At 42.3% G+C, this 144,179-nt stretch overlaps 3 protein-coding genes and 1 pseudogene across 7 annotated transcripts in view; 2 read left to right on the top strand and 2 right to left on the bottom strand.

The window, feature by feature from the left end:
• Window positions 1-713, top strand: part of LOC124988688 (MHC class I polypeptide-related sequence B-like) — an 18,066-nt gene extending 17,353 nt beyond the window's left edge. For both annotated transcript variants that reach the window (XM_047558376.1, XM_047558377.1), the window contains exon 6: window positions 1-713. This exon is cut by the window's left edge and continues 54 nt beyond it. In XM_047558376.1, coding sequence (XP_047414332.1) covers window positions 1-100 — 100 coding nt within the window. In that variant the 3' untranslated portion in view covers window positions 101-713.
• A 36,717-nt stretch (window positions 714-37,430) lies between these two features.
• Window positions 37,431-116,877, top strand: LOC124988859 (MHC class I polypeptide-related sequence B-like). 4 transcript variants are annotated; one of them, XM_047558659.1, is made up of 7 exons: window positions 37,431-37,565; window positions 67,935-68,110; window positions 111,618-111,881; window positions 112,118-112,405; window positions 112,939-113,253; window positions 113,329-113,460; window positions 116,097-116,877. In XM_047558659.1, the coding sequence occupies exons 3-7, from the start codon at window positions 111,647-111,649 to the stop codon at window positions 116,264-116,266; spliced, it is 1,140 nt and encodes a 379-aa protein (XP_047414615.1). In that variant the 5' UTR covers window positions 37,431-37,565; window positions 67,935-68,110; window positions 111,618-111,646; the 3' UTR covers window positions 116,267-116,877. The 4 variants fall into 4 exon arrangements, with proteins under 4 accessions (XP_047414615.1, XP_047414614.1, XP_047414613.1 ...); XM_047558658.1 differs by lacking the exons at window positions 37,431-37,565; window positions 67,935-68,110 and adding exons at window positions 89,227-89,256; window positions 90,143-90,275; XM_047558660.1 differs by lacking the exons at window positions 37,431-37,565; window positions 67,935-68,110 and adding exons at window positions 91,852-91,867; window positions 99,446-99,572.
• Window positions 50,780-51,955, bottom strand: LOC124989332 (telomere attrition and p53 response 1 protein-like). Its single transcript, XM_047559226.1, is given in 1 exon segment — window positions 50,780-51,955. A coding segment is annotated over 1 exon segment (1,152 nt). The 3' UTR covers window positions 50,780-50,803.
• Window positions 52,405-55,867, bottom strand: LOC124989331 (heterogeneous nuclear ribonucleoprotein A1-like; annotated as a pseudogene).
• Window positions 116,878-144,179: the final 27,302 nt, after the last annotated feature.

Raw genomic sequence — 144,179 nt, 5'->3', positions numbered from 1 at the left:
CTGGACCCAAATGGACTTTGCTGAGAGCTCCTTGGGTTTCATAGGGAGCACAGACTGTGCAGCCCTGCTCTGGCCAGCACTTTCCCTCTTGGTGCTTTGATTTCCTTACTCTACAGTGTGAAAACACATATTTACCTACTCTTGGGATTGGGGGCACATGTGAGGTGCTTGCAGATATCCTCATTGTTTTATTGTATTTTAACATATTATATTCTATTATAGTATTTTAATAAGTGAGGTTTATTTGCAAGTGTCCTTGTGCTGCCTTCTCCCAAGAAACCTAATATGCTGACTCTCGTTGAGTGCTGTACTAGATATGTTCATTATTTTATTGTATTTTAACATATTATATACTATTATGGAATTTTAATAAGTGATATTTATTTATAAGTATCCTGGTTGTACCTTCTCCAAGAAACCTAATACACTGCTGTCCTTCAAACCCTCTTCAACTTTTGACCTTACCTCTTACCTGCATCATTTTACACTATAAATGTTTAAATACTTTAAAATATGAAACATATCTGGTCAGTGTTCATGTTCCAGGAAGGGAAAGTGTGAAAGGGTCAGCAAAATGACCTATTTGTCTCTATGTTTATTACAGTTGTAATGTAATGCTGCTCCCCCGCCCTTTCCGCTGCAGTCATTTCCACGCCTCCCAACTACTTCTCAGTCTGTGAACATCCTAGCTAGCTAGTTCATCACTAAGCTTGCAAGTATTCTTCTCTGTTATTGGTCCCATTAGCCTGGCAAAATTCAACTGCTTAAGGATAGCTTCCCTGCCATCTTTTCTCATGCTTTCTCTCTCCTACTCACTTGCTTTCTATCGCACTCCCTGCCCGCAGAGAGACACGACACCTGGTTCTTTTCAGCTCTTTATTGCGCGCGTCTACTTCCTCATAGTTCTTTCTTTGTTTTTTTTTTTGAGGAACTTACACTCCAATATATACAGTACTTGTAACCAATCAGCCTTTTAGCACGAGGAGAGCATGCACAGATACAGGCAGCAAAGGCAGGCATACAGTGGACCTGCACTGTCCATCAGGGAGCTCAGCCAATCCCTCGAACTTCCTCAATACGATGTCAGTTGTTTGTGCAAAAGTTAACTGCTCTGGCTCACTGCCAGGCGCCATCTTAGCCTTGCCACACCTAGGGCCAGGGGTCCGGCCGAAACCCCGACAGTTCCCCCTTTTCTCTTTTAAAAAGAAAAGGAAAGCTCGGGACCGTGCCTGTCTTAGGCGGAGTGGTCAACCACCGTCCTTACCCGTCATCGGATAACTGCAGAGCATGCTACAGCTCCTGTCTTAGGTCGGTACAGGGGTCACCTCCTTCCTTACCCGTCTGGCTAGCGATCCAGCATCGTGAGCCATACTTGTGGGGAACTGCCGGCCTCTAGGGCAGCCATGGCCTGATGGAAGATGATACGATCTCTAGCTTGATCTCGGCGCATGCGCATGATAAGGCGTGTGAGGAAGATAACAGTAATAACCATGAGTGTACACAGAGCTCCCATTCCTGCCCATTGCTTTACAAAGCTGAAAGAGGAGGATAACCAACTTAGCACTTCAGACATTGGCGCTATATCGACTCTAGTAGCGTTAAGGCTAACAATTTGAGATCTAAGAATAGCAGTAAGATTATCAAATGTATAAGACCAATTGGTACGTAGCTGAACAGACAAGATTCTAGACAAGTTTGCTGCATAGCTGAAGTTATGGTAAGCTACAGGTGTAACGCACAGTCCCGCCAGATGATAAATACATCCCACGTTTAACAGTTCCTGTAAAATGTCCATTTGTTCTTGAAGTAAGTCCACTCGCTGGTTTACTAAAAGAATCCCTGCTTTTAAGTGTTGATCCACTGTCTGCTGAGTAGATAAGGCAGTAGCAGTCTGTTGAACCACCTTATTGATTGTGACTGCAGATTGTACAGATGTAGTTAAGGCTACAGCTGCTGCAGTGGCAGCTGCCGCTGATGCAACTATGGCGGTAATGACTGCTGCGGTGATTCCAAAGTCCCTCTTATTTCTGGAAAGCAATACTGGCAATTCATCATCTGTAACAGAGACTGGCATAGGCAAGAAGGTAGGAACACACATTAAGTCTGCCAGCAGGAACCTAGAAGCATTTTAACATTGAGAGATAGCACAAATCTGAAGTACAATTGAGAGAAGCAGTTGTTTTGTTACATAGTTGAACTGTTCCTCCTAAGAGACTAAAAAGAGGTAGTAAGTTAGTTTATTTTGTGGAAACACACAAACTGAGCCGCAGCTCCAGTAAAGCACTGAGTTACCCTTATTACCCAGAGTTAAAAAACCCCAAACAAAGAGACAAAGAGAAAGTTTATCTTTAGGGGACCTGAAGGTCTCCTCTATTCCCCCTTTTTGTTTATAAAGAGTATTTTTGAGGGTGAGATGTGTATGTTCAACAATACCTTGTTTTTGTGGGTTATAAGGTACATCTGTGGTTAGAGTTATTTTAACTTTAGTGAGGAATTGGTTCTTACCAATTTTAGTTTTTAAAGAAAAATTTAGACTTTATAACGTAGTACAATTTTTAACAGTTGCTTAACCATAATTGTATAAACCCCTATTTTTAAGATAATTGTTTTAAAGAATAAAACTTAATATGTCGCTCCCGCCAGCAAGAACGACCCGGAGACGTGATGGGTGGCAAACTTCCCTATTAACAGCTGATTCTTCTTTTTATTTCTTCCTCTTTTAGGGAAGTTATTGTCACTTATATAGGTTATATCAACTAATTAGAATATTCATGATATGTGGGGAGAAGATAGACGTATATGGGTATAACTTGAAGCACCTAAGAATCACGCAAGAATCATGCAGAGGCCCTGACCAATTACTGAGACTTCCTCAAGGTGAAGTTAGTTGTATACGTGCAGAATAGCAGTTTTTCAACCTCACTGGCAGCTTGCCAGGCGCCATCTTGGCCAGGCTCCACCTAGGGCCAGGGGTCCGGCCGAAACCCCGACAGTTCCCCCTTTTTTCTTTTAAAAGAAAAGCTCGGGACCAAGCCTGTCTTAGGCGGAGTGGCCAACTACCGTCCTTACCCGTCATCGGATAACTGTAGAGCATGCTACAGCTCCTGTCTTAGGTCGGTACGGAGTTACCTACTACCTTACCCGTCTGGTCAATGGTCCAGCCTCGCGAGCCACACTTGTGGGGAGCTGCCGGCCTCTAGGGCAGCCATGGCCTGATGGAAGATGATACAATCTCTAACTTGATCTCGGCGCATGCGCATGATAAGGCGTGTGAGGAAGATAACAGTAATAACCATGAACATACAAAAGGCTCCCATACCTGCCCATTGCTTACAAAGCTGAAAGAGGAGGATAGCCAACTTAGCACTTCGGACATAGGGGCTACATTAACTCTAGTAGCATTGAGACTAACAATTTGAGATCTAAGAATAGCAGTAAGATTATCAAATTCGTAAGACCAGTTTGTTTGTAGCTGAGCAGACAAGATTCTAGACAAGTTTGCTGCATAGCTGAAGTTATGGTAAGCTACAGGTGTAACGCACAGTCCCGCCAGATGATAAATACATCCCACGTTTAACAGTTCCTGTAAAATGTCCATTTGTTCTTGAAGTAAGTCCACTCGCTGGTTCATAAGGAGTATGCCTGCTGTTAGATGTTGGTTTAGGGTCTCTTTAGTCTGTAAGGCTGCAGCTATATTTTCGGCCAAGTGATTGACTGCTGTTGCTGTAGGTATGGCAGTTGCTAGTGCTGCTGTTGCAGAAACCACTATTGCAGTGACCATAGCCGCTGTGATGTCAAATTCTCTCCTGTTTCTTGATAGTAACACTGGCAATTTTGCATCTGTAACAGAGACTGGGACTGGTAGGAAGGTAGGAACACACATTAAGTCTGCCAGCAGGAATCTAGAAGCATTTTAGCACAAATCTAAAGTACAATTGAAAGAAGCGGTTGTTTTGTTACATAGTTGAACTGTTCCTCCTAAGAGACTAAAAAGAGGTAGTAAGTTAGTTTATTCCGTGGAAACACACAAACTGAGCCACAGCTCCAGTAAAGCACCGAGTTACCCTTATTACCCAGAGTTAAAAAACCCCAAACAAAGAGACAAAGAGAAAGTTTATCTTTAGGGGACCTGAAGGTCTCCTCTATTCCCCCTTTTTGTTTATAAAGAACATTTTTGAGGGTGAGATGTGTATGTTCAACAATACCTTGTTTTTGTGGGTTATAAGGTACATCTGTGGTTAGAGTTATTTTAATTTTAGTGAGGAATTGATTCTTACCAATTTTAGTTTTTAAAGAAAAATTTAGACTTTATAACGTAGTACAATCTTTAACAGTTGTTTAACCATAATTGTATAAACCCCTATTTTAAGACAATTGTTCTAAAGAATAAAACTTAAGAGACACAAAGTTAAGAGTAAATTAGTGTTTCTAAGAAATCCTTGTCATTTTACCATGTCATTTTACCCTATAGATTGAACTTTGGCTTATATCAGAACATTAGTATTTTACCTTAGGAAAAACCTTAAATAGCTTTAGCTGTTTTACATACACACAACCAACTTAGTTACACACAGACTTGTTGAAACTTGCCCTTTGTTACACACAGACTTTTTTATCCAGAAACATTTTCTTTTACCTTTTACTAAATATATTTTATACCCAGAACCTTTTATTTATTTATTTATTTATTTTTATCTGTTGACACCTTTTTGTTCACATTTTGAAACAACTCTTATGAAATTTCTGAATTTAGATAAATCACCCTATTTTAATAAGATTAAATATTTTGTTGTTTATAGTACCCTTAATTGAAACACAGTTGAAACTTTTGGGACCCTTTATATATAGAATTCCACTTGTTAGGACATAACTTCTAATAACCTTGTTTTTAGTTTAGTGATGACACAAAGCAATTTTAAACCCTTTATTTACCATCCTATGAAAACACCAATAATGTTTAAGTATGATACCCCATGGAATTTGAGGAGTTAAAAGTACTTGATGTTATTTAACAATTAGCATTTTAACTTTGTAAATTAACCAGACGTCTCTACAAACACATTTGAGTAATCCCATACATGTTAACTCCAATTTATTTATTTTATAAAACCAAGATATCAGACAAGTGTCCTGAACAGGATCTGCTGCCTCTTTCCTGTTGAAGAAAAGTCCTAGAAGCAATTGATATTAGACATTGTTTAACATTAACATTTCATTAGTTTGACCACCTGGAAACTTGCAAGTTATTTTTAAAAATATTTTACTTTTATTAGTTTACCCAATTTAAATTGAACCTTTTTAAATCATGTGAATAAAAGTATTTGGATCCATTTTTAAATTTTAATTTTAAGAGCTCTCAGTTTTGATGCAGATAAGACATAACACCAGACAGTACGACATACAAATAACACAAAATCAAAGGCCTTGTAATTTATAGGTAAATGTTCATTGCAATGAAACAGCTGTTTAAAAAACTTCAGTTGAATAAAAAATAGAACTGATCAAAAATAAAATCATTAACCTAGGTATGTAGGATCAAAATTATGAGCTCAAAAATACAGCATTAAAGAAAAAACAAAACAAGAATCCTGAAGAATAAGTTAGTTTTTTGTAGCAGCCCAGGAGTTAAACGGACACTTTTTTTTTTTTTTTCTTCTTTTCTTCTTATCTTTAGGTTACCCCCCTTTTCTCCTTGAGACGCTGTAGTTACATTCCAATGTGGCAGGGGGAGGGAGGATCACCCAGGACTTTTTAACCCCTTTTTTGCCTGGTTGAGAAATCAGGTTAGGTTTGAATGCAGAAAATCAGAAAACATTATTTTTTACTACTTTAAGGAATGGAGCTGCTGAGCTCTCTGCCTAGGGGGACCCTCCCCTAAACTGATTTTTCTCTTTGTGCTCTGTTTGTGGTTTTATTTGTACTTTCTCCCTTTTTTTTTTTTTTTTTCCACTGCGCCACTGCATATTTTTGTAAGCTCAACTCTTTTGAGTAACTCTTTTTTTTTTTTTTGTAACGCCTTTTTTTTGTCTTCTAGCTGCTGCCCTATGCCCTCCAATTCCCTTAATGCCTGTTGACTAATTGAACCAGCTTGAGAACACTTTGTTTCTTTACTAATTTTATTTAACTCCATCTCTGAGAGTCCCTCTTCGCTCTCATCAGAATCTGACTGAGCGCTAACAGAGCCCTTTTGTGACTCTTCTTTTACCTTTTCTAACACTTCCTCTCCCTGCGCAACTGCCTTTTGTAAAGCCTCCCGAGGGGAACGCAAACAAGTTCTGACTAATGACCAAACTGCTAACGTCCCTGGGAGCGTTACCGGACAGCGCTTTAAATCTTCCCCCGGGTGTTCCCACTGTGGGATAGTTAACAATCCTTCTTCCAGAAACCAAGGTGAAATCTCCTCTACCTGCTTTAAAAATGCCCAAGCAGTTTGTCTTTAAGGAAGTGCCGTTAGCTTTAAGAATTTCTTTCAAGGGACCTTCCATTCTACATCTAGCAACCTCGTTCCCCATTTTTTGAGGAAACTTTCACCTCTCGTTCCTAGGAACTTTATCACAATCACAATATTATCGTCTCTAGGAAACCTCCCTGTCCACTGACAGATCTGGGTGCACACTTTCACCGATCCGTTGCTCACCTCACTCACCTCTCCGCGGCACGTAAGATTCCCGGGGCTTCAGCACCACTTGTCGCTCCCACCAGCAAGAACGACCCGGAGACGTGATGGGTGGCAAACTTCCCTATTAACAGCTGATTCTTCTTTTTATTTCTTCCTCTTTTAGGGAAGTTATTGTCACTTATATAGGTTATATCAACTAATTAGAATATTCATGATATGTGGGGAGAAGATAGACGTATATGGGTATAACTTGAAGCACCTAAGAATCACGCAAGAATCATGCAGAGGCCCTGACCAATTACTGAGACTTCCTCAAGGTGAAGTTAGTTGTATACGTGCAGAATAGCAGTTTTTCAACCTCACTGGCAGCTTGCCAGGCGCCATCTTGGCCAGGCTCCACCTAGGGCCAGGGGTCCGGCCGAAACCCCGACATTAATAGACACAAAGTTAAGAGTAAATTAGTGTTTCTAAAAAATCCTTGTCATATTACCATGTCATTTTACCATATAGATTAAACTTTGGCTTATATCAGAACATTAGTATTTCACCTTAGGAAAAACCTTAAATAGCTTTAGCTGTTTTACATACATACAACCAACTTAGTTACACACAGACTTGTTGAAACTTGTCCTTTGTTATACACAGACTTTTTATCCAGAAACATTTCCTTTTACCTTTTACTAAATATATTTCTATACCCAGAACCTTTTATTTATTTATTTATTTATTTTTATCTGTTGACACCTTTTTGTTCACATTTTGAAACAACTCTTATGAAATTTCTGAATTTAGATAAATCACCCTATTTTAATAAGATTAAATATTTTGTTGTTTATAGTACTCTTAATTGAAACACAGTTGAAACTTTTGGGACCCTTTATATATAGAATTCCACTTGTTAGGACATAACTTTTAGTAACCTTGTTTTTAGTTTAGTGATGACACAAAGCAAGTTTAAACCCTTTTTATTTACCAACCTATGAAAACACCAATAATGTTTAAGTATGTTACCCCATGTAATTTAAGGAGTTAAAAGTACTTGATGTTATTTAACAATTAGCATTTTAACTTTGTAAATTAACCAGACGTCTCTACAAACACATTTGAGTAATCCCATACATGTTAACTCCAATTTATTATTTTATAAAAACCAGATATCAGACAAGTGTCCTGAACAGGATCTGCTGCCTCTTTCCTGTTGAAGAAAAGTCCTAGAAGCAATTGATATTAGACATATTATTAACATCAATATTTTATTAGCTTAACCACCTAGAGAGTTGTGAGTTATTTTTTAAGACATTTTACTTTCATTAGTTTACCCAATTTAAATTGAACCTTTTTAAATCACGTGAATAAAAGTATTTGGATCCATTTTTAAATTTTAATTTTAAGAGCGCTCAGTTTTGACACAGACAAAACATGACATTAGACAGCACAACATAACACATAACACAAAATCAAAGGCCTTGAAACTTTATAGGTAAATGTTCATTGCAATGAAACAGATGTTCAAAAACTTCAGTTGAATAAAAAATAGAACTGATCAAAAAGAAAAAAAAATCATTAACCTAGGTATGTAGGATCAAAATTATGAGCTCAAAAATACAGCATTAAAGAAAAAACAAAACAAACGAAGAATCCTGAAGAATAAGTTAGTTTTGTGTAGCGGCCCAGGAGTTTAAAACGGACACTTTTTTTTTTCTTTTCTTCTTATCTTTAGGTTACCCCCCTTTTCTCCTTGAGACGCTGTAGTTACATTCCAATGTGGCTTCAGCAAGGCCAGGCAGGGGGAGGGAGGATCACCCAGGACTTTTTAACCCTTTTTTTTACCTGGTTGAGAAATCAGGTTAGGTTTGAATGCAGAAAATCACAAAACATTATTTTTTACTACTTTTAAGGAATGGAGCTGCTGAGCTCTCTGCCTAGGGGGACCCTCCCCTAAACTGATTTCCCTCTTTTTAGCAAGTTGTTCTTCACACCCACTTTCATTTTTATTTTTGTTTGTCCCTGATCTTATTGACGCCCTTTTTGATGTTTTAGACCTTTTTTCTTACATTTTCTCCAAAACCTGACTGCCCTCAGTCAGAGGCTCCACAAAAGAGTGTTTTTTAACTATTGCCCACAGGTCTTGAGTTTTCACCGGTGTCAATGTCATCATTAATAGGGCACTTAGACTGCATTGTTAGCTTCCCAATGTCCTTTCTAGTTCCTCCCCTGAAAGTTCCTCTTTTGAATCTTCCCCTTCTGAGTTATTATTTCTTTCTGAGTTCTGAGAACAGAACCGTTTCTCTTTAATCTCTTCTAAAACCTGACTTCCCTCTTCCAGGGGTCCCTTTAGATTTTGTTTATTTTTATGTTGTAAGCAAGATTTAATCAGGGACCAAATGGCTAAAGTTCCAACAGGTAACAGCTTTTGTTTTTTTGTTATGTGTAGATCCTCTCCCAGGTGCTTCCACTGAGGAATATATTTAACAACCCTTATCTAAAAACCACGGAGAGACCTTTTTTATGGTATCAAGGAATGCTCAAGCTGTTCTGCCTTCAGCGGCGTTCCGTGATTCCCCAACAACTCCCTAAGAGGCTGCTGCATTCCAGTCTTAGACAGTTCTGTTCCTATGATTAAACCTTACAGCACTAAGAGCTCCAAGCACACAAACAAGCCACACAACAAACACAAAAATAACACACACCACACAAACAATCTGGTACCACTGCATCTATCTATGAAGTTTTAATTTTTTTTTTTCTGGGTTCTTTACCCTTCACTGCCGGATACCAATGACGGACTCAAGGTCATAAATGAACTACCAATGACGGACTCAAGGTCATAAATGAACTACCAATGACGGACTCAAGGTCATAAATGAAATACCAATGACGGACTCAAGGTCATAAATGAAATACCAATGACGGACTCAAGGTCATAAATGAACTACCAATGACGGACTCAAGGTCATAAATGAAATACCAATGACGGACTCAAGGTCATAAATGAAATACCAATGACGGACTCAAGGTCATAAATGAAAATAAATAATTACCTTTTACTTTATCTGTAGATTCCCGGGTTTCGGCACCACCTATCGCACTCCCTGCCCGCAGAGAGACACGACACCTGGTTCTTTTCAGCTCTTTATTGCGCGCGTCTACTTCCTCATAGTTCTTTCTTTGTTTTTTTTTTGAGGAACTTACACTCCAATATATACAGTACTTGTAACCAATCAGCCTTTTAGCACGAGGGGAGAGCATGCACAGATACAGGCAGCAAAGGCAGGCATACAGTGGACCTGCACTGTCCATCAGGGAGCTCAGCCAATCCCTCGAACTTCCTCAATACGATGTCAGTTGTTTGTGCAAAAGTTAACTGCTCTGGCTCACTGCCAGGCGCCATCTTAGCCTTGCCACACCTAGGGCCAGGGGTCTGGCCGAAACCCCGACAGCTTTCTCTCTCCTCCTCGCTTTTCACTCTCTTGCGAACACCCTTTCTCTTTTCCTCTCATTTTCTCACTTACCCTGCAGGGAAGTTATTGTTTGCTTAATAAACCCTCTTATGTCAATTCCCGTGTCCAGTGTGGTTTTCTGGGTTCTTACAACAGTTAATTTACAAATTAAATTAAACAAATAAACATGGTCTCCAGGATGGTTCCTTGATGTTGGAGTGGGGCTGTTGTGGTGGGGAGGCCAAGCAGAAGCCACTAGAACTGCCTCTGTCTAGGTAAATAATACTGCACTCCTGAATGGACTGCAGAGGTTAGTGCCACTGAGAAGGATTTAAAAATGCAGGGGTGGTGACTGCTACCCAAGCCCATTCAACTCACCCATTTGGCCTGTGCAGAAAGTGGAGAGTTGTGGTGATGTAATCTTTTCTAGTGCGTGACTCCAATTGCAGCCGCTGTATCAGATGAGGATTCATTGCTTGAGCAAAGTACATGCTCTTGTATCTGATGTGCAGCTGTGAAGCTGGGCAACATCTTTTTCTCCATTGCTGTCCAAGAGTTTCCCCAGTTCTGCAGATCAATAATACGTGAACACTGTTTTAATTTTCTTTACAGGGGAAAATATTCATATATTTAGAATTAGTCATTGCCATAGCTCAGATGATTCTAATTTTATTGGCAATATCCAAAGTATCATATTCATGAGCCAGTTGAACAAGTGCCTTGTTTTCTCCTCAGGCCTGAACAGGACCTTGTCCATGTCACAGCCATAGAGTTTCTTCAGAGCTGTGCAATCTGGTGCTTCTGCCCCATCCCATGTGTTGTTGTTGCTGTTGGTTGACTGGTTGTTCTTGTTTTTGCAGTACTTGGGATTGAATTCAGAGTCATGCATATGCTAGGTAAGTGCTCTAGTATGGAGCTACATGCCAACCATTTTTATTTATTTTGAGATAGTATCCAAGTAGCTCTGTCTGGCCTCAAAGTTTTTATTCTGCTGCTTCAGGCTTCCAGGTTGCTGGGCTCACTGTTTTGTGCCTCCATGAGTGATACCTGTTGGCCTTGAAATCCACAATGAACATAAGTGTGTTGTTGTCTTCTGTTTTCCTCATAGCAGACTCAGTGTTCAGGTGGAGTCTGATGATGGCACCAGATGCACCTTATTTCTTTGGGGCAATCTTCTGAGGGTTTTTGGGCTACCTCTTGAGTGTCAGTGTCTAGGGCCCCCATAATTTGGGTGTGACATGTCAATTTTATTCTTCATGTTTGTTTGTTTGTTTGTTTGCTGTGTTTTTTGGTACTGAGGAAGGAATCCAAAGCCTTCTTCATGATAAGCAGGTGCCCTAACTTCTGAATTTTCTGTGTGTGTGTGTGTGTGTGTGTGTACATTCACATCGTGCATGTGTATGTGTCTTTTTACATAGCCTTCTCTGTCTTCCATGCCTTGGCTTAGTCTGTGGTTGGGGCAGGGGCTTCCTTCTTTATTTTCAGCACCACCTTTGTGAAAAGGGCACATTTCTGTCTTGCTCCAGGCTATACCAAATCCTCAACCTTTTTCATAATTTCAATCCTAATGGTCTTCATTGCCTTTCCCTCCTTGGAGATATCACATCTGTCCATTATAGTGATGATGGTGTACTGATAGAGCCTGTGAATGTGAAGTAGCCACTAAGAATGTTTCAGTCAGAGATTCACATGTTAGAGGGTAAAAAATACATCTGGCAAAAAACAAGGTCCTTCCACCTAAGTGTAATTGGGTGAATCCAATGTTGTGAGACATGTTGAGAATCCCTCCTGAGGTAAAGAAGATGCTGTTGCATCTGGCCCCTCCTATGACCAATAAGCACAATGTCCAGTGAGCCTGTTCAGGATTTTAGAGGCAGCAAATTTCTCATATGGCAGTGCTACTCTGGCCCATTTACTAAGTGACCCGAAAAGCTCCTGTTTTTGAGTGGGGCCAGAACAAGGGAAGACTCTTGACAGTGCAAGCTGCCATGGAAATCGCAGGTAGAGCTGCTACTTGGAGTCTTTGGGAACTCCTATAGGTGAGTTGCAGCATAGGTTCCTAAGATTTTGGAGAAAAGCCCTCCACCCCCCACAGATTACTCTCCATCTGACCTGCTCAGAATGAATTGTGTGCTATCTGACCCACCAAGTCATAAAGTAGTGCATGCACACTAGCACTTCATCATCAAATGCTGGTCGTATGCATGTAATCAGATCCAAGTAGGCCCTCAAGTTTAAAGTTTGTTATATTCAGAAGTTGCCCCATGTCTATACTTTTTATGCCTGCTATACCTCTCCTTCACTTTGGGACTCATTTCCCAATAACCAGTAGATAGAGGCAGAGAACCCTGTGCCTTGTTTAGAGATGGCTCTGCCTGATATTCAGGAATCATGAAAAATGGACAGCTGCTCTTCTATAGCCCCTCGTTGGGACATCCTGGAATGATACTACTGAATGGAAATATTTCCAGTGGGCAGAACTTGAAGTAAAAACCTGGTTGTTAACATTGCTTAGAGGGAGTGATGACCATATGTCCAACAAGTATCAGTCCATGAGATGTAGCAGATTTGTTGGATATTTAAAGGCTTGGAAAGAACCATATAGTAATTCTTGACATAAAAAATAAATCTGTGGAAAAAGATGAATTCACAAGGGAAGATTGTAATCTTTAAGAGGATAGGGTGAAGTATTTTGATACCTACCAGTCAGCCTCTTTCCTCAATCATTCTTGCCATTGCCCAGTGAGTTCACGCAAAATGAGGCCATGGGGCCATGGGTGGAGGTTATGCATGAGCTTAGGGACATGGACTTCCACTCAGCAAGGACAATGTAGCTGTGTTTAATCTACAAACAACATTAACTATGATTCCCCAAAATGACACCATGCCCATGGTGATCATCAGTTCTCTGGTGGCAATTGGATTACTTTGGACATTAACCATCTGAGAAAGAGCAGTGTTTTCTTCTTACTAGAATACAGAAAGTTGGTCCATATATGGATTTGCCTTCCCTACATGCAATGTTTGGCAAAATGATCAACTGTGGGCTCATAAAATGCCCTGTTTAACACCACAGTGTTCCACAAAGCATTGCTATCATCAAGGAACTCAATTCATAACAAAAAAATGAGACAACAGTCCCATGCTCCTGGAAGTCACAGGTCTTAACCATACTTTGAACCATCCTGATGCAGTTGACCTGTAGGATGTTGGAACAGCCTTTTGACTAAATCATTACAGTTCCAACCAGGTGGTAGTAGGTTCCAGAAATGGGGCAAGTTTCTTCATCCACCAAATGAAAAACTATGACCAGTTGAGGATTTGCTCAAGGCAAAGAGCACAGAGCAAGCGGGTAAAGTAAATCAACTCTAACCATTTTACCAGCATGAAAACAAAGATTATCATTATTTTTATGATTAATACATTTTTTTCATTCCATGATATATTGAAAAATATTATTTTGCAAAGATTTTGCCATTATCATGACAAAAATAAAACCCCTCTGATTCCTGTGAATTTCTATGTGTGTATCCAAGTCCAGTAATGATTTCACTGTCTGCATACGAAGAGTGCTTCACCCACACCTTGTCACCATACCTCTGTATTTGGTGTCATAAACTCTTGCTTCATTTCCTTGAACTATCTGGATTTAAAATGCCACCATTAGGCTAATGATGGATCTCAGTAGTAGAGAGATGGCACACGTGAGGCCCTTGGTTTGATTCCCAGGTTTGCCTCAAGAAACAAAAAATTTTACTATTTAATTTACTATATTCCTCTAACATATAGGATGATGAGAGTCAGTGTCTGCAGCATTTTGCAGATAATGTTGAAAGAATGTTTCAAATTCTGAAGAATTTGGCAGTGTTCTTTATAACATCTGAGGCATTGGTGCCAATCCTTTGCAAGACCTTTGAGCACAGCTACACTGTAACCTGTCAGAGATGTGGTGAGTCTGGAGGAATTCGTGTGGGGCTTCCTATTTAGGCTTAACTTCCTTTTCTCAGAGGTTGCTCAGAGAGAATTTGAAAATGGTAAGGATCGAAATAATTCAACTACAGTCTCCAAGGCAGACATTGTACTCTTTTACAGCCTAATGTACACAACATACACAATTCCAGAACTCTCCTTTGTGGTTTACATTGGGCATTCACAGGGCTGGTGAGCCCTGCTATGATCAGATTACTTCCTTCTGTTTTTAGCAAGATTGTCATTCTGGTGTTCAAGCACAAACATGCTAGGGCCCCTCCAGAGTGTCACAGACACCCCACCACCCACACAGTCTTCATGCCTTTGTGTAATGTAGGCCACCCCTACTGCTCCTGCACCCTTGGCATAAGCCCGTCTCACACTGCCACTTACTGCCCGAACTTTCTGTGCATGTATTTTTCAATTTAGTGTTCAGTTATGTTTCCTTTACTCCCATGTTTATCCATCAGGATCACAGTCACATGCTAAATGTACAATTTTCAAGTGATCATTTATTGATATATATTTTAATTATGGCATATAGAGATGCCATGGAAACTTTTGTTTTTATTGTCTAAGTCACACTTGCTTAAATGACCATTAGTGGTGCTTGTGGTTTTCTTCCTTGATATGTGATGCTAACATAGAAAATTGTGCTCTGTGCTTTGGTTTCCTGAAAATGTCAATTAATTTGGACCACTCCTCCCATGGAATACAACTGGAAAACTGAGGGGAAAAGCACGTACTTGAAAAATATGGTTGAAGGGGTGGGACGGACTAAGAAAGCAGTGAAGGTTTATTAGGCCTGGAACCAGAGGCAGAAATCCAGAATAAGAAGTTGAGCAAACTGAACTTTTTTCCTGGTGGTTTCTGGTGGCTGGGCCAGTGCCTGGGAGCTTCTCAGGGATGGAGGGTAAGATTAGAGTTAAAGGCTACAAAGGGCACATAGGGGCACCAGGGATCCCTTATGTTGGGTTGGGCCCAATAGGCTGTCCCTTAGGAATCAGTCAGCCAGTTCTCCTGTAAGTTACAGTTCTACTTTTACATGGGTGATCCAGAAAATCTGAATAGAAAAATGTGCATTAAAGTGTTATTTCCCACCATGATATTCTGCCTCACTGCAAGCCCATAAGCAACCATGGGCTGAAACTTCTAAAACCGTGAGTCAAAACAAATCTTCCCTTTTTGAAGTTGTTTATGTCAGATGTTTTGTCACAGGTTGGAAAGCTGATTAAACATGGAATAATGTTGACAGGATTCCATGCATTTTCCAAAACTCCTAGCACGATACTTCAAAATATGTAAACTGACATATACATACACATTGCATAGATTATTATGTATACTTCTATATAAGGTCCACTTGCTCTAATAGGAATAAGCACAACTATGATTTGCACTGTAGTGCAGATGTGCCATAAATCTAAATATTTGTACATTGTAGATTCAAACCATTGCCAATTTCAATATGCACAATGACATTCCAGAGGAAAATAATCTGTCCCTCCATCTAAAAACAAGAGCAACTAAATCCAGGACTTCCTTAAGGCCATAAAGTGCTCCTCTGGCAAAGAGGAAACACACACACACACACACACACACACACACACACACACAGAGTACACACATCTTATATTTATATATGTAAAACATATAAATATTCAACAATATCACAAATTTTACTGGGGCCTAAGTGTGTGTGTTATTTTTAGGTCATTAACACCAAGATGGAGTAATCTTCATTAACTTGTGGCAGCTCTAAGATAGTAATCAAATTTTTTGTATGTGGATCATGTTCACCTGTGAGAAGAAGGAGCTGCATTTGTGGTCAGTTCTGGTATTCTGGGAGATCCTTCCTTTCTTTGTGGATTGAATCTCTGTGTTAATTCATGCATATTCCCTCTCCTCTGCTCAGAAATCATTCAAGGTAACTAGAGTGTAAGATTTAGAAATTCTTAGTCTATCAGACAGGATTCCACTTCCAAAGATGGCACACCAACCTGTTTCAAACCAAACCACCCCCCAGGAACAATGATGAATTGGTTAGCAGGTAAGAGCCTGCTGGCCCTGGAGACCCAATATGGCACTGAGGACTCTATGAGACCAGGGTTCAGGCAGAGGAGAATCCCAGTTATGTGAGCACTACTGGGCAACACTCTGCTTCAAAATATATCTCAAGTCCAGAGTGGTGACAGGGAGCCTAAGAAGCAGGATGAGACTGTCACTAAGAAGCAGAATTGCACTGGTAGAGAAATTTAAAAATGGAGAATAGAGTTTTACATATATAAAAATGAAATGAATATTGTTATAGCAAAACATGGATGACCTCACCAAAATCAAACAAATTTGAATAAAATAAGGGTGAATGTTGTCTGATAATGCAGTTACTTGTGTCAAGTCCCAGTGAAATGGAATTGGGGAAGCCCATAGAGGGAAGGCTTTCACACATGATTTATCTGACAACAGGAATTATCACAAGAAATTTTGCTGATCTATAACTTGCTACTCAAGTACACCTCAAGTAGAGCAGGTAGCATGGAGACAGTAATTCATGGAACACTTGTCTGACACACTGTTTTCCAAGTCCAATCCAATGAAGCAACTTGCTGTGAATTTAGGATGACAAATTTACCTGGTATCTACCAATGCTGCAGCCACCTGCCCATCAGAGCTCTCCAGCTCCTGCACAGTGCCCCAGATGCCTGGGAAATTTCCTTCACATGATTAGGTAACATTTCCCTTTTCCCCCGCAAACTGCAAATGTGTCCTTTGATCTTCCATTATACTAGAGGCCATTGTGGCCTGCATGTGTCCAGAAGGGCAATTCTATTCTTTGCTTATCCCCAAATAAAACCTTTTGCTTGAGATTTGTTACTCTATTTTATTTGGCTTCCAACCCAACCCAAAAGAGTACATACTGTGTGACTCCAAGTGTATAAATTAAAAACGAAGCAAACTAATTTACAGCATTGTAAGACAGGAAGGTACCTACTTGGGCTAAGGGAAGACAGTGTCCAGAAAAAGATGGGGAAAGACAATTCTCATCTGTGCCTAGGCTGAGAGTGGTTTCAAGTGTAGACAATAATATTAAATTTTGAATACAGAACTTTGGTATGAATGTATTACTTTTTTTAGTTTTAAAAATTTTGATTCATTGTACTCAAATGGGGTACAACTTTTTGTTTCTATGTTCGTTCACAATGTAGGTTCATACCATTCATGTAATCATACATGTACATAGGTAATGATGTCTATCTCATTCCACCATCTTTCATACCCCTGCCTCCTCCTCCCTCTCATTTCCCTCTATGTAATCTAAAGTTCCTCCATTCTTCACTCACCCCCTACCCACAATTCCCATTATGTATCATCACCCACTCATCAGGGAAAACATTTGGCCCTTGTTTTTTTGGGATTGGCTTATTTCACTTGGTCAGATATTCTCCAATTCCATCCATTTATCTGCAAATGCCATAATATTATTCTTCTTTGTGGCTCAATAATATTACATTGTGTATATATACCACAGTTTCTTTATCCATTCATCTGTCACAGGGCATCTAGGTTGCTTCCACAATCTAGCTATTGTGAATTGAGTTGCTATAAACATTGATGTGGCCGCATTACTGTAGTATGCTAATTTTAAGTCATTTGGGTTAAACTGAGGAGTAGGATAACTGGGTCAGCTGGTGGGTTCATTAAGTTTTCTGAGAAATCTCCATACTGCTTTCCAGAGTGGCTGCACCAATTTGCAATTCCACCAGCAATGTAAAATTGTGCCTTTTTCCCCACATTCACACCAACACAGATTATTGCTTGTGTTCTTGATAATAGCCATTGGAGAAAGATTAAATCTTAGGGTTGTTTTAATTTGCATTTCTCTAATTACTAGAGATGTCGAACACTTTCATATATTTATTAATCATCTGTAAAGAGTCTATCCAGTTCCTTGGCCCATTTACTGATTGTGTTCTTTGTATTTTTGGTGTAAAGTTTTTCAAGTTCTTTATAAATTTTTGAGATTAGTTTTCTATCTGAAGTGCGTGTGGAAATGATTTTCTCCCACTCTGTAGGCTCTCTTTTCACATTTATTGATTGTACCCTTTGCTGAGAAGGTTTTTAGTTTGAATCCATCCCATTCATTGATCCTTGCTTTGATTTCTCCTGCTTTGGGAATCTTGTTAAGGAAATCTGGTCCTAAGCCAACATGATGAAAATTCAGGCCTATTTTTTTCTTCTATTTGTTGCTGGGTCTCTGGTCTAATTCCTAGGTTCTTAATACATTTTTGAGTTGAGTTTTGTACAGGGTGAGAGACAGAGGTTTAATTTCATTTTACTGCATGTGAATTTCCAGTTTTCCCAGCACCATTTGTTAAACAGGCTCTCTTTTCTCCAATTTATGTTTTTGTCACCTTTGTCTACTCTGAGGTAACTGTATTTATGTGGGTTTGTCTCTCTGTCTTCTGTACCATTGGTCTACCTGTCTATTTTGGTGCCAGTACCATACTGTTTTGTTACTATTGCTCTGTAGTATAGTTTAAGGTCTGGTATTGTGATACCTCCTGCATTACTCTTTCTGTTCACGATTGCTTTGGATATTCGAGGTCTCTTATTCTTCTAGATTAATTTTATGATTGCTTTCTCTATTTCTATGAGGAACATCATTGGAATTTTAATTGGAATTGCATTGAATTTGTATAGCACCTTTGGTAGGATGACCATTTGACAATATTAATTCTGCCTATCCAAGAACATGGGAGATCTTTCCATCTTCTAAGGTTTTCATTAATTTCTTTCTTTAGTGTTCTGTAGTTTTCCTTGTAGAGGTCTTTCACCTCTTTTGTTAGATTAATTCTCAAGTATTTTTTTCTTTGAGGAGATTGTGAATGGAGTGGTTTTACTAATTTCTCTTCTGAGGATTCATCACTTATGAATAGAAATGCATTAGATTTATGCATATTGATTTTATATTCTGCTACTTTGATGAATTTATTTATGAGTTCTAGAAATTTTCTGGTGGAGTTTTTTGGATCCTCTAAATATAAAATCATGTCATTGGCAAATAGGGATAGTTTGAGTTCTTCTTTTCCTATTCATATCCCTTTAATTTCTTTGGTCGGTCTAATAGCTCTGGCTAGAGTTTCAAGGATGATGTTTAATAGAAGTGGTGAAAGAGGGTATCCCTGCCTTCTTCCATTTCTTAGAGAGAATGCTTTCAGTTTTTCTCCATTTAGAATGATGTTGGCCATGGGCTTAGCATAGATAGCCTTTACAATGTTGAGGTATGTTCCCACTATCCTTATTTTTTCTAGTGTTTTGAGCATGAAGGGTGGTGTATTTTATCAAATACTCTCTTAGCATCTATTGAAATAATCATATGATTCTTAACTTTAAGTCTATTGATGTGATGAATTAAGTATATTGATTTCTGAAAGTTGAACCAACCTTGCATCCCTGGGATAAACCCCACTTGATCATGGTGTACCACCATCCTGTAAAGTGTTTTTACATATTACAATTATTTGACATATAATGTTAGGTCATTTAGTCGTTGACTTTGTTGATTTGCCAGAATTTAGTTAAGGATTTTTGTGTCTATGTTCATCAGGGATATTGGTCTAAAGTTTTCTTTCCTTGATGCATCTTTGTCTGGTTTTGGAATCAGAGTGATACTGGCTTCATAGAATGAGTTTGGAAGGGTTCCCTCCTTTTCTATTTCCTGGAATACTTTAAGGAGTATTGGTATTAGTTTTTCTTTAAAGGTCTTAGAGAATTCGACTGAGAATTCGGTCCTGGGCTTGTCTTGGTTGGTAGACATTTGATGGCTTCTTCTATTTTGGTGCTTGAAATGGATCTATTTAAATTGTGAATATGGGCTGGGGATATAGCTCAGTTGGTAGAGTCCTTGTGAAAGCACAAGGCCTTAAGTTCAATCCCCAGCACTGCAAAAAAAAATTGTGAATATCTTCCTGATTGAGTTTGGGAGGATCATATGTCTCTAAAATATTGTCAATGTCTTTGATATTTTCTATTTTGTTGGAATATAGATTTTCAAAGTAGCTTCTAATTATAGTATGTATTTCAATGGTGCCTGTTGTGATCTTTCCTTTTTCATCACAAATTCTAGTAATTTGAGTTTTCTCTCTCCTTCTCTTCATTAGTGTGGCTAAGGGTTTATCAATTTTGTTTACTTTTTCAAAGAACCAACTTTTTGTTTTGTCAATTCTTTGAATTGTTCTCTTGTTTCAATTTCATTGATTTCAGCTCTGATTTTGATTATTTCCTGTCTTCTACTACTTTTGGTGTTGATCTGTTTTTCTTTTTCTAGGACTTTGAGATGTAATGTTAGGTCATTTAGTTGTTGACTTTTAATTTTTTTAATGTATGTGCTCAATGCAATTAACTTTCTTCTTAGTACTGTTTTCAGAGTGTCCCAGAGATTTTGGTATGTTGTATCGTTGTTCTTGTTTACATCTAAGAATTTCTTTCTTTCCTTCCTGATGTCTTCTGTTATCATTGCATCACTCAATAGCATATTATTTACTCCCAAGATGGAGTGTTTTTTTAAAAAAAATTATCTTTGATTTCTAATTGCATTCCATTTTGGTCTGATAGAATACAAGGTAATATCTTACCTTATTTTTTTGTATTTACTAATAGCTGCTTTATGGCATAGCATATGGTGTATTTTAGAGTAGGATTCACAAGCTGCTGAGAATAAAGTGTATTTGCTCAACAATGGATGAAATACTCTATATATGTCTGTTAAGTCTATATCATTGATTGTATTATTTAATTCTATATTTTCCTTGTTCAATTTTTGTTTGGAGGATCTATTCAGTGGTGAGAACAGTGTGTTAAAGTCACCCAGTATTATTGTATTGTGGTCTATTTGATTCCAAGTAATCCATTCTGTTGGTGATACTTTCTATTGAGTTTTTAATTTGGTTTATTGTTTCTTTCATTTCAAGTATTTCTGTTCAGTTTTTTTTTTTTTTTCAGAATCTCTACCCCTTTATTGAAATGCTCTTTTGCTTTCTACAGTTGCTCTTTTAACTGTTTATTGGAGTGATCATACATTGTCTGCATTTGCTCTTTTATCCTTTCCTTCATGGATCATTTTAATTATGTACATTCTAACTCCTCTTCTGTCATTTCTACTGCCATGCTGTCAGTGAATTCTATCAAAATAGCATCTTGGTTTGTTAAGGACACTTTCTTCCCCTTTATTTGTTGTTCCTGTATCTTCCCCTCTATCAGTGAAATTCTGAGGCATTGCAGATTCCCCCCTCTAGGCTTGTTGTGACCCTGCAGGTTTCCAATACCTCTCTTTTGAGGGAGAGATAAATATTAGCAGCACCCAATACAAACAATATGCAGCCCTAAACCAGATAGACCCTTGAAGAAGTTATCAGTATTGTAATAAATAGAGAGGATGAGTTTGATTATCTACAGTATAGCCAATAGGCTTTGAATTAGCTCTACAATTTCTAATGGGGACAAAAAGGATGGGGAGGGGTGTAGGATGTAATTGTTAATGGGATAAGAAGTGAGTATACAGAGGTACTAGATCAAGGGAAGAGTGAGAGGGAGATCAAAAGAAGTTGGTCATTAGCATGAGAAAACTGAGAAAGAGACTCTGTGGAAATAGGTAAATAAAAGGAAAATAGAGTGAAAAAATTAAAAAACAGATCTATGGTACAATAGTCATCCACCACTCAGACCTCCCAGTCCTCAGTATTCCAATGAAAAGGAGATACCTGTCAAAGAGTCTCCATTCTCCCACAGGTATCTCAGGACAGGAGCCACCCCACCCAAAGATAGTGGCCACACCCTCAGGGATACTTCAGGACGTCTGTACCAGCCTCCAAACATGTTGGAGAGCTACAGCAGGGGCACCGAGGTTGGGAGGAGGTTGGTAATCATGGTCATGGGTGGTCTGGGCTTATTTTAATTTTTAAGTTCATTTAAACAACTTGTAAGATTGTAAAATCCTTGAACCCCTAACTAAAAAACAGGTTAAAGCCAGGCATGGCGGTGCAGGCCTTTCATCCCAGTTACTGGGGAGGCTGAGGTGGATCACTTGAGCCTAGGAGTTTGAGGACAGGGTGGACAACATAGTGGGAACCCTATGATGAAAAGAAAAGAAAATGAAAAGATAAGGGGGAAATATAAAAGAAAAAGAAAGGGTAAAATGCTGCCAGAAGCTGTGAAGATCACAGGGGCAGCAGGGAGAAGAGGCCCCAGCACTCCTCCTGGATTTTTCATTAAAGCTTTATTTCATATACATATTTTATTCTACTAGAAAATAAAGCTGATCAAACAAAGAAAATATTTTTAAATAGCACAAATCAGAAAGATGTAAAACCACCTCTTGTTTCCCCAGGGAGGATCCTGGTTTACCTGGCAGATGAGTTCAGCTTGGGTGTGAAGGGCCTCTGGCACTGGGCTGCACAGACGCCCTGTGGTCCACCCACTGGTTTCTAGGCAGAACTGCACAGCCATAGTCACACATGATGAATTATTTTGAATCTTGAATTTGGAAATTTATTATGATTGATAAGCACTTTGTATGATATTCCAAACACTTCGTAAACACTGTGTTTGCCAAATGGACACTGAAAAAAAAAAAGAGCAGTCCTCTTCTGTATCTCTGTTTTTTTTTTTCCCATTTTGTTTTCCTTTGTTTTTGGTAGTGGGGGGATTGAAGTCAGGGCCTGGACCATACTAAACATATACTCTTCCATTGAGTTAGATCCCCAGCACTCTTTTGTATCTTTTGTCATCATCATCAATAGTGTCTGATTACTATCCTATAATATGTCTAAAGATTCTCCTCTATTTGGGATTTTTGTTTTACAGTCATGAATTTGTTGAATGGGAATGAGTTAAATGGCATGGACGTATTTATGGCTCCCCATATATATTCTTGAATTGCTTCTGAAACTATTGCAATAACATATTCATCCATGCACCGTTGACTGTTTCTCAGACATGGATTGTGTTGGCTTACAAAGTCCTATGTTTATAGTAAAGAAGCCTCTGGGTGGGGGTTTTAACTCCCATGGCCAGGCCCTTTCTTCTGCTTCAGGTACAGTGTCTGGTTCTAAGAGAACAAAGTATTGGTAAAAATTCAAAGATGGAGCCAGCATCTGAGTCATAGGGTAAATGTTAAAACCTCAGGAATCCAAGTAGATGGTACATTCCTCTGCAGAACTGGGATCACTGTGTAATGCTGAAGGAAGAGTGTCCTTCCACTGGCACTGATTCAGGGACTGTTGAACTGCAAAACCAAACAGACAGGTCCTTTCAATCCTAGACCTCATAAAGACATCCAATACACTTCATGATGTCACCTGAAATAAAATTTGGGTTTTTTTCAATGTTGGTTCAAGTTGAGCCACTACCTGGATGTAGAAGTGTCACATGGAGATTTGATGGACTTTGACATCCACAGTGACTGCCTGATTCCCTCCCACCACCATATTCCTCCTAATTCAGATTCCCTTAAGAGTTGGGTATCTAGGTCCTGGGAACTCTGCTCATCTGAGGAGTATTGTTGCCTCACTCTTGAGGGAAAGGCTCGTGTACACACAACATGAAACACTGCAGCAGAGCCAAGGTGGGAGCTTTCCTAGATGCCACTGAAGGACCGTGACCCTCCATTTATGCACAAGGACACACTCATTCTCACACACTCAGAGCAGGGGATGGAGAGAGGACAGCCTTCTAGGATGGGAAACACAGGTATCCTTCAGAGCTTGTCTCAGTGGTCATTGTCTCCCCTTAGTCCTGGACTTTGGAGGTCTCTGTGCCTCAGGAGAAGGCTTTGGAAAAAGTGGAGAAATCCTTAGGTCCTGTCGGGAGAGAGAAAAGGAGGAGGAAGTAGAGACAGAGGAATGGGGCAGGGCAGAAGATAAAGGGAGCCGGGGAAGGCAGGCCCTGCTGTTTACAGGGCTGGATCCCAGGTTGTAGGGCTGGAGTCCTTGTACCTGTCTCCTGAGAGAAGGGAAAGATCATGATCCTTCTCTTGGTCACAACAGTTAAGGCAGTATTTGGCTTTTTGTTTTTTGTTTGTTTGTTTGTTTGGTAAATGAACCAGAGTGAGTGATAAGATTCCTACTTTTTAAAGACAATTTTACACACTGCTCCTACTTAGAACAATCTGTAATTGCTGGGGGAAGGGTGTCAAGTATTGTGCAGGACCTTGGCTTCCTCTGCAATAGGCTGGGATCCCTGCACTGTCCTACTCTTCCAGGTCCATTTGGTCACCTCCAAGGCCAACAGAGAGTAGAGGAAGAAGGACATTTTGCAGATTTTGACCTCTGGGTTCCTACATCCACAACCACAAGTACAGTGCTGCTGCAGGGAAGCCCAGGGATTCTCTTCTTCCTGTCACAGCCACTGTGTGGAACCTGAGGGCGTCAGCCAGATTGACTGGATTCCCTCATAGAAAGCCACATTGCCCAAAGGGTGTTGAAACTTCCTTAATTCAGTAAATCTGTCTCGTTCTTTAGACTTGCTTGGAATGCCTTGGACAGTTTTCAAGGGCAATCTAATGTTGGAGGAACGAGATGAGCGGGACATTTGTCTACTACTCAAGGACCAGTGGCGATTGCAGTTGTCAAATGTGATTTGGGTATATATGTGACAAGGTCCCCTCTACTTATAAGCCAGTTTTAAAATGTCTCTTTCAGAATAAAAAACCCAGAATAGCTAAAGTAATCCTCAGTAGAAAGAGCGAAGCAGGGGGTATCGCAATACCAGATCTTCAACTCTATTACAAAGCAATAGTAACAAAAACAGCATGGTATTGGTACCAAAATAGACAGGTAGATCAATGGTACAGAATAGAGGACATGGACACAAACCCAAATAAAATACAATTTTCTCATACTAGACAAAGGGGCCAAAAATATGCAATGGAGAAAAGATAGCTTCTTCAACAAATGGTGCTGGGAAAACCGGAAAACAATATGCAACAGAATGAAATTAAACCCCTATCTCTCACCCTGCACAAAACCTCAAAATGGATCAAGGACCTTGGAATCAGACCAGAGACCCTGCATCTTATAGAAGAAAAAGTAGGTCCAAATTGTCAACTTGTTGGCTTAGGATCAGACTTCCTTAATAGGACTCCCATAGCACAAGAAATAAAAGCAAGAATCAACAACTGGGATAGATTCAAACTAAAAAGCTTTCTCTCAGCAAAGGAAACTATCAGTAATGTGAAGAGAGAGCCTACAGAGTGGGAGAAAATCTTTGCCACTCATACTTCAGATAGAGCGCTAATCTCCAGAATCTATAAAGAACTCAAAAAACTCTACACCAAGAATACAAATAATCCAATCAACAAATGGGCTAAGGAAATGAACAGACACTTCACAGAAGAAGATGTACAAGCAATCAACAGATAAAAGAAAAATGTTCAACATCTCTAGTAATAAGAGAAATGCAAATCAACTACCCTAAGATTCCATCTCACCCCAATTAGAATGGCGATTATCAAGAATACAAGCAACAACAGGTGTTGGCGAGGATGTGGGGAAAAAGGTACAGTCATACATTGCTGGTGGGTTGCAAATTAGTGCAGCCACTCTGGAAAGCAGTATGGAGATTCCTCAGAAAGCTTGGAATGGAACCACCATTTGACCCAGCTATCCCACTCCTTGGCCTATACCCAAAGGACTTAAAATCAGCATACTACAGAGATACAGCCACATCAATGTTCATTGCTGCTCATTCACCATAGCCAAATTGTGGAACCAACCTAGATGTCCTTCAGTTGATGAATGGATAAAGAAACTGTGGCATATATATACAATGGAATATTACTCCGCCATAAAGAATGATAAAATTATGACATCTGCAGGCAAAAGGATGAAAATGGAGAATATCATGCTAAGTGAGCTAAACCAATCTCAAAAAACCAAAGAACGAATGATCTCGCTGATAAGCGGATGAGGACATATAATGGGTGGGTGGGGTTAGCGTTAGGGTTAGGGTTAGGTTTAGGGTTAGGGATAAGGAGGGTGGTAAGAATGGAGGAAAGAAGGACTGTATAGAGGTAAAAGAGGGGTGGGAGGGGTGGGGGGGAAGCGAAAAAAATAACAGAATGAATCAAACAACATTACCCTATGTAAATTTATGATTACACAAATGGTATGCCTTTACGCCATGTACAAATAGAGAAACAACATGTATCCCATTTGTTTACAATAAAAAAAAAAGATCTAACTGTAACATTGAATTTATTTAGCCAGACAATATTTGATTGCTGTATTTTGAAGATAGGTTATTAGCTGCATACAAGACTAGAATTATATTTTCCTGAGAACTGAAATTTGAATCACTAGATAGTGACCTTTTAAAAACTTTCCAACAATGGTTTTCTTTCTGTTAAGTTGTATTTTGTCTGATTTTAATATAGAGCTATCAGTTCTATCACTTAATATTTGTATGCTGTCTCTTCTCCCATGGTTTACTTTAAAATTTTATGGGTTCTAATATTTTAGATATGTTTCTTTAAAATAGTATACACTAGATTTTATTTGCCATCCAAATGAAAACATTTTTCTTAAAAAAAAACAAAAGTCTCTTCCAGGTGGAATGGAACTCTGTATGCTCTATTTTGCATTTCTTTATAGGATAGTCTTTGTCCACCTTGGTTAAATGTCTAAAAGTGGGTTTTTGTGAAACCAATAAACCTGCTTTAACTGAGATTTAGAGCACTCAGTGGCAGAGCACTTGCCTGACAGCTTGAGACTCTGGGATTCATCCCCAGCCCGCAGAAATTAAATTTAAACTGCTTTTGAAAAGTATCCCATTCAAAAGCAGTTTGGGGACGATGCAAGCTATTAAAATAAGAAGCCTTATACTGGGAAATTTTTTGGTGATTGATTGTAATTAATATTTTTAAAATTTTGGCTTTAAAAATTCAGTATTTGAATCTGATGCCTCTTGCTAATCCAAATTTATATGAGAGGATAAGTTTTCCCAGGCCCTAGAGATATTACTGTCAAATGTGGGGTGAAAGCTTCCAGGTTTTATCATTCTTTTTTTTCTTTTTTAATTAATTTTTTATTTGTTCTAATTAGTTGTACATGACAGTAGAATACATTTATGCATTTGGGTAAATCATACATAAATGAGTGCAATTTCTCATTTTTCTAATTATAAATATTGTGGGATCACATCAGTCACGGAGTCATATATGTACATGAGGTAATAATGTCTGTTTCACTGTTGTATCCCGTTCTTTTTTTTAAATAGCATTTATTTTTAAAATGTTAATGTGTGCATTACAGGAAAAATAAAAACACAAGCAAAGAACAAAGTCATCCAGTCATAAGCAGTTTGGTTGGACGTGTCCCTCCAGGACCTGCGTATACATACACAATATCCCACTTTGTGTGACTGAGATTGTAGTGTGGATCATGCTTTTCCACACATCATGAATATTCACCAATTCAAAATCCCAAAGCTACATGAGTATTTTTGATAACCAAGAATACACTATACCAACTCAATCTGTTATTCTTCCTTGGGGACAAAAATTTCACTGAAGACAGAAATAGCAACAGGCCTCTAGGTAGACATATTGGCAGAGTTACAACTAAAATAATGCATTTCCTTAATGCTCAATTTAAAATGAGACAAAGCAACAGGATACACCAAGCTTGTTTCATTACCAGATTTCTACTACTAAAGTATTAGCAAGAATTCACGTACCCAGTGAATTAAAGTATTCCTATAGTACAGTCAGAAGATGCACATACCAGTGGCTCACATGGAAATGTCAATCCTTGAGCACTTGCTCCCGTCTTTCCCTGTGTGCGCCCTGAGCCCCTCTGCTGCCAGTCTAATGAGCAAGTCATGATACACACTGCCCAGAGACAAAGCAATTCCCATGTCCCAGATGCATCTTTTCTATCAATTATAACACAAAGTTATTTACAAATTGGTTAATTCACTAGCTCTACTTTTTATGATTCACTGTCACCTCAGGACATCTAGAAAGCTTAGATGTTGTGAAATAAAGTATGAACTTTGTGCACAATAAACACAAGTACTTAACAAAAAATGCATATAGATCTACGGTTATAATCTAAACCTGCCTTCCAGATATGGAGCTACTAGCAAAGAGCACGTCCCCTCACCCTTCCTCTCCTCCTTCAGCACCATTCCAATGACTAAATTCAGGACTACCCCTAGCTCCAAGAGGTGGATTAACAAGGGTCATTCCCAGAAGACAGTTCTTCCTAAAAACTAACAAAAGGCTATTTATATAGGGATTATTTTGCTACTTCTAACAAACTTTGGGCATTAGGACTTATCCTTTAATACCCAGCAATATTAACTAAAATGCACATGTAACAATGGCTAGACAATCGGAACTAATCTAAGGGCACAGAGTGCTTCTCTATGCACCCCACCCACCACCCAGTGAATCTTCCACGTATTCTCCAAGACTTCAAGTTCCACAATTCCATTCTCCTAAATGCAACCATTCCTATATAGTAACAAAAAATACTTAAAAGGCATTACTTTAGTCCTCTACTTTTACCATGTGTTGTGCACTTTTAAACATCTAGAAACACTACATGTTTCCAACAAGGACTTCAGTTTTCAACTATACATACAGTAGCATTGAATAAACTGCAACACTTACTGAACAAACGGTACGCTCTGAAGCAAAATCCCCCCTTTTTTATAGTAGGCTAGAATTTGAAAGTGCCTTCCAAACAAGAACATTCTGGCCCAGAACCCTCCCCCTTCTAGTCTCTTATCAACCCAGGGGTCAGATATATGCATCTGTAATGCTGAGAGATGACTAACAATTTCACTTCCTAAGTGGTTTTAAGAACAGTCTTTCCTACACAAAGCGTACTCAATGTGTTAGTTTACTAACTCTACTTGTCATACACTGGCAACCTCTTTAACATCTAGATAGACTAGATGTAAATTAGGACTTTTGTCCTTTATATACACTATTTACACAGCACAGTACAACAAAACTCAGACATAAGAGACAATGGTCAATCTTGCTTCACAGAAAATACATTGGTATAAAGCCCTTTGCACTTTCTTTTCCTTCTTCCTCCCTGAACAAGCACAAATACAATGTGTACTGCTCAGAGAACTGTTTTGATCATTCCATTTCTAAAAGACAGTTATTTCATTATGAATTTTAACAAAAAGACATCTACAAAATGTTTTATTTACTACGTCTACTTTTAACATACTTTGTGTACTTCTAAACATCTAGAAAGACTAGATGTTTCAAATAAGGACCTAAGTTTGTCCACTATGTACATAGTAGTGTTAAATAAACTACACACATGTAACAATGGTTACATTTGAGAGTGTCTTCGAAGTAGGATCACTCTAGCCAAGAATCCTTCATTTCTTCCACTTCTTTCTCCTATGTCACATGTGCCACATCTGAGTGTCACATGATATGATGTTATAATTTCACTTCCAAAAGTCCTTTTCAGAAGACTGTCTTTCTATGAATTTTAACATAAACTGTACAAAAGTATTAGTTTACTAACTCTACTTTTGTCATACATTGGCAACCTCTAATATCTAGAGACTAGATATTATAAAATTAGGACTCCTTTGTCCCGTATACATACAATATATACAGCACAGCAAAGTTAAATGAAATGCACCTCACAGGGCAATGGGTAAGCAGAAGTTTTCTAGTATACTCTGAACAAAACACACTTGCATCTTCTTCCTTCCCACCTCCCTCAACCCAGTGAACAAGTACAGGCAGAGGTGGCTTAACAATTCCAAACAGTATTTCCCATCACTTTTTAAAAGCTGTTTTCAAAGTTTTAATTCTACCACTTCTACTTTTATATACATATCAAGCACTTCTAAATATCTAGAAGGACTAGATATTCCACATAAGAACCTGTCCACTATGCATACAGTACTGGTAAATAAAATTGCACACATAGCAAAGGTTATAATCTGAGGTATTTTCTAATATGACCATTTTGTCCTTGAACCGTTCCCTCCCCACGTCCTTCTCTCTACTTTTAGTTCAGTGGACAATTACAGGCATATGTGACGCTTAGAGATGGCTGAACAAATTCATATTCAAAAGTCATTTACAGAGGACAGTTTTCCTATGAATTTCAACACAAAATGTACAAAATGTGCTCATTTTACTAACTACTTGGTCATACACTGGTCTTTAACATCTAGAGACTAGATGTTGCAAAACTGGGACTCATTTGCCCATTATATACACTATATACATAGCAAAACAAAATGCACAAAACAAAGAAAATTGATGTCTGAAAATGTGGAAGTATGAACACACTAACATATTACCTTTTGCAATTGCTTCCCTCCCACCTCCTGCACATCACTGAACAAGTGCAGACAGTACTACACTGCTCACAGAGGTGGTTTACCAGTTCCATTCCCCAAAAACTATTTCATATGAATTTTAGCAAAAAGATATTTACAAAGTGATATTTTAATGTATCGGGCACTTCTAAACACCTAGCCAAACTAGATGTTTCAAGTAAGGACTCAGTTTGTCCACTATGTACCTGACAGTCTTGAATAAACTGCACACATGTAACAATAGTTCTAATCTAAAAATGTCTTCAAAATATGAGCATTCTGGCCTGTCACTGACTCAGTGGGCTATAATGCTCAAAATTTTCAGAAGACAATCCTTCCTAGGAATTTTAACACAAAACATACAAAATTTGTTTACCTATTCTACTTTGTCTTACACGGCAACCTCTTTAACATCTAGATAGACTAGATGCAGATTAGGATGCATTTGTCCTTTATGTACACTATATACACAGCAAAGTAAAACAAAACCCATACACATAAGGTACAAGTCTTAGCTCACTGGTAGGCACACCCAAGGACCAGCACACAACTCTGTATGACTCAAAAGGGGGTTTGCCTACTGACTCCCCCAAAAAAACTTCACAAGAATTTTAACAAAAAGAAATGCACAAAATGTGTTGTATGTTACCACTTCTACTTTAAACGTATATCAGGCACTTTAGAACATCTAGAAAGTCTAGATATATCCAAAAAAGTACTTAAGCATTTTCAACTATATATACGGTAATGAAGAATAAAATGCACTCACGAAACAATGGTTACAATAGGAAAATGTCTTTGACATGAAACCAGTCTGCACAGGACCGCCTCCTCCTCAAGGTCAAGGTCTTCTCCACGTCCTCTCACCCACCTAACAAACGTGGACAAGTGCCGCTCCTACAGATAGGCTAATGAGTCCATTCCAAAGTCACTTGCAGGAGAATTTCCGATTTTTTAAAACAAAAGGCCATTTACGAGACGTATTTTCTAACTATCAGACCTGGCAACCTCTTGACATCGAGAATGTCCAGCCATAGCGCACGTTTTCACAGGTTGGGGGCGAGTTAGAGCAGCTTTTTCATATTATGTACCCAGGCCTTCAACACACGGCCAGGATCTTCCCAGCGTGGTGGCCACAGCGTGTGACTCCACGTTTCTCTCCGGGAGAAGGAGCACCAACCGCCCGAGGCCGCCAACCGTTCCACCGTCGTCGTCTTGGGGCTTCGCTCACCTTGCAGGGCGGTTAGGGCCTTTGCCTGTCCCGACAAGGCGCGGTCTCCAGGGGCCGCACCGCGCGGTCGCGGAGGGCCCAGTCTGCGCGGCTGCTCTGGCCAACGTGTGGCCGAGCTTTCGGGTGTCCACTCTCCTCCAAGGGCCCTCCAAGGGCCCTCGAAGCACCTGCGGCCTCGCGGTGTTTGGGCGGCAGCCATTCTTCTCGCCCCGCCTCGCCCGCCGCCACTCAAAGGCCCCACGAGCTCTGCGGCGGCGGGAAGGACAGGACTGGGCCCGGAGACCGGCCGCCCGCTGGGTCTCCAGCCAGGGGAAGAGGCTCGCAGGTCCTTCACAGGCAGGGCCAGATAGTGGGCAGTCACAGCGGGAGCTCCGGAGGTCTGCAGGGAAGAGGCCGAGGCCTGTCCCTGGGACCCCAGCTCACCAGCAGACCTCAGGCCGGCGGGTCCCAGAGGGCCCTGGAGAGCAGGCCGCACTCCATTCCCTTTCTCACCATGCTCTCTGCCGAACTCCCTATACCATTCTTAAAAATATACATTACATAAGGGCACTAGTGGCATTAAAACCTAGCATTTTCCCAACTTTTTCAACAAGCCTAAAACTGCTGGGCACCTCTGTTTACAGCAATGCATTAAATATATTTTGCTCCATTTGTTGACTGCATAGAATTTTATTGCACAGCTTCTCTTTGGAGGACGATCAGAATATTGTCATCTTCCTGTGCTGGTGGTGACACAAGTGTGTGTGAGTGCCCACACTCAAGGAGCTGTGCATTTCAAACAGATGCATTTTATTCAGTGTAAATTGTGGCTCAATAGAGTTGGTTTAAGAAAGCTAATACCTCTTTGAATTTCTACTTTGACCACATAAAATAATAAATAAATAAAGCAAGCAAACCCTTCTTTTTAGGAAATAGATTCGAACACATCTGGAAGTAAAGGGTCAGACTCTCGGCAACCTATACTCACAAGGAGCTGCTCTCACAAAAACAGTCTATCTTGAGATATGCGGGTGTGGGAGAGAAAACAGCTCTGTAAAATGTCAAAGATGAAAGCAGGCAGAGTGTAAAAGTGAAAGTTAAAAATAATAAAATACTTGTTTGCCTTCACTGTGGAAATTGGCGTTTTCTTCAGTTAGGAACAGAAGGAGAAAACCAGGGTAGTAGCACCATATCTCCTACCTGACCATAAGTTCCCCGGTGTTTGCTCAGCTCATTGCAGTATGGCAGGGAGCTCAACACTCTTGCTATGCTCATTCCTGCTGTGATATTATGGAGGTGGTTAGACCTGCTCCCAGATATTTTGATAAAGTTCAGTGTTTTCAATCTTTTATTTGATTTATTGATTGTATTTGGATGACATCAGATACTTAATCTGAAGTCAGAGAATTTGTAAATACTTGCTCTGAATAATAGGGAGAGTTCCCATGTTTGAAATATATCCTTTGTGGGTATTTTGCTTTTGTCTGATGTTTCCATAGCCTGTCACATGCTAAACTAAGCAGGTGCTCTACCGCTGAGATACACTCTGGGCTGCCAAATACAACTTAAAGATAGTATTTTAAAAATCCTTTGAACTTCTAATCATGGAAAATTTTAGTCATGGCACTTGACTACCTATACTTGGGACAGGCCTGATAGAGGGGGACCCAAGCAGAGCTCCTCTCCCAACTTGTTAAAGCGTAAGGCTCTGGGTGGCCTTGCTACAACATACTTGTTGCTTTTTATTCCAGACTGACAGGTTTCCATTAGGACCATAGTGAGGTGGGCACTCCCATTTCTGGCAGATCACCAAGCAGACGTGTTTCTGATCCCTAGAATCCAAGGGCTGGCCCCTGGTTGGAATTGGGGGATGAGAGGGAAGAAGCATTTCAGGACTGTCTGCCTCAGAATCCATGCATATGCTGGTTGAGTGTGTTGGATTCTAGATCCCTCTTTACACCCAAGAATGTCCCCTAGCCCTGGGGTCTGCCTTCTCACAGCCTGCAGGTGCAACTGCCCAGCAGTCTGAAAACCCCGAACCCAAATGCAGCTTTCCCAACTCCAGGTGCCTAAAGCACCTTGGATCCTCTTTTACATGAATCAACACTTTTTATTTTAGTTAAGCCAGAGTGGGTAATGGGTGATCTTCAGCCCTCTGGGTAAAGGCGACCTCACACACTTGAAATTTCGCAGGAGAACTGCCCTGCGTTTAAAGGACCACTGCATGATTTCTGTTTCTTTTCCGAACTCAGCAGTAAAACCCAAGCTCAGTGTGAAGAAAGTCACCCCCATTCTTTTTTTTTTTTTAATATATAATTTTAGTTGTAGGTATACAGAATACTTTTATTTTCTTTTTATGTGTTGCTGGGGATGGAACCCATTGTGTCACCCCTGCTAGGGGAGCACTCTACCACTGAGCCATAACCCCAGGTCCTACTCACCCCCATTCTTGTGAGTTCAGAGATGCAGACTGGAGAGGAGAGAGAGAAGCAGTAGTTTATTGGGCAGAACAGAAGGGACTGGAAGGGGAGGGGCTGGGTAGAAGCACAGATGAGAATCTGGGAGGCTTGGTGGGGGAGGGGCAGCCAGGCTTAGATCCTGGGCAGTGCCCACCATCTGGAGCCCAAGACCTACAGGGCATCCCCTGGGTCCTCTTCTCTCCTTGACTCATATGTAAAGGCTCTGGAACAACCTAGCATGTGTATATTAAGACAATAAAAGTCTTTGGGTGGGAGGGGGAGGGGTACAAGACAGTTTGCTGAACCCACCTAATGAGTCCTGGAAGGTACACAGACAACATGGAGGAGAGGCCTTGGGACCAGCTCACAGGAGAGCTGTGTTCCCTCTCACAGTCTACATCATCACCACTCCTGGAACATTCACTAATGAATAAACTCTCTGAATGGCATTGGACCCCAATCCCTTCGGTTAATAAAAATCAATAACAAAATAAAACAAAACAATACATTATCACATTCCAAAAATACTTATTACAAATGAAAATAGATCTAAGAACTCGTCAAAACTTTGTTGATGCATGATGTTTCTACTCACAGAAAAAGGGTAAGCTAGGGCTTTAGGGAACAGTTAGTAAGGAGCTATTGTTCACTTTTTAAAAAGCATTTTTAGTAGAGACAAGGTGAAATGAACACAGTTCCTGATCCTGAAACTGATGAACTAGGGAGCTAAGGACCGTCTATAAGGGTGTCTGGTCAGTTACACTTGGGGAGACCCGCCCAGCTCCTTAACTGTAGTTCCTCCCTAGAGGCTGAAGTGCTGCATCAAGGTCAAGGCTTCTGTTTTCACTGGGTGAGTGGTTGTGGGCGGGGTGGGAAGAAATTAAGTTCCAGCACCTGGTTAACCCGCTTGGAGTTTGGTCCTGCCTGCCAGCTAAGAGGATGTCAAATTGTGTTGTCATTAGGCTTAGTAACGTCCAGCTACTTCTGGCTGCAACTGCTGTTGGTGCACCCCTGGGTGCTGCCGCCTGGAGAGTGTGCTCCTTGAGGTTTCTGGCAGTGCGGGAGCTGCCTGGTTATTGCAGGGAAGCAGGGAGGGGTCTCAAGAGGGTCTGCGGGGACCCTCAGGGTTAAGGTGCACGACCTGTATGGTGAGGAGGGGTGCTGGACCTATGTGGGCCATTGCCACCACATGCAGTTTCTCTTTTGTGGGTGTCCACTTCCCCTACGTGCCGCGCTAGGATGATGCTTCCTTGCCTCAGCCCTGCTCTTCTTTTTCAGACATTCCTGTCCTTCTGTTGCCTCTGGGTTCCCGAGGTGCCTCCTGGGTTGCCCCTTTGAAAGACATTCAGGGACCCTTTGATGTCCGCAGCTCACGGAACCCCTTCCCACTAGTGTTGGGGACAGTTTGGGCTCCTGAGGCCCAGTGTTTTCCTCAGAGTCATAGGCATGTTTTCAGCTGAGTTCAGTGAAGTCCCCTGTACCTGGAGTTAGGGGTCTTTCTTTCTCACTGCCCTGATCTGGTAGGGACATCCCAGACCCCCAAAGCCCTTCCTGCTTCTGTGGGGACTGTGGCTGCACCAAACACTGAGACGGAGGGCGGTGAGCAGCTGAAGACTGATGGGCCAAGGAATTCTTAACAGTGAAGTGTAGGGTGAATCATTTTGTAGATTCAGACAGCTTCTTTCCTCAAATACCTTCTATTGCCCAATGGGCTGCTGATATACATGGTCATGGTGCCATGGCTGGATGTTTTCCATGAACACAGCAACAAGAACTTTCGCTTGTCAAGACCAACTTGGCTGTGGTCCATCTGCCAGCTGCGTGGTCAATTGTGATTGCCCAGTATTTCACCATTTCCCTTGCTGATCAGCAGCTATCTGGAGTTAAGTCAATTACATTGGCCAGCTACCATCACTGAAGGAGAAATGTTTTCTTCTTGTTGGAAAAACATTGACTATCAATTTTTGTGCCCTACAGGCAATATTTTTCCAACATTTTTTTCATTGGTTACAGAATACACTCTGCATCATCATGATGTTCCACATGGCATTGCTTCTGATCCAGGAAGTTATATCACATCCAGTGAAGTGAGGCAATGGGTTGGTGCTCATGAAATTCACAGAACTTACCATGCTCCCTATCATCCTGGAGCAGGTGTCTTTGTAGGATGGTAGAACAGTATTTTGAAGATGTAGTTACAGTGCTAACAAGTTGGCATTACCTCAGAGGGCAAGGGCCAGAAGACTGCATATGCTCTGAATTATTGTCCAATATATGCTGCTGTTTCTCCCAGGCCAGGAATCAGATTGGAAATGGAAGTAGCAGCACGGTCTTCTTACCTCTAGGGACTCACTGGCGACATTTATTCTTCTTGTGGCAATACTTTTGTATTTTGCTGGCTTGAGTTCTAACATCCAGAGGCAGGAATGCTGACACCAGAAGACACATCGAACTGAAAGTTAAGCCAAACTATCGTCAATCAGCAGAATTACTGTGCTGACTGAGGTGATGGATCCTGACTACTGAGGGGAAATTGAACCACTATTCCACAATGGAATAAGGGCAACATGTCTGGAGAGCAGTAATCCCTGTGGCCCTCCCCAAAATGAAATTAGCCTTCAGCATTATGCATTTATAGTTGTGTGTGTGTGTCTATGCATATTCAGTTTTAAATATTTTTTTCAAAGACAGTTTTGATTTGTGTTTTCCTGAATGCAATGTTATTTTTATTGTTTGTTCTGTTTAGTTACACATGACAGCAGAATGCATTTCGATTCTTCGTACTCAAATGGAATACAATTTTTCATTTCTCTGGTTGTACATGATGTAGAGTCACACGATTTGTGTAATCATACATGTATATAGGGTAATGTTTGTTGTCGCTGGCTCTCTGCGGTGCCAAATCCACAGGTATTTGTCACCACCTACAGCAACACTTTGCGCGGGTATAGAGGATAGAGGAAATGAGGTTTGCTTGCTTTGAGAGGAGAGAGAGAGGCTTTGCTTATTGGACAGAAAGACTGCTTAAGAGAGAAAGAGACTACACTTTCAGAGATCTTATCTTCTTAGGCTTCTGCTGCTTCTTCTTAAATGTGTGTCCTGCATCCTGTGAACTAAGGGTGCATCTAGAGGTGTGTTCTCAATTCTCTGCTCTGCAATCTGCCTTCTGCCGCTGCCCCTACTCGCTGTTTCTATCTGCTTGCCGCTTCTTCTTCTTCCTTTCTGCTAATGGCTTCTCTGCTTCTTTCTGCTAGCTGCTCCTCTTACTGTCGCGCCTTACTTCTTGCCACTTTTCTCTACCTGCTGCTGCTCCTTACTCCTACCTATTGTCCACTTATATTCCCTCCAAGAGGCGGAGGTCGGAGCCAGCCAGTTGAGATCAGGCGAGGAGCCAGCTGCCCAATCAGGAGCAGGCGCAAGCTGAAGCACTTGAGAACATCTGTGCCCGGGGACCTCCAATGTGATCAAAACAGCTTCTGGCTGGCTGCCAGGCGCCATCTTTGGTGAGTTCGCATGGCATAGCCCCCAACAGTTTGTCTCAATCCACCATCTTTACTTCCCCGCCTCCTCCCTTCCGCTCATTTCCCTCTACACAATCCAACATTCCTCCATTCTTCCCTTATCCCCCAACCCCCCCATTATATATCAGCATCCACTTATCAGAGAAAATATTCAGCCTTTGGCTTTGGAAGATTGACTTACTGAATATAATCTTTATTTATTATTTCTTTCTTTCAAATTATTTAAAAATTTTTTTAAATATAATTCAACAATGAGTGGGATTCCTTATTATATATTCATACATACACACAACATAATTTGGTCAATTTCATTCCCTAGCAACTCCCCATTCTCTCAACCCCACCTTGCCCCTGCTCCTTTTTCTCTAATGGTCTCCATTCTGTTTTTGTTACTTTCCCATCTCTTTCCCCCTGCCTACAATTCACATATGAAAGAAACTATTCAACCATGACTTCTTAAGTGGGGCCTTTTTACTTAACATCACCTTCTCAAGTTCCATTCTTTTCCCTGCAAATGGCATAATTTCATTCTTCTTAGTACCTGAGTAAAACTCCATTGTGTATATTCACCACATTTTCTTTATCCATTCATGTGTTGATGGGCACCTAGGTTGGTTGCATAATTTCTTGTGAACTGGATTATAATAAAAAGTGATATGCACTTGTCACTATAGCATTCTGCCTTTAATCTTGTCATTAACGGGAGTGGCATAACTGGGTCATATAGTAGTTCCATTCCTGGACTTTTGAGGAGCCTCCATTCTGATTTCTATGGTGGTTGTACTAATTTAAAGTCCCACTGACAGTGTATAAAGGTCTATTTTCCTCACAACCTCATCAGTATTTATTATTATTATTTGTATTTTTGATGATTACCATTCTTACTGAATTTAGATGAAATTTCAGTGTAGTTTAGATTTATATTTCCCTGAATGCAAAATCCCTGTAGCAAAAGATGTGGAACATTTATTTTTTCTATTTTTGCTAGCCATTTGTATTTCTTCCTTTGAGAATTATCTATTCTTTTTGTACCAGGGATTGAACCCAGGGGCACTTTTCAACTGAGTCCCATATCCAATCCTTTTAAAAATATTTTATTTACAGACAGGGATTCGCTATGTTGCTTACTTAGGTCCTTGATTATTTGCCAAGGCGGGCCCTGAACTTGTGGTCCTCTTGCCTCAGCCTCCCGAGCCACTTGGATTACTGTCTTGCACCACCATCCCTGGTTCATTTACCCATCTATTGATGGGGTCATTTGCTTTTTGATGTTACATTTTTTTATTTCTTTGTATGTTCTGAATACAAATCTTGTTAGAACAGTATCTGGCAAAACTTTTCTCTCATTCTGTAGGATCTGTCTTCATGGTCTGAATAATTTCCTTTGCCGTAAAGATGTTTTTTACTTTGATGCCATCCTTTTTATTAATTCTTGATATTATTTCTTGAGGAATCCTACTGAGGAAGTTATTTCCTGTGCTGATATGGAGGAGTTTGACCTTATTCTAGCAATTGCAAAATTTTTGGTGTAATTTCTGGGTCTTACTTCAATTTCAAATTTTGCAGAGAATGCAATATAGGAATCTACTTTTATTCTTTTACATTGGATATATAGTTTTCCCAACATCATTTGTTTAAAAGGATGTCATTTCTCTTCTGTATGTTTCTGGTGTCTTTATCAAGGGTCAGATGACTGCATCTATCTGGATTTGTTTCTCTGTTTTTAATTTTGTTGCATTGATCTATGCATCTGCTTTTATTTCCGTACAGTGAAGTTTTTGTAAATGTATCTTTGGATTGTAATTTGAAGTGAGGTATTATGATGCTTCCAGCATTTTTGTGTCTTAGAATAGTTTTGGGCCTTTTTTTTTTCTGTGAATAATGTCATTGAATTTTTATGGGGACTGCACTGAATCAGTAGGTCATTTTGGTAACATGGTCATTTTAACAGTAGTAATTATGTGTATCCATGAACATAGGAGAGTTTTTCATCTTCTACTGTCTTCTCAATTTTTTCCCTCAGTGTTCTATAATTTACAATGTAGAGTTTGTTTATTTGAGATCCTTTTAATGTAGATACTCACACCTATAACTTTTCCTCTGACAGCTGCCTTCTTAGTCTTCCAGAGAGTGTGATATGTTGTATTTCTTTTCTCAGTTGCTTTTAAAATTTTAAAATCTTCTTCCCTGATATTTTCTGTCACTTTTTAATTGTTCAAAAATTCATTGGTCAATCGCAGAATGTTTCTATAGTTTTCTTGCAGTAGATTTGTATTCATTACATTATGAACTGACAAGATGAAAACAATTGTGTTGTTTTTCTTTTGGCTAAACTTGCATTTTGGTGCTCCATTTTGGAGCAGGTTTAATGAGCAGCTGAAAAGAAAGTGAATTTTGTTGTTGTTGGTTGAGATATTCCAAAGATGTCTGTTAGGTCCATCTGATTAAATTTTTAGATCTGAAGGATCTTTTAATGCGTTTATACCTGAATGGCCTTTCTATGGCGAAAAGTTGTGTTGAAATCACCTAGTATTATTGAATTCTATCTGAGTCTTTAGTTTAAGTAGTATCTGTTTTATGTAGTTAGATATACTGACATTTAGGGTATCAATGTTCTCTTTACCAGTATAGATTTTATCTTCTGAGTAATTTTGACTTTAAGTCCATTCTCTTGGATATGAGAGTAGCTAGTCCTACTTAATTTAGGGTACTGGTTGCATGTAATATAATTTTCCATTCTTTTGCTTCAGCCCATGAGTGCTTTTGCCTGTGTGATGATGGGTCTTTTGCAAACACTATAAATGAGGTCTTGTTTATGTTTTTTAATACTTTATGACAGTGTCCATCGATGAATTGGATATGTGAACATTTACATTCGGTGTAGCTCTAAAGAGAAATGTGCATGAATTCTTTCCCTTGTGATTGATTTCTAATGATTAATTTGATTCTATTTCTTATTTGCTTAGAAAAACTTGTAATGAATATGGTCTAGTCATGGAGTTTTGTTTGATTCCACCTGTCACATGGGTTGAAACGAAAGCCTCATGCATGCTAGGCAAGTCCTTCACACTGAGCCACACACGTAGCCCCTGGGGTTTCTCTTAGTTTTTTATGTGGGCTTTGTCCTTAAGTATGTTCTGCAGTACTGGCTTAATAGTTGTGTATTATTTTTCTATTAGCTCATCTGGGAAGGTTTTTATGTCTCTTTGATTTTAAAAGATAATCTTGCTGGGTATAGCAATCTTTGTTATTTTCCTTTGGATTAGATCCAAACACCCCTAAGGGCAGGCAGATGCTGATCTCTGCTGGGTATCTGGATCTCAGGGGCCTCTGGAAAATTCAACTCCTAAGGCAGATAACCAACCACTCTTGTTTGAAATCGCACAGCACACTTATACCCATAAATATAACCTTTAAAAAATCAGACCCTGAATATAGTTCCACCCACTTGTTCAGTTTTCTGACCCTCTTAGCTGGTCATCTGACTCAGCACTCAAAGGAAAAGCAAGCGGCACTCACCAGCTTGTCTCTGATCTGAATCCCCCTAGGTATAATCATCTTTCTTTATTCCTTCCTTCCTTTCTTTCTTCTTCCTTCCCTCCTTGGTGGGTTTGTTACAAAACTCTTAGTCCTGTCCACAGACCAAATATCCCAGATTATTGAGCACAAGACAGAGGAGTCACTTACTGAAAAAGCTTGAGGAGAAGGTGATGCATAGTGTGGGAATCCTGGTCATTATTTGAGCTTCCGAAAGGATGAACTACACACCAGCAGCATCAGCACCACCTTGGCATTGACACAGAATCTCCTGCTTAATTCCATACTCTGCATGTCAGGGTGATGTCCAGGTGATTCATGTGGATTCTTGGAAGTGGTAGCAGAACTGTGCAGTCTGCTCTGGACATGGGATCTAATCAGATGGCAAACACTTGGAGCTTACCAAGCTCCAGGGTTCAGACTCTGTCCCTCTCTTTTCTGTGGCCTTCACTCCTTTGGTGTCCTCTTCTGTGCTCAAGACTTTAAGTGTCATTTATATAATGAATGTCTACTCCCAAATCCATTTCTCCATTCTGAACAGAGTCATCTATCCCACTGCCAGTTTGGCAACCTACCCTGAATTTCTATTATATATCTCAGTTCAATGTCTACACAGATTGCCTGTCCTGTCCCTTCTCTCACATGCTCTTTGCAGAGTCCTCTGCTTCTCCTCTGAGGACAACTCCATCCTCTTTATGTATAAAGAGGTATAATGGGTGCACCACTGACCCTTCCTTCTCATATCCCAGATTCAGTCCATTAGGAAGTGCTGTGAGGGTCATGTTCAGAATGGATCCAGGATCCAGTCATTCTACTTTTGAATCACAAGTGGATGTGATAGAAACAGAACACTTGTTCCCTAAAGTTCCTACTGCTTGTCTTGCTCCTCACTCTTTCATTCTCTTCTCAGCACAGAAGCCAGGGTGCCTCTGACAACGGAGTCTTTTAATAGGGGAAGTTGTGCTGTGATCCTCCTGTGCTCAGACTGTCTTCTAACTCTCTGGCTCACACAGAGAAAACGTTCAAAGACTTCCAGGAACTTATAGGCCTGCCGGATCTGATGATATCTTTTGCCTCTATTCAGTGACTCTGCTCAGGGCATACCACAGTTCTCATGTTCCTGTGAACACAAGGACATTCTCCTGCCCCAGGGCAATTTCCTGGTGTTTCTTTCTGCCTTGAAAGAATTTGATCCTGTCACCATCAAGATGAATTCTCATGTTCTTCGAATGTTACATCAAAGGTCATCTTTTCATCAAGGCTCACACTGAGCACCTTGATAAAAACCTGTCTTCCCTGCCACCCCCACCCCACACCCTCTGGATAAACTTGTAGCCATTATGCCTCCTACATGACCACTGAGCTTATGTAAGCCACTTACAGTGTATCCTCTTCCTGTAGCCACTAGAACAAATGCTCCACTAGGATGGCAATTTTTTTTCCTCTGAGTTTCCCAGATAAAAAAAAAATAATATGTCACATATTTTGAGACAGCATCTCATTAACATGCCCAGGCTAGCTTGTGACATTCAATCCTCCTGTCTCAGACTCCTGAGCCACAGGGATTATACCTGGTGTGTAGCACCCACTGTCCTTCCTTCATTTTTACTGCTGAAATTTTACATTTGATGGGTACACACAGTGTGCCACTTGCCTGATGATATACTGTGTTCGATTCTACTCTGCCATTAGCATCAGTGCACATGTCTCTTGGACACACAGGCAAGATCACCAAGCCATATGATCATGAGAAGGAACTTTCCATCCTATCACTGGATTGTCTTCAATTATAGTAGATAATGCTAATTTCCTAAGTGCTTGTGCTAATTTTAACTCTTGGCAGGAATGTGTGAGAGTTCATGTTGCTGAATTTCTGAAAGAAAACCTAGAAGTTGGGGAGTAAGATTCTGGAGCCACAGTCTTGGCTGCAGAACTGCCCAGGACTTTTATGTCCATCAGCAAATTCCTCTCCTTCCTTTATCCCACAAACTCTGGCCTCAAACTATGTCAGCACTTAGATCCAGACCCTGCTTCTGTACCTCTCATGACTATGAAATCTTCCAAATTAAAAAGGAAAACAGGGAAGAAGGGAGGCATGGAGAAATGGAGAGAAGGGAAGGAGGAGTAGGGGAAGGAAAGAGAAAAGACAAAATAAGGAAGAAAACAGGAGAAGCAGCATTGGAAAGAGCAAGAATAACAGGCATTAGAACAATGCAAGAAAGTAAGGAGATGGAGAAGACACTTGGTAGAACAACAGATATGAAGAGAGTTGACAAAACAAAACCAACCATCACATCACAGAAATAGCACATACATCATCAATATGGAGTCCAGGAGTGGGAGAATTTGGATAAAGTGAAGGATTCCATAAACTGGAATAAGGAATAAGTATATCATTATAGTATATTACATATAATAAGTATATTAGAGTATATCATTATTTTTAGATGATTAAATGATTAAAAATAACACACAAATGGAAATGATTTGTTAGTCAAGTCCTCCAAGACAGAGCTACAAGAAGGTTTTGAATTCACCACATTTTATTAGGAGAAACAACTGTCCAAGAATATGAGACAAGAGCCAAAAAAATCCTTTGAACACCTTCAGATAGAGGTATAATCAGAAGATGGGAGATGGACAGAGGGAGACATGCTTGTAGGATGGGTCCTACACCACAGGCAACCTAAGGAGAATGCAACCAGGACAAAGAAGTGTCCTGTATATCATGGCCACCAGAGGAGTCCCATGCCTCCCAGGAAGGGAATCCCATGCCTCCCTTTCTCAGTGTTCTTTATTAGACCAGTTTTTTTCTGTAACAAGTACCTGTAATAATCAAGTTTAAAACAGAAAGGTTTATTTTGATTCACAGTTTTGGAGGTTTGACTGTCAGCCCTGCTGTTTTGGGCCTGTGTCAACACAGTTTATCATGGCAGGTGTGCATGACTGAGGAAGTCCTTTCACCTCATGAAGGCAGATAGAGGAAGGGGCATGCATGGTTCCTTGGTCTCCTCTCGTGATATGTCTCTAGCAACCAGAAGACCTCCTGGTAAGCCCCACCTCTTCAGTTTTCCACCACCTTCCTCTTGTGCCAAGCTGGAGAGTATGCATTTAACACATAGGATTCTGTGGGACAGTCCAGTTCCAAACCATACCATCAGTGATTGGCTTCAACAAGCCTGGTAAGCAATGCCTCTGCAACAATGGTGCCACGGATCTCAACACAGGAGGGGGTGTGACCGAAAACTGCCTGAGATGTCTTGAACCTTGGAAATCAAACGCTGACAGGCAAGATGAGTACAAGGGTTAGTTCCCACTTGAAATGGGACAAGGAGAACCAGGGGACACCCATGTGGATCATTGGATTCACGTATACCCCTCCTGCCCTCAGTGTGTGACAGCAGCCCTCCCTCCTCCTGGAGATCAGGGTCCATCACCACTGGCAAGAGGGGTGTTGAGGGTCTCTCTACCACAGTGCTGCTCCATGAGGGCATACTGATTGTTTAGTCAACTTTTTCATTGCTGTGACTAAAAGGCCTTACTAAGAACAATTAGAGGAGAAAAAGTTTATTTTTGCATTCAGGGTTTCAGAGGGCTCTGTCCATAGAAGGCTGACTCCATTCCTTAGGGCTTGAGGTGAGGCAGAACATCATTGCATCCTCTGGCCACACACTACCTGCCTTAAATTATCCCCTGGTTAATCCCTATCAAGAATTAATTTACAGATTGGGATAAGGCTGTCATAACCCAATGATTTCACCTCTAAGCTTTCTTGCATTGTCTCCCACATGAACTTTTGGGAGACATCTCACATGCAAACCGTAACACTGTTCAAACTTCCCCTGTGGCAACAGCAGGTGTTGTCCAGTGGCACACTTTTGTCCCTTGGTAGGGATGTACCCCTTCAGGAAATCAGGGCATCCCATCTTGCAGAGCCCAGAGTGGCAGATGGGGAAATGCAAGATCCCCAGGGGGTGAATCTAAGTTATGATAAAGGGTGTTACTTGTTTTCTGGTCCCACATGTCCTTTCCTTTGAGAACACAGTGCCATAGAGAAGTCTCTGATTCAATGAATACTGTGTCCTGACCAAAGGCGCACTGTTCCTTTAGAGTATTTCCTCAAACCTGGTGCTCAGGTGTGCCTTAGAAGACTCAACCAGCATTGTGTGTTGCTTAAAGCCCCTCCATGATGCAGACTGTGCCCTGTGGGTCCCATGGTCATGGCCCGTGCCACACCTGCTTCACTCTGAGTGGTGTCATGTTCAGATACCAAACTAAGAGCAATTTGGATACTGTGGATTTGGCATGATGGCCTTCATAGTAGTGCTTGCTGGCTGAGTGTCTGAGTCATGGAAGGAAAAACTGAAACATGAAATTAGTGTCTATTCCTACGAGGATGAACCTCATGTCCTTCCAGAATTCAATTGGCTCAGTGAAATTAATTTCTTATTGGTGTCAGATTGATCACCTAAAGAAATAATGGTGTCTCCAGGATCAATATTGGTACCTAATTCTGAAAGGGTGGATGTTAAGAGGTGGCAGCATCTGGATCAGCCTTAGTAAGGGGAATCAGTGCTGCTGAGCTCAAATATTGGGTGCATTTCTGCCTTTGTGGTTGCCCATTCATATGCCTGTCATTCGAGTCCTAGGTGGCCAATACTGAACACCAATATGTTAGTCAGCTTTCTGTTACTATAGCAAAATACTTGAGAAAAACAAACTAAAAAGAGGAAAAGTTTATTTGGGCTCATTATTTCAAGACTTTTAGTCCTTGGTCAAAATGCTATGTTGCTTTGGGACCTGTTGTGAGACAGAACATGAAGGTGGGGAGCACCTAGCAGAAGGTGCTGATCACCTCATGGTAACTGGAGAGCAAAAAGAGAGACAGGAAAGGGCCCAGACACACATCCAAGGTCTTAGTTTATTTCAGTAGGACCCACATCCTCAAGGTTCCAACATCTCTAAATAGTGCCAAAGACTGGGGAACAAGTCTTTAACACATGGGCATTTGGGATATTCCAGACCCAAATTGTAACAGTGGATCATGTCAATTTGTGTGCTTGGTTGTTCAGAGCCACTTCAGGGAGGATGTTTTCTGCGTGTGATTCAGGCTCAAGCCCAGATGTACCATTTCCATGTTGTGATGGACTGCCCTGGATCTGTCCAGTTTGTGATCTAGTGACCTCCACAGAACCCAGTACATGTTGGCTATTGTCACTCCAATGTTCTTTAGTGAAACATTCTTCTTCACCAGGGTCTTGTAACACACCAAAGCTGATTACTGAGGGGGCACATTTCTGTGTGTGGAAGGCATGGCCTCCCTCAGACCCCAAGATCCTTGATGGTGTTTCTCCCCCTGTGCTTGCTTCAGTTCTATCCTGCATCTCTCATGCCACTGACAGCTCCATGTCCATGCAGTCTGAGGGGTGGTGGCTGACCTGGATAGCAGTGTGTCACTGCCTATTAGGTTGGATATTACACACACATAGTATTTCCACTCCGGCACACATAATTCTGAGAACCACATTCTCATGTGTAGGAACAAATACGTACCATAAGGCTTACAGCAAGCAGCTTTGTTCATCATTTCCCAAATCTAAAAATGAACTAAATGACCACAAAGAGTAGAAGGGGCAATTCAACATGTGAACTACCTATGTAATGGAATGCTATAATACAACAAAGATAAATACATATATCTAAAAACTTAGAAAACACATATCTGAACTAAAATGAGGTCAAAGATAGCATGATCCTATTTGTATAAATTTTTTTTTTGGGGTGCTGGGGATCGAACTCAGGGCCTTGTGCTTACAAGGCAAGCACTCTACCGACTGAGCTATCTCCCCAGCCCCCCAAAATTTAAAAAAATGTTTATAGAGTTTTAAATAGTCTGTATTATTTAGAGATGCACCAATAGGAGTAAAACTTTATGGATCAGCCTGAAGAGGAAGATCCTGAAATAAGATGGTGGGGAGCCATGGATTGTTATTGCTATGGAAATTGGTACAGAAATTGGTGGGTTTATCTTTTTCTTTTCTTCTTTTTTTAAAACATGGTACTTTCTTATACGACCTTTTGATAATATTTAAAAATAATCCATGAGCCTCTCCTGTAATTTATGGGGTAAAACCAGTAAAAAAAAAAAAGTAATATGAACTACTTATGTGTAACTGGAAAAATTAACCTTTGGTCAAAAAGGAGATGGACCCCGACTAGCCAGAGAAGAGATCATGAAGATTAATTGAAAGGAGGAATTGTCGCCATCTCTTAATTGTACTCAGGATCCCATCTATGGAACCAGAATTCACTAGAACACCACTGTCCAGTGGTCCCTCTTGCCATGATGGGATATTCTGTCTATCATGCTCATCTCCACAGTCAGGAGCTGCCTGTGACTGAGCATTTGAAATGTGGCTATGCAAGTGAGAACTGGCTCTTACATTTTCTTTAATTTTAATCTATTTAAATTTAGATAGTCACATGTAAACAGGGCAGCATTAGAGAAAATGAACGAAGGGTCCACTGTAACTCAGGTTTTTTCAGTCCACCCCTGGCTATCAGTGACAGCTTTGTGCTTTCCACCTTTGGGAAGAATCATTAATACAGGCGATTTAAGCTTTCTTCAGGGATGAGATTTTCTTAAACTCAGAAGCTAATACAATATTAGAATCACAAGAAAGAAACCTATTTATCATGGTTCTCCATAGGTATTGAAAAATAGTAATAAATTCTCATTTGTATGTGAACTGACTTACTTTTCCAATCCTAAATCTTGCTGGAACTAGGGAAATTTGAAAGCGATGTAGTTTTCTATAACCAAATTCTTTATCCAAGGTGCTTACAATTATTATGGCCACTGTATTTTAAAATTTATTATGTCATTAAAATCTAGCACAGTAATTTTATGTCACATGAGGAGAAGGGAATTAAAGGAAGTCAAGCTTGCGAAAACAGTAAATTATTTATTAGGATATAACATACCAACATTTTGTAATGTATCAACTTTGGCATGAGGGTTGGACAGGATGCTGAGGCAGGAGATCCTAAGTTCAAGCCTAGCCTCAGCAACTTAGCAAGACCCTGTTTCAAAAGAAAAAAGAACTAGTGGTTTAAAACCCAGTACCAAAAAGTAACAATAATGAAATGAAGAACACCTTGTGCAATTCATTCATTTATCCAGAACACTTTATTGTGGATGCCTAAGTGGAAATTGAAAATAATGTTAAACATTATTGGGAATATAGAAAGGATTGACATCTTTTTTTTTTTTCAATTCAAGAGAACTAAATAGTTTATTGATTACACATGATAATGGACGATACACAAGCTCCATTTTCATCTATTATTTATCTGGTACCGTTATTCAATTTAGGTATTGCATAACATAGGCCAACAATCATTTTTATAACCAAATAATTCCATAGCTGTGTTTGGGTGACCCTTGAAATGAAAGAACTTCAGAAGTTCACAACAACTACACCAAGGTTTCTGAACCTGACATTAACCTGAATGAATTCTTTTTTTTTTTTTTTTTTAAGTTTTTAAAAAGTTTAATGGAGCCAATAAGGCATATAAATTGTGTTCTGGCAGACCTACTTTCTCTTACCAAAGAAAATGGCACATGTTTTATCAAAATTTGACAATTGAGAGTAAAGGGTACTAAAATTAAGCTTCAGAGCACCAACTTAAAACAAAACAACCAAAAATATTGTTATTCAACTTAGAAAGAGGAACAAGAACCAAGGCATGAAGGGGAGATTAAATATGTGTTCCTCCATCGCAAAATCCTGTAGGAATAGGAGTTCTGGCCTCTTGTGAGCAATGCATCACACCACCAAACCCCAATTCTGGAACCTAAATTTACAATGACAGAAAAGCAAAGATAATTCCAAATGCATTTCTTGGTATATTCCAAAGGGAAGCTTTAAAGTATTCATAATACATAGGCATGTCTGTTTCAGGTAAAATGACAGATTGCTATAATTCTTCCTGCTATTATACTCTAACAAAAAATGATCCACTGTTGCAAAAATTTAGAAACTTTCATTCCTACTTTTGAGCATGGATTTCACTGTTTTAAATAAGGGTTATATCTATAACGAATACAGAACTTCAATTCACACAACATTTCTAACATTCCATTCATATCCCACCCAGTCAATATGGTTAACTTAGCAGTTTCTTCACAGAAAGATATTATTAAATGGCTGAAGAAATTGCAAACTTTAACAAAGTGCTGTGAGTAATTACTGGAAAAACCCTTACACTGATTTGCAATGGTCATTTAAGGATAAAAATAGGAAGTAACTGATACGGGACTACAAGTTTGCAAGGAAACATTTTTCACTGTCCTACTTGATATATAATAATAGGATAGAATAAATTACAGTACCAGGCAGGCTGATATCAGTTCTTCATCTAAAAAAGACTATCATTTAGTTCAAGATATTAAAAATGAAGATGAAACATGCTCTAAAATGTTGTAGCTACAAGAGGTCTTATATTTACTCCAAGAGGACTCTATTGAGAACTTTTATTTAGGTCTACCTAACATCTAAAGAACCTCCATGCGATTCCACCTTTTCCAGAATGAGATTCCAAACTGCACTTCTTAGGAGGGGGAATGAAGGGACAGGGGGAGTTGGGTTCTGCTACTTAGGTTGTGATCACATTATTAGTAGATAAAACAGCTTTGTCACCTTCCACCCACTACAATGGAAACTGCACAAAGTAGGGCATCCATGAAAAATGAAAAGCAGGAAATGAAAGGCTTGAATAAATACCTACCCCACCATCCATCTCCCCTCACTAATACTTAACCAAAAGGAAGCCCACTCTCAAAGTTCATGACCTCTCTATTTCAGGTCACCTTGAATGCAGTCTACAAGTTTACATTTACTGTAAGGAGTACCATGCATAGAAGTAGTACTTGTCTTAAAACTGAGTATTTGAAGCCTACAGGGTTAATCTGGGGCACTTCAATAATATTGCTATTTTTAGAGCACTAACACACACAAAGTAAATCCAATAAATTTCTGTGTATTGATTCAATATTAAGTATTAATTGCATGACCATCATAGCACCTCTTTACATCACACAATCACCAGAATTAGAAACTGTGTTGAAAACTAAAAACAGGGCACAGTCCAATAATTAGAAGTTGTACACCGTTACTATATAGAAACCAGGTGCATGGTACAGTGCAGCTGTAAAAATGGAAGCCTGCAGATCTGACAAGGAAGTCAAATCCTGTTTTTAGATAATTTGGGGAACCTGGCAATACTGTTGAAGCAAAATACTCAACACAGCAGGAAATGGACTGGGGAGAAAAAAAAATTCTATAACCAAATACACATCTGATATTTCCTTTCCCTTTGAGAATAAATACAGTTAAGGTCACTTTTAGCCTTGGAATGGATATGTTTGCCTATGATGATCTTGCTAAAGACTAAACGATATCTGATGTCCTCTGCTGGGATTATAGTTTTTGAGAAAGCCATATTACAAGAGGCATCTACTGTGAATACCTAGAACTTCCTTTTATGGCAACCACTATCGAATTCACTTGTCTTAAACAGTGAACAAGGGAAGATGGCCTCATGTTGCCTTTGCAATAACAGTATATGTTGAGGATAGAGTGGCTTTCAAGCAGCATGGTGGGTGTGAGAATGTTTGCAGTTTAGATCATTCTGTTGCGTTTATGGGTTGGTGAGTCTGTAATGACATCGCCACACTGGGCTGAGGTACGCTTTCTAGTCCCACCATTGTCCAAGTGGAGTGCCATTTCTTCTGATATGAAAGTGTTAAAATCGACATCATGGAGTCCATTTCTCCTTCGACTAGCATTCGAGCCACTGCTTACATGTGCAGGAGAGCCTGGGGTACTCGAGCGCACGCTTAGACTAGCCATTGCACCCTAAGACCGAGCTATGGCTTCCCGGAAGGGTTGCAAATCAGTCTCTACAGAAGAGCTAGTTTCCGTTGAGGTAGCTCGGTTAGGGGACACTACAGTCAGTCTTGGGGGAGCGCTAGAGTTTCGTGGTGGAGGAAACTTTCCACACAGGAAGCTGATCAAATCTTCTCTACGAATAGTTCTTCTGCGTTTTTTAACCCAAGCCAGCACATCCTTATTGCATCGCTGATAGCCAATCTGAATTCCAATATCAAAACTTCGCTGATGGGTATCCACACTTTCTTTGTAGAGGTTGGTGACCGTGGTGGCTGCGTTTTGGAAGGGGACCCAGAGAGAAAGTCCTGGCTGCTGACACACTCGGTCTGAAAACGATAAACCAAAACAAAACAAAACAAAAAGGACGAAAGAAAACGAAAAGAAACGCACGCACAAGGACACAGACAGAGACAGGGGAGAGAATGCTATTTGGGCGTCAATCACTCCGAACGGCCATATTAGGCTTCCCATTTTGTCCGGGGTTTCGGGATCCCGGGCAGCGCTGGGGGCGGGGACGCGGGCACAATGGCCCCGCCGCCGCCTTCGCCATCTTGCGGCGGGGGGCTCCTCCCTGCCCGCCGGGCCGGGCCGGGCCTGGCGGGGTCGGGGGCTCCGGGCCGCCGAGGGCCCAGAGCGGGCAGGGCGGGTGGCGGCCCAGGGCGGGTGGGCGGGGAGGTCCCGGCGCCGGCCGCCCCCCCGCCCCCCGCGACGCCGTCTAGGGGAGGAAGGGCCGCGGCGCGACCCCGGCCCGCGGTCGCCCCGCCCGGCCCCGCCGCCTCGCAGGGCGCGGGAGGTGCGGCAACCTGAATGAATTCTAACTGTACACTGTTGGGAAAGTTTTACCACAATGGCTTTGGAGTTGAATAATTTTACACAGCACATAGTTTAAAAAAAAAAAAAACAACACACATTTAGGGCTGGGGAGATAGCTCAGTTGGTAGAGTGCTCGCCTCACAAGCACAGGACCCTGGGTTCAGTCCCCAGCACCGCAAAAAAAAAAAAAAAAAAATTATTCAGCATCATGATCAGACTAGTACATTTGGCAATCAACAGCATGAGTGCAAAACAAAAGTCTATATTAAAACCCTTTGACGAATGCTTTAAACTTTCCACAGAACAGAAACTAAAATCACCTGTTATACAAATAGTCACAAATACAGTCCTCAATTTTTTTTTGCCATACACATAAGTAGTGTCTAAACCCTGTCTTCTTTGTAGCAGCTAGATCCTGCCACAACTCCTTGGCTGAGTTCACAAATCTGATGTAACCTGTGGCTTCCCTGTGACTTCTCTGGCTCTCCTCTCCTGCTAAGCTTTGTTTCCTGTCAGTATTAAAACCTACTGCTACTATCATAGATACTGTTGCTGCTGGAACCAACATAGCCACTTTGGTTTTGTGGTTTGGCAGAGTACTGGCCTCCACCACCATAATGTCCAGAGCTTCTGCCTCCAAAGTTTCCACCCTTCATGAGTCCAAAATTCGATGACTGATTGTTGCAATTGCCAAAATCATTGTAGCTTCTGCCACCTCCAAAATTGCTTCCATCATTACCAAATCCATTGTAGCTATCTCTACTGCCACCATATCCGCCACCACCACGGCTGCCACCAAAGCCACCATGACCACTAAGTTTCCTCCACAACCAAGATTGTCACTTCCACCCAAACAACCTCCACAACCACCACCAAAGATTTTAGAATCACTTTGACCTCTTTGACTAGATGAAGTGATAGCCAGCTCTCGCTTTGACAGGGCTTTCCTCACTTCGCGGTTGTAGCCATTCACAGTATGGTATTTCTGAAAGACAATATTATCCATGGAGTCATGGTCATCAAAAGCAAAGCCCCTCTTCTTCCCACTGCCTTGGTCAGTCGTGATTTCAATAACTTCAAATTTTCCATACTGTTTAAAATAATATCATAGGTGATGTTCTCCAGTGTCTTCTTTAATGCCATCAACAAAGATCTTTTTCACAGTTAAGTGGGCCCCTGGTCTTTGAGAGAATTTCTCCTGAGACAGCTCTCTTTGGTTTCACAACTCTTCCATACACCTTGTTCACACAGCATTCAAGGCTGCATCCACTTCCTCCACAGTGGCATAAGTGACAAACCCAAAGCCCCTAGAGTGCTTGGTGTTTGGGTCTGTCATTACTATGCAGTTCATGAGTGTTCCCCATTGCTCAAAATGGCTTCTCAGACTCTCATCAGTTGTTTCAAAGCTCAGCCCTCCAGTGAATAGCTTCACTTGTCATTGTTTGTCATTATGGAAATGCCAATTAAATCCACAACAAGCTGGTGTGGTGGCACAAGCCTGTAATTCCAGTGACTTTGGAGGCTAGGGCAGGAAGTTCACAAGTTGGTGACCAGCCTCAGCAACTTAGGAAGGCCCTTTGCAAACTTGAGATCCTACCTCAAAATAAATAATAGAAAAGGCTAGCAATTTAGCTCAGGGGTTAAGCAAACCTGTGTTCAATCCACAGTACAAAAAAAAAAAAAAAAAAAAAAGACAAAATCCTATTACACTTAAAATATGTTTTTAATTTTGAAAAGATTTATTTTTAATGGAGACATTATAATACAGTGTACAGCGTGATCTTTTAATATTTTATTTGTCCTTTTTTTAGTTATACATGACAGTAGAATCTATTTTTTTGATGTATTTATACAAACATGGATTATATCTTATTCTAATTAGGATCCCAAGCTTGTGGATGTACATGATGTTGAGATACACAATGGTCTATTCATATATGTACATAGGAAAGTTATGTCAGATTCATTCCACTGTCTTTCTTATTCATATACCCCTCCTTTCCCTTCTTTCTCATTAAATGAACTTCTATTCTTGCCCTCCCCCACCTTTTTGTGGGTTAGTATCCACAGATCGTAGAGAACATTCAGTCTTTGGTTTTGAAGGATTGGCTTATTTCACTTAGCATGATAATCACCAGTTCCATCCATTTACTGGCAAATGTCATAAAATAATTCTTTTTTATGGCTGTATATATATATATCACATTTTCTTTATCCATTCATTTGTTGAAGGGCACCTAGGTTGGTTCCATACTTTAGCTATTGTGAACTGAGCTGCTCTAAATATTGATGAAGCTGAGTCACTGTAGTATGCTGATTTTAAGTCCTTTGGGTATAAATGGAGAAGTGGGATAGCTGAGGCAAATGGTGGTTCTATTCCAAGTTTTCTGAGGAAACTCCATACTGCCTTCCAGAGTGGTTGTACCAATTTGCAAAGTGTTAAGAACATAATGTGCAATTGTGAGGACAGAACTTCTGTCTTAATGTTCTACTTTCATTTTAAAGTTCATTTAACCAACTTGTAGGACTGTGAAATGTTTGAAACCCTCACTAGAAAATAAGCTAAAGCCAGGCCTGTAATCCCAGCTACGGGGGAGGCTGAGGTGGGTCACTCAGGAGTTTGAGAAAGGGTTGAAAACATAGGGAGAACCCTCCTTGTCCCATGAAAAGATGGAGTTAATAAAGAAAGGTAAAATGCCACCACCAAATTAGTAAAGCAGTAAAGATCAGAGGCAGCAAGTAGAACAGGCTCTAGCCCTTCTCTGGGAATTTTTCATTAAAAATTTATTTCACAGTGCATTTTTTATTATATTCTAGAAAGTAAATACTGATTAAACAAAGAAAATATTTAAAATGCACAGAAGCAGTAAGATATAAAACCACCTCTTGTTTCCACTGGGAGGATCCTGGTTAACCGGCAGATGAGTTGGGCTTGGGTGTGAAGGGCCTCTGGGGCTGTGCTGCTCAGACACTCTGTGGTCCACCGACTGGTTTCTAGGCAGGACTACACAGACACGGTCACACACGATGAATTATTTTGAATCTTGCATTTGGAAAATTATTATGGTCAATAATCAACTTTTTATGATATTCCAAACTCTTCATAAATGCTGTTTTTGCCAGCTGTACGCTCTTTAAAAAAAATAACCACAGCTCTTTCTTATCTCCCTCTCTGGGTTTTTTTTTTTTGGCCTTCTTTTTTTCTTTTTTTTTGCAGTGCTGGGGATTGAACCCAGGGCCTTGTGCTTACAAAGCAAGCACTCTACCAACTGAGTTATATCCCCAGCCCCCACATACTCTTAAAAAAAATAACCACAGCTCTTTCTTATCTCCCTCTCTGGGTTTTTTTGTTGTTGTTGTTGTTGTTTTGTTTTTGTTTTTTTTGCTTTGATTTTATTTGTAGGAACTGCTGAAACCAGGGCCTGGAGCATGCTAAACACTTGCTTCTCTTTTGAGTTATATCCCCAGCCCCCATATGCTCTTTAAAAAAAATAACCACAGCTCTTTCTTATCTCCCTCTCTGGGTTTTTTGTTTTGTTTTTTTTTTGCTTTGATTTTATTTGTAAAAAAAATTTCAACCTTGTTTGGTGGAGAGGAGTGGTGGACCTGACACGGATCATTGCCACCACATGCGGTTTTGCTTTTCCGGGTACCTCACCACCCGACGCCCCACATCCTAGGTTGGTGCTTCCAGGTCTCAGCCCTGTGCCTTGCTCTTTCTTTTCGGATATCCCCGTTCTTCTGTCGCCTCTGGGTTCCCAGGGTGCCTCCTGGATTGCTCCTTTGAAAGATATTCAAGGACCCTTCAAGGGTCTACGGGACCACTTTCTATCAGTGTTGGGGTCAGTTCGAGCTCCTGAAGCCCTATCTTTTCCTCGGGTCATAGGCATGTTTTCAGCTGAGCTCACTGGAGTCCTCCTTACCTAGAGTTCGGGGTCTTTCTTCCTGCCCTGAGCTGGTAGGGATATCCCAGCACACCATGGCCCTTCCTGCTGCTGTGGGGAGACTGGGAGACTGAGGAGGTGAGTGGTTGAAGACTGCTGGGTCAAGAGATTCTTCCTGGGACTTCTCATTTCCACCTACATTGTCCCCTGGGCTCCTGCTCCCTGGGGTCCTGTCCCCTCTTGTACTCCTTTCACCCTAAAATGATCTCTAATTTTCTAATATGCCTGTGTTCTCAGCAGATTTCTCCTTGCATCCTCCCCTGCCGTCTCATTGTCCCCCAGCCCTCTTGGCCTCCCCTCCCCTGATGTGTGCAGTTTTCTGATCCTTTTCTAGGAGGTCTGCACACTTGATCTCCTGCCTCCCACCAACGGAGGGAGGCCTTTCCTTTCCTCCTGTTCTTAGGGTCTATTGCCTACAAGGAACTGTATCCACTGCTGCCACTGTCCATTGCCCCTTTTTGAGAGACCCAACTTTTTTTTTTTTTTTTAATGATTATTACTTCAATTTTTCTCCAAAAATTTGTTCTTTGACAAATAGTTGTATCTATTTGTGGGACCCAATATGTCATTTGGTTACATGCATACATTTTAGAATAATCAATTCTGGGGAATTAGCATATATATAACCTCAAATATTTATCATTTAAATATTCAAAGAAATTTAAATTCTTAGTTATTTTGAATTATACACTATATCATTAATTGGAGTCACCTGACTGTGCTATAGAATACCAGACTATTCCTCTTATCCAGATGAAACTCTATAGCCATTTACCAGTGTCTCCCCTTTCTCCATCTAATTTCTACCCATCCCAGTCCTCCAGCCTCTGGTCCCCCCCATTCCGCTCTCTACTTCTTTGAGTTTTGATTTATTTATGTTCTGCATGGAAGTCAGATCCTTTGTCTCTCTATGCCTATTTTTTTCTCTTAGTGTCCTCTAGTTTCATCCATATTGTCACAAATGACACAAATACCTGTTTTTTAAAAGTCCTTTCTTTCTTTCTTTCTTTCTTTCTTTCTTTCTTTCTTTTTTTTTTTTTTAGTGGGAGAAGTTCCTGGTGATAGAATCTGGGGCCTCGTGGTTGCTAGGCAAGTCCTCTATCCCTGAGCTACATTTCCATCCTTAATTTCCTTTTATTAAAAAGGCTGATTGATATTCTTTTGTGTGTATATCCCATAATGGTTTTGTTTTGGTTTCTTTTTGAGAGATAGTTCTGCTGTTTTCCCCAGGTTGGCCTCTGACTCTGGCTCAAGTGATCCTCTGGCCTCAGCTTTCTGAGTAGCTGGGATTTTAGTTGTGCACCAGTTGGTTTAAGACAGTTTTTTAAAATCCATTCATCTATTGGTATTAGGTTGTTTCTATATCTTTACTGTTGTGACTGATGCTGCAACGGACATGCAGTGCAGGTCTCTCTTCAGCATCCTGACTCCCATTCCTTTGGAAGTGTATGAGGTAGTGGGGTTGCTGGATCATATAGGAATTCTATATTTTAGTTTTGGGAAGAATCTCCATAATGTTTTCCCAAATGACTCTACTAAATTACAACACCAGCCGTGCATGTTCCCTTTTCTTCACATCCTTGCCAACACTCATTTTTTATGTCCTGACAATGACCAGTCTAATAGGTGTGACATGATATTTCCTGTGGTTTTAATTTCCATTTGCATTAATTCACATATCATTGACCTTCTATATATCATATATTGAGAAAAGTCTGGATTCTTTGCCCATTTTTAAATATAAGGTTATTTGTATATTTTGTGTATTAACTCCTTATCTGACCTATGATTTGCAAATTTTTTCTTCCAATCTGCAGGTCATCTCTTCATTCTATTAATAGTTTTCTTTACCAGGAAGAAGTATTGTAGCTTGATGCGATCCCAATGGTCTATATGGTCTCTTTTGCCTTTGTTTTGGGGATTATATCCAAGAAAATTCTGCCTGAACCAAAAGAAGAGAGCATTTCCCTTATGTTTTCTTTTAGTAATTTAATAGTTTCAGGTCTTACTTTTTTTGTAAGTGGTCTTTCTATTATGCCCAGGTTGGTCTTACTCTTGTGGGCTCTAGTGATCCTCTTGCCTCAACCTCAAGAGTAGTTGGGACGACAGGTCTCCCCTCCACACTCAGCTTCAATTCTTCCATTCATATCTTTAATCCATTTTGAGTTGATTCATGTATGAAAGGTGAGATAAGGGTCTGTTTTCATTCTTCTATCTCGTTTTCCCAGAGGCAGATTCTCTGCACATTTGCAAACTCTTTATATCTGCATGCTTTTTTTGTAAACAGTAACCAACCTGATGGTGCAAAATAGTATCTTGTAGTGTTTTTGATTTGCGTTTCCCAAATGACCACTAATGTTGAGCATCTTTTCCTGATCTTATTGACCATTTGTATGCCTTTTCTTGGAACTGTCTGTAGAGATCCTTTGCCCAGCTTTCAGTGGGTTGAATGATTTGTCATTTTTGAGTTGTAGGGTTTCTTGTTTGTTTCTTTGTTTTTATGGTGCTGGGATCTAGCCCAGCCCTTGCACATGCTAGGCAAGAGCTCTGCCCCTGAGTATTATCTCCAGCACGGAATTAATTTTCGTGTATGTGTAAGAAAAGTTTCCACTCTCATTTGTTTTCATGTGAATCTCCAGTTTTCATAGCACCATGTGTAGAAAAGATATACCAGCTCTTTGGGAACCCTGTCATCTGGCTGTCCACAGGGGATGCTGACAGTTCCACCTGGTCTCCCCTCATGGGGCCTCACCTGGCCTATCTTCTACTTTGCACCCAGCCCATTGCTTCACATCCCTCTGGAGAAACCACCCCACTCTAAATTCCTTTGGGTTGTGATCTGCAGCACCTCCTGCCCCTCTATAGCACTTGCCCTACCTTGTCTTTTAGGAGGCCACACAGGGGATGCACCCTCCTCTCTGCCCCCTCACGTGCCTGTCTCCAAATCCTCTGGCCATGGGTCCTCCTACCCTGGCCTCCTCCTGAGCCCTCCTGCCCTCTGACAAGTCCTGCCTGCACCTTTGACCTTTGTGCAGGCCTATCCCTGAAGGCCAGCCTCCCCCTCCACTCCCAACCTATATTTTGAGTGAACCTGTGCCTCTCTCTGGGACCCAAACTACGTGTTGGCCTGTTTCCACGTCCCCTTCCTCCATTTCTCAGTTCCCATACCTTCTTTCCTCCTTTCCTGTTTCCTCATATTGGAAATTCATGTTCTAAGCCCTTTGTCCATGTTCAGTTTCCCAGGGTGGCCAGTTTAACAGGGTGGACATGTTATAGAAGGATGAAAAGGCAGATGCCAGACCATCTGGGGAGAAAGACCAGCCATTGTGGGCAGCTGTGGTTCTTGTTTTTGTCCTACCTGGTGTTATAGTTTCCATGTGGAATATCCTCTGAAGGCTCATGAGTTGGAGGCTTGGTCCCAGATGTTGGTTCTACTGGAAGGCATGGGAGCTTTAGGAGGTGGACCTAGCTGGAGGAGGCATGCCTTTGAAGGGTGTATTTTGTCCCAGACTCCTGGGTCTCTCTTTCTCTGCCTTCTGACCACCATGAGGTGAGGAGTGCCACTCTGCTATGCCCTGCCCACTAGGATTTTCTGCTTCATTACAAGCCCACAGGAATGGGGCCAAATGACCCTGGGCTGAAACTGCTGAAACTTGAACCAATGTCAATCTTTCCTCCTAAGTGTTTTGCCTCAGGCAATTTGTCACAGCAGTGAAAGGTGATGATGACATTTGAGGTTTTCCTGTCTAGCCCCACTGTCGCGTCCCCTCTGCCCGCAGAGAGAGACACGGCAAATGTCTGAAGCTTTGGAAGTTTATTGTGCACAGGTTCTTTCCTACGCTTCTCTTACCCCTAACTTCTTCGCACTTTCAGCTTTCCTTTTCCCAGCTCCTTCCACTCCCGCGTACTTCCTCCTTCCAGCTCCGCTCCCGCTGCTGCCGCGGCCGCCGTCGCCGCCGGTTCTTCCGCTTCTTCCGTCCCTTCCTCAGCTTCTCCCCCTACTCTCCCACCCACCAGACTTATATACACTTCAGTCAATCAGGGGAGAGTACACAAGATAAACGCGGACAGCTGCAGGCACAGGACGGGTGCACGAGGGGGGGGCATGCTCTAGTCACATCGTTAACTAGCCAATTATTGGAATTCGCTGGTTGTTTACTGTATAGCTGGCCGCCTCTGGCTCAGCGTCAGGCGCCATCTTGACCATGCCCGAGGCTGGGGTTCCCGGAAAACCCCACAGATCCCCCTTCTTTAATATTAAACTAAGGCTCGGAACCGTGTCTGTCTTAGGCTGAGTGGTCAGCATATGTCCTTACCCGTCATCAGAGCCTGCAGAGCATGCTGCAGCTCCTGTCTTAGGTCGGTACACAGCCACCTACTTCATTACCCGTCCTTGACTACCGATCCAGCATCAAGAGCCATACTAATGGGGGGCTGTCGGCCTTTAGGGCGGTCATGGCCTGATGAAAAATAATTTGATCTCTCTATTGGCTAGTTTGCAGATGCATGCCAAAACGAATGAAGAGAAGAAGGCCAAGGCAGAGGGGTACCACCATAGCTCCTAAGCTTGCCCACTGTTTGACAATTCTATAAACAGAAGAACCTTATAGCCATATCAAATACAGAAACAATATACATCCCAATAGAGTTACAACATGGGTAACACAAAGCAGCTCTCAGGGAATAAACGCATCCCAGTCCCAAAAGTTCTTGCAAAGCATCCACTTGTTCTTATAATGAGTCCACTCTCTGATAGAGTCTCTATGGTCTGAAAGGCTGCAACTGCATTCTCGGCCGAATGATCGTTGTTGTGGTTATGTCAATGCTGCTACTGCAAGGACTGTGGTGGCAGTAATCACGGCTGTTGCAATGTCAAAGCTTCCCCTGCTTCTTGATAATAGCACTGGCAATTCTATATCTGCAACAGAAACTAGGACTGGTAGGAAGATAGAAATGTGCAAATTGCACAGGTAGCAAAAGAACCATTCCAGTATTGTGAGAGATAGGACACAGTCAATGAACACTTAAGAGGTGTTATTAGAAATGTTAGTTGGTAGAAACAAAAAAGAGAATACACAAGCTGACGTGGGAGGAAAAGCAATATCACAGCTAGGGTCAGCAGAATGAGTTGCTCTACTCTGGGTCTGATTTGTAGTATGATTCCAACGGCAAAGTGCAGAATTTCTCCTGTTAAAGCAAAGAAAGGCTAGAAATATCCTTGTCACCAAAAACAGCACGACCTGAAAAATCATCAGTAGAATTGACAGACTTGTAGAGAAATTGGTGAAAAGCAAGAAAAGGAAGGATAAAAAATATGTTAGTCAGAAATGAAAAATATGGCCAGGCTAACAATGGCCCATAGGTTCCGGGTTTGCCTCTCCGTCTGAGTTTCTGTTATTGGAGGAAGGCTCAGGCTTGTCACCGCGAGGAGGAGCAGAATCACTTGCATGCTGTAAAACTCTGACCAGCCTTTCTGGAATCCAGACTGGAGTCTGTTGATCCTGTGGGAAAATACAAACAGACCCTCGGACCCAACGAAGGACTGGATCCGGTCCTTTCCAACAACCTGTCAGGATATCTTTCCATTTTGCCCATACTTGAGAAGTATTATGGGGATTATAATGTCGATCAGCTGCAGAATGGCCGTCCCTATCCAAAGTTAAGAAATTTAGAATGAAAAGAACTAAATTAAGTTTATCTTTAGGAGACTTGTAGGAGGCTCCTATTCCCCCTTTTTGTTTATTTAGACAATTTTTTAAAGTAAGATGTGCTCTTTCCACAATGCCCTGTCCCTGAGGATTATAGGGGATGCCAGTGACTAATTGGATGTTAAATGTTTGTAAAAACAACTGGAAGCTTTTGGAAGTATAAGCAGGACCATTATCTGTTTTAATAACTTTAGGTATGCCCCAGCCAGCAAATGCTTGTAGGCAGTGTTGAATGACATCTTTTACCTTTTCTCCAGAATGAGCAGAAGCCATAATGACTCCTGAAGCAGTGTCTACTGACACATGTACATACTTAACAGTACCAAATTCAGAAATATGGGTTACATCCATCTGCCAAATATGACCAGGCAGCAGTCCCCTGGGGTTAACTCCAAAGGATTGTACTGGGATTAAAGGAGCACAATGTTGACAATTTTTTACTATTTGTCGAGCCATACATTTAGATATAGGAAATTTTCTGCTCAAAGTAGTGGAATTTACATGAAATTTTTCATGAAAGAGTTTTGCCTGTTCCTCTATAGAAAAAACAAAAATTGATTTGGTGGCCATATCTACCAAGTCATTAGCATTGGCCAAAGGTCCTGGTAAATTAGAATGAGCTCTAATATGTCCTACATAGAATAGATGTTTACGCTGTAGGATAAGGTTTTGTAGTGTAGCAAAGTAAGAAGCTACCGTGGACATGGAAGAAATATGAGGTACCGTTTCAAGAACCTGCAAAGCGTTAACGATATATAAGCTATCAGATAGAAGATTGAATGGCTGATTATCTGCTAATTTAAAGGCTAATATTACAGCTGCAAGTTCAGTAACCTGTGCGGAGTTAGGTGGAACTATTATGGTGTGAAGTTGTTTACCGATAAGTACTGCACTTACTCCATTTTTGGAGCCATCAGTAAAAATGGTTACACAATCTTTAAGAGGCTGGACACTAGTCACTTTTGGAAAACTATGGGAGTATTTTTACAGAATTGAATCCAGGGATGTTGGGGATAATGGTTATCGAACTGAGCTGAAGTGGTACAATATAATACTGACCAATCATCATCATTATTAATTAACCATTTAATTTGCTGAGTGGAATAAGGAGTTATAATAATAGACGGATGGATTCCAAAAACAGTAATGCAAGATTCTATTCCCTTGAATATTACCTGAGCAATAGCTTGGGGATATGATTGCAATGTTTTAGCTGGAGAGCTAGGGAGATTTATACTTTGCAGAGGTCCTCCTTGCCAAACTATGCCAAAAGGGGTATGCTTCTCTGAGATTATGATTAAACTTAATGGTTGAGTAGGATCACAACGATCAACGTAACACTGCTGAAGTCTATTCTCTACTAGCTGTAAGGATATCCGCGCTTCAGGAGTAAGTTTCCTAGGGGAATTCAAGTCAGGATTACCTTTTAATATATCGAATAAAGGTTTTAATTCCCCTGTGGATAATTTTAAATAGGATCTAATCCAGTTAATGTCACCTAAGAGTTTCTGAAAATCGTTCAAGGTATTCAATTGATCTGTCCTGATGGTCAACCTTGTTGGTCTGACTGTAGTAGCAGTGAGCCTTGTACCCAGATATTCTTGGATCTCCTCTAATTGTAATTTCTCAGGGGCTATCGTTAGTCCTCTCTTTTCTAATGCTTGAGTTATAAATTGTAATGCTTCTAACAAAACTTCTTTTTCTGGATGGCAAATAAGTATGTCGTCCATATAGTGATAAATCAACAATCTCTTAAACTTTTGTCTAGTAGTTGTTAACGCTTTATCTACGTATATTTGACATATAGTAGGACTGTTAGCCATACCTTGAGGCAACACAGTCCATTCGAATCTCTGGTCAGGCTGAGTGTGATTAAGAGAGGGCAAAGTAAAGGCAAATCTCCAGCAATCATTTTTGTGTAAGGGTATAGAGAAAAAGCAATCTTTTAAATCCAGAATAATAGTAGGCCAATTTTTTGGTAGTGCAGTGACAAGAGGGAGTCCACATTGGACGGGTCCCATAGGGTACATTTGTTCATTTATGGCTCTTAAATCATGTAATAACCTCCATTTTCCTGATTTTTTCTTTGTTAAGAATATTGGAGTATTCCAAGGAGAGGTAGAATGTTGTAAATGACCTGCTTGTACCTGCTCTTGTACTAACTTATGAGCTGCCTCTAGCTTTTCTTTTGTTAGGGGCCACTGTGGAATCCAGCGAGGCTTATCATCTTTCCATATTATAGGGATTGATGGTTCATCAGTGGCCCCTAGGAAAAACCCAATCCATGAGAATCATTTTTTGGTGGGAGTAAAGGCAGTGGTTGGGTAGATCCTTGGCTATGTCTTCCTAATCCTTTTTTATCATCATAATCCATATTTTGTAACATATTTCTTACAGGAGTCCCTTGGTAAATCTGGTCAGTGGTGAGTTTCATATCCATTTGCTGCAGGACATCTCGTCCCCATAGGCTAATAGGAACATTACAGACATATGGTTGAAATATTCCTGTGTGTCCCTCTGTATCTTTCCATGATAATGAAGAAGCACTTTGATTGGGGCTCTCTGCTACTCCTAAGCCTCTCAAGCTCTGAGCTGCTGCGATCAATGGCCAGTGCCCTGGCCAGACCACTGCGCCGACAATACTTTTGTCTGCTCCTGTATCTAATAAACCTGTAAATTCCATATTTCCCACTTTTAATTTTAGGAGGGGCCTCTGTTCCATATCCATAGTAAGGTTTAAAACCTCCTTGTCTTTTATTTGTATTTTCACTGGGCCACAAAGAATGTCGACTGGGCAATATAAGCATTTGTGCAATGCGATCCCCTGGAGAGATGACCGTAATTCCTTTTGGTGAAGAGACCAAGGCTTTTATTTGTCCAGTGAAATCAGGATCAATAACCCCTGGGTGTACTATAAGTCCTTTTAGTGTTGAGGAACCTCTACCTAGTAATAGCCCTACACTGTTCTGTGGGATTTTTTCATGCCAGTCGGTATCAATCATCTGCACCCCCATATCTGGGGTTAGTATGAGTCTGGAGGTGGCACAGATGTCCAATCCTGCACTTCCTGAGGTGGCTCTGCGCTCCCCTTCTCTGTGGGAGGATACCACCGTCGGGGAACTTGTTGAATTACCCCGTATATTTGTTGCGGGCCCCGGGGAGGGCCCTGTCTCCCGTTTTTTTGAAGTTTAGGATTTAAACCTAAAAAATTACCTTCCCTATCTCTAATAGACTGACAGGCACCACTCCAATGACCTCCTCCTCTGCATCCTGGACACAGCCCTGGGGCATAAGGTGTAACAGATTTTACTATAGTTATCTCTTATCTTTTGTTAGGGCATTATCTCCTTGCTGCTGATTTTGTGCATCTATTGAAACGTATTGGTCTTCTCCTATTAACATTTCTATCGGGAAACCTTGCCACTATGTTTCTGCAAGCAGTTTCAACAGCTATTTCTTGCTACTGAGCTTCCCCAATTAGACATTGTTCTCCAGATAACACTGCTCTGCATAGCTGTCTCCAATAGTCTTAACTGCCTCTTTAAAGTTTTTCTAATGGTTGATGGTATCTCCATTTGCTCCTCAAATACAGGCAGGTTCTACAAATTTTGAAGCTCTTTTTATTAGGCTTAGGTTTCTCCTACCTTTTTCCCTTGTTCTTAAGTTTTCACTACCACTTGGTTATTCCTTTTGGGGGTTCTTTATGTTAAACTTAATTCCCTTTTTTCCCTTGTTCTTAGATTTTTTGAGCAATTATTTTCTAGGTCACCACTACTCAATCTTTCCTCACTTTATTCTTTTTAAGCGTTTTTTTTTCTGTTGCTATTAGACCCTGTTCATGAAGATACCCCCTGTGGCACACTAAGCGGCTTTTCTTTACTTTAGCTGTTTTTTTTTTTCCTCAGTGGCATCCCATTGTTTCCTAATGGTTCCCTGAGGGGTTGCCGCACCCAGACCCCATTGCTACTAATCTGAATAGCTTTAATTATGGCAATTACAATAACAGTGGCCTAGCTGCCAGGAGCAAGGAGATTGCTGAGAGGAAGACTATCAAGTGCGCATTAAAATTTTTATAGCGGCTTTTCACGTAGGACCGCTTCAAACGTGTTTTCACTTTCACTTTAATTAGACCGCGTTCCACGCGCCAGGACCGCTAATGGCGTGTCCCAATACCGGACCACCTTCCGTGTGTCCTTATTTTTATTTTAATTGGACCGCATTCCGCGTGCCCCCAGGACCGCTGATAGCGTGTCCTGATACCCTTTAACTGGACCGCATTCCGCGTATCCGGATAGTCGCTATACCGCGAACGTCGAGGCGCCTCTCCTTTACCTGTTTACCTTTTTTTGACTTCTTTACCTGTTTACCTTTTTTGACTTCTTTACCTGTTTACCTTTTTTGACTTCTTTATAACCGGTTTAGCTTGTTAAAAAAAAATTTTTTTAAGATATCTTACCTTGTCCCTTTTATAGTCCCGGGTTTCGGCACCAGCTGTCGCGTCCCCTCTGCCCGCAGAGAGAGACACGGCAAATGTCTGAAGCTTTGGAAGTTTATTGTGCACAGGTTCTTTCCTACGCTTCTCTTACCCCTAACTTCTTCGCACTTTCAGCTTTCCTTTTCCCAGCTCCTTCCACTCCCGCGTACTTCCTCCTTCCAGCTCCGCTCCCGCTGCTGCCGCGGCCGCCGTCGCCGCCGGTTCTTCCGCTTCTTCCGTCCCTTCCTCAGCTTCTCCCCCTACTCTCCCACCCACCAGACTTATATACACTTCAGTCAATCAGGGGAGAGTACACAAGATAAACGCGGACAGCTGCAGGCACAGGACGGGTGCACGAGGGGGGGCATGCTCTAGTCACATCGTTAACTAGCCAATTATTGGAATTCGCTGGTTGTTTACTGTATAGCTGGCCGCCTCTGGCTCAGCGTCAGGCGCCATCTTGACCATGCCCGAGGCTGGGGTTCCCGGAAAACCCCACACCCCACAATCCCCAAGGACTGTGTGTTGGGGTGCTGGGTCTGTGCTTATGGTTTTAACTCACCCTTGCCCTCCTTGGGCCATTCCCCCTCTCTAAGATGGTCAATCCCCTGTGCATTTGGAGTAAGGGATGGTCAAAATCATTCCTCTGTCATCTGTTAGGTTTTTTGAGGGGTCAGGAAAAGAGAAAACAGGAAGTTGGTGTTTCATCAGGGAACCAAGTTGAAGCATGAACAGTTACTGGTTTGAAGAATCTTTCTGTTGTTTCTGCCCTTTCTGTGTGGCCAGCAGTGGGGAGGTGGGTGGTTTCCATCCTTGAACCTAGTTTCAGTTTTTCATGTCCCCTTGGGCCTGAGAAGACTGCCCCACAGCAGGAGCTATCCAGGTGACGCTCCTGCCAGGGCAGATGGTCAGTGCTCTCTCCTACTCTCACCTGCAGCCTCTGCTGTAGGGTGAATGCTAGTTCTGGTTCTCTGTGGAGAACAATAGTTGCCCGCAATTTACCTGGACATTTGCCAGGAAAAGTGAAAATCAGGTGTTCATATTTCCAAATTTCTGCTCTAAATGTTCACACCCAATAAAAATGTTTCCATTTTCAGCTCACCTTTTTCTTTTTTTCTTTTAGTAGTAGTGGGGATTTACCCAGGGGTGCTCTATCACTGAGCTACACCCCCAGGGTTGTGGCCTGTATGAGTCCCTCTTAGGGTGGGATAAAGAAGGTGAGACCGTCTCAGGAAGCCTGAGTCCTTGGGGAGGAGCTGCTTTCCTGAGTCACACGGACCAGGCAGGCCTGAGGAGGGAAGAGTACAGACTGGGAACCCGGGCAAGTGCTGAGGTCCAGGGATTCTGCATTTGCTCTGAGTGGGCCGCTCTAGGTCAGGTAAGCAACAGAGCAGGTGGCAGACCCGTTTTTCCAGGCTGGGCCTGCTGGTGCCTTTGGGCTTTCCAGTTAGGAGCTGCTGGCTCAGGGCTGAGAGGAAGGGATGCTGAGCTGCAGCTGGAGCAGACCCTGCTGGGTAAAAACCTGCCTCTGCCACAGAGGAGGCCTGGATACTAAGGAGGTAAAGGCCTGTGTGTGAAACCTGTGCCTAGGATTGGCAGGAGCAGGAGCTGCCTTCTCTGGGAGACCCCACTCTGTCAGGAATGGCTGGGCTTGAAAGGAGCCCTCACTGGGCTTCACTCTGGGATCTTGTCCCTTACTCCTTTGGTTTCTCACTCCCTTGTGTGGTACATGGTGGAAACTGAGGCAGGTGATTCTGCTGATGAATTTGCAAGAGGAGCCTGGTGAGGACTGGAAAAGTGGGATTATTTTCTTCTCTCACAGAAATCTGAATGTGATTTTGGAGGGACTGAGAAGAGATTGGTTCTGAGAGATAAAAAGTCATTCTGCAACCAGTTGAACTCTGCCTTCTCCCTTCTCCCAGGGCTCAGGAGCTCACAAGTCCTGGATCATCAGCAGATGGTGACAAGGAACCACAAAGGCACCAAGCAGCTGGGGTCAACCTTCCAGGGTGATGCTGTGGGGTCCATCCGCCCTGAAGATTTGGAGCCCTTATGTGATGAAGCAGAGCTGGAGGGTCACATAAGTAGTTGGGAACAGGTTGGTGCTTTGGGTGTCCTGGTTCTGAGCAATAGGGGTCAGTCTGCCTGTGGAAAGAAGTAACTACCAGGTGCTTATGGACTGTGATGATGAGAGTAAGCGACCCAGAATGTGTGTGATTCAGACACCAGCATCTGCCACCATGGGTGCAGCCTGAAGCAGTCAGAGTGGTGGGGAGACAGATCTTCCACCCTGCATCTTGGCCCTTCCTGACTGCTGGTCTTGGGGTCTCCAGAGGCACCTGGTCCAGAGACTTAGCAGGGGTGGGCACCCTCTGTCTGCGGCAAGAGTAGGTCAGGGCCTGCCTGGAAGGAAGAGCCTGGTGCGGAACCTTGGTTGAGTCCTGATTCCCCCCCCTGCTTGTGTCCCCTAGGGGAACAATAGCGAAGTTGGGTAGAGAATTAGTCTGTACATTTTTTAATTTATTTTTTACTTTGGTTGTACTGAGGATTGAACCCAAGACTAGCATGTGCATTTGGTTATCCTGAAGCATTATTTGTTATACTGAGTTTTCATTTTGCATAATCTTTTAAAAATTTTAATCCAAGGTAGTTTCCTCTAAAGAGTCAAACATTTATGTAAGATTTTTCATGAAAAGTAAGGACCCTCTTTGTCTCTTCCTGATTTTCTCCCTTCTTAGGTGCTACCACCTAAATCAATGTTTTAGCTGATTCTTTTCTCTTTTACTTCTTCTTTTTTTGTTGTTGGTAATGAAGGTTGAACTCAGGGTTCATACATGCTAGGCAAGTGCTCTTCCACTGTGCTACATCTGAGTTTTACCTCAGATTTTTCTCACAGTGAATCCAGAGGGTTCATAAACTCAGTCTGTGTTATTCCCATGGTTCCTAAAAGCATAATGAAATAAGCCATCTCAGCAACAGGCTTGGTCTCCGGGTTGATTTGTTGATATTGGGGTGGGGCTGTTGTGGTGGGGAGTCAAGCAGAGGCTCCTAGTACTACTTCTATCTAGGTAAAAAAACATTGCACTCCTGGATGGATTATAGAGATCAGTGACACCAACAAGGACCTAAAAGATACAGGGGTGGTGATTGCTCCGCCACCCCCATTCAACTTACCTGTTTGACCTGTGCTGAAGACAGAGGGATCTGGAGAATCACAGTGGATTGTAGTGAACTTAAGCAGGGGCACCTCCAATTGTAACTGCTGTGTCAGATGAGCTCTTATTGCTAGAGCAAAATAACACTTCCCTTGGTACCTGATATGCAGCTATTAACCTAGAAAACAGCTGGGGTTTTTTGGGAGGGAGCAGGGGTACTAGATATTCACCCAGTGGGGCTATTTACTAATAAGCTACTTGTCCATTCCTCTTTATTTTTTATTTTGACACATGGTCTCACTTAGTGGTTGAAACTGACCTCAAACTTCCAGAGTTGCTGGGATTATAGACAGCTGTATGCCACCATGCCTGACCTGAAAATGGCTTTATCTCCATTGCTGTCCATAATGTCAGCAGAAGCAGTTTGTCTTTCGCTCTCAAAGACAGAAATACACATTTACTGTCTTCTCTCTCTCTCTCTTCTTTAGGGTGAACAAAATTTGTATTTAGAATTATCCAGCTGGATGCAGTATAGATGATCCCCATTTTCTTGGTAACATCCAAAGCTACACAGAAGTTGAGCATGGGAATTCTCTCCATCAGGTTTGATCTGGATACTGGCCTTGGCCACACCAGTGTCACAGAGCTGCTTCAGAGCCTGTTTGATCTGGTGCTTGTTGGTCTTGACATCCACAATGAACTCAAGTGTGTTGTGGTCTTCTAGTTTCCTCACAGCAGACTCAGTGGTCAGGGGAAGTTCATGGCATTGTGGTAAAGATTATTTCCCTGGGTGCATGATTTTTCCCCCAGTGCTGGGTATTAGGCCAAGAGCCTTGCACTTTCACAAGCGCTCTACCCTATCCCTGAGGGATCCCTATCTGAGCTCCATCCCTATCCCTGGGGATGCCCTTCTGAGGGTATTTGGACCATGTCCAGAGCAGCAATGAGGGGTTCACTGGAAGATGGGTTGTGTGTTGAACTTACTTGGTGCAAGGGATTAAACCAGGCCTCACACATGCTAAGCATGCACTCTACCACTGAGCCACAAGCCCAACCTTGGTATTTGTTTGTTTTGTGGCTATGGATGCCTTTCAGAACTGCTTTCCTGGTCTTTAAAGCCTCAGCTTTGGATTTGGAAAGAACATTTTTCATCTTGGCTTTCAGAGATACTTGGTGAAAAGGGTACATTCACTGTCTCATTTCAGAAGATATCAACTCCTCAGACCTATGTCATAATTTGGTTCATAAGAATCTTTTTCTTTCTTGAAATCAAGTTTTTCTCTGTTGTCCAGGCTCACCTTGAACCTGCAATCCTCCTGCCTCAGCTTCCTGAGTTGGTGGGATTACAGGCACACACTACCTCACCTGTCTCTTACGGGTTTTGATTGCTTTCCCTTTCAGAAGAAGTCAGGATTTTCTATTATATTGATGACCTTGTACTGATTGGCTCTAGTGAGTGAGATGTGGTATGACCTGTATGTAACAGGGGATAAGTATATTTGACAAAAATTTAGACAAAATTTGACAAAAATTTACCTCATTAAAATAAAGGTACAAGGCTGTGGCTCAGTGGTAGGATGCTTGCCTAGCATGTATGAGGTACTGAGTTTGATTCTTAGCACCACATATAAATGAATGAATAAAATAAAGGTCTATTAACATCTAAAACAGAGGTCCAATGGTATGAGTAATGGCAAGATAAAACTTCTAAAGTGAGAGAGAAGTCATTGCATCTGGCTCCTCCTATAAAAACCAAGGAGGCACAACGTGTAGTGGGTCTGTAGATTTTGGAGGCAGGACATTCTTTATTTGGCAGTGCTACTCTGGGTCATTTTCTGAGTGAACTGAAAATGTTGTGGTTTTGATTTTGGCCCAGAACAATAGAAAACTCCTAACAGATTCAACTGGTTGTGCCAGTGGCAGGTAGGGTTGTTATCTGGATCAGCCCCACTATGTGAATTGATGCACAGGCCTCTTAAGAGTTTGGAACAGAACCCTGCTATCTCCACAGGTGATTACTTGCCATTTGAGAAATTGATGGTCTTCCACTGAGTCTTATCAGCCTCTACCACTGAGACTGAACATTTAACCTTGGCCAACCAAATGACCTTATGATCTAAGTAAGCTGTCCATCATGAGTTACATTTATCTGACTCATCAAGTTGTATCACCATATGTACATAGGAACACTCCACTGTTAAATGCTAGGGGTGTGTATGAGATCAGGACTGAGAGTCTCTGAAGGCAGAAGTCAAATACATGAAGAAGTGGTTCATATATCCATGCCTATCTTTCCTGCTTTACTACCTCCTTTCCCAGTCTGAACCTTTGTTCTCATGTCCGTAAGACCAGGTGACAGAGAAAGAGAAATCCAGGATCAGTATTGGTACCTAATTCTGAGAGGTTGGATGTTGAGAGGTGGTAGTATCTGGATCAGCCTTAGTAAGGGGAATCAGTACTGCTGGGCTCAAATGTAGGGCACATCTCTGCCTTTGTGGGCTGCTGTATTCATATGCCTGTCACTTAAGTCCTGGGTGGATGGTAGTGAACACTAATATGTTGGTCAGATTTCTGTTACTCTTGAAAAATACTTGAGAAAACCAAAAAGAGGAAAGGTTTATTTGGGCTCACTATTTCAAAACTTTCAGTCCCTGGTTTGAAGGCTCTGTTGCTTTAGGGCCTGCTGTGAGGCAGAAGATGAAAGTGGGGAGCACCTAGCAGAGAAATCTGCTCACCTCATGGCAGCCAGGAAGCAAAAAGAGAGACAGGAAGGGGCCCAGACCCCAATATCACCTTCAAGGACACACACCCAAGGTCTTAGTTTTTTTCAGTAGGATCCACCTCCTCAAGGTTCCACCCTCTCTAAATAGTGCCAAGGACTGGGGAACAAGTCTTTAAAACTTGACCATTGGGGCATTCCAGACCCAAATTGTAACAGTTAGATCATGTCAGTTTGTGTGCTTGGTTGTTCATTGTCACTTCAGGAAGGATGTTTTCTGCATGTGATTCAGGCTCATGCGCAGATGTACCATGTTATGGTTTGGATGTGAGGAAAAACTCACATGTGAGACAATGCAGGAAAGTTCAGAGGAGAAATAACTGGGTTTTAAGAGTCTTAACTCAGTGAATTAATTCAGTTGGAATTAATTGAAGTGGTAGGCTGCCACTGGAGGAGGTGAGAATTGGGGCGTGGCTATGAGGTATATATTTTGTAACTGGAGAGTGGAGTGTCTCTGCTTCCTGATGATGTGAGCTGTTTCCCTCTGCCATGCTCTTCTGCCATGATGTTCTGCCTCACCTGGAGCCCCGAGGAATAGAGCTGACTTTCTATGGACTAAGACCTCTGAAACCCTGAGCCCTCAAATAAACCTTTTCTGTACAATCGTGCTGGCCAGATCCTTTTAGTCTCAGTGGTAAAAACGCTGACTAAAACATACCACTTCCATGTTATGAGAGACTGCTCTGGATCTGTCCAGTTTGTGACCTTGTGACCTCCACAGAACCCCATACATGTTGGCTATTGTCACCCCAATGTTCTTTAGTGTCCCATGGTCAAATATTCTGCTTCACTACGGCCTTGTGACACACCAAAGCTGATTACTGAGAGCAGCACATTTCTGTGTGTAGAAGGCATGGCCTCCCTCAGACCCCAGAATCCTTGATGGTGTTTCTACCCCTGTGCTTGCTTCAGTTCTATCCTGCATCTCTCATGCCACTGACAGCTCCATGTCCATGCAGTCTGAGGGGTGGTGGCTGACCTGGAACTGTTGCAGTATCCATTCCTGTTCAGGTCCCACATGAAGATGGCCTCTTATGTCACCCAAAATGTGGTGCAAATACTGTGCCTCAGTGAGGAAGGTGATGTTGTCAGAACCCAAAGAGGCTCAGGATGCCTGCTTCCTTCCCTGCAGTGAGAGGTGCCAGTTTCAGCAGCTCATCTTGTACTGTGGAAGGGACATGTCTGATTGTCTTTAAACCTGGTCCCATAAATCACACTGAAGGTGCCACTCCTGAATCTCTGAAAGTTTTATCTTCCACTTTCTGAAGACCTGTGCCTCATCAGGTATTCTAGGGCACTTTTAGCCTCTTGCTCATCCATCCTAGACAACTTGATGTGGGATGAAATGAAATGACTTTATATTCTATGGGATGTGCAGCCAGTCCAGAGCTCTTAACACTGATCACAGAGGGCAGGGATGGTGAGGCTATGGCTACGTGGGTGTTGCTGTCAGCTCAGTCCCAGTGCACAACACTCCTCAACATCCCGCCTGTTTCCCTCTCCCCATGAAGTCTCCTGGGTTAATGATACTTCCTTGGCAGAAGGACTGAGGGAATCATATCCACATTTCTTTGTCATGGTGTTCTAGGCTCTTTCTTCCCTTGATGTGGACACTCCTTTAGTCGCTGGGTTCAGAATCTGTAAACTGATTCGGATTTGGAAATTGAGAATGGAATCCTGACTTCTCATGGTTCTAGCACCTTCAGCCTCCTGCTCTCCAGTTTTATGTTTATTGCTGATATTGAACAGTGCACTTGCTGGAAACCTGTCTGTTTGACCCTGGGGACACCACCCTCCATGAACCTGCACAGGCCCTTGTAGATCAGAGCATCCTTGACTGTTGCTCTGGGGTTGCTGTGGTGGGCACAGTCTCTTGTCAGTGCTGGTTAACTCCCACCACTTGGTCTCATGTCATTTTAGGACCAGACCATACCTGTGAATATGAATGACCTCTTTCCTACCCTCATCCCAGCCTGCATAGGAAAACATCCTTTTCAGTGAAGCAGTCCTTGTCACCAGCATATCCCTGTGGGCTTTGGTGAAAATGTCCTCTGGGATATTTGAAATTCAAGTCCCTGATGTGTCTTGTGGCCTCACAGAATCTCTCCTTTCCACATGCCCTCTTCCCTCAGCCTCTGTATTCCATCCTCCATTGTCTTCTTGACCATCAAACTCATGTCCACCTGCTGAGAGTTGAACATCCCTTTTTCCAGTCTTCACATAGAATCACAGAAATTACCACAACCCAAATGACTTTATGTAGCTCCATTTATGACCTCACAATTATGTAAATTCCATGTCTCACAAGGTCAAGGTGTCAGTAGGTCTGCCTGTTCCTTACTGGAGGCTCTCATGGGGAATATACTTCCAGGCTAAATCAGGTTGTTTTGAGAATTCAGTCCCTATCTCCTTGCTGACTGTCATGCAGGAGTCACTTTGAGCTCCTAGAACCCTCTCTCAGGTCCTCATATGTGCCCGCTACAGCACATCTTATCTATCCTTCTTCCACTAGAACCTCTGATGTCTCCTCTAATGCATCCCCTCCACCTACCTTTCTTGTGGCATATTTCTGACTCCTAGCAGAGGAGGGTCTCAGTTTGGAAGTTTTACTGTGATTTGATTGGATGACAAGGTGTCCAAGACAATTTTCCCATTTTCAGATCTTCACCTTATTTACATAGGTTGTGTTCCCTTGGCCATATGATACAACCTATTGGCTCTTCCAAGGATTAGTGCCTGGGCATCTGTAGATATCATTCTTCAGTCCCCACATCTTCCTGTGTTGAAATCAGTGAAGAGCAAGGAGACAGCACTTCTGAGAAGGTGATGGACAGGAGGAGCCAAGAATGCAGAGATGGAGAAATTGCCTGGGGTCCCTGGGAGGGCCTACCATGAAGGGAGTTGAGGGCTCCCATCTTATGCCAGACTAGGGAATATTTGGGAGGGGAAGCAGAATGGTCTGAGAACATCTGTATGGAGTAAACACTCCACCTCAGCTGCTGGCCCAGAAGTATATGGTCCACAGGGAAACCCCAATGGGAAGGGACTTTGGAGGGCCCATGTCCTCCTGGAGACCAGGCTTCTATTAGAGCTGGGAGGCAAGGACATCTTGAGAGAACTTTGTTTTTCATGAGCTGAGAATTCCAGGGTGTGCCTTGGAAAGATTCAGGAGCTGGGAAGACAGCATGAGAGGAGACAGAACAGGGGTGTGCCAAGCCTGGTGAGGATGACAGTGCAGGACATTGAAGGGGACCTAGCATGGCTAACCAAACAGGAAAAGGACACAGGAGATTAGTCCTGGTAGATCCAGGACAGACAGAGAGGTGGGCTGGGAGAGGGACAGGTGTGGGATCAAGTGGGTCTGGGTCTTGTCTTTGTGGAAGGAGATGAGGTTTGGGTTGTTGGGTCTCACTGCCATTCTGGTACCTTTCTTGTCCCTGAATGTCTGAGGGTAGAGGTTGGCTAGGCTGTGCATGATTCATTCCCGAACTGAGGAGAGTTGGGTGCTCACCTAGGCCCAGGTCTGCTTTGTTCTGCTGTTGGAGGTGCCATTTCTGAATACCACATGGAACCCTGACACAGAGCCTTGTTCTGTCCCACTGATGGGGTTAGAGGCCCAGAGGAGATAAAAACTGTGACCTTGACCTGATATTTCCAGTGTTCTTATCCACACTATAGGATATTAGTTGGGCACTGAGTTGCTATTCCCAAGAACAGAGGTCATTTGTTTTAAAAACCTTAGTAAATAAGGTGTTTCCAAATAACTGTTTTTAAAAAACTGGGAAATAAAGAGTAGAGGAGATATTTCTACTTTTCTCTTGTTCTGGGTGTTGTTCTCAAGAGACAGGGGCTGCAAGTTGAGATAGAATCTGCAGAGAGTGCAGTGGGCTCCTGATCATGCTCCCAAATGTAAGTCATGTGGGAAGCAATTAGGCAAATTTTATACTGTTTGACATTGGGTCATATTAACAGAATATGGTAATTTTCCTTAGTGTCATAACAATATTGTTATTTGAAAGAAAAATGTCATTTCTTAAGAGGTGAGCACTGACTTTAGAATGAGTGTCACAATAATTGATTTTGTAGTGTTTCAGCAAGAATTATACAACAATAATTTCTTACAATCCCTAACAAATGTGACACCATATTGAACTAATATGGTCACCTTGGTACTATGTATTCAGAGTTTGGAATCTATGATCTTTTTCACATAATTTGGAGATGATTTATTCTAATACTTTCTAACAACATGGAAAATGTTCACAATATAATGCTGAACAAAAATTAAGTTTCAAGTGTATATGTGTGTTAGCCAGAATGCTGGTGCATGCATGTAAACCCAGTTACTTTGCAGGCAGAGGTAGAGGATGTCAAGTTCAAGGTCATCCTGGGTAACTTAGTGAAATACTGTCTCAAAATTAAAATTTAAGACAGTGTAACTGAGTGGTACAGTATTGCAGTACCAAAAAAAAAAAAAAAAAAAAGAATAAATGAATAAAGTACATGTTTTGAGAATACCTCAGTTGAGGGTTGATCTTTGTTTGTCGGTGTCATATTACTACATTCTATACCTGAGGTAACTAACTTATGCATGAAAGGATTTTTTCAGGTCACAGTTTGGGAGGGTCCAAAGCCTCTACCAGCTCAGTTCTGGTAAGGACAGTGGATGGTGGCCTGCCATGGTGTGAGCATGTGGCAGAGCTAACCTATTACATCACCAGCTAGTCACTGGAAAGACACTAGATATCATATCCACAAATCATTCTATGACCTAAGGACCTCCCACTGGGCCCCAGCCCTCAAAGGTCCACAGCATCTGCAATACCACTATGCTGAAGAACAAGCCTTTATGTAGGGACATATATCAAACCACGGAGGAGCGTTTGTGTGTACAAGTGCGTCAATCTCTGTGGACATTTATTCATTCATGCGATCTACAATTTGTGTGTGTGTGTGTGTGTGTGTGTGTGTGTGTGGTGCTGGGATTGAACCCAGGGCCTAGTGCAAGGCAAGCACTCTACCAAATGAGCTATATCCCCAGTCCAATCTGCAATATTTTTGAGATAAAGTCTTGCAAATGACGGAGATGTTCAAGTAGAATGTTTTGAAAGATCCTCAAGACTGTCCAATACCAGTACAGAAGAAATTTTACTCAATCTCCAGACCCTAGGTACCCAGGGACCCTGCCAGAAATGAACCTGTCATCAGTGTTTCATGTGTCTCTCCTGAAAAAAAGTTATGCAAATGCTTTCATCCTTGCTCCATTAAGAAGCTGCACTGGAAAGCAACAGGAGCAGAGGGAAAATTTTCTGCTTTTCTGCTTTCTGCGGTGTGCCATCAGGAGCTGACTGGGGAGGTGGCAGGGAAGAGACAGAAACCTCAGGCAGGGCACAAGGACTACCAAGTTCCCCTCTCCTTCAGTCTCTGTCACATCCAGGACCTGGACACCTGTGCAGTCCAGGGTGCTCAGAAACTTCATCCCCAGTTGATGCCCAGTCCTCTCCTTGGCTTCTCAGTGAGGATCCCAGAGCAGTGCAGCAGTGTCTCCTTGTGGCCATAAGGTCTAGAACACCAGACTTCGTGCCCAGGCCAGAGATTGTGCTTCAAGTTGAGTTGGGGAAGGAGAGTTGGACATTTTACATTAAAATTTTATCTCATAGGTTTTAAAACATCATAGTGGGTATTTTACCCTATTAGAACAGATAATAATCAGTCATGGAAAATGTATTAAAGCAAAAGTAGAGAGATGTAAAACCTTCTTTCATCTCCCAGTGGAGGATTCTGCTTTACCTTTTGACTGGTAGGTGCTCATAGACTTGATGGTGAAGGGGCCAAAGGGGCCAAAGGGGACCCTGGAGCTGGGCTGTGTAGCAACACCATTCCCTCTAACTGTTTTCTGTGCATGTGTTGTATGCAGGACTACATAGCTGCACTCACACAAGATGAATTATATTAAACCTACATTATTTTGAATCTATTTTGAAAACTTTATTATGATCAATAAGCAACTGTATATAATATTTTAAACTCATTGAAACACTGTTTTTAACAACCAAACATTCCATACAAGAAAAAATACCACTCCTCATTGGTATTTCTCTCTTTTTCCTGCTGGGATTGAACCCAGGGCCTGGTGCATGCTAGCTCATGCTCTACCACTGAGTTACATCCCCAGACCCCTTTTGTATCTTATTTTTTCATTGCAAATAATGTCTGATTAAAAATCTTATATATAAATGATCCCTCTATATTTTGCATTTTGTTTTATAATCACAGATTTCTTAAACACACATGGGATCAAATTGATTCTGTTATACACCAATACACATTCATTCAATCATCTCTCTAGATATTCATTCAGTCTAAATTTATTGAGTCCTTATTCTGTACTAGAACTAATCCAGATGCTGGGGATACAGTGGTGACAACTAGACAATCTCACTACCTAAGGATCATATACTTCAGAGATATAGACTGACAACCAAAAGAAATTATTCAACACAGTTATAGTTGCTGTTGAGAAATATGTGCCTCATCCACAAGATTGCTGATGGCAAAAATGACAGGAACACTATTTCAGACAGGTTGGTATTGGAAGCCATATCTGGGAACCCGATATCTGCACACACGGCAGACCCTGGAATGTATGGGGAGGGAACATGCATGCTTTGTAAAGGGGATCCTTGTTACTCTGCTGACATGATGAATATTGTTGTCCCACTCCAGAGGGAAAGACACATGTGCACACACACCAACTCCTGCAGCAGGGCCAAGGTGGTAGCTTTCCAAGTGGCCAGAGGAAGGACTTTGACCCTGCACTTGCAAACACAGAGCAGTGGGTGGGGAGAGGGCTGCACTCAAGGAGGGGAACCTCAAGTGCTTCTCTCAGTGGTCTTTGTCTCTGTCCTGGACTTTGGAGGTCTTTGTGTCCCAGGAGCAGAAAGCCTTTGAAAAAGAGGAGAGATCCTTAGGAACTAAGTCTAGGGAGGGAAAAAGAGGAGTCAGTAGAGACAGGGGAGTGGGGCTGGGTCCAAGACCAGATCACCCATGCAGGAGGGGCCTGTCTCTTGCAGGGCTGGAGCCTAGACCTGAGGGAGGAGGACAGCTACTGGCTGGCCCATCTACCTGCCAGAAACATAGAGGAGACGCATTTGGCTTTTTGTTGTTTTGGTAAATGCACCAGAGTGGAAGATAAGGAGCTTACTCTTCAAATGGCATCCTTCACAGTCTACTCTCAGTGTGAACTAATTAGTAATCGCTAGGAAAAGAGAGCAAGGTACTCTGGGGGACACCAGGATACATCTTGAGGCAACCCCTATCTGCACCCATCACCCCTCCCAGGATGATTTGCTCCACTCCAAGTTCAACGATGGGTAAAAGAAGCAGGGGGCCACAGGTTTTATCCCTCACCTCTTCATCCTTCCTCTGCCATTACCTGAGCTTCCTCCCCTCGGTGGAAATTCCCCTAGAGCTAAGCACTGGAGGCTTTAAGGCTGGAATTCTCCTTACACCTCAGACTTGGGAAGTAATTCCAAGACTGCTGTCCTTCCTGGCGATGCCACTGTGGAGCCCAGTCTTCCACTGTGGAGAGCAGTCGCCCAGCTTGGCTGGGTTCCCTTACAGAATCCTTGCACTTCCCAAATGTTCTTGAAACTACTTACATCACAAATTTAATCTCAATCTTTACACGTGCTTCTTTGCCATTTCACAAGGGAAAACTGAGGCCTGAAGGAGGAGATAATGCCAGGACTTTGTCCATGTCCCGTGGACAATATGGCAATGCAGGCTTCAAACCCATTTTGAGTGAAATATGACAGGGTCCCTTGTGCCTCCATTCGATTTTTCTTCCCCCCACCCCCTGTTGGCAGCAGGGTGGACAATCCGCAGCCTCCTTCGCACTCTGTTTTGCGTTTTGGGCCATATTTGTTAGATGTCTGTCTACTCAAAAAGTATCCCTTTCCAGGCTGGGGTTGTGGTCAGGGGGAAAGCATTTGCCTGGCAGTGTGAGCCACTTGGTTTCATCCCCAGCAACACAGAAATACAATTTTAAAAATGAAAGTATCATTTTCAAAAGCAACTGAAGGCAGATCCAATGCTATGAGAGCCTGAAGGCTCATCCCAAGACAGAACTTCTGGTGTTGGATTGTAATTAATATTGTGTTTTTTAAAAAACTATTTTCTTGAGCTTGGGGCTGAGTTACTCATATTTTACACCTATAATATTCTCTCCCTGACACCTCTTACAAATCCCAGTTATACTAGAAGATACAATTCCGGCATTTCAGAGAAAGCAAAAGGCATCACGTTTTCCCAGTCCTTGGAGATGTCACTGTCAAACCATTGGTGGAAAATCATCCAGGATTTCCCTTTTAAAAAATATAAACTATGTACATGGTGGCATTATAATCCAGTATTTTCCTAACCTTTAAAAAAAACTAAAATATGTTGGGCACCTCTTTTTACAGCAATAAAATAAATATATATTTTGCTCATTTTAATGGTTACAGAGAATTTTATTGCATAGATTTATTTTGGGAGATGGTGGGAATGTTCTCCATCTTCATGCACTGGTGTTGACATAAGCATTTGTCAGTACCCAAACTCAAGGTGCTGTACATTTCAACATAAGCATTTTATTGTACATAAACTGTGGACTACTAAAGTTGGTTTAAGAAGGTTGGTACCCCTATGAAATTTGTATTTTGGTTCTGCATAAAGAAAACAAAAGAAACTTAAGAGTTAGACCCAGACACATCTAGAGGTAAAGAGTTATGGGGCTGGGCCTGGTGGTGAACACCTACACAATCCCAGCAGCTCAGAGGGCTGAGGCAGGAGCACAGTTGGTTCAAAGCCAGCCTCGTTAATTTAGCCAGGCCATAAGTAACTTTATGAGACCCTGTCTCTAAATAAAAATATTAAAGAGGGGCTGGACATTTGACGCAGTGGTTAAGAACCCTGGGTTAAATCCTGTGTAACAACAAAGAAAGAGAGAGAAAGAAAGAGTTATGGTGTCTCGACTTATTCTCCAAAAGCACAGCACTCTTAATAACACCATATGTTTATTTGGTGGTGGGGGAGAGAGAACAACTGTGACAAAATGTTCACAAAAGATGACCCTAAGTTAAGGGTAAAAATAAAAGCTAGAAATAGTAAAATACATGTTTGCTTTCTACCTGAAAATTTGCACATTCTTCCATTATGAACCAGGGTAGTAGGAGCCATCTCTCCTATTCTGGTCACTAAATTCACAGATGTTTGTTTCTCTCATATGGCAGGGAACTCATCACACCCTGAATACTCTTTGTTGCTGTGATACCATTGGTAGTGGTGAGAACTGCTTCCAGTCTATTTAATGTATCAAGAAATAAAAAAATACATATTTTAGTATTTTTTAGTCATTTATTGTATTTTTAATTATTTATTACATTTGGATACAATCAGATTCTACATCCAAACTCAACATGTATTTTTATTATTCAATTCAGAATTTAACCCTGTTTTTAAAAAGATGTTGTCTGAAAGGGCTTGACACATAAAGAAGTTTTGTAGATACTTGTTTTTGTAGTGCTGAGGATAGAACCTGGGGCCTCATACATGCTGGGCAAACACACTACCACTGAATTCCATCCCTGGCCCTCTATACTTGTTCTTTTCTTTTTTTTTTTTTTTTAAATAGCATTTTTTTATGTTAATGTGCATTATAGGAAAAATAAAAACACAAGCAAAGAACAAAGTCATCCAGTCATAAGCAGTTTGGTTGGATGTGTCCCTCCAGGACCTGAGTATACATACACAATATCCCATTTTGTGTGACTGAGATTGTAGTGTGGATCATGCTTTTCCACACATCATGAATATTCACCAATTCAAAATCCCAAAGCTACATGAGTATTTTTGATAACCAAGAATACACTATACCAACTCAATCTGTTATCCTTCCTTGGGAACAAAAATTTCACTGAAGACAGAAATGGCAACGGGCCTCTAGATAGACATATTGGCAGAGTTACAACTAAAATAATGCATTTCCTTAATGCTCAATTTAAAATGAGACAAAGCAACAGAATACACCAAGCTTGTTTCATTACCAGATTTCTACTACTAAAGTATTAGCAAGAATTCATGTACCCAGTGAATTAAAGTATTCCTATAGTACAGTCAGAAGATGCACACTCCAGCGGCTCACATGGAAATGTCAATCCTTGAGCACTTGCTCCCGTCTTTCCCTGTGTGCGCCCTGAGCCCCTCTGCTGCCAGTCTAATGAGCAAGTCATGATACACACTGCCCAGAGACAAAGCAATTCCCATGTCCCAGATGCATCTTTTCTATCAATTATAACACAAAGTTATTTACAAATTGGTTAATTCACTAGCTCTACTTTTTATGATTCACTATCACCTCAGGACATCTAGAAAACTTAGATGTTGTGAAATAAAGTATGAACTTTGTGCACAATAAACACAAGTACTTAACAAAAAATGCATATAGATCTAGGTTATAATCTAAACCTGCCTTCCAGATATGGAGCTACTAGCAAAGAGCACGTCCCCTCACCCTTCCTCTCCTCCTTCAGCACCATTCCAATGACTAAATTCAGGACTACCCCTAGCTCCAAGAGGTGGATTAATAAGGGTCATTCCCAGAAGACAGTTCTTCCTAAAAACTAACAAAAGGCTATTTATATAGGGATTATTTTGCTACTTCTAACAAACTTTGGGCATTAGGACTTATCCTTTAATACCCAGCAATATTAACTAAAATGCACATGTAACAATGGCTAGACAATCAGAACTAATCTAAGGGCACAGAGTGCTTCTCTATGCACTCCACCCACCACCCAGTGAATCTTCCACGTATTCTCCAAGACTTCAAGTTCCACAATTCCATTCTCCTAAATGCAACCATTCCTATATAGTAACAAAAATACTTAAAAGGCATTACTTTAGTCCTCTACTTCTACCATGTGTTGTGCACTTTTAAACATCTAGAAACACTACATGTTTCCAACAAGGACTTCAGTTTTCAACTATACATACAGTAGCATTGAATAAACTGCAACACTTACTGAACAAACGGTACGCTCTGAAGCAAAATCCCCCCTTTTTTATAGTAGGCTAGAATTTGAAAGTGCCTTCCAAACAAGAACATGCTGGCCCAGAACCCTCCCCCTTCTAGTCTCTTATCAACCCAGGGGTCAGATATATGCATCTGTAATGCTGAGAGATGACTAACAATTTCACTTCCTAAGTGGTTTTAAGAACAGTCTTTCCTACACAAAGCGTACTCAATGTGTTAGTTTACTAACTCTACTTGTCATACACTGGCAACCTCTTTAACATCTAGATAGACTAGATGTAAATTAGGATTTGTGTCCTTTATATACACTATTTACACGGCATAGTACAACAAAACTCAGATATAAGAGACAACGGTCAATCTTGCTTCACAGAAAATACATTGGTATAAAGCCCTTTGCACTTTCTTTTCCTTCTTCCTCCCTGAACAAGCACAAATACAATGTGTACTGCTCAGAGAACTGTTTTGATCATTCCATTTCTAAAAGACAGTTATTTCATTATGAATTTTAACAAAAGATATCTACAAAATGTTTTATTTACTACCTCTACTTTTAACATACTTTGTGTACTTCTAAACATCTAGAAAGACTAGATGTTTCAATAAAGGACCTAAGTTTGTCCACTATGTACATAGTAGTGTTAAATAAACTACACACATGTAACAATGGTTACATCTGAGAGTGTCTTCAAAGTAGGATCGCTTTGGCCAAGAATCCTTCATTTCTTCCACTTCTTTCTCCTATGTCACATGTGCCACATCTGAGTGTCATATGATATGATGTTATAATTTCTCTTCCAAAAGTCCTTTTCAGAAGACTGCCTTTCTATGAATTTTAACACAAACTGTACAAAAGTATTAGTTTACTAACTCTACTTTTGTCATACATTGGCAACCTCTTTAATATCTAGAGACTAGATATTATAAAATTAGGACTCCTTTGTCCAGTATATACAATATATACAGCACAGCAAAGTTAAATGAAATGCACATCACAGGGCAATGGGTAAGCGGAAGTTTTCTAGTATACTCTGAACAAAACACACTTGCATCTTCTTCCTTCCCACCTCCCTCAACCCAGTGAACAAGTACAGGCAGTATTCTGTTCAGAGTTGGCTTAACAATTCCAAACAGAATTTCCCATCACTTTTTTTAAAATTTATTTTTATTGTAAACAAATGGGATACATGTTGTTTCTGTTTGTACATGGAGTAACAGCATACCATTTGCGTAATCATACATTTACCATAGGGTAATGATGTTTGATTCATTGTTATTTTTTCCTTACCCCCACCCCTCCCACCCTTCTTTTCCCTCTATACAGTCCCTCCTTCCTCCATTCTTGCCCCCCTCCTACCCCCCATTATGTGTCATAATCCACTTATCAGTGAGATCATTCACCTTTTGGATTTTTGAGATTGGCTTATCTCACTTAGCATGATATTCTCCAATTTCATCCATTTGCCTGCAAATGCCATAATTTTATTATTCTTTATAGCTGAGTAATATTCCATTGTATATATATGCCACAGTTTCTTTATCCATTCATCAATTGAAGGACATCTAGGTTGGTTCCACAGTCTGGCTATTGTGAATTGAGCAGCTATGAACATTGATGTGGCTGTATCTCTGTAGTATGCTGATTTTAAGTCCTTTGGGTATAGGCCAAGGAGTGGGATAGCTGGGTCAAATGGTGGTTCCATTCCAAGTTTTCTAAGGAATCTCCACACTGCTTTCCAGAGTGGCTGCACTAATTTGCAAACCCACCAGCAATGTATGAGTGTACCTTTCTCCCCACATCCTCTCCAACACCTATTATTGCTTGTATTCTTGATAATCGCCATTCTAATTGGGGTGAGATGGAATCTTAGTGTAGTTTTGATTTGCATTTCTCTTATTACTAAAGATGGTGAACATTTTTTTCATATGTTTGTTGATTGCTTGTAGATCTTCTTCTGTGAAGCATCTGTTCATATCCTTAGCCCATTTGTTGATTGGGTTATTTGTATTCTTGGTGTAGAATTTTTTGAGTTCTTTATATATTCTGGAAATTGGTGCTCAATCTGAAGTATGAATGGCAAAGATATTCTCCCAGTCTATAGGCACTCTCTTCGCATTGCTGATAGTTTCCTTTGCTGAGAGAAAGCTATTTAGTTTGAATCTATCCCAGTTATTGATTCTTGCTTTTATTTCTTGTGCTATGGGAGTCCTGTTAAGGAAGTGTGATCCTAAGCCAACAAGTTGAAGATTTGGACCTACTTTTTCTTCTATAAAAAGCTATTTACAAACTTTTAATTCTACCACTTCTACTTTTAAATATATCAAGCACTTCTAAATATAGAGAAGGACTAGATATCCACATAAGAACCTGTCCACTAAGCACACAGCACTGGTAAAATTGCACACATAGCAATGGTTATAATCTGAGGTATTTTCTAATATGACCATTTTGTCTTTGAACCATTCCCTCCCCACGTGCTTCTACTTTTAGTCCCGTGGACAATTACAGGCATATGTGACGCTTAGAGATGGCTGAACAAATTCATATTCAAAAGTCATTTACAGAGGACAGTTTTCCTATGAATTTCAACACAAAATGTACAAAATGTGCTCATTTTACTAACTACTTGGTCATACACTGGCAACCTCTTTAACATCTAGAGACTAGATGTTGCAAAACTGGGACTCATTTGCCCATTATATACACTATATACATAGCAAAACAAAATGCACAAAACAAAGAAAATTCATGTTTGAAAATGTCCAAGTATGAACACACTAACATATTACCTTTTGCAATTGCTTCCCTCCCACCTCCTGCACATCACCGAACAAGTGCTACACTGCTCACAGAGGTGGTTTACCAGTTCCATTCCCCAAAAACTATTTCATATGAATTTTAGCAAAAAGATATTTATAAAGTGATATTTTACTACCTCTACATTTAACATACATCGGGTACTTCTAAACATCTAGCCAGACTAGATGTTTCAAGTAAGGACTCAGTTTGTCCACTATGTACATGACAGTCTTGAATAAACTGCACACAAGTAACAATATTTCCAACTTAAAAATATCTTCAAAATATGAGCATTCTGGCCTGTCTCCAACCCAGTGGGCTAAAACACTCAAAATTTTCGGAAGACAATCCTTCCTAGGAATTTTAACACAAAACATACAAAATTTGTTTACCTATTCTACTTTTGTCATACACTGGCAACCTCTTTAACATCTAGATAGACTAGATGCAGATTAGGATGCATTTGTCCCTTATATACACTGTATACACAGCAAAGTAAAACAAAACCCATACACATAAGGTACAAGTCTTAGCTCACTGGTAGGCACACCCAAGGACCAGCACACAACTCTGTATGACTCAAAAGGGGGTTTGACTACTGCCCCCCCCCAAAAAAAAAACTCATAAGAATTTTAACAAAAAGAAATGTACAAAATGTGTTGTATGTTACCACTTCTACATTAAACATATATCAGGCACTTTAGAACATCTAGAAAGTCTAGATATATCCAAAAAAGTACTTAGCATTTTCAACTATATATACGGTAATGAAGAATAAAATGCACACACGAAACAATGGTTACAATAGGAAAATGTCTTTGACATGAAACCAGTCTGCACAGGACCGCCTCCTTCTCAAGGTCAAGGTCTTCTCCGCGACCTCTCACCCACCTAACAAACGTGGACAAGTGCCCCTCCCAGAGCTGGGCTAATGAGTTCATTCCAAAGTCACTTGCAGAAGAATTTCCGATTTTTTAAAACAAAAGGCCATTTACGAGACGTATTTTCTAACTATCAGACCTGGCAACCTCTTGACATCGAGAATGTCCAGCCATAGCGCACGTTTTCACAGGTTGGGGGCGAGTTAGAGCAGCTTTTTCGTATTATGTACCCAGGCCTTCAACTCAGGGCCAGGATCTTCCCAGCGTGGTGGTCACGGCGTGTGACTCCACGTTTCTCTCCGGGAGAAGGAGCACCAACCGCCCGAGGCCGCCAACCGTTCCACCGTCGTCGTCTTGGGGCTTCGCTCACCTTGCAGGGCGGTTAGGGCCTTTGCCTGTCCCGACAAGGCGCGGTCTCCAGGGGCCGCACCGCGCGGTCGCGGAGGGCCCAGTCTGCGCGGCTGCTCTGGCCAACGCGTGGCCGAGCTTTCGGGTGTCCACTCTCCTCCAAGGGCCCTCGAAGCACCTGCGGCCTCGCGGTGTTTGGGCGGCAGCCATTCTTCTCGCCCCGCCTCGCCCGCCGCCACCCAAAGGCGCCGCGAGCTCCGCGGCGGCTTCGGCGGGAAGGACAGGACTGGACCCGAGACCCGGCCGCCCGCGGGGTCCGGGGGCCGGAATCCGACAGGTCGCGGCCGCCGCCATCAGGTCATCCAGCCAGGGGAAGAGAGGCTGGCAGGTCCTTCACAGGCAGGGCCAGCCAGTGGGCAGTCGCAGCGGGAGCTCCGGAGGTCTGCAGGGAAGAGACGGCCTCCTGTTCCCGGGCTTCCCAGCTCACCCGCCGGCCTGAGGCCTGATGGCCCTGGAGGGCCCTGGAGAGTAGGCCGCACTCCTTTTCTCACCACGCTCTCAGCCAGAACTCTATACTTGTTCTTAAGTGTAGAAGAAGTCTGCATGCTTGAAACACAAACTTCCTGGATTTTTTGGATTTGTTTTTGTTTGGTTTTCTTTGCTGTAGTTTGTTTTTGGTGGTGCTGAGGATTGAACCCAAGACCAGATTCAAGCTATGGAGGTACTCTACCACTGACCCGTGGACTCAGCCCCCTATTAAATAAATTTGAAATATGATATTTAAAAAAAAAACTATTGGAATCATAATCATGGGAGAAAACAGAACTCTGTTACCCAGCCTGACATTTGTTTTTAGCTCGTTATATCTACATCTATATCTATCTATTTTTTTCTTTTTTGGGGTACTAGGGATTAAACCTCTAGGCACTTTACCATTCAGTACACCCCCAGTCCTTTTTCCTTTTTTTTATTTTGAGACAGGGATCTCACTAAATTGCTCAGGGCCTTTCAAGTTGCTGAGGCTGGCCTTGAACTTGAGGATCCTCCTGCCTCAGCCTCCCACATCGCTGGTATTTTAGGCTTTTGCCATCGCCACCTGTTGGTTTTTGTTTTAAATATGATAAATGGAGGAAGGTTGTAGCCCTTTCTGCAGTGGGGATTGTGTGGTCTCTAAGGCTCAGGGTCTGCATCCTGCCCTGGAATCGTAAGGGGATTGATGTGGACAGCAGAGCCCAGGTCTTGCAGACACCCCAATCTCTTCATCTCTTTCCCTTTCCTGCTGTCCTTACTTGTTAATTTCTTAGTTCTCCCCTCCCCCCACGTTCTTCCTGTCTTCTCTCTTCAGCATTTCAACCATTCTCTCCACAACCCTCTTTTCTCCACTCTCTCCGTTCCATTTCCCCTGTTATTGAAGCCTGATTGCAAACACAGGGGACTGCGTCCACCTGGGACAGGACAAGGTAAAGGGGGTCACAGGCAGGGCCCCTCCCCAGGCTGTTAAGCGTGAGGCGCTGTCTGAGCCGGCTGTTCCTGGATAGGTTCGATAAACTCACTTCAGTCTTCCCTGGAGATCACACTCTGGGTTCGAATTAGGATCCTCACAAAAGGGTCTGAATATTGAGAGGATTTTTCTTTGTTTTTCTTTGGATCTGGCGGGTTCCAATCAGTACCGCCCTGAGGCGGGATTTTCGTTTATGGCGAGTAAATAAGCCCTAGGAAGTGTTTTCTGATCTTAGAACCCAAAGGCAGGCACACGAGGGGAGGGGACGGGAGAAGCTTTGTGGCACCCACCCGCCACAATTCGGGAGGATGCTAGTTGTAGAGTGTCGGACTCCACATCCCACTTTGGGCAGTGGACGTCCCCCCGCCGCGGGGTCTGCATATTCAGAGCCCGCAGGACTAACTGCCCAGTAGTCGGACAATACGAAACCCAGATGCAGTTCGCTGGCCTCCAGGCGCCCACAAGCGCCTTCAATCTACTTTTTATCAACCAACAGTTTTGATTTTCCTTGGGTCAAAGTGGAGGTGACGTGATCTTCAGCAATCCCAGTAAAGTTTGGCGCCACAAACTTTAAACCACGCCTAACCGTGGGCAAGAGCCCGCGCTCTGGTTTATGTAAGTCAGAACTGAGTGGTTTCTCTTTCTATTCTGGAACTCAGCATTGGCGCCCAACGTCAGCGCAGAGAAAGCCCCACATATTCATGTGAGTCCAGGTGCCCTAAGGGGAGAGTGGAGGGAGAAAGGATGTATAAATGACTCAGAGAGGAATTGGTTTTGGGGGAAGGGGAAGGGCAGAAGTGCTGTGCAAAAAAGACTACCTGAGAGTCTTGGTGAGGAAGGGGCAGCCAGGCCTGGGTCCTGTCAGAGCCCCAAATCCTGAGGACAAGACCTGCAGGGCCGCCTCTGAGGCTTCTCTCCTTTTGGTCATATGTAAATGCCCTGGAGCAATCTTAGCATGTATCTCTTATGCAGTAGGTCTTTTGGGGGAATGAGCAGAATAAGGCAGATTGTTGCAGCTGTCCCACCTACTAAGTCCTGGAAGGAGAGTGGACCACAGGGAGGAAGGGGCTTGGGACCAGCTGTCAGGAGAGCTGTGTCCCCTCTCCCAGTCTGCATCGCCACCACCTGTGACCTTCACTAATGAAAATAGCCTCTCAGAAAGGAGACTGAACCCCAATCCTTCAATCCCTCTGTGCTAAAAAATATTATCACAGTCAATAAAAAGGAAAGTAAGTCTAAGTGCCAAAATGTCTCCATGAATGGTCTTCTCACCCACAGAAAAAATAATAGATGAGGGCCTTAGGGAACAGTTAGTAAGGGTAGGTAGAGTTCAGTTTTATAAAGGCATTTTCAGAGGCAACAAAGATGAAATGAACAATTTCTGATCCTGGAGTGGTGTGCACTCCACTAAGGGGATGTCATGGATTGTATGAAGGGTTCAAGGCAAGGAACAGTTAGGACCATCATGGACCAGAGCCCTGGTTTTGAAACTTACCTACATACTGGCAGCAACTAGGGAACTTTAAAAGACACTGAAGCCTAGTTCCCACCTAACTTTACTTATTGATTAAGTATTGACTGTGGCCTAGGCACAAGAATATTAAGGGCTCTCCAGGTGGTTGTCCTAAGTATCCAAGGTAGAGAACAACTGACTCCATGTTCCAAAGACCAAGAAATGTATGTTGAGGACAAGGCAAAGCTTCCAGCAGAAGGAACTTTCAGGTAAGCATGATTATAACTAATATTACTGAGATATGATTCATTTACCATAAGTCTCTCTTTTAAAGTGTGCAACTCAGTGGTTTTTAATATAATCATGAGGTTGTGCCACCGTCACCACTATCTTCATGGGATATTTTAAGGATGTGGAGAGGTCTGGTGGTTGCAAGGCAGGGGCAGGAGCAGTCACCAGGGAGATTGCTTACTAGTAGCATCCTGTTGAGACAGGAGAGTCTGATTTGACCTCAGCCTAAGGGAGATGTCACAAGAAAAATGGGAGTGGTGATGCTAGATAGCAGGTTATGTCAACTGCGGACTTTGATAGGAGAGTAGAGGCATCCTGTGTTAAAGTCAGCAGATGCAGCAGCTGTGTGTTTGCTTTGGGTATTATGGTGACAAATGGAGATAAGCACACTATTTAGGAAGAAGCCTTTGCAGTATTCTAGGATGAAGGTAGTTGAAAGTCTGGACCAAGGTAGTGACTGTGAAGCTGTTAAAGTGTTTCAGGAGCTGATTGGGGAAGCCAGAGAGGTAGGGGAAAGGGTCAATTAGAAGTGACCAAGTGTGGTGATGCTGTTAAGAGAAGTAAGTGGCGGGGTGGGGGGGTCCTGTAGTGGTGGGAGAGGTGTAGAGTGGGCTTATAGACCTGTCTGATTTGAGGGTCAAATGGGCCTAGAGATTCAGATGTCTTAAGTGTTCTCTGGTTGTTGCTGGATTGACCTATGGGGAGCAGATTGATGGGGCTTGTGAGTTGCCCTGGGAGAGTTACAGGATGTGGTCAGAGGAAAGGAGACCTGTTTGGATCTTGGAGTCAATGACAGGAGAAGGAGCAGCTAGGAATGGCTGAACCATCTAAGGGTGTTTGGAGCCTGAGCAATTTTAGTGAAGAAGCTACTTCTGAGAGCAGAGGTGGCTGAAATCTGCAAAGGGTTCTCGTAATCTGGTTACTGATGACATGGCCAGCAAGGCTGTACTTGATGGAGGGCAGTGTGCTGGGAGAGTAACAAGGTGTGGCTCTTCAGGAATTGTGTCATGTAAGGAATAAGCTAGAGCCAGCCATAAGGGGTGAGCTTGGGGAGACCTGTGCTTCTCTGTGGGAAGGATTCCACTAGGTTCAAAGTGATGGTGGCAGTGTTCCTAAGGTTGGACCATAGCAGTTGCTAAAAATCTGAACCCATGGCATTCATCTAGCTGCCCTTACCTGTGCCTGTAACCTACCCAGGAAATCCTAAATCAGAGGCCCTTTTCTGGAGATTGGGGCAGGTGCAACCCGGTGGATATTTCCCAGTGTCTTTGGAATAGTTTAGCCTTAGTCCTGTGCTTGCAGGGAAGTTCAGTGTTAGGCGTAGCTCCTCCCTCTCGGCTTGTTTCCTCTTGAGTAAGACATCTGTCCTTATTGGGTGAGTGTTCTTTGTGCAACACCCAATGACAGCTAAACCCCTCTTGGGCAATCTTTCCCTAAACCCACACCTCCTGATCACACCACACCTCCTGATCAGCTGGGACGGTGGCCAGTGTGTGAGCTATGGGGCTGAACGGTGTCATGCTGCTCCTGGCTGGCGTCGTCATTTGTGCACCCCTGGGTACCGCAGCTGGTGAGTGCGCTCGTTGTGGGTCTTCATAGCGGCAAATATATGGCGAATTGAGGGCTGCTGTCGGCTTCCAGGAAGCGTCTACCTCGCTTGATGAGCTCTGGAGGGGTGCGGAGGGGTGCCACAAAATCTCAAGGCCGCTTTTCAGGGTGTCACCCCTCCATCACCTCTCGCATCTGAATCTGTGCTTTAACTTACTTCCCTCCCTCCCCTCTGAGCCTTGCTCTTTCTTTTCGTTTCGAACATCCCGGTTCTTTGGACAACGTGGAGTCCCCGGGTCTGCCTCCCGCTTTGCTCCTTTGAGAGATATTCAAGGACCCTTAGAGGTCTGCTTTTCATGGGACCACTTCCCACCAGTGAGGGGGACAGTTTCCAGCATCCCGAAGCCCTGTCCTCTTTCCGGAATCAGCAGCGTGTTCTCCCTAGAGTCCTGAGTACCTGGAGTTAGGGGTCTTCCTTTCTTCCTGCCAGGAGCTGGTAGGGACATCCCAGGTGCCCACTGCCTTTCCTGTGGCTGTGGCGCTGTGGCTGCTCCATAGTAAGACTGAGGGAGGTTAGAAACTGAAGATTTTGGCCAAGAGATTCTTCCAGTGACTTCTCTCATCTCCCCTCTCAAGGTCCCCTAGCCTCTTGCTGCCTGGGGGGCGGGGTCTTCTCCCCTCTTGCATCACCTCCCTTTACCTACTATGAACTCCAGGGTTCTCAGGGGATCTCTCCAAGCCTCCTCAGCTGCCTATTGCACACACCCCACCCTGTGTGACCTGTTGCCCTCCCCCTCCCTGCTTTCCCCTCCTGCCTGCAGTTCTCTGATCTATTTCTAAAGTGTCCGTGATTCATCTCCTCTCTGTCCCCACTGCAGGTCCCCCCTCCTCCCCTGTGAGTCATTGCTTGTGAGGCTCTGTACCCAAAGCTGCTGTAACAACCCCCCCACCCTCGCTGTACCCTTTCCAGGCCGAAATTTTGCTACTAAAAAAAAGAAAAAAGATTTTTAGTTGGAGCCTCTTTTCAAGTTTTCTCTCCTCCTCCTCCTTCTTATTCTTGTGTTGAATAACTTATTTTAATGAATTTGTCTTTTAATACAAATGTAAAAAGATTCCTACCATTTTAACTACAATTAAATATAAACTTCAAAACTGACTAATAAATAACAAGTTAATTTTTAAACATTTCCAACTATAAGGATAACAATATAATACAGAATTCAATTTAATGCTGTCACAGTATTAAATATAAACTTCTTAGCATTCCAAGAGTATCAAACTGCTCTTCCTATCAAAAAAAGTATTTCTCTTAAGCAAGTATAGTACCTTCTGGTGTTGACAGTTTTTAAAAATTAAAAGTAAAGAACTTTCAACATGAATATGATTTGAATACTTCTAAGTCATCTAAAAGTTCTACCTGATTTAGGTAGTAAGTTCATAGTCTTGGCATAAGAAATCATGTCACAGTTTGAATGTTAGAAGTGTACTTTTAAACCATAAGATAAAGAAACTCTAGCTTCATTTAGTACATTTTCTTGTTAGATTTTTTATGTTGCCAATAAGAAACCAGATTTAATGTCATCATTCTTCAATTAAATAAGACCATGAGATTTCTGTTGATCTGTTTCTTAGCTGATTACTATCAAATGTGCACAGACAGTTCTCATCAGATCTGAGCATTTTCACATGAAGCTAATCAGTTTTCATTTAAATAAAATTAATAATACATGTACATATAGATTAAAACTAAAATAACCATATGTAATCTAACATGGAACATTCAAACAAAAACTGAGAAGGTAGCCACTAGAAAGGAGACATTCCGGAAAAAAATTAAATGGAGATAATACATTTTTCTTGAATCCTTAGGGCAACTGCTCCCAATGTGTTCAGAACAACTAAAGTCAGAAAGAACATATGAAATGTGAAATTTTTCTTTACAGTTGAAATAAATGTGTTTTAAGGAGAGAGAAAGAGGGGGGACAAGGAAATTCCATGTTCTGTAAGTTTTGAAAAATGTAAAGTACCAAACATGGAATTAGTAATTTATCAAAACTTGCACCCCTGATTTTCTTCTGAGGGGAAAAAGAAAAACAATTTTTAAACAAGGACATGAAACAGACTTCAAATTGAAACTTATACGAACAATATTGTGTTTTTACTGAAAAATACTACTAGAGATAAAATTAAATTTCAGATATTTTCCATTTAATGTGGGCAAAATTACATGTCTATATAGCAAATATAAACTAGCAATTTATTTTCATTTATAATATAAGGTATTTTAGGAAAAGTTTACTGTCTTCAGTTCTCAAAGTTAAATAGGTGTTTTAAATTTTTAATCAATTAATTTTCCATACCTGGGAATTATGATGGTAGTGTAAAATAAAAGTTTAATTCTACTGAACTAAAGCTCAAATAGATTCAGATTTCTTAAGTTTGTGAAAATACCCAAATTTAAAAAGTTTTAAATTTTTATAATTTTTAATCAATTTTAAACTATTAAAATAATCACAAGAGATACTTTATATCAGAAAAAAAATCACATGATACATTCATGATACTCCACAGTTACAATCAAGAAAATGGCAGTCACCCTAAAACAGAAAGAATTTCTTTCTGTCACCTCCATTCCTTATATAAAATCTTTTTTTTTTTTTTTTTTTTTTTTTTTTTTTGCGGTACTGTGGATCAAACTCAGGGCCTTGTGCTTGTGAGGCAAGCACTCTGCCAGCTGAGGTATCTCCCCAGCCCCCTAAAATCTTTATTTCACATCATCTACATAGAAATATTTATCACATTCTGATAGGTAGAAAAAATTTTTTTTTGCCTTCTAGAGCTCAAGTAAATTTACTCAGTCTTCTTAGTATGTTTCCTTTTAACATTATCTGAACCTTCAAAGTTTTTGAGACTGATGGACCAGTGCCATTGGAAGATGATTTTGTTCCTCATTTCTTTTATATAATGAAAACTGCTGCCAGCCAAAGAGCTTCTGACTCAATATATCCTCAAATGGAGCACCAGTCACAGAAGAAGTCTCTGTAACCATCATGCTATCATCATGCCACAAGAAAGATGGTATAAAGGAACATAAGATTATGCTTTGGTATGGTCAGATGCTTGGTGTGCTGAAATGTGAAGATAGGGGACCCTAGCAGGGTTGTCTTGGAAGGATAGGACATCTTCAGTCATTCATCACCTTCTGGTTTCCAGTCTCCTTTTACCAACTGTTCAAAATTCATGATAATGATACCACCTGCACCTTGGGCCTGTCCAATAGCTATCATGACTAGCCAGCCATTTTTGTGATAGTTTAGCATGTCTGTCTGACTCTACCTACTATTTTCCAAGTTCGGTCACTTCCTTCATTCCCACAGCCAGAAGTTGAGCAGGTAAGAATGAATAACCCTGGGAAATTAGGTCCCAAGGGCAAAAAATATATAATATACCAGATTGAAGATGCCAGTAAAATATTAGTGTTGTTTGCAAGAAACCTCAGTGGACCAGACTTTGCAAGTAGTATACATGATAAAATTCCTCTACCAACCAGTGGAGCATAGCAGTAAACCAGTTTGAAAGAGAATTCTTTCACTGTTCCCAGCTGATGCTTTAGCACCATCACAGACAATAGATAGTGGGTGAAGTCAAAATAGGGGAACATGGACATGTGGGAAAAGACCACTGTCATCTCCTCCCAACTATACCACTCCTCAGTATTTATTCTACAGAATTAAAGTCATAATACTATAGTGATACATGCATACTCATGTTTATAGCAGCATGATTAACAATAGCCTGTTCCGTCCAGCGGAACCGGCACGGAGAAAGAAGACACCACCAATCTTTAGTTGACCAGATTTATTGCGTCCTCCCTGTTTTTCTGCCTCCTTTGTTCTGCCACTCTCTCCCTTCTTCTACCCTCTCCTTCTGTCCTCCCCCAGGCTCCTAGCTTATCAGCCAATTATAGCAAAGCTTTCTCTCACACAGGAGAGCATGCAGAGGAATGCCAGCATAACACTATATAAATCACGAGCTGTCCATGTGTGGCATGATATTAGATAGCCAATCCTTGAGCCTGGCGTCAACACGTCATAAGTCTCCAAGGAACTAGTAGGCAAGCAACCTTTATGGGTACTTCCTTATTTTGGTACCCAGTGCCCTTTGGCTCATTGCCAGGCGCCATCTTGTCCAAGACGGCCCTCAACAATAGCCAAAGTGTGGTATCAACTTAGACATCCATCATGTATGAATGGAAAAAGAAAATATGGTATATATAAACAATGGTGTTTGACTTGGCCATTAGGAAGAATGAAATTTTTCCATTTTCAGGATAATGGATGGAATTTACCAACATTATGTAAAGCAAAATAAGCCCAATTCAGAAAGTGAAGGGTCATATATATTCTGTCTAACTAGTCTTTTGAGGAAGCTCCATACTGATTTCCATAGTGGTTGTACTAGTTTACAATCCCACCAACAGTATAAAAGTGTTGTTCTTTCTCTACATTCTCTCTAGTATTTAGTATTGTTTGTATTCATGTTGGCTGCATTCAAACTTTAGTGGGAGGAAATCTCAGGGTAGTTTTGATTTGCATTTCCCTAATTGGTAATGATGCTTTCATGTATTTGTTGGCCATTTTTATTTCTTTTTAAGGAGTGTCTTCTTTAGTTCATCTGCCCATTTATTATTTGGATTATTTTTATGGTGTTTTTTGAGTTCTTTGTATATTCTAGATATTAATCCTCTGGTTAGAAGAGTAGCTAGTGATGATTTTCTTTCTTTCTGTAAGTTCACTCTTCACATTCTTAACTGTTTTCTTTGCTGTGCAGAAGCTTTTTCATCTGATGCCATCCCATTTATTAACACTTGGCATCATTTTCTAAGCGTTAAGGGTCCTACTGAGAAAGTCATCACCTGTACCTGTATGTTAAGAGTGTTGAACCTCCTTTTTCTTCTAGGAGTTTCACAGTTTCTGGCCTAATTCCTGGGACTTTGATCCATTTTGAGTTGACTTGTACAGGGTGAAAAATAAAAGTCACACCTCATTCTTCCACCTATGGATAGCCTGTTTTTCAGCACCATTTTTTAAAAGACTGTTTTTCTCCAATGTGTGTTTTAGCCCCTCCATCAAGGATCAGATGACCGTATCTGTGTGGATTGGTCACTGTGTCCTCTTTATATATATATATATATATAAATATATATATATATATTTGTGTATATATATACATATATGTATATATATGTATATGTATAGGTATGTATATATATAATTTAACTGCACTTTTGAACTGTTTTATCTAATTCTGTAAAAAAAAAATGCCAGGGTATTTTGATGGGGATTGCATTGAATTTGTGTACTGCTTTTGGTTTTATACTCATTTTAGCAATATTCATTCTGCCTATCTCCGTACATGGAGGTCTCTCCATCATTTGTGTCTTCAAATTTCTTTCTTCACTGTTCCATACCTCTACAATGAAATTTTAGAGGTTTGATTTATTCCTAGGTATTTAGTTTTTTGAAGCTATTATGAATGGGATTTTCTGATTTCTTTCTCAGGAGATTCATTATTGGTGTACAGGAAAGCTTTTGATTTTTGTATGTTTATTTTGTAACCTGCTATTTGGCTGAATTTGTTGATTGGTTCTAGCAGTTTTCTGGTGGACCTTTTTGGATCTTCTAAATGTAGGATTGTTACATTTGCAATCATTGATAATTCAACTTCTTTTCCTATTTTTATCCCATTGATTTCCTTCTCTTGCCTACTTGATGTGGTTAGAATTTCTAGTAGTATATTGAATAGGAATGATGAGTGTAGACATCCTTCTCTTGTTCCAGATTTTCAAGGAAATGATTTCATTTTTTTCCCAATCACTACAATGTTGGCTTTGGGTTTGTTGAATATAACCTTTATGATGTTGTAGTAAGTTCCTTCTATACCTAGTTTCCTCAGTGTCTTTATCATGAATGGGTACCAACTTTTGTTGAAGGTTTTCTCTGCATCTATTGAGATGAGCATATCATTTTTCTTCATAGTTCTATTCATGTGATATATTGCATGTATTGATTTGTGAATGTTAAACCATATTTGCATCACTGGGATAAATCCTTCTTCGTCATGATGTACAGTCATCTTAATGTGTTGTTGAATACAATTTGCTAATATTTTATTAAGAATTTCTGCATGTAAATTCATCAGAGATATTGAGCTGTAGTGATACTGGCTTCATAGAATGAATTTGAAGTGTTCTTTCTATAGTATTTTTGGAATAATTTGAGGAGCATTGGCATGAGTTCTTTAAAGTTCTGGTAGAATTCAGCTGAGAATCATTGTGATCCTGAGGTTTTCTATGTTGGATGGTGTTTTAGTCAGTCTTTTTATTACTGTGACCAAAAGTTCTGATAAGAACAATTTTACAGGAGGAAAAGTTTATTTGGCACTCTTGATTTTAAAGATCTCAATCCATAGATGGCTGACTACATTGTTCTGGGCCCTAGGTGAGGAAGAACATCAAGGTGGAAGGGTATGAGGAGGATAGCAGGTCAGGACATCACGATCAAGAAGTAAAGAGAGAGTGAGAGACAACTTCACTTATACAATGTTAGCCTAAGGCACATCCCCAGTGACCCAAAACAGGTAGCCACAACCTACCTGCCTACAGTTACCTCTGGATGTATCTGCTGCTTAGGTGATGCCTCTCTAATCTAATCACTTCACCTCTGAAAATCCTTGCATTGTCTCACACATGAGCTTTTGGGGTCTCCTCATATCAAAACCATAACAGATGGCTTTTTATTATTTCTTCTATCTCATTGCTAGTTATTGGTCTATGTAAGTTTACTACATCTTCTTGATTCACTTTTGGCAGGTCATATGTGTCTAGAAAAGTATCCATTTCTTCTAGGTTTTCCACTTTATTAGAGTATACGTTTTCAAAACTGTCCTTAATAATCCTCTGGATTTCTGTGATAACTGTGGTCATTTCTCCTTTTTCATTTGGGTCTTCTCTGTTTTTCTCTTGGTTATTTGACTAAGAGCTTTTCAGTCTTGTTTATCCTTTCAAAAAACCAACTCTTCATGTCATTGACCCTTTTTCTTGTTTCTGTATTCTCTATTTCATCAATTTCACCTCTGATCTTAATTATTTACTCCCTTCTACTGGTTTTGGAATTGGTTTGTTTTTGTTTTTCAGGGGTCTTGAGATGCATTATTGATTTTTTTTATCTGGGATCTTTCTAATTTTCTAATATAGGGACTCATAAACTTTTCTCTTAAAACTGTGTTCATAGTGTCACTGAGGTTCTGGTATGTTGTGTCACTATTCTTGTTTGACTCAAAGAATTTTTAAATTTCTGATTTTTTTCTATTGCTCATTCATCATTCAAAAGCATATTGTTAAAATGAGTGTTGTGATGCAGTGCAGCACTGTCACTATGTAGATGAGGTGGTGAGGAACGCCCCTTGGACCCTGACATCTGAGTTCCTGGCAGAACACTGGATTGATTTTGTAGCCCATGATGATATCCCTTATTCTTCTGCTGGGAGTGATGATGTCTATAAGCACATTAAGGAAACAGGCATGTTTCCTCCAACACAGAGTACAGAAAGGACCTCTGCATCAGACATCATCACCTGAATTGTCCAAGACCATGATGTGTGTGCTCAACAGAACCTTCAGAGGGGCTTTACAGCCAAGGAGCTCAACGTTAGCTTTATCAATAAGAGTAAGTACCATTTGCAGGAAAATGTTGACCAAGTCAAGAAGAAAGTGAAAGATGTAGAGGAAATGTCAAAAGAATTTGTTCAGAAGGTGGAGGAAAAAAGCATTGACTTATCCAGAAACAGGAAAAGTCCTGAGAATTTATTGGAACTTTCCTGGAAATGTTAGGTCCAGAAGGAGCCCTGAAACATGCTGGAAGAGAGAGAAGGTCTGATGCTGCAGGCCATCATTCCAAAGCAGTCCCAGCATCAGCCCTACTCATGAATGCTCCCCCTCCCTCTCCTTCAGATGGACCTTCTCTGGCAAGACAACCCATCTTCCTCCCCAGCAAATCTCTTTAGGCACAATGCTGCAGCCTTATTGTGGGGTGCAACAAATAGATCACCACTGAAAAGTCCAAATTTGAGAGTCTTTATTAGCTGGCTAGCTGTCTCACAAACACCCCAAAAATGACTATTGGGAGAACAGCCCTGAGCACAGGGTTGTAGGGGTTTTTATACCATAAGTCAGTACATCAATCATAAGTGTCTGTTGCTATGATTTAAAATTACAAACTAACATCATGAGATTTAAACTCATTAGCAGGATGGAGAAGTGGGTCAAAATGACCTCGCTTAGGTACAAATTAAAGAATGGTTACTAACATCCAGACAATCACTGTTGACATGGTACATTGATTAGGAAAAATAAGAATCAAAAAGAGAACAATTTTATATTATATAAGAATTGCCATTTTATGCTGTCAAACATGCTATGCTAAGCAACTGTTGATGGGCACAGAGGTGGGGTGTTCCCATGGGAGAAGCATTTCCTACATGACATGGAGTCTCAGGGTAAAATGGAGTCTGCTTAGTCATTGCCCATGTAGCTTGGTCTATAACATTTCCATGGAGTCAAATATGTCAACCCGTCAACCCGTCACAGCCTATGATATCAGTGAGGATAAAGAAGACTAACTTTTCATTCCTCCTTTCCTCTCTTCTCTGTCCCATCACCTTCAGAGGCTCTCTCTTAAATTCCACATTGTGATCCCAACACTAAACTTAAGGACAGCTACAAAAGAAAGACAATTGGGACAAGAGAAACTGGTAATGGGAGAACCAAAATAGCCCATCCCCTAAGAGACATCTATCACCCACACCAAGGAGGAGGCTGACTACACCTTAGAAACCTGTTTTGCATCCATCTACTCTCCCCAAGGACTTTGTTTTACTGTTTATGTTCATGTGATCTTGCCAGGGAAATTGTCATTTTTTTAATGAATTTTTTTAAAAATTAGTCTTTCAAATATAGTAAGTAGAACTAATTTTTTGCCCCTGAGGAGTGGGCAGAAGAAGGTAGTAGTATAATACCTGGAGGCCTTTTCTTCTTGATACACTGTAGTGTCTGCCTTCTGTTCAGAAGCAAAGTGGCTTGCCACATCCTTCAAGCAGTGAGCCATGCTGATGGGTAAGTTGGGGGTTGGGGAAAATATTGTAATTTTGGTTTCCTTTAAAAAAAAAAAAGCAATAACTGAGCTAGTCACAAATCCCCTAAATGCACTGCTGGCATGTATGTCAGCATGGCTGAGGGAAGAAGGACATCTGAGCCTAACTTTTGTTACTCCCTGAGGAGTTTCCTGTTATGCCCAGTGGAGTCCATGAGGACACTGATGGGGATGGAACCAGTCCATGGGGTATCAACTATAGTTTTTCTGCTATGTCCATCTTCTCAGAAAACCTGCTGCCCAGTAACTTGGGAGCTCTTGTCAATCTCTTTCCTGCAACTTACCTTTAAAGGAAGGAACACTTTGAGGGATAATGTGATTAGGGAGAGGAGTGGGACAAAACTCAATCCTGTATGGTTTAAATTCACTTCCTGCTGGGAGTAAGTCCCTGGCCTTGCTACGCCTATTTCAGTGCTGTTAGTCTTTTTTTTTTTTTCCCCCAAAGGATGCTTTGTAAATGTCTGCAGTTTGAGCTTGATTTGTTAATCCATGTCATTTACTCCATGTTGAATACTTAGATTTGCACAGAACATAGAGGCAAAAGCAAAAGGCAACACCATCCTTTCTAAAGCAACAGCTTAATCTTGAACTGTGCTCCTCTTAAGAATGTTCTTAACTCCAACCAGTACTCCATGGAGTGTTTATTTTTCTTTAAGGCCTGCAACTGGTAGGGACTTATCTCCACCACTTCTCCAGAAAGCCACCAGCATTGGTTTGCTTTCTAAGAGGGTGGTAGGTTTTCTTCTTTCCCACCTGGGCCTGGTGGTTATGGTTCCATCTCTCCTCCTTGGTTGCCCAGCAGAAATTCAGCACTTGAATTTCAAATCAGAGAATGCTGATGTGTTAGCACTTGCTGTTGAATGTGATCATTTTTTTTAATCTTCTAGCATACTATCTCTCTCCTCAGCTACCTGACATCGACCATCACTAATCCTGTAGCTGGATTAAGGGAAAGATTGTTTGTATCCAGACTTCACCCCTGTCACTCGTAAAATACCCCTTGTCAGAGTGGAGTTTTAGTGTTTTCAGCAAGGAAAACCACATCCCCCCCCCCCTCTCTCTCTTTCTTTCTTTCTTTCCCTTCTGCTAGGACTATGAGCATCTCATTGTCCCCTCCTTAAAACCTTTCTGGTGAAGGCTGCTCTTCTGCCTGAGGGCCAGAGACTAGAATCATTGCCTGCCTACACTGTAGAACCCCTAGACATGTAAACTCAGATCACCCAGACCTGTAGGACATGGCAGAGGAGAGGGACTAAGGAGCCATCTCTTGTCCTGATGGCCCATGGAAACTACATTTCTAACTCGTCTCATGAAGTACTGTTTTTTACTATCAAATCTGGTTCACACAAGCCTTGACCTAGAATCCATTCTTTGAAACAGTGAAGTTAATGTTTTCCCACATTATGTAACTGTATTTGAACTCATATTTTAACTTCCACTCTGGTCTTCCCTCTTTGGGAATTCTGCCATTTTTTGCTCTGCCTTCTTCTCACTCGTATATAAAGGCACTGAAGTCCTTGCTGACACCCACCTTCTTGTTCTCTCAATGCACATGTTCCCTAAATATACTGGAATGGAAAGGGAGATAGATACCCATGATGTGGTTTTCCTCCCTGCAGTCCCTCTCAGGAATATTGTCTGAGCCCCAGTGTGAGTGCTTCTCCTCTGCTCTCAGTGGGCCACTTTTGGTATGAATAGGGCCTCTAGGCTGACATGTCTGTGCCACTGCTGAGCCAGCTTATGCATGTTAGAAGGCTCCCTTACCCATTTACTCCCTTAGTCTCCTGACACTAGCATATTCCAATAGTTGGACTGAAAACAGAAACTTTTAAGATGTGGCATGTTAGATACTTTGGGGTAAATGTGATTCTGGGTGCCCGAGAAGGTGCTATTGGAATGGTACATTGTTGTGCATTTGTTCCAGTTAATTGAGGTTAGAAGTTTGTACACCATGACCATGCCTATGATCTGTAGCTCTTCAAATATGAATGTTTGAGACTCTGGGCTGTTTCCCTAAATTCCACACAAGAAAGCAGTCAGCCCTGATGAGCCAGATGTGGCAAAGATAGGAGAACCTCAAAAGATGGTTGACCTCAGAGCCTGTCTGTAAGACAGAAGGAGGCTGAAGACAAACCCTGTAGCTGATGACTAAGGAGGTGTCATTTCAGCAGTTAATTGAAGGGCTTGTGCAGAAAGTTTGCTATTTTCACATGCTAGGCTCAGCATAGAGCTGAAAACTAAAGGAACATAAAAGGATACTTATACTGCTACAGCTGCTTCTGATAGCTAAAGCCAAAGACCCTTACTCTGCAGAGGCTTGAGTAAGGTTAGGGATGTGAGAATGTTGGAAATCCTGATGAAGAAAAAAAATGTGAGGGAGATTGAGGAACTTTTAAAACTCTGTTTGATTGCTGATAATTTAGGTAGCACCTGAGTTGCTTTACTTGTGACCACATAGCTATTCAGGTAATCCCTAGGATGTCCCTCTACAGTGGTTCCCCTGGGACCCTCAAAAGACAAGGGAAAATAACTATTGTTAAAAAATGCTGAAAATGAGGAAAAAAGGAAACCAATATGTATGGGTAAATACTTTTACTAAATAATCAGCACAAGACCACCAAAAATAAAAAGATAGTTCTTAATGAAAAAGAAAAGAAATTTCTCCACTAAGGTGGTCAAAACTGTTGATGAGGATGGAAGGTCACTGCCTTTATCCAACTGTCGTTCTTTCCATTTCTTCTTGTGCTTTATGAAGAAAGAGAGACCAAATACTAGGAGTTGTTAACTCCTTTTCGTATTGCTCACAAAGTTGCCAGTGGGAATCCCCCTGGGCTTAGTATTCTGTATGCCTATTTCACTCATTGTTCCAGGTGCAACCTAGGCCACACTGTAGGTGCTTGTCAGGACAGAGTGGCGATATTTGTTATGATTTCCTTGGCTCAGGCACCAGGAAACTACAGCATGGCCTCCTCAGAATGATTCCTGCCTCAGCTGTCTGCTTGCCAGTTGAGAAACACAGAACACTCACTGTGCAGCCTGTTGATCAGCTAAACACATCTGTTTTTCTGATCTCCATATTTTTCTTTGACAAATGTTTTTTTCTCTCTGTGTTATCCCTCTTCTCTGGGGTGAACCAGTGCCACTGCCACAACCAGCTTGGTTGATCACTACTTTGATCAATGCACCTGAACTTCTGAATCTCTAAATGCCTCTGACTGACACTGAATTTCAGTGAATTCCCTCTTTCACCCACTTCACTGAGAAGCAGTTCAAGGTTCTTTGAATCTTGAACCATAGAGCAATCGGAAGTGAAAACATCCTCTAAGACACTATCTTGAATCTCACCTCTTTGAATGTTTTTAAGTGGGATTCCTTGTTTTGTTAACAGGAAGTTTGAGTTCCTTGTATATATTGGACAGTAACCCTTTGCCTGATGTATGATTTGTAAATACTTTCTCCCAATGTGTGAATTGTCTTTTCACTCTCATTGTTTTCTTTGCTGTGCAAAAGCATTTTAGTTGAAAGCTATTCCATTGGTCTATTTTTGTTTTGTTACCTTGCTTTTGGGATCATATCTGAGAAAATTCTGTCCAGATCAACATCATGGACTTTGCTCCTGTGTATTCTTCCAGCATTTTATAGTTTCAAGTGGGACTTTTTTTTTTTTTTTTTTTAATTGTAAGTGTTCTTGCTCTTTAGCTTAGGCCAGTCTTGAACTCATGTGCTCGTCCTGCCTCAACCTTTCAGGTATAACTGGAACTATGGGCCTGCTCTACCACATCCTGCTTCAGGTCTTACATTTAAATCTTTAATGCATTTTGAGTTTCATTCTGGTATAAGGGCTGACATAAGGGTCCATTTCTATTCTTATGTTTGTGAATATCCTGTTTTCTCAACAGCTTTTATTGAGATACCCATTTCCCACTTTGTATACTTGGCATCTTTGTCAAAAATACATGCACTCTACACGTATGGGTTTATGTCTGGGTTCTTTTCCATTGGTCATTGCATTTGTTTTCATGCCAATACCATGCTGTTTTATTTATGTAGTTTTCTAATCTATTTTGAAATCTGGTATTTTAGTAATTCCAGCTTTGTCCTTTTTGGTCAATATTGCTTTGATTTTGGGGGATCTATTTTAGTCTAATTTTTTCAGTTATGAACTAAAGACCTGACCAGAACAATTTAGAAGAAGAAAGGTTTATTTGGGGACTCATGGTTTCTTCCATAGATGGCTGATTCCATTCCTCAGGGTCTGAGATAAGGCAGGATACCATGTCAAAGAGTGAGGTAGAGGAAAGCAGCTCAGGACATGGCACCAGGAAGCAGAGAGAGCAAGTTGCACTTAACAAGGACAAAATATATTCCCAATGACTCACTTCCTGCAGCAACAGCCTACATTTACTCTCTTGGTAATCCGTATCAGGGAGATTAATGTGCTTATTAGATGAATACTCTCATAACACAATCATTTCACCTCTAAACTTTCACAGACCTGACCTGTTCTGGTCAGGTCTTTAGTTCATAACTGAAAAAATTTGACTAAAACAGATCCCCCAAAGTCAAAGCAATATTGACCAAAAAGGACAGTGCTGGAATTATCATAATACCAGATTTCATGAGTTTTTGGGGACACCACCTATCTCAACCATAACAGGGTCTTTTACGGTTCCATATGAATTTTAGAATTTTTTCCCATTTCTGTATAGAATGAAATAAGAATTATGATAACCCTAACTAGTTTTGCTTTTTCCTGTTCCTGTTCTTTTGTGTGATGGTAGGAATGAAACCCCTGACCTCAAGCATGCCAGGCAAGTTACCTGCCACTGAGCTACACTTCCAGCCTGATGACCCTAAATTTCTGGTGGAGCACCTGTCCAGCGGGTCTTCCCATCATCCCCACTTCTCCAAGCCCTCACCAGCAGGAATCTTGGTGCTAACAATCTTTAACTCTGAGCACAGTGCAGGGCACCTTTACCTCCCTGCTGTTTTCAGCACTGCATCTTCCTTCTTCCTCCAGTGTAGGCATCTCCCTCTTGATGGTTCCTTGCCCACTTCTTCATTCAACGCCCCCACCACTTTTGAGGCCTCCACTCTCCAGCCTGCAGGTGCTGGACTGTGTCTCTTCCTGGTCCCTCTGTAGCTCTCTGCTGTGGGACATTTTTCAGCACCCATCCCCTGCCTACCTGCCTTGAGCCCTCACCAACTTCCATCTGTTACAAATCCCCTCTGGTGGGAGCTTTGCAATCACTATAGCCACTTGGGTCAGGCCTGAAAAAGGGGGACCCAGCAGAGGTCCTCGCCCATCTTGTGTAAGTGGTAAGGTGCTGGGTGGCCTCTTTGCAATGTGGTTGTTACTTTTTATTCCAGATCTGGCAGGTTTCCATTAGGACCATCCAGAGGCAGGCACTTCCATTCCTAGCAGAACTCCAAGCAGAAGAAGTGTTTCTGATCCTAGAACCCGAGGGCTGGCCCCAGGGTGGAAGTGGGGGATGGGATGCAAGAAGCATTTCCTTACACAACCGCCTCAAAATTCAGGCGGATGCTGGTTGATGTGGGTTGGTTTCCAGATCCGAGCTTCGCACTGCAGAATGTCCTCCAGCCATAGGGTCTGCCTTGTCACAGCTCACAGGTGTAACTGCCCAACAGTCTGAGAACCCAAAACCCAAATGCAGCTCGCCCGCCTCCAGGCACCCAAAAGCACCTTCAATCTGCTTTTACATCAATCAATAGGTTTTATTTTAGTTAAGCCAAAGTGGGAAACAGTTGATATGCAGTCCTCTGGGTAAATGCGGCCTCACAGACTTGAAACCACACTCAAGACCCACCCTGGGTTTAAAGGACACCACTGGGTGATTTCTGTTTCTTTTCTGTACTCAGCAATGAGTCCCAAATCAGTGAAAGTCACCCCCATTCTTGTGAGTTCAGAGATGCAAAGAGGAGAGGGGCACTAGTTCATTGGGCAGAGCAGAAGGACCTGGGAGGGGAGGAAAGGGGTAGAAGTGCCTTGTACAGATGAGAATCTGGGAGGCTTGATGGGGGAGGGGCATCCAGGCCTAGATCCTGGGCAGTGCCCAACATCTGGAGCCCAAGACCTGTAGGGTCTCTTCTGGGTCTTCTCCTCTCCTTGATTCATACGTACATTCCTTGAAACAACCCTCATGTGTATTTATTAAGGTAGTAAAAGTATTTGGGTGTGGGTGGAATGAGACAGTTTGCTGGAGCTGACACACCTTCCAGTGAGTCCTGGAAGGTGCATAGAAAACATGGAGGAAAGAGCTTGGGACCAGCTCACAGGAGATCTGTGTTCCCTGTCCCACTCCGCATGATCACTGCCCCATAATATTCACTAATGAAAATAAACTCTGAGAATGGGACTGGATGCCAATACCTTGTGAGCTAAAAAAATGTATTTTAGTCAAAATACTTAATACAAATGAAAATAGATCTAAGAACTTGTCAAAACTTTGTGGATGCATGACATTTCCACTCTCAGAAAAAGTGCAAGCTAGGGCCTTAGGGAATAGTTAGTAAGGATAGCTATAATTCACTTTTTAAAAAGCATTTTTGGGAGAGACAAGGTGAACACCACAGTTCCTGATCCTGGAGTGAAAGGACAAGTGAGCAAAGGACTCCTGTTAAGGTGTCAGGTTGCCAACTCTTGGCCCTGCTCTTTAACTGTAGTTCCTCCCTCTCAGCTGAAGATCTGCATTAAGTCCAAGGTGTCTGTTTTCATTGGGTGAGTGGTTGTGGGAGGGGCGAAAGGATTATAAATTCAAGCCCTGGTTAACCCACTTGGAGTTTGGTCCTGCTCACCAGCTGAGAGGGTGTCAAATTTTTTCACTATTGGGCTGTGCTGCGTCCTGCAGCTCCTTTGGGCAGGTCTGGGTGCTGTGGCTGGTGAGAGGACCCCTGGCAGTTCCTGGCAGTGCGGGAGGTGCCTGGCTATTGCAGGGAGGGCGTGGGTTTCAATGAGGGTTTGCAGGGACACTCGGGGTTAATGTGCGCGGACTGGTTTGGTGTGGAGGGTTGCTGGGCCATTGCTACACATGCAGTTTCGCTTTCCAAATACCTTGTCACCCCGACGTCCTGCGCTAGGTAGTTGCTTCCATGTCTCAGCCCTGCGCTTTGCTCTTCCCTTTTGGACATCCCAGTCCTGTTGCCTCTGGATTCCCAAGGTGCCTGTTGGGATGCCCCTTTGAAAGATATTCAAGGACCTTTTGAGGTCCGCTGCTCTGGGAACCACTTCCCTTCAGGACTGGGGCAGTCTGGGCTCCTGAGGCCCCGCCCTTTCCTCGAGTCATAGGCGTGTTCTCAACTGAGCTCAGTGGAGTCCCCTGTACCTGGAGTTAGGGGTCTTCCTTTCTTGCTGCCCTTATCTAGTGAGACATCTCAGACCCCCACAGTCCTTCCTGTCTCTGTGGGGACTTTGGCTGCACCAAACACTGAGTCAGAGGGAGATGAGCCTCTGAAGACTGCTGGGCCAAGGGATTCTTCCTGTAGCATTCTTCCTCATGTCCACCCACATTGTCCTCTGGGCTTCTGCTCCCTGTGGATCCTGTTCCTCTTATACTCCTCTCACCCTAATTTGGTCTCTAATTTTCTATTATGCGTGTGTTCTCACCAGATCTCTATGCCTCCTGCACTGCCATCTCACAGATCCCCTCAGCCTGTTGGTCACCTCTCCCACTTCCTTTCCCCTCCATGTTCTCTTCTCAGAACCATTTCTAGGGTAGACACTGCATCTTAAGTCAGTGCTTCCTGCACACTTGGTACCCTGTCTCCCCACCCCAGGCCTTTCCTCCTGTTCTAGGGGACCATTTCCTACAAGAAGCTTTGTCCTCTGATGCCTCTGTACCTCGCCCCAACTTTTGAGAGCCCCAACTTTTTTTTTTTAATGAGGTTTTGTTGGATTTCTCCTCTAATTTTTTCTGTTGAAAAATTATTGTATCTATTTATGGGATGCAATGTGATGGATACATTCTAGAATGTATCAACTGGGGATAATTAGCATATTCATCACCTCAAATATTTATCATTTCCTTTTGGTCAGAACATTTAAAATCTTTTCTTCTAGTTATTTTGAAACATATACTATGTCATTAGTTGGAATCACCTTGCTGTGCTATAGAATGCCAGACTATTCCTCTTACCTAAATGAAATTTTGTAGTCCTTTACCAATGTCTCCCCTTTCCTTGTCCACTCATTTGTCTCTCTATGCCTGTTTTATTTGTCTTAGTGTCCTCTAGTTTCATCCATATTGTCACAAATAACAATTTTTTATTTTTAGAGGTTTTTGTTTTGGGGCTTTTTGTTTTTGTTTTAGTTTTCATTTTTTTAGTTAGAGAAGATTCAGGCCTTGTAGCTGGTAGGCAAGCCCTCTAACCCTGAGCTACGTTTTCATCCTTAACTCCCTTTTATGAAAAAGACCAATTGATATTCTTTTGTGGGTATATCCCATAATGTTTTTTTTTGGGGGGGGTATTCTTTTTGAGAGAGGTCTGCTGTTTTTTCCAGGGTGTCCCCCAACTCCAGGCTCAAGCAATCCTCTTATGTCAGCTTTCTGAATAGCTGGGATTTTAGAAATGCATCAGTTGACTGAAGACAGTTTAGAAATTCACTCATCTATTGGTGGCCACTGAGGTTGCTCCTATATCTTGACTGATGGTGAACATGCAGTGAAGGTCTCCCTTCCGCATCCTGATTCCCATTCCTCTGGTGTGAATGAGGTAGTGGAATTGCTGGATCAAGTAGGAATTCTATTTTTAGTTTTGGGAGGAACCTCCATACTGTTGTCCAACATAGCTCTACTAAATTATAACACCAACCATGCATGTTCCCTTTTTTCCACATCCTTACCAACATAACCTTGTGTTGTCACAACGGCCAATCTAATAAGTGTGACAAAATATTTCCTTTTGGTTTTAATTTGCATTTGCATTCATTCACATATAGGTTGGCCATTTATATATCATATTTTGAGAAATGTCTCTTCAATTTCTTTGCCAATTTTAACTACAAGGTTGTTGGTATGTTTTGTGTGTTAACCCCTTATCTGACCTATGATTTGCAAATGTTTTCTCCCAATCTGGGGATTGTCTCTTCACTCTATTAATTGTTTTCTCTGTTAGGCAGAAGTATTGTAGGTTGATACTATCCCACTGGTCTATTTTTGCTTTAGTTGCCTTGCATTGGGGGATCATATCCAAGAAAACTGCCTGAACCAAAGAGAGCATTTCCCCTGTGTTATTTTCTAGTAGTTTTATAGTTTCTCATCTGGTAGTTTTATGAAAGGGGCTTGTCTATTTTGCCCAGGCTGGTCTTGGTCTTGTGGGCGCTAGTGATCCTCCTGTCTCAACCTCAGGAGTGACTCCCCACTATGCTCAGCTTCAATTTTTCCATTTATAGCTTTAATCCATTTTGAGTTTGTTGTTGTTTGAGAGGTAAGATGAGGGTCCATTTTCATTCTTCTCTATGTGGATATCTAGTTTGCCCAGAGACAGATTTTCTGCGTATTGGCAAACTAGTTATCTTTGCATGCTTTTTTAAAAACAGTAGCCATCCTAATAGTGCAAAGGAGTATCTCATTGTGCTTTTGATTTGCATTTCCCTAATGACTACTAATGTTGAGTATCTTTTCCTGTTCTTATAAGCCATTTATATATCTCTTCCAGGAACAGTCTGTAGAGATCCTTTGCCCAGTTTTGAAAGAGTTGAACATTTTCTCATTTTTTAGTTGTAGGGATTCTTGTTTGTTGCTCTGTTCTTGTGGTGCTGGGATTGAGCATTGCCTCCAGCACTGCATCCACTTTTGTGTATGTGTAAGGAAAGGCTCCACCCTCATGTTTGCCTGTGACTCTCCTGTTTTCACAGTACAATGTATAGAAAAGGCACACCAGCTGTCTGGGAACACTGCTGCCTGGCTGTCAGCAGGGAATGCTGACAACCACTTATCTCCCTACCTGGGGCCCCCCCTTGCCTGTCTTCTACTTTGCACACAGTCCACAGCACACTACTTCACATCCCTCTGGGGAACCACCCACTCTAAACTCCATTAGGGTTGTGATCTGCAGCCCCTCCTGCCTCTCTACTGCACCCTTCTTGCCCCAGCTTGTCTTTCAGAATCCTGCACGGGGACTGCACCCTCCTCTGTCCCCTGACCTGCCTGTGTCTCCACACCCTCTGGCCATGGGTCCTACCCTGGCCTCCTCCTGAGCCCTCCTGCCCTCTGGCAAGTCCTACCTGCACCTCTGACCTTTGTGCAGACCTTTCCCTGCAGGCCAGCCTCCCCCTCCACTCCCCACCTGTATTTTGAGTGAACCTGTGTCTCTTTCTGGGACCTAAACTACATGTTAGCCTGTTTCCATGTCCCCTTTCTCCATTCCTCAGGTCCCATGCCTTCTTTCCTCCTTTTCTGTTTTCCTCATATTGCAAATCCATGTTCTGACCCCTTTGCCCATGTTCATTTTGTGAGGGCAGCCAGGAGGGCAAAACTTTGTGGTGAAGATTCCTGAGCTCTTGATTCCAGGAAGAAATGTCATCTGTGGTATCTTCTTACACAGGGACACACAGTCTTCGTTATAACCTCAAAATGAGGTCCCAGGACCACTTTGTGAACTCAAGGTTCTTCGCTGAGGGTCATTTGGATGATCAGCTCTTCCTGCACTATGACAGTGAGAGAGGCAGGGCAGAGGCTCGGGCACTGTGGGCAGAAACAGTCCTGGGAGCTGAGACCTGGGACTCAGAGACCCAAGACTTGGCAGGGAGTGGGAAAAATCTCAGAATGACCCTGGCCGATATCAACACCCTGCAGGAGCAGAAAGGAGGTGAGTATGTGGGGGGGAAGTTGATGTGAGGCTTTCTACAGGAAGGCTAGGGGCAGAGAGCAGGGACTCTCTTTTCACTTCACTCTTCTGGGGAGGGGAAGCAATGGGGTCCATGCAGGTCAGCACAAGGGGCTTTGAGGAGAGACAGCCATGTTGGGGTCCTCTGTGGGCTGGAGATTCTACTTGGTGGGTGGGAAGCCAGGGGATGGAGAAGTGACTGGTGTTGGTGGGGACAGGGTCTCATTTCCTCCAGGAGTCTTGGGGCTGTGAGATGCAAGAGGACAACCGCACCAGGGGCTTTTGGGATTTCTACTATGATGAGGAGCCCTTCCTCTCCTTTCACCCTGAGATTCAGAGCTGGTCGGTACACAGTTCCTCGGCTCAGACTTTGGCTATGAAAGTCAAGAAGTACTGGAAATCAGATGACAGTCAAAGCAAGATTTTCTGGGCCCATGTGCAGGGAACAGTTTGTGGAAGACTACGAAGATATCTGAACTCCTGGATAACCTTCAATGAGACAATAGGTACCCCAGCCCCCATTTCCCTGGAGCCTGGAACCAGGGAAACTTCTCTGTACTATGGGACACATGAGTTCTCTGTGAGAGTAATATATTCTGATTTCTCTGTCTTGTTAACCCCCTACATACACACAGGAGGGTGTGGCTACATATGCACTGTCTGGGCCATAACCAGGAAGCACCCTGAGCCTCAGGCAACTGGGGTAGGCGGGAGTTGAGCTCCTCTCTGCCCATCTGCCTGCTAACCTGCTTATCACACAGAGCTCCCTTGTGGCCTCACAAACAAGGAGGTCCCATAACACCCCCTCCTCAACATCAACATGTGAACATGAGAATGAGGCCACAAACCCAAGGCCAATCCTCCTGCTGATCAGAAGACTGAGGCCCTATACTGAGAACAGATTTGCATCAGGTCTGGGGTCAATGATGTCTTTGACCAGAGACACAAGAGTAGAGAGAATGAGACCTGTTCCCTCTGCCTCCCAAAGGGGTATGAGACTTGATCACATGGCTGACTCATTCTGCTTTTTCTTTTCCAGTGTCCCCAATAGTGACTGTAACCTGTAGTGAGGCCTTGGAGGACACCATCAACGTGACTTGTGTGGCTTTTGGCTTCTATCCCCAGAATATCTCTCTGACCTGGCTTCAGAATGGGGAACCCCTGAGCCAGGAGACACAGCAGTCTGTGGGTGTCTTGCCATATGGAAATGGGACCTACCAGACCTGGGTGTCCACCAGGATTCCCCAAGGACAGGAGCTGAGTTTCAGCTGCCGTGCGAGACACACTGGGAAAGACAGCACTGTTACTGTGCCCTGTGGTGAACTGTGGCATCCCAGCAGGGCTTCCCAACCAGGTAGGTCAGTGACCAGGGTGCTGAGAGGGGAAAAGTCTAAGGCGCTGGAACCCAGACTGTAACTTGTTTTTTCAGGGGTGGCTCTACCACTTCACAGTCGAAACCGTGCCTTTCTGAGCACAGTTGCTATTGGTGCTGTCATTCTTGCTCTTCTTTGTGTCCTTTGGCGTAAGAAGAGGGAGACAACATCAGCTGCAAAGAGTTCAGGTGAGAAAAGTGGCAGTGGATGGAGATGGCGGAGTTGTTCTGAGTCGTAGAGTCCCTTGTGCCTCCCTCTGCACACAGAACAGTGGAGGTGACCAGCCTTCTGGAGCAGGGATAGAGCTTTCCATATTTGTGGAGGGATGGCAGCCAGGTCTCCAACTACTCACCTTAGTCCTGCCAAAAACCAGGCTGTGAACATCCTCCAAGGTCCAGCTGCACTGTCTTCTTGTCACAGGGTTAGAAATGAGCAGCAGTGTGACTGTGGCTCCTGCTCTGTCCCTGGCCCCATCTCTCTCTGTCTCAGGCTTTTGGGTCTTGACTGGGGGTCTGTGTTGGGAATGGTGGGCTAGACGATCACAGTGTCAAGCAGACACAGTGAAAGGATCTGTGATCAGTGTTCTTTAAAAATTCTAGAGGACTCCCACAAGTACTAATGCTTCTGTTTCGTTCCTGTCTGCCTCCCCTTTTATAGTCTCTCCACCTGTCATGAGCAAAACAATCAAATGACCCCCGAGGCCTGTGGTGCCAGCGCCCTGTCTGTACTGGCCCCGGAAGGCCCGTGTGCAGCAGGCCCAGAAGTCTCCAGCACACATAGTTTTCTTCTCTCTTTATCTCCAGTTGCTCCTCAGGGTTGTCTCCTGCACCTATCCACTGGGCCACTAGGGCCTATGCACTTTTCCTGTCCCATCACAGTTCTTCTCCATCAGGAGTGGCTTCACAGATGTTAGAGAATGAAAAAGCAGATGCCTTAGACCATCTAGGGAGAAATACTAGCCATTGGGGAGCAGCTGTGGTCCCCGTTTTTGTCCTACCTGGTGTTATAGTTTCCATGTAGAATATCCTCCAAAGCCTCATGAGTTGCAGACTTGGTCCCAGATATTTTTTCTATTGGAAGGTGGGGACGCTTTAGGAGGTGGGCCTAATTGGAAGAGGCATGCCTTTGAAGGGTGCATCTTGTCCCAGGCTCTTGGCTCTGTCTTTCTTTGCCTCCTGGTCACCATGAGGTGAGGAGTGTCACTCAGCCATATGCTCCCCACTACTATTTTCTGCTTCATCACAAGCCCACAGGAATGGGGCCAAATGACCCCGGGCTGAAACTGCTGAAACTTGAGCCAGTGTGAACATTCCCTTCTATGTGTTTTACCTCAGGTAATTTATCACAGAAGTGAAAGCTGATTATGATACTTGGGGTTTTCCTGTCCAGCCCCAGGGGCACAGTCCCCAAGGGCGGTGTGTGTTGGGGTGTTGGGTCTGTGCTCTGTGACCTCCCTTCACCCTTTCCCTCCCTGGACCATTCCCTCTTTTTAAGATGGTCAATCCCCTGTGCATTTTGAGTAAGGGATGGTCAAAATCATTCCTCTGTCATCTGTCAGGTTTCTTGAGGGGTCAGGAAAAGAGAAAACAGGAAGTTGGTGTTTTAGCAGGGAACCACTTGAAGCATGCACAGTTACTGGTTTGAAGGATCTTTCTGTTGTTTCTACCCTTTCTGTGTGGCCAGCAATTGGGGAGGTGGGTGGTTTCTCATCCCTGAACCTAGTTTCAGTGTTTGCTGTCCCCTTGGACTTGGGAAGACTGCCCTATAGCAGGAGCTATCCAGGTGACGCTCCTGCCAGGGCAGATGGTCAGTGCTCTCTCCTACTCTCACCTGCAGCCTCTGCTGTAGGGTGAATGCTAGTTCTGGTTCTCTGTGGAGAACAATAGTTGCCCGCAATTTCCCTGGACATTTGCCAGGAAAAGTGAAAATCAGGTGTTCATATTTCCAAATTTCTGCTCTAAATGTTCACACCCAATAAAAATGTTTCCATTTTCAGCTCACCTTTTTTTTTTTTTTTTCTTTTAGTAGTACTGGGGATTTACCCAGGGGTGCTCTACCACTGAGCTACACCCCCAGGGTTGTGGCCTGTATGAGTCCCTCTTAGGGTGGGATAAAGAAGGTGAGACAGTCTCAGGAAGCCTGAGTCCTTGGGGAGGAGCTGCTTTCCTGAGTCACACGGACCAGGCAGGCCTGAGGAGGGAAGAGTACAGACTGGGAACCTGAGCAAGTGCTGAGGTCCAGGGATTCTGCATTTGCTCTGAGTGGGCCGCTCTAGGTCAGGTAAGCAACAGAGCAGGTGGCAGACCCGTTTTTCCAGGCTGGGCCTGCTGGTGCCTTTGGGCTTTCCAGTTAGGAGCTGCTGGCTCAGGGCTGAGAGGAAGGGATGCTGAGCTGCAGCTGGAGCAGACCCTGCTGGGTAAGCACCTGCCTCTGCCACAGAGGAGGCCTGGATACTAAGGAGGTAAAGGCCTGTGTGTGAAACCTGTGCCTAGGATTGGCAGGAGCAGGAGCTGCCTTCTCTGGGAGACCCCACTCTGTCAGGAATGGCTGGGCTTGAGAGGAGCCCTCACTGGGCTTCACTCTGGGATCTTGTCCCTTACTCCTTTGGTTTCTCACTCCCTTGTGTGGTACATGGTGGAAACTGAGGCAGGTGATTCTACTAATGAATTTGCAAGAGGAGCCTGGTGAGGACTGGAAAAGTGGGGTTATTTTCTTCTCTCACAGAAATCTGAATGTGATTTTGGAGGGACTGAGAAGAGATTGGTTCTAAGGGATTAAAAGTCATTCTGCAACCAGTTGAACACTGCCTTCTCCCTTCTCCCAGGGCTCAGGAGCTCACAAGTCCTGGATCATCAGCAGATGGTGACAAGGAACCACAAAGGCACCAAGCAGCTGGGGTCAACCTTCCAGGGTGATGCTGTGGGGTCCATCCGCCCTGAAGATTTGGAGCCCTTATGTGATGAAGCAGAGCTGGAGGGTCACAACAGTAGATGAAACAGTGTTGCAACTTTGGGGTGTCCTGGTGCTGAGCAATAGGGGTCAGTCTGCTTGTGGAAAGAAGTAACTACCAGGTGCTTATGGACTGTGATGATGAGAGTAAGCGACCCAGAATGTGTGTGATTCAGATACCAACATCTGCCATCATAGCTGCAGCCTGAAGCAGGCAGAGTGGTGGGGAGACAGATCTTCCACCCTGCATCTTGGCCCTTCCTGGCTGCTGGTCTTAGGGTCTCCAGAGGCACCTGATCCAGACTTAGCAGGGGCGGGCACCCTCTGTCTGCAGCAAGAGTAGGTCAAGGCCTGCCTGGAAGGAAGAGCCTGGTGAGGAACCTTGGTTGAGTCCTGATTCCCCCTGCCTGCTTGTATCCCCTAGGGGAACAATAGCGAAGTTGGGTAGAAAATTAACTCAAATTTTTATTTATTTATCTTTTAATTTTGGTAGTACTGAGGATTGAACCCAAGACTAGCACGTGCATTTGGTTATCCCGAAGTGTTATTTGTTATACCGAATTTTTATTTTGCATAAATTTTAATCCACGGTAGTTTCCTCTAACTTAAAAAGTCAAATATTTATGTAAAAATTTTCATAAAAAGTAACGACCCTTTGTCTCTTCTTGATTTTTTTCCCTTCTTAGGTGCTACCACTTTCAATGTTTTAGCTGATTCTTTTCACTTTTACCTCATCTTTTTTTGTTATTGTTGGTACTGGAGATCAGACTCAGGGTTCATACATGCTAGGCAAGTGTTCTCCCACTGACCTGCATCCCCAGCCCTCCACTTTTACTCTGTAACTCCAAATACAAGGCCTTTGTTAAAGCTGTTGGCTTTTTCCTTTGCAGGCTCTGTTGCAGTGCCCCATGGCTGAGACAGAAGCCAATAGTAATTGTTTCTCTCAAACTCCTGCCCTTTCTCCATCTTCAATGTTTTCTTATATAAATTATGTTCAGCTCAGTCATTCCGTTTCTGTTTCCATGAGAATCACTCTCATATGTAAACTTCCATAGTTTCCACTTCTGGTCCACCACTTCATTCCTGGTATAACATTCCTTGGAGTTAATAATCACCTTTGTGTTTCTTTTGATTATTTTCTGTGATGCTCTTATTAATTTAACATTGGTAAAGTTGCTATTTACATGACTCAAAAAGTTCTGACTTTGTTAATTTTTATTTATTTGATTTGTTTATTATTTTATTTTAACTTTTTAACTTCTTGGGAATAAATATCCACGCTGGGCCTTTCTGACATACTTGCATGTGGGCTGGACTTCTGTATCTGGAACAGAACCACCATCCCAGCTACTTGGGAAGCTGGGGTAAGCGGATAACAATTTTGAAGACAGATTGGACAAGTAGTGCAATATTTTCTTGAAAACCAGGCAGGGTGGCGGGGCTGGGGATATAATCAGTGAGAGCATCCCTGGGCTCCATCCTCAGAAGTAAGCATGTGCACACTTATGCAACTATATTGGTAACTTTCTTATTTTAGCAAAAAAACTCCAAGTTAACCATTGAAATGATTTTGTGGGGGGTACTGGGTACGCGGGATCTAACTCAGGGATGTTTGACCCTGAGCTAAATCCATAGTCTTGTTGGTTTTGTTTTGAGACAGGGTCTCCTTAAGATGTTGAGGTTGGCTTTGACCTTGCAATCCTTCTGCCTTAGCATTCCAAGTCACTGGGATTATAGATATGCACCCCTGCACCCATCATTCAAATCTTATTTAAATATATAATAACATACTGATAAACTATAAGCACATGGTGTATAACAGATCTTTACTCTTTTCTCATCTTGCAAAATTGAAACTCTATGTCCTTTGAACAAAATCACCCCACCCCTTCTACTCCTGGTGACCAGCATTCTGTTTGCAGTTTCTAAGAGTATGATTGCTTTAGACATTTTCAAAGTGAAATCTATAAGCATATTTCCTCTGCTTCCATGAGGTCAGAAGTTCAGAGTACAAACTGCAGTCCCTGAATGTGAAAACTTAAATATACTGAGCATACCTGGATTCCAAGGTAGACAAGTGGTGGCACTCAGGAGCCAAAGGCCTTAAGGTGAATGTGGCTTCAGTAATGGACACCAGGCAAAGCAATAGTCAGAGTGTGACTGGTGCACTGTTGGCATTAGCTCACTCATTCTGATATTCCTAGCAGTGAAACAGATAGAAAGTCTACTCATTTCTTCATGTGGATAAGCTAAACATTTCTGGGAGAAATTAACACATATCCACCTTGAATCATAACAACATAAGACACAGTCCCTCCATCATGTGCCAGACTTGAGCCAGTTCACAGACCCAGACAGAACCCCTGGAATGAAGGAAGGTCAGCTTCCCTGAGGAAAGGATCCCAGTGCACTGCTGAAAATTTTAACAGTTCATCTTACTTCCAGCTTCCCTCCAAGGATCCTATGTGCTGTTATATGAGAAAATGTACATTGGGGAAAAGAAAATAATCAAATATTTTATTACTATTGAACACTGACTCTAAATTGACACTAAATCCCAGAGACCACAAATATCACTATGGCTCCCCAGTCAGAACAGGAACTTATGGAGGTCAGGAAATCAATAGAGTTTTTAGCTCAGGTTCCTTTCACACTGGACCAGAATGCTAACAAACCCAATCTGTGATTATTTCAGCAGTTCCAAAATGCATAATGGAACAAACCATCTGAGCAACAGGCAGGGTCTCCAGGTTGATTTATTTATGTTGAAGTGGGGGCTGTTGTGGTGGGGAGGCCAAGCAGAAGCTGCTAGAACAGCCTCTAGGTAGGCAAAAAAATACTGCACTCCTGGATGGACTGCAATGATTAGTGCCACCAACAAGGACATAAAAGATACTGGGGTGGTGATTGATACCCCAACCCCATTCAGCTCACCTGTTTGACCTGTGCTGAAGAGTGAGAGATCTAGAAATCACAGTGGATTGTTGTAAATTTAACCAGGGGCACCTCCAATTGCAACTGCTGTGTCAGATGAGGTTTTATTGTTTGAGCAAATTAATACTTCCTCTGGTACCTGATATACGCCTATTAACCCTGAAAACACCTTTTGTGGGGGCAGGGGTACTGTATATTCACACCCCAGGCTATTTACCAATGAGCTACATGCCCAGTCCTCTTTATTTTTTTATTTTGACACAAGGTCTTGCTAAGTTAATGGGGCTGCCCTCAAACCTCGTGAGTTGCTGGGATTACAGGTGTAGGCCACCATGCCTGACTCTCTATTGCTGTCCATAATGTCTCCAGAAGCAGTTTGTTTTCAGCTCTCAAGGACAGGAATACACATTCACTATCCTCTCTCTTTTCTTTATGGTGAAAAAAAAAATGTGTATTTAGAATTATCCAGCTGAATGCAGTTTAGATGATCCCCATTCCGTTGGCAACATCCAAAGCAACACAGTTAGGAGAAGTTGAGCATGGGCCTTCTCTCCACCAGGCTGGATCAGGGTATTGGCCTTGGCCACATCCATGTCACAGAGCTGCTTCAGAGCCTGTTTGATCTGGTGCTTTTTGGCCTTGATATCCACAATGAACATAAGTGTGTTGTGGTCTTCTAGTTTCCTCACAGCAGACTCAGTGGTCAGGGGAAGTTCATGGCATTGTGGTGAAGATTATTTCCCTGGAGGTACATTTTTTCCCCAGTACTGGGGATTGGGCCAAGGGCCAAGAACTTACTCACAAGTGTTCTACCTCTGAGCTCCATCCCTATCTCTGGGAATGCCTTTCTGAGGGTATCTGAGCTGCCTCCAGAGCAGCAATGAGGGGTCCACTGGAAGTGGGTTGTGGGTGGATCTTTCTTGGTGATAGGGATTAAACACAGGCCTCACACATGATAAGCCTGCACTCTACCATTGAGCTATCCCCAACCCTTGGATTTATTTGTTTGTTTTGTGTCTCTGGATGCTTTCAGCATTGCTTTCCTGGTCTACAACTTTAACTTTGGACTTGGGAAAAGAGGAGTTTTCTTCTTTACTTTCAGAGACACTTTGGTGTGAAGGGCACATTTGTTGTCTCAGATCTATGTCATTATTTGCTTCATAAAAAATCTTCTTTTCTTTCTTGAAATTGAGTTTTTTTGTATTGTTTAAGCTCACCTTGAACCTGTGATCCTCCTGCCTCTCAGCCTCCTGAGTTGGTGGGATTACAGGCACACACTATCTCACCTGTCCCCTAAGGGTTTTGATTGCTTTCCCTTTCAGAAGAAGTCATGATTTTCCATTTTATTGAGGACATTATGCTGATTGGACGTAGGGAGTGAGAAGTGTTAGGACACTTGCATGTTACAAAGGAAAAATATATTTGACAAAATTTAGGGTCTTCTACCTCAATAAAATGGATAACCAATGGTATGAGTAATGGCAAGATGTTCCTTCTACAGTGAGGGAGAAGTTATTCATTCTGGCCCCTCCTATAAACACCAAGGAGGCACAATGCCTACTGGGCCTCTGGATTTTGGAGGCAGGACATTCTTCATTTGGCACTGCTACTCTGGACCATTTACTAAGTGAATGAAAAGGTCCTGTTTTGAGTTGGACTCAGAACAATAGAAAACTCTCTACCAGATGCAGCGTGCTTTGCCAGTGGCAGGTGGGGATGCTGTCTGGATCCTCTTTCAGCCCTGCTATGTGAAGTGATGCACAGGCATTTTGAAGATTTTGAAGATTTTGAAGCAAAGCCCTGCTATCTCCACAGGTAACTACTTTCCGTTTGAAAAAATGATGTTGGCCTTCCACTGAGTCTTAACAGCCTCTGCACTTACGCCAATAGGAATGTGGATGACCTAATAAGCCATTTGCAGAAAGGGAATCCAAGGTTCTAGCCACAAAGGTTTAAACAAATCTTGTGTTGCTCAATCCCACACAAGGCAGCTGTCTCATGCTACAGAACAAGAGTCATGTACAAAATCAGGGCAGTTGCTCTAGGTGGCAACATTCTGAAGAACCCACCACTCACTCAAAGATCCAGAGAGTTCCCACAACCTACTCCATTCCCCTCTACCCAAACCCTTCTACCATTATAGGCCCTCCGGAATCTCACCTTTGTAAGGCTAAAGAAGCATCAGAGTGCTGGGCACTGTCATTACCTGGGGCAGAAAAACGACAAGTTAGAGTCAAAATCCAGAAGATATGTGAGTAATGGAGAAATTATGGGGTGGGTGAACTCCCTCTTCTTCTCGAATCTACACTACTCCAAGGGCCTCAGGGACAACATCCTCTGAACAGTTACTTGCAGCCTAAGCATAGCTCCCTTCTTTTCTACCTATGAGAGGAAAACAACTTCTGTGTGGCCAGGGAGGAGGCAGGGCTATGCCCTAGGCCTGGATCCCAGGGAAGTTTCCTGAACTGTGACTGCAAATCCTAGGAAGGAACAAGAGGCTTGAGGAAAGGAGATGAGCAGGCACTTAACCAACCACCCTCCTGGAGGTCCATTCCCAGCAGGGACCTAACTCTTTGCCCTCTGACTGGTGGGAATCAGCTTCCCATCATGACAATCATCATGGTGATCATTTTGTCCTGAATATCCTTGTGCTTTACAATAGAGTAAGTGTCAGCAAGTATGTGTGGATGGTGCTTCCCACTGATGAGGCAGAACTCACTTCTACCAGGACCCTGGAATAAGAATGCTCAGACCCCCTCCCACTTTCCTACCTGTACACTTCCTCCACATCCCAACAGCCACCCCAGCTCCAAAGAAACCCAAGCCAGTGATGAGTCCCATGATGGAGATGGTGGACTGAGGAGGTGGTTCTGAGAATGGAAAGGATCAAAGAGAAAGGGTAGGGAATGGAGGTGAGGGGCCCTGACCACAAACTCTCAGCTCTAACCCTACCAAGGGGATCCAGAATGTCTCCTGATTTCCTAGAAAAAGGCTCTATTCCCCTCTTTACCCCATACTGCACATGGCCTGTGTGTCTCTACTCTTCTTTAGAAGGCACCACCACAGCTGCCCACTTCTGGAAGGTTCCATCCTCTGCAGGCCTGGTCTCCACAAGCTCCATGTCCTGTTTCTGGTCCTCCCCAACCCTCTGCCAGGTCAGGGTGATCTCAACAGGGTAGAAACCCAGGGCCCAACACCTCAGAGTGACTCCTCGGGACTCAAGTGGTGGCTCACATATGTCTTAGGCAGTTCTGAGGGAAAGAGTTGGAAAATTGAGACACTTTGCATTTTTCCTGAAACACCAAAGCAGCATCCATGGGAAATAACCAAGAACAAATAGGACAAATGGGTGAGTGCATTATCCAAGCATAGACCTGGACACTGGCATCTGGGATAGTTTATTCCTTAGAAGATTCTAGAGTCAGGGTGAGCCAGTCCATGTAGGAGGCTCCAGATCCTTGAGGAGGAGAAAGTGATTTTTGGACTTAACTGGTGGAGGCTGAGAGACTCAATATCTGGAATCAGATCTACAAAGACATTGGGTGTAGGGCAGAGAATAAGGTCTGGAAGAGATTATGATTCACAGTCTGCTGCCAGCCTCAAGGGAAATGCTAAGCAGAAAAGGTGATACATGCATGTAATCCCAGGTTCTCAAGAGGATGAGGCAGCAAGATGTGAAGTTCTATTCCAGCTGGGCATTTTAGCAAGAATGACTCAAAATTTTAAAAACAAACAAAGGGGAGTGGGTGGAAGTGGGGTGGAAAGGAGGGTGTGCCTGGGATGTGGCTCAGTGGTAAAAGGCTTGGCTAGCATGCATGAAGCCCTGGGTTCAATCCACAGAAGGGGTCGGGTAGGGAGCGCCCATTAGTTCTTCTCCCCTTTCATCCTGAGACAGACCCTTAACTGTCCTGAGAAAAATCAAGGCCCTTAGGCAATTCTCTCTCTAATGTTAGATATGAAAATTCGATTGGCACTTCCCCTCCAGTTACCAGAGAGCAGCAATGTTCTAGCCAGGATCCCATTTTCCTCTGCTCCTCCTTGATAAACTCCAGTGGCAGGAGGGCAGATGGGGAGATTCCCCTTAGGTCCCCCGTGCCTGCAAACTGCAGCATCTCCTTCCCCTTCTCCAGGTGTCTATGGAGACACTCCACACACAGGCCCTGCAGGTAGGCCCTGTACAACTCGGTGTCCCATTTGTGCCAGGTGATCTGTCCACAGTGGTCCAGGAGCACAAGTCCTCACTGAGGGCAAGGTAAACCCTGCCATCATAAGCTTCCTGATGGTAACCATGGTGGAGGTGCCCATCTGGCCCCACTTCACAGTCGGCGGTCCACTGGAGTGTGTGAGATTCTGGTCCCGCCCTGGCGGTCAGCCACGGCCACCTAACCCACCCCAACTCTCACCAATCCAAGGGGATGTGGGTCTAAACTAAATAGGAGACTGGGTGACAGTCTCTGTGAACTCATTGTGCGTCCTGTAGCCTCCAGATGTATCTAGGACATGGGAACCCAAGACGACTTGGGCCCGTCAAGTGACATCCAGGGGCCTTGACCTCCACACAGATCTGTGGTCACTCAGCACCCAGGCTCTGGCTGTAGTATCTGAGCAGGTTGTGCAGGCTTCCTAGCTCACAATCACACATCTTTTTGCAGTATATTGTATAATGGTGCTCTTTCATTAATAGTTATTTCTCTAAACTCTTACTTTCTCTGCCTTATGAATTCTATTTTAACGTAGGTATGGGTCAACATAAGAAAACATCTGGTACAATAAATAGGGTTCAGTTGCTTGCTGAGGATTTGGAGAAGGGAGCACTGCTGTATTTAGGCTGGACTCACAAACTCAAGGCTATCGAATGAAGATATTTGCAAAACACAAAAACCTGGAGTCACAGATAGATCTGGAAAAGTAAAATTTAGGAGTTTTCTGACTCTAATTTCAATTCTGTTGAGACACATGAATGAAGGGGCCCAAATCATTTCTCCAGATTAGATTCCTGACCTTTCAAGGCTGAGCATTTTGTGTCACCCACTACAGCTGATCAGGGAAATAAACTGGTCCCTCTGGGAAACTACCTGTGCTTGCAGGCACAGCTTCTCCAGGTTTAAAGGGAAAACCCATCTCTCCCCCTTCCATTCTCAGGCCAGACACTGTCTGTCATCATATTCACTAGAGGTGATTTTTCTTCTAGAAAACTCCAGAGGCACAATTAGGGAGTAGGAATACAGGACACGGAGAAGGAATCCAAAAAGAGGGACTGAGGCCAGCCTGGTAGTCTCCCTGATTTCCTCAGAGAGCTCATAGAACTCAGGAAGACAATGTGACAAAGAGGGCATGGCACCCCAAGAAAGGAGTCAGAGCAAAGTCCAGATCCTGCTCTCAGAGACTGTTTCAAGCATGGTGTCTGTGGTGGAGATGCCCAGCATGGGGATTCCCCATCTCCCTGGAGTTTCCCTCCTTCCTGTTCCAGAGAGTCAGGTTCTTCTTCTGGACACTCAGGATGTGGCTATAGTTCTTGTTCCCATTGCATGTCAGGTTCCTGAAGAAGCCAATCAGCATGCTGTTCCTTGCTATTAAAGTCCCAAGAGATCGTCAGGAACTGGAGTCTACCCAGATCCCCAGGATAAGGGTCAGATGGCCCCAAATCCTGCTCCAGCTGTTCCCATGGATCCTGGCCCTGACTGAGACATGGGCAGGTGATTGAGGGGAGGAGAGGGAAATAGCCTCTGCTTGAGAGCAGCAAGGGGACCAACAGGTGGGGAGGAAGGACCCAGGCAAGGTGCATCTCAGTGGCCACCAGCCCAGATCCTACCTCAAGTCGGTACACCCTGGGCTTACCCCTGCCTTCCACTCCTTCTTTCCCAACTATCTTGTCCTTTCAGTCCCTTTAACCCTGTTTAGTCTAATGAGCCCTGCACCCTCTTCTCTCTGGGAGCCATCAACCTGGACCTCTCTTTCAGAACACCACCGACCCTCAGTCCCCACCCCCTTTCCTCACTCACTCTTCTTGGGTCCTAGCAGCACTGATTCCACCACCTCAGCCTGCCCTGGTGCTCCCCTTTTTCTAGCCCCTCTCCTAAGTCCTGCCCTTTCACTTCCTACAGCCCCTGTTCCATTGTCTTGTATACAGACCAGCTGTGCCAGAGCAGAGGGGTGATTTGCATTCTGAGTAGGTTGGCAACAGATTTCCTCTACTCAGAAAAATGAGTACCCTTAAATTCAGAAAATATTTTCCATCATTCTACTGTGGGTAACTGAAACTTCAGAATACAAACCCATGGCGAAGAGGAGACTAATGTACAAAGAAGCACAACTTCTGACTGACAGTGCAATTTCTGATGCAATGTTTTTACCAGAGCCGTAAAAACCTCAATCACCTCAAACTTGCAAGTGTATACTTCATTCAAAATCCCCTTGAGTGGAAAAAAATAACAGAATGAATCAAACAACATTACCCTATGTAAATTTATGATTACACAAATGGTATGCCTTTACGCCATGTACAAACAGAGAAACATCATGTATCCCATTTGTTTACAATAAAAAAAAAAGAAAAAAAGAAAAAAAAAATCCCCTTGAGTGGTGTTCACATACAGCACTGTCTTATGAGTTACTCACACTACCTGGTGTGTATATTTTACTGAAACATTTAGTAGTGTTATTTATTTATTTATTTTTGGTACCAGGGATTGAACCCAGAAGTGCTTAACCACCAAGCCACATCCCCAGTCCTTAGTTTACATTTTATTAGAGACAGGGTCTTTCTGAGTTGCTTAGTTCCTTACTAAATTGCTGAGATTGGTTTTGAAATCCCGAATCCTCAGGCCTCACTCAGCCTCCGAGTCACTGGGATTACAGGGGTGCACCACCACGCCCAACTTGGTAGTGTTATTTTTAAAACTGATTAGCCTAAGTAGGTAACCGGTTTTTAGGCAGCTCCACTAAATGTACTATATTCCAATGGCAAATATTACTCTGCTGGGCTGCTCAGATCTGGTAAAATATACAAAATAATTACTTAATCTGAGAAGTCCACTGCTTTAAATTCTTTATTTCTCCTTCTTTTCCTCGATTCCTTCAGCCCTTCTCTCAGTGTCTCTCATCCCTCACTCAGGCTCTGGTCTCCTCAGTCCTCACTCACTTCTGAATTACGACACTCGCACGGTCCCCTCACCTGCCCCCATGACGGTTGTCCTCAGTCAGGTTTGTTGTTCCTTCACTTAAAGTGTACCAATGGCTCTATCTCACTTTGAAAAGCTCTACAATATAAGGTCCCTAAGTGCAAAGACTTCGTCACAGTTGTATCCCCAGTAATGAAGGCCTTACCTAGTATGTGGTGGCACTGCATTCATTTTTTGTTGAACAGATGAATGAAATATGACTGCATTAAAATGAAATTGTATCACAAGAAAATCTTAAAAAGAAAACTACAAAAATTAAGAAAGATTTTATTTTATGCACATAGTGTGCACAAGAGTTCATAAAATCATTCCAGGGGAGAAAATGCTTATCTCTGCTTATCTGCTCCACGGTGGAGCCTGAATTAATTTTCTGTTCCTACGTTAAAAGTTACCACTAACTTAGTTGCTTAAAACAACACCCATTTATTTGGTTCCAGTTCCTCATTCCCAAACCCAGGCATGGTGGTTACAGTTTCTCTTCTCAGAAATCTGTGGTGTCATCTGAGGTCAGGCTCTTCCTCTGTACTGACCGTGGAACTTGTGGGCAGAATTCTGTTTCTGGAGGTGGTAGAATTGAGGTTTCTTACCCTTGCTGGCTCTCCAGGGATCGGAGGGACGTGTGTTCCCAACACACAGCAGCAGTCATTCTTTGCCTCATACCCTTCCATTTTCAAAGTCTATAGTGGAGGAAATGTCTCATGTTGAATCCCCCTCACACTATGGATCTCTCTGCCTAGGAAGAAAGACCCTGGTCCCTTTAAGAGCTCCCCTGGTCAGGAAAATCCAACCCATGATAATCCCCTGTGTTAAGGTAACTAGTTTGAGATTATAATGTCATCTACAAAATCACTTCATCTCAGCACCTACCTGAGCATTTGATTGAATAATATGAGGAAGGTGGAGAGCCAGGGTGGAGATTGGAGAGGACAGCATAGAATCAGCCCAGACCAGCCTGGGTCTTCATTTGTGTGTAATTGTCACAGTTGTATAATGAATGTCGATTAAATAGATTGTTGAAGATGATAACAAAAGACATTCTACTTAGCCATGAACATGCTTTTTAATGTTAAAACCAAAATGCATGTTGAATATTTTACGACTAATTTAGAGCGAATGAAAAAGTGCAGTAATTCATCTCTCTTTGGAGGCAGTATTAGTTATCTACTGGTTCATAGCTACCCAAACTGTGGCAGCTGGAAACATCTCACATTCGTCATCTCCCACAACCTGTGATGGTCAGGAATCCAGGAGAGGTTTCGCTGAGTGTTTCTGGCTCAGGACCTGTCACAGGCCTGTTGTCAGCCAGGACTGCATCCTCTGGGGGCCTCTGCGTCCTCTGCGTCCTCTGGCTGCTGGAGGTTTCCAGGGAATGTGGCGTCCTCATGAGGTGTTTGGAAGGGGCCTCAGCTCCTGCCGACTGGTCCCAGGGGCCTCTGTTCCTAGTTTCATGCGACTTTCCACAGCTGCTCAGGACACAGTGACTGGTTTCCCAAGAGCCAGGGAGTAGAGAGAATCAAGGTGGAAGCTGCAGTGCTTGATGTCCTACACCCAGAGCCACAGCCCACTATTCAGCCTCAGTCCATCAGGTAGAGGTGAGATGGCAGGTCCAGGTCACACTCTAGAGGAGGGAATGAGCTGCATCTCTGCAAGGGAAGAGCTTCAAAGAGTTTGCACACATGCATTTTTGCATGATGGCACATGCTTGTAATTCCAGCTACTGGAGAGGCTAAGGCAGGAGAATCATATAGATGAGGCCAAAGTTAGCAATACCATGACTCAAAAAGAAAAGGGCAGGACGGGGAGTTTGTGCTGGTGATGTAGCTCAGTGGTCATTTGCCTTGGGATTCAATCACCAGTACTCAAAACAACAATAAAAACTACAACTACAACAAAAAAGAATTTTCATAGATCTTAAAACAAAATTAAATTAAATATTGTTTCAGGATAATATAAGTCAAATGATGATTTACCTTTAATACTTAAATTTCTATTCTGGAAAGTCATTCTTAAAAGGTTGAGACAGAGAAAGGAGTTATAACACTATTTCTGAGTCTTTCTCACAAACAACTTTCATAAGAAATTTCCCTTCAATTAGTTGCAACTGTGTTGAGAACATATAGGAAGTCTATCTAGCAGATTCAAGACTCCAGTTCAGGCCCAATAATATCTTTGAAATGACAATGATATTTGTTTATCCTGGGAAACTTAAAATTAACTTTGGTAAGAATGCAAAATGGTCAATTTTTTATTCATTTTCTTTTCTTCTTTTTTCCTTTTTTTGGGCAATGCTGGGGAAACAACTCAGGGTGGGAGTCACCCATGCTAGGCAAGCACTCTACCACTGACCTACGTGCCCAGACCTTCTATTTTCTTACTTAAAAATCATCTTCCAAAAGCATTTTTTCTCCCGATGTGGTGTCACACGCCTGTAATCTCAGCACCTCAGGAGGGTGAGGTAAGGGCATCACAAGTTCAAGGCCAACCTCTGCAATGTGACTAGGGGCTTAAGCAACTTAGTAAGACCCTGTCTCTCAAAAGAAAAAAAAAATTAAAAATGAGTGGGGATGTAGCTGAGTGGTAAAGCATCCCTGGGTTTACTCCTCAGTACCTAAACAAAAACAAAACAAATGAAGAAAGAAAGAGAAGAAAGGTTGTGAATCAGATTGATTTTTAGTTAGAAAAATGTGAATCTCATACTTTAGTCTATACACCTAGCTTAGCAAAGTGACCACTATTTGGTGTGATTCAGTAGACAGAAATGACTAACTACATTCTAGGAATAGGTATTTTCAAAAACAGGCTATTCAGTTTTTCTCCTACACTAAGGATACCATCTTTCACTGTGGTTTTGAATGGAAGTGATAGAGGTGATTTAGGTTTCAATATGAGTCTTAAAAAGCACTGTTATTATTTGCATCTGAAGTTTGTAAAAGTAACACTACTGTGTTTTCTCTTCATTTTTGATATATTATCACTGGTTTCTTTATAGTTTTTTTTTCTGTTTCTTTAAAAAATTCCAATGTTTTTCCAGGTTTTAAAAGTTTAATTCAGTTGTATGCAGGGTAAAATGTAAGTATCACATTAAATCCTTTGCATAGAGAATTGCCTTGCATGGCTGATTAAACCTTGGTACCAGAAAATCTACAGAGATACATAATTGTGGTCAGTGCTATTTTCTAGCACCCTGGGTCTTTCTCTTACATTGACCCATAACCATTGACTGCTGCTTTGTTCCAGTGTGAGTAGTTCTTGATAAGGATCCTCCCAAGATCCTTTGAGATTTTATTTCTCTTTAATTTGAAAAATGCCAAATAAAGAATGCCCAAAAGCTGCAGTTTTAAAAGAATAAGTTTACAGATTTGTGATCAAGCACATGTCCAGGCTCCAGCACTGGCATAAGAAAGAGAACCTATGAAGTCCCTTCCCCTACCCACTCTATCCTCCAAATTGAGTTTTGTATTGACCATTCTTTTATGTTTCTCTGAAGATTTTGACCATAAAGCACTGTCCCCATCCAAATATTAGTTCATTGTTTGTCTGTAAACGTCTTATACAGTAGGCTCATATTGCATGTGTTGTTATGTGACTCATTTAAAATGTAGGAGCAGGCTGGGGATATGGCTCAGTTGGTAGAGTGCCTGCCTCGCATGCACAAGGCCCTGGGTTCAATTCCCAGCACCAAAAAAAAAAAAAAAAAAAGTAGGAGCATTATCCCTGTTGTATGAGTCTCCCTCAACTTCCTCTTCTTTCTCTTCTTCTCCTTTCCAATCCCTTCCTTTTCCTTCTCTTTTCCTTCTTCTTCTTTTGTAGTGAGGAGTTGACTTGGGGTACTTAACCCCTGAGCCTCATTCTCAGTCCTTTTTCATTTATATTTTGAGATAGGGTCTCATTAACTTCCACAGTCTGACCTCCATTTTTCAATCTGGCCTCAGACTACTGAACTGCTGGGATTACAGGTGTGCACCACCAGCTGTCCTTCCTTCATTTTTACTGCTGAAGTTTTACATTTGATGGATATACACAGTGTGCCACTTACCTGTTGACATACATTTTGTTTGATTCCACTCTCCCATAAGCATCAGTGTACATGTCTCCTGGACACACATGTGAGATCACCCCAGGCATATGATCACGAGTAGGATTCTTCCATCCTATGGCATATTTTCTTCACTACAGTATATAATGCTGATTTCCAAAGTGCTTCTACTAATTTTAACTAAGCAGGAATGTGTGAAAGTTCATGTTGCTGAAGTTCTGAAAAGAAAACCTAGAAGATGGGGACCAGGAGTCTGGAGCCACTGTCTTGGCTGCAGAACCACCCAGGCCTTTTATGTCCATCAGCAACTTCCTCTCCTTCCTTTATTCCAATTCTCTGGCCTCATAGTGTCAGCACATAGGTCCAGATCCTGCTTCCTTCTAATAAGCCACAGAACTGGGATCTTCAAAAAGGAAAAGGAAAACAGGAATGAAGGGAGTTATGGACAAAAGGAAAGACAGAAAGGAGGAAAAGGAAAAGGAAAGAAAAAAGACAAAAAAATTAAAAATAAAAGAAAATAAGAGAAAAAGAATTGGAAAGAGCAAGAATAACAGGCATTATCACAATGCAAGAAAGTAGGGAGATGGAGAAGACACCTGTAGGAAGATAGAAATCAAGAGAGTTAGCAAAATAAGACACATCCATGAAGTCACAGAAATAACACCAGAGGTCAGAGGTAGGAGAAGTTGGAGAAAGAGAAGTATTTCATAAACTGGATTAAGCAATAAGTAGATAGTTATAATAATAATAGCACACAAATGGAAATTGTTAGCCAACTCCTCCAAAGCAGAGCTGGAAGATGAGTTTGAACTCACCAACATTTTATTAGGGGAAACACCTGTCCAAGAATATGAGAAGTGAGTCAGAAATTCCTGGGAAAACCTTCAGATAGAGGTATAATCAAACCCTGGGAAATTGACAGAGGTAAATGAGTCTATAGGATAGGTCCTAAACCATAGGCAACCTAAGGAGAGTGCAACCAGAACATAGAAACATCCTGTCTATGATAGCCACCAGAGGAGTCCTATGTCTCCCAGGAAGAGGTCTGTCTCAGTGTCCCTGCTGTGATCAGTTGTGTTAGTCACCTTTCTGTTACTGTAACAGGTACCTGTGATAATCAACTTTAAAAGCAGAAAGGTTTACTTTGGTTCACAATTTTGGAAGTTTTTTTGCCATGTTGTTTTGGGCCTGTGGCAGCACAGTTCATCATAGCAGGTGTACACCTCGTGGAGGCAAATAGAGGAAGCGGCATGTTTCCTCTATCCTCTTTAACACCATGTCCCTAGTGACCAGAAGACCTCCTTCTAGGCCCCACCTCTTCAGGTTTCCACCACTTTCCCATTATGCCAATCTGAGGGCTATGCCTTTAATACATGGGCCCCTCTGGGACATTCCAGATCCAAGCTATACCAGCAGTCATTGACTTCAACAGCCCCTGGTAAGTAGGTCCTCTGCACTGATGCTGCCCTGGGTCTCAACACAAGAGCAGGGCTCTTGGCTGACTTTCTAGGTGTGTGATCCAAACCTTCCTGAGGTGTCTTGAATCTTGGAAATCAAACCCTGACAGGTAAGGTTGGTACAAGTGTTAGTTCCCTGTTGAAATGGGCCAGAAGAATCAGGGGGTATCAGTGTGGATCATTGGGATTCACATTGTATGACAGCAGCCCTCTCTCCTCCTGGAGATCAGGGTCCATTACCACTGGCAGAAGAGGAGTTGAGGGTGTCTCTACCCCACTGCTGCTCTGTGAGATCATACTGATTGTTTTAGTCAGTTTTTTCACTGCTGTGACTAAAAGACCTAATTAGAACAATTGAAGGAGGAAAAGTTGATTTTGGAGCTCATAGTTTCAGAGGTCTCAGTTCATATAAGGCTGGCTGCATTCCCCAGGACTCAAGGTAAATCAGAACGTCATAGCAGAAGGGTGTGTGGAGGAAATGGCTCAGGGCATTGCAATCAGGAACCAAAGGGAGAGACTCCCCTTGCCAAATACAAAATATAGACCCCCAAAGTCTTGCCACCAATGACCCACCTCCTCTAGCCATGCTCTAACACCTTCAGTTACCACCCAGTTAATCCCTATTAGGGGATTAATTCACTGATTGGATTAAGGCTCTCATAACCCAATCGCTTTACCTCTGGAACTTCTTGCACTGTCTCACACACAAATTTTGGGGGGAACATCTCACATGCAAACATAACACTGTTCAAACCTCCCCTGTGTCAATAGCAATGTGTAGTTTGTTGGTACTCTTGTGTACCTTGGTAGTAATGTTCCCGTTCAGGAAATCGGGAGCTCCTATCCTGCAGAGCCCAGAGTGGCAGACATGGGAAGTGCAAGTTCCCCAGTGGGTGAATCTAAGTGATGATGAATGGAGTCATTTGGTTTCTCGACCTGCATGTTCTTTCCTTTGAGAGCACAGCACCACAGAGAGGTCTCTGATTTAACAAATACACTGCATGGAAAGAAGTCACCTTGCCCTTCAGAGGGTTTCCTCAAAGCTAGTGCTCAGGTGTGCTTTAGAAGGCCCATCCAGCACCTTCGTGATGCAGACTGTGACATGACCTGTGGGTCCCTTTGTCATGGCCTGTACCACACCTGCTTCACTGTGAGTGGTGTCATGGTCAGCTAATGAACTAAGAGTAAATTGGATCCTGAAGATCTGCCTAATGACAGCCCTTGATAGTTGTACATGCTGGCTGAGAGTCTGACACATGAAGTTGATGTCTATTCCTAGGAGGATGAACCTCAATATCTTCCAGGACAGAAATGCCTCAGTATAATCAAATGTTGCTTAGTATTTACCTGATCACCTAAAGAAATAGTGGTATCATGGGGATCACTTGATCCCTCAAGCAGAGTAGTTGGATGTTAAGAGGTGGCAGCAGCTATTTTAGCTTTAGTAAGAGGAATCGATGTTTCTGGGCTCATGTAGGATGCATCTCTGCCTCTGTGGTTCCTCCATTCATGGGCCTGTCATTTGAGTCCTGGGTGGCCAGTAATGATCACTAAAATGTTAGTCAGCTTTCTGTTATTGTTCCAAAATACCTAAAACAATCAACCTAAAAAGAGGAAAGGTTTAATTGGCAATTAAACCTAATGCTTAGGGATGGTTTCCACTTCAATTCGCTATCCCACATGCCAGTCATTCCTAGATACACCCTCAGTGGCACACCAAGAAGTCTTTTAATCTTAGATATCTCTTAAATCAAGTTGGCAATTCCAATTAACCATTACAGTCTCCCAGGGCTAAGGTCAAGATGTCAGCAGGTCTGTGTGTTCCTTACTGGAGGCTGTGGTGAGGAATCTGCTTCCAGGCTCATTCAGGGTGTTTTGAAAATTAAGTGCCTATCTCCTTGATGACTGTTATGTAGGAACCACTTTTAGCTCCTAGAACCCATGCTCAGGTCCTCATATGTGCCCCCTTCAGCACAGTCCCTCCTTCTTCCAATGGAACCTCTGACCTCCCCTCTGCTGCATCTCCTCTATCTGCCTCTCCTGTAGCATCTCTATGACTCCAGTCAGAGGAGGGTCTCAGCTTAGAAATTTTCATGTGATATGATTGGGCCACACACAGAGTCCAGGACAATCTCTCCATTTTCAGATCTTCTCCTTAGTCACTCAGTAACGTCCCTTCTGCTATGTGATGCAATCAATTCACTCTTCCTAGGATTAGGTCCTGGGTATCTTTGGGGACCATTCTTCAGTACCCACATCTTCTTCTGAGGAACAAGGAGACAGCACTTCTGAGAGGGTGATGGACAGAGAGGAGTCAAGAGTGCAGAGATGGGGAAGTTGCCTGGGGTCCCTGGGAGTGCCTATGATGAGGGGAGTTGGGGGCTCCCATCTTATGACTGGCTAGGCAAATTGGGAATGAGGGAGCAGAAAGGTCTGAGAACCTCAGTGAGGAGGAAGGACCTCACCCCAGCTGCTGGCACAGGGGTACGTGGTCCCCAGGGAAACCCCACAGTAGGGGACTTTGGAGGGCCGTGTCCTCCAGGAGACCAGGTGTCCGTTAGAGCTGGGGGGTGAGAAACATTTTGAGAGGACTTTGGAGATTCATTGTTCCAGACCCGAAAATTCTAGGGGGTCCATGGAAAGATTCCAGGTTTTGGAGAGAGGGCACCCAGGCTTGTGCTTCAAATTGAGTTGGGGAAGGAGAGTTGGGTTGGACTTTTTCATGAAAATTTTATTTCATCAGTTTTGAATTTTCATAGTGCATATTTTATCCTACTAGGGTAATAATCAATCACAGAAAATGTTTTTAAAGGCACAAAAACAGAAAGATGTAAAATCACCTTTTGTCAGCACTGGGAGGATTATGGTTAACCTTTTGAGAGGCAGATGCTCACAGACAAGAGAGAAGGGGCCCTGACGCTGTACTGTGCGGTCACGCTGAGTTCATTTCCTGTGCAAGTGTGTGTATGCAGGGCTGACGTAACTAAAGTTGTATTTAATGAATCATTTTGAATCTCACGTTTGAAAACTTTATTATCAATAAGCAACTCTATGATATTCCAAATTCATTTTAAACACTGTTTTACCAACCAAATATTCATTACAATGAAAGAAAAGACATAATCACTCCTGATTGGTTTTCTTTTTCTCTCCTTTTCCAGCTGTGATTAAACCAAGGGCCCTGGTGAATGCTAGCAGTTCCTTTTTGTATCTTTTTATATCATTGTAAATAATGTCTGATTGATAACCTTATAACTAAAGATATCTCTATACTTTGGATTTTGTTTTAAAATCATAGGTTTCTTGAATAGGAATGATGAAGTGAGAGGGTGTGGACTTTTTCAAAGGCTCCTCATACATGTTATCAAATTATTTCTCAAAGCTCTACACCCACACATATTCATCCACTCATCTACCCATCCATTCCTTCAACCCTTATTTATGAGCCTCTGTTCTGTACTGGGACTATTCCAGATGCTGGAGAGACAAGTGGTGACAACTAGACAAGGTCCCTACCTCAAGAACATATATTTCAGTGATACAGAGGAACAGCACAAGTAATTATTCTAACACCAGTGATCATTGCTGTCGAGATAAATGTGCCTGGGCCACAAGATTGCTGGTGGCAAAAATGGCAAGGACCATTTTCGGGCAGGTTGGTATTAGAAGCCTTGTCTGAGAACTTGACAGCTGTACACACAGCAGGCCCTTGATAGTGTGGGGAGGGAGTCTGAAGATCCCTGGGAAGGAGACTCAGGAGATGTCACAACAGGGTAGGTGCCTGAGGCAGGGTTAGTGAAGCCAGTTGACTCTGCTAAGAGTAGTGGGTTGAGGCAGAGTGGTCAGAGCCAGGTGAGGGGCTGGCAGGGGGCAGGGAAGAGCCTAGGATGTCACTGAGCCTAAGAAGGGAAGGCACTGGAGGGTTCTGGGGGGTGGTTCTGATCGTCATCTGTAAAGATCCCTCGTCTGCTGTGTGGGTGGACAGCAGGCCTGCGCTTCAGCCCTTCCAGTTTCCTGTTGCAGAGGGGTGGCTGCGGGAGGGAGTGGTGGTTGAATTTCCTGTTTTTGTTTTTTCCTTTTTGGTACTGGGGATTGAACCCAGAGGTACTCAACTGGTTTTTTTTTTTTAATATGGTATTAATAGTTGTTCATCAGGGAACTACTTATTTCTTGTTTTAAAACCAAAGTGACTCAGGGTAACATATTGTAATAGATATATATATGAATCATGTAAAAATTAACACCAAAACGAACATATATCATTAAATGTTAACCCTGGGGTAGAGCTAGAACATTACTAGCCAAGCAAGAAACTCAGATATTTGTGAAATGGAGAGCTAACTGTTTCTCTAGCCAAGGATTTTGTTGGCTCACAGTGACCTGTGTTTATAGGACAAGAGCCACTCGTTGGGGCCTTAGCTCAAGTGGCCAGACCCTTGTTTTCTGCTGCAGGCACAGTGTCTGGTTTCACACTTAGAGTCAGAGCAAACTGATGGTAAGAATTCAAAGATGAAGCCAACATCCACAAAGCCATGGATAAATGTAAATCCCTCCTGGATCAGAAGAAATGGTACATTTCTCCCTAGAACTGGGCTCAAATGTGCACTGCAGAAGGGAGAGGATCCTTCAAGAGGCACTGAAATATAGGGACTGTTGTGCTACAGCCCCAACAGAGAGGTCCTTTCTACCACAAGTCCCACAAAACCTTCCAAGGAACTGCATGATCTCACCTGGGGTTGAATTAGGGGTTTTTCAATGTTGGTTCACTTTGAGCCACTGTGTAGACATAAAAGTGGGACATGGAGATTTTGTCATAATATTTCTTAGATGGAATTTGACATTCACAGTAACTGGCTGATCCCTGGAAGGATGTATCATCCTACTCAGCTTTTCTGTAAGCTTTTGTGTAGGAGTGATCAGGAGACTTGGACTCTGGGCTCCTCCAGTCTCATCTTCCCTAAAGCAGGATCCTAATGCAGGGAAGAGGTCCTTAGAACTCTGCTGATTTGATGAATGTTGTTGCCCCACTTCGGAGGGACAGGCACATGTGCACACAACAGGAAGCACTGCAGCAGAGCCAAGGTGGGGATTTCCTAGATGCCAAGAGGTGTCTGTGATCTTTCACTGAAACACACACACACACAGCAGGGATAGAGAGAGGACTGCCCCCAGGGTGGAAACTCAGGGTGTCCTTCAGGACTTCTCTTAGTGGTTTTGGTCTCTCTTTTGTCCTGGACTTTGGAAATCTTTGTGCCCCAGGAGGAAAATGTCTTTGAAGTAGTGGAGAGACCCTCCTGAGCTGAGACTGGAGAGGGAAAAGGAGGAGGCAGTAGAGATGCGAGGGGCTGGGCCCAAGGCCAGGGGAGCCCAGGCAGGAGGGGCCTGCTGGCTGCAGGGCTGGAGTGTTTGTAGCTGTCACCTGAGGGACGGGGAGGGTGACTGGCCTTCTGTTGATCATAGAAGTACAGGCAGCATTTGGCTTTTAGTTTTGCTTTTATAATTGAACCAACGTCCATTTATAAGGAGCCTACTTTTCAACTGACATCTTCTAGGGTCTTAGCCCGTGTGAACTAATCAGTGATCCCCTAGATAAGGGAGTGATGTACTGTGGGGGACACCAACACCTCCCCTATCTGCACCCACCACCCCTCCCAGGACCATTTGCTTCCCCTCCAAGGTCAACTGCAGGAGAAGGAGAGAGGGATCTGCAGGCTTAACCCTCGCCCCTCATCCTTCCTCTTCCCTTATTGCCTGAGCTTCCTCCCAACCACCGCAACCGCAGTCCCCCTAGAGCTAAGCACAGGAGGCTCTAGGGCTGGAATCCTCTTTCTATCAGACCTGGGCAAGCAATTCCGAGACTGTGTTCCTCCTGTCACTGCCATTGTGTGCAGCCTGAGAGCGTTGCTCGACTTTGTTCCCTTATGGAATCCTCACATTGCCCAAATGTTCTTGAAACTTCTTTAAATCTCACATTCAATCTCATTCTTTTTTTTTTTTTTTTTTTTGTGGTGCTGGGGATCGAACCCAGGGCCTTGTGCTTGCAAGGCAAGCACTTTACCAACTGAGCTATCTCCCCAGCCCCCAATCTCATTCTTTGTACTTGCTGCATTGACAGTTCACAAGGGCACAGTGAGGCCCGAAGAAGGAGACATGCAGGGACTATCCCAGACCCAGCTGGGTTTCAAATGGGTCCTGAGTAGAAATGCAACAGGGTCCTTGTGCCTCCGCTGGATTTTTCTCCCTCTGCTCCCGGGGAGGTGGTGTATCTGCTGCCTCTTTCGCACGTTGGTTTTTGTCGATTTCAGGGTTCAACTTTTGTCCATATTTGTTAAATATCTGTTCACAAAAAAAAAAAAAATCCATTTTGGGGCTGGGTTGCAGCTCAGGGGTGCAGGGCTCGCCTGGCAGAGTGAGACACTGGGTTTCATCCCCAGCACCAAAGAAATTACAATTTAAAAATAACCAAAAGTATCCCTTTCAAAAGCAGTTTAGGGAGGAGTCAATGCTATGAAAACACGAAGGCTCATTTTAAGAGAGTTTCTGGTGTTGGATTGTAATTAATAATTTGGTTTCTAAAATCAGTATTTTCTTGAATTTGGTCTTAGTTTCTCACATTCTCTCTGGTACCTTTTAAAAATTCCAGATTATACTTGAAGATACAATTCCAGCATTTCAAAGAAAGTTAAAGTCACAAATTTTTCTGGACCCTGGAGATGCCACTGTCAAAACTTTGGTGGTAAATCATCCAGGTTTTCCTTCTATTAAAATTGTACATTATATAAGTATATATTTTCCTAATCTTTTTAAAAAGGCTAAAATATGTTGAGCACATTTTTTCACAACAATACATTAAAATCTGCTCTGCTCCTTTTGATGGCTGTGTAGTGTTTTACTGCATAGCTTTTCTTTGTGGGGCTGATGGGAGTGCTCTCCATCTTCTTTGTGCAAGTGATGACACAAGTGACTGTGAGTGCCCAGGGAACTGTACATTTCAAATAGATGGGTTTTATTGCATGTAAATCATGGCATTAAAAAGCTGGTTTAAGAAAAATGGTACCTGTATGAAACTTGTACTTCAGTTATTTTGTATTTATTTTTTAGTTTTATAGACTGCATTTTGATTCATTGTGCACAAATGGGTTACAACTTTTCCTTTCTATGGTTGTGCATGATGTAGATTCATACCATTCATGTGATGATACATGTACATAGGGTAATGATGTCTGTCTCATTCCACCATCTTTCATACCCCCGCCCCCTTCTCCCTCTCATTTCCTCCATTCTCCTCTTACCCCACCAACCCCCATTATGTATTATCATCCATTTATCAGGGAAAACATTCGGCCTTTGGTTTTGGGGGATTGGCTTATTTCACTTAGCATGATATTCTCCAACTCCATCCACTTATCTGCAGAAGTCATAATTTTATTCTTCTTCATGGCTGAATAATATTCCATTATGTATATATACCACAGTTTCTTTATCCATTCATCTGTTGAAGGGCATCTAGGTTGGTTCCACGATCTAGCTATTGTGAATTGAGCTGCTATAAACATTGATGTGGCTGTACTATGTGTACATTGTGTCACTGTACTATGCTGATTTTAAGTCCTTTGGTTATGAACTGAGGAGTGGGATAACTGGGTCAAAAGGTGGGTCCATTCCAAGTTTTCTGAGGGCTCTCCATACTGCTTTCCAGAGTGACTGCACCAATTTGCAGCAATGTACAAGTGTAGCAATGTACAAGTGTAGCAATGTACAAGTGTAGCAATGTATAAGTGTGCCTTTTTTCCCACATCCACACCAACACTTATTATTGCTTGTGTTCTTGATAATAGCCATTCTAATTGGAGTGAGATGAAATCTTAGAGTTGTTTTAATTTGCATTTCTCTAATTACTAGAAATGTTGGACACTTTTTCATATATTTATTAATAGCCTGTATATCTTCTTCTGTAAAGTGTCTGTCCAGTTCCTTGGCCCACTTATTGATTGGGTTTTTTGCATTTTTGGTGTAAGTTTTGTAAGTTCTTTAAAATTTTGGAGATTAGTGCTCTACCTGAAGTGCATGTGGCAAAGATTTTTCTCCCACTCTGTAGGCTCTCTTTTCACATTATTGATTGTATCCTTTGCTGAGAAAAAGCTTTTTAGTTTGAATCCATCCCATTTATTGATTCTTGCTTTGATTTCTTGTGCTTTGGGAATCTTGTTAAGGAAGTCTGGTCCTAAGTCAACATAATGAAGATTCGGGCCTACTTTTTCTTCTATTTGTTGCAGGGTCTCTGGTCTAATTCCTAGATCCTTGATCCATTTTGAGTTGAGTTTTCTGCAGGGTGAGAGACAGAGGTTTAATTTCATTTTACTGCCTATGGATTTCCAGTTTTCCCAGCACCATTTGTTGAAGAGGCTATCATTTCTCCATTGTATATTTTTGGCTCCTTTGTCTAGTATGAGGTAACTGTATTTATGTGGGTTTGTCTCTGTGTCTTCTGTTCTGTACCATTGGTCTGCCTGTCTACTTTGGTGCCAATACCATGTCGTTTTTCTTACTATTGTTCTGTAGTATAGTTTAAGTTCTGGTATTGTGATACCTCCTGCTTCACTCTTCCTCCTCAAGATTGCTTTGCTATTCAAGGTCTCTTATTCTTCCAGATGAAGTTCATGATTTCTATGAGGGACATCATTGGGATTTTCATTGGAATTGCATTGGATCTGTATAGCACCTTTGATAGTATAGTCATTTTGACAGTATTAATTCTGCCTATGCAAGAACATGGAAGATCTTACCATCTTCTAAGGTTTTTGTTAATTTCTTTCTTTAGTGTGTAGTTTTCATTGTAGAGGTCTTTCACCTCTTTTGTTAGATTAATTCCCAAATATTTTTTTAGGCTATTGTGAATGGAATAGTTTTCCTAATTTTTCTTTCAGAGGATTCATCACTTATGAATAGAAATGCATTAGATTTATGTGTATTGATTTTATATCCTCCTACTTTGCTGAATTCATTTATTAGTTCTAGAAGTTTTCTGGTGGAGTTTTTCGGATTCTCTCAATATAGTATCATTTGTAAGCAAATGGTGACAGCTTGAGTTCTTCTTTTCTATTAGTATCCCTTTAATTTCTTTGGTTTGTCTAATTGCTCTGGCTAGTGTTTCAAGGACAATGTTGAATAGAAGTGGTGAAAGAGGGCATCCCTGCTTTTTTCCAGTTTTTAGAGGGAATGCTTTCAGTTTTTCTCCATTTAGAATGATGTTGGCTGTGATTAGATAGGCTTTACAATGTTGAGGTATGTTCCTACTCTCCCTATTTTTTCTAGTGTTTTGATGTACTTTGGTGATGTACAAAGAAAATAAAACAAAGCCATGTTCTTAAGAGATAAACTTGGACATATCTCTAGGTATAGAGTCATGATATTTGCAATTTATTTTCCAAAGGTGCAGCGATCCCAATAACGGCTGTGTGTTTATGTAGGGGTGGGAAAAAGACAACAGTTGTGGCAAAATGTTAACAAAAGATGACACAAGATAAAGGCTAAAAGCTAAAAAATAACAGAATACATGTCTACTTTCTAAAAATTAGCATATTCTTCCATTATGAGCACAAACAGAAAACTAGGGTAGTAGGAGCCATATCTCCTACTTTGATCACTAAATTCACAGATGTTTGCATCTCTCACACAGTAGAGCAGGGAGCTCAACACATCCATTGCACTCTTTGCTGCTGTGATATGTTACCAATGAGACCCACTTCCAGATCTGGCTATTTACATGTCAAGAAAGAAAAAATATAGTGTAGTATTTTTAATCATTTATTTTTTATTCACTTATTGAATTTCAATGACATCAGATCCTAAATCAAAACTCAATGGTTATTTTTATTATTCATATCAGAATTTAATTTAATTTTTAAAAATATGTGGAACAAGATCTGACACAAAGAATGTTGGTAGATACATGATCTTAACAGTAGGAAAAGTCTGTGTTCTTGAAACACATACTTTCTGAGTTTATTTTTGTTTTTGTTTGATTTTCTTTGTTGTCATTTGTTTTGGGGAAGCTGAGGATTGACCTCACGGCCTGATTCAGGCTAAGCAGGCTATATGCAGGTACAATACCACTCAGCTGTGGTCTGAGCCCCCAAATAAATACATTTCAAATATGATATTTTAAAAAATTCTTGGAATCATAATAAAAATTCTTGGAATCATGGGGGAAAAAACAGAACTCTGTTGCCCTTACCTTTCATTTTGACTTGATATAGTTTTTTTTTTTAATATAATAAATAGAGGAGGGCTGGGGAGATAGCTCAGTTGGTAGAGTGCTTGCCTTGCAAGCACAAGGCCCTGGGTTCAATCCCCAGCACCACAAAGAAAGAAAGAAAGAAAGAAAGAAAGAAAGAAAGAAATGCTGCAGTAATTTCTGTGGTAGGTGTTGTAGGGTCTCTAAGGCTAAGGCTCTGCATCCTACTCTGGAGTCCTAAGAGGGTCCATGTGGACCTCAGAGCCCAGTCCTGGGGGAAGGCAGGAGAGGCTGGTCCTGCAGGACCCTCCCCCACTCACATTTCTGCATCTCTTTCTCCTTCCTGTTCTGTCCTTGCTTCTCGTATTTTTATTCCCTTTCCCTCCCTTTTTTCCTTTTTCTTCCTCTCTTGGCTCCTTTCCTCATCTTTCCACCCATAGCTCCAGAACCTGCTCTTCTCCACTCTCTCCGTTCCATTTCATCCCCAGTTTATTGAAGTCTGGTTGCCAACACACCACTGAGTTCACCTGGGACAGGTCAAGGTAAAGGGGAACACAAGGCAGAGCTCCTCACCAGGATTTCCTGCATGATTTCAGTGAAAGTCACTTCAATCTTGTCTGGAGATCACCACCAGGGTCTGAATTAGGATCCACACTGCAGGGATGGGTCATTCAGAGGATGTTTCTTGGAAGCAGTCACTGCTTTTCTTTCCATCTGTCTTTTCTTGCAATCGTGCACTTCCCTTCCTAGTGGGACACTAGCAGTAGGAAGTGTTTTCTGATCCTAGAATTCAAAGGCAGGTCCACAAGTACTGCGGGTGGGGTGGGGGTCTGCAAGAAGCTTTTCAGCAACCTGCCACAATCCAGGGGGATGCTGGTTGAAGTGTGTCAGACTCCACAGCTCGCTTCGGACCTCAGATGTCGGTCAGTCGTGGGGTCTGCATTCTCACAGCCCCCAGGAGTAGATACAAGAAGCAGCCTCCCAGGAACCTGAAACCCAGATGCAGCTCCTCCATCTCCAGGTGCCCGTTAGCACCTTCAATCTGCTTTGTATCATCAACAGTTTTTCTTTAGGCCAGAATGGGGGTGACAGGTGATCTTCAGCAATCCCAGGAAGTCCAGTCACACAAACTTCAAACTGAGCACAACTATGGGCAAGGGACCCTGTCCTGGATTATGCATAGACAGAACTGGGCAGTTTCTGTTTCTGTTCCAGGACTCAGCAGTGGCACCCAAGGTCAGCAGGAGAAAGCCCCACCATATTCTTGTGAGTCCAAGGATCAATTGGGGTGAGTGGAGGGAGAAATGGTGGTTTATAGAGCAGAAGGCACTTTGCAGGGAAGGGAGGTGCAGAAGTACTTTGCACAGAAGACTACCTGGGGGGCTGGTGGAGAAGGGGTAGCCAGGTCTTGATCCTGTCAGAGCACCACATCCTGAGTCTAAGACCGGCAGGCCTCCTGTGAGGCTTCTCTCCTTGCATTCATAAGTAAATGTTCTGGAACAAGCCTAGCATGTAATTATTGAAGTAGTTAAGTCTTGGGCGGAGGGGAGGATGACCAGAATGGCAGTTTGCTAGGGATGCTCCACCTAAGAAGTCCTGGAAGGGTGATAGACAACAGGGAGGAAAGGGATTGGGATCATCTCTCAGGAGAGCTCTGTTCCCTCTCCTATGGCGCAACACCACCACCCTTGTGATCTTCACTAATGAAGACAATCTCTCAGTAAGGAGATTGGACCCTAATTCCTTCTGTTCTAAAACAAAAGTATCATAGTCAAAATAATTAATGAAAAGGAAATAAAGTTTCCAAAGAACTTGCCAAAACAGAAAAGATATAGGCCGGGGCCTTAGGAAACAGTTAGTAAGGATAGGTACAGTTCATCATTCAAAGGTATTTTTAGAGAAGACAAAGATGAAATGAACAGTTTCTGATCCTGGAATGGTCTGTGGTCCACTGGGGGATATCACAGATGGTAAGATGGGTTCAAGGTAAGGTACAACTGTGCCTTCATAAGAACACCAACCCTGGTTCTAAAACTTACCTATGCAACACCTAGAGAGCACCTAAGGAGCACCTAGGGAGCTTTAAAAGACACCGAGGCCTAGTTCTTACCTA

The sequence above is a fragment of the Sciurus carolinensis genome, chromosome 7 (genome assembly GCF_902686445.1).
Source record: "Sciurus carolinensis chromosome 7, mSciCar1.2, whole genome shotgun sequence".
Classification (NCBI taxonomy): Eukaryota; Metazoa; Chordata; class Mammalia; order Rodentia; family Sciuridae; genus Sciurus; species Sciurus carolinensis.
Note: the sequence above shows the minus strand (reverse complement) of the source record. Positions and strands in the feature narration are given on the sequence as shown.

Excerpts from the sequence above, each read along its gene's own strand:
- LOC124988859 (XM_047558657.1), top strand. The coding sequence starts at position 91,798 with ATGGGGCTGAACGGTGTCATGCTGCTCCTGGCTGGCGTCGTCATTTGT. Across the intron at positions 91,868-111,617 it reads ACCCCTGGGTACCGCAGCTG|GGACACACAGTCTTCGTTAT; the intron begins GTGAGTGCGCTC and ends CTTCTTACACAG. Across the intron at positions 113,461-116,096 it reads ATCAGCTGCAAAGAGTTCAG|GGCTCAGGAGCTCACAAGTC; the intron begins GTGAGAAAAGTG and ends CCCTTCTCCCAG.